Here is a 144,179-nt window from a genome sequence, read left to right as displayed (position 1 = left end):
AGTTTCTAGTGTACAAGCCAATTTGAAGTCCTGATAGATGATATAATCCTTGTAATAATCCAAGTCAGACCCTACAACAGAAGGATCTAGTTAGTGAAAGAAGCCAGGTAGGAGGGTTGATGATGAACTGGACTTCAGTAAAGAAAGCAACACTGTTGCTGCAGATCAAGAGGTAAGTATGAGGTGGGTCATTAGTCATTCATACAAGAGGACTGTTGCACATATAAATACAGAGACTGTGCCAGCATGCAGAAGACCTGTACAAGTTTGTAGATATGGATCTGTTGGTTGGCAAAGTGCTTGCTTAGCTAACATGCATTGAGTCTTGTTTCAAATACTGCATAAACCTGTCAAGGTAGCGCAGACCTGTCATTGAAGCATTTGGGAGTCAGAGACATGAGGATCAGAAGTTCGAGACCATTCAGGGCTATATTGCAGGTTCAAGGCCAGCTTGAGTTACATAGGCCCTGACCCAAAACAAAAGCAAGAACTGAGCTTGTGGGATAATCGAGAAGAACAAGGGCAAGAATCCAAGACGTATAGAGAGCATCTTATATTCCAAGTAGAGAGACAGCACCTCGTACTAAGCAGAGCTGAATTCCCGAGTTTGTACTCAGCAGCAGTGCTCCTTCAATTTCCTGACCTGAAAGTGTTGTGCCCATTCAGGAAACATTCAAGAACCCTAAAAGACCACCAAGAAACTGATTCCAATGCAATCACTCTAGGGTCTTCACTCAAGCTTGAGCTTGGGCTCGCCACCTCTATCTCTGATCCAGGAGGACTAAAGACCCAGCCTAGTTTCAAGCAAGCATTTATAGAGGCAAACAAACAAGCTATGGGGTTTTAATACATCTGATTGAGAGTTATTATGGAATTATGGAATTAGTTGCCCTTTAAAATGATTGGCTGGTGCTGGGAGCCAAACCATAAACTTAATTTCTGCTCTTCTCCTGATTGGTGGTTGTTAGGGCATGACCTGGAAACTAGAGCTAGGTGCAGGCTTGTTGTGGAGTAACCTGGAAACTAGAGCTAGGTGCAGACTTGTTGTTTAACTCAAATTCAACCTTACGTCAGGTTCTCTAAAATGGAGCCTGAACCCAAGATGGAGTTGGTCTCGTCTCTCAGAAAGTACTCTACTTTGTCACCTTTTTAAATGAGTAGATGACGAATCTTAAACATGTAAAATGGTTCTTGGTATTTAGTTGGCAATCAGTGTATGATAGCACTAATGATAATTTTTCTGTTACTGCTATAGAAAGCAATCGTAAGGTCCAAGGAGTTCTGGTAGGAGAAGATGTGTCAAGAAAGCTCTCCAGTGTTCTTGGTCATCACCAGAAATGTCATTTTGCAGGATAGAGTCCCAGACTCCCGCTTTCAATTATCTGATTCACTGGACCTTCATGGAGCACACCAGCTGACATTTCTATTAGACCTCAGGTGATTCTGCTGCAGTTAAACCATTTAAAACTCCTGCTGTCCCAGGCTCCTGCCACTGTGGATTCCCTATCATAATCAACTGTAGTTTGGAACTGTGAGTCGGAAATGAACCCTTCCCGCATAAGGTGCTTTGGTCAGAGTATTTATCATAGCAGCAGAAAAATAATTAAAATACATAAGATTTTTGTTTCATAATCTGCATAATCTCCTAAGGGCCTTATCACTTAGCTGGCAGGCTTCCAAGAGGCTCATTGGAAGCCTGGGAAGACCAGCTTCATGGAAGCCAAGACACACTCTAGTCATAAGGAATGAAGTATGTAGGGAGAAGATCAGGTGGGAGACATAGACACAAACACACACATACAGAGAGAGAGAGAGAGAGAGAGAGAGAGAGAGAGAGAACACACACACACACACACACACACACACACACACACACACCCCTTCACATTCAGAGGATATGCCTCTCTGATCAGAATGGCATTTTTAATTACTGAAGTTAAAACAAACCCATCAGAGTTTGTATGTGAAAATATCTAAGGTCTATGAGATATCTGGAAGCCAAGAGAAGTCTGAGTAAAAAGGAACATGTATTTCAAAATACATGTTAAGAGCTGTCTTAAAAGATAGCGGTTACAGAATTAGGTGTCATTTTCCCACTGATGGATCATACATCCCTACTAAGTGCCTGATCTGCCAGTCTTTCAGGACTACAAACTCTAACTCTACATAATATTTTCATGGGCCCATATGATGCTTCCTCTTTTCCAGTCTACAGTGTCAATAACACAGTGTTAGCTGCTTGGCTTAAGTCACTTGAGATGTCTCACTTAGCAAGCGAGAACAATCAGGTAACTATGATGTAGAACTGGATTCTTAATCGCTACATTATGTACCTAAGGTAATTATTCACATGGTACAGTGGTGATTTGAGACCATTGTTTGTGATCAACTCAATTAATGTAATTTCTCCTAGCCCCTAAGTACCTGGTGGTAACAAAAGTCTCCTGGTTAATTTGTGTTTGTTATTACAAAAGCAGACTTATTGTATGCATAGAGAGATGATGCCATACATATATGAATATTATATAGTCACTCAGGAACATCAAAATTGCCATTCTAACACATTTATTTTCAGAACTTTTTAAAAAATATTTCTCTCAAGCTTCATGGAGTCTTTAGATAAATGTAAGTGCCCAGGCTGAACCTATTAATCAATTCTAGCCATCAAGTGGCACTTGGGAAATGAACACAAGGTTTACAATACAGGAAACAGGCCTTTGATACACTGGGAGAACAGTGTAATGTATATACAGTAATTTTTTTATTTACTTAAGATGAGGAATGTGATTAGATGGAGTTGGTTTTCTCAATCGCTTAAGCCTAGCATTCAGTTATGTCTATGGCTCCAACCACATATGTAGCAGAGTATGGCCTTATCAGGCATCAGTGGTAGGAGAGGCCCTGGTGCTGTCATGGCTCAATGCACCAATGTAGGGGAATGTCAGGGGGAGGAGGTGGGAGGGAGTTGGTGGGTGGGTAAGGGAGCACCCTCCTAGAAACAGGGGGAGTAGGAATGGGATAGCAAGTTTATGGAATGGAAACCAGGAAAGGGGGTAACATTTAAAATAAAAATATCCAATAAAAGCAAAAAAGAAATGATCATGTCTACATGTCTACAGAGAGAGAGAGAGAGAGACAGAGAGAGAGAGAGAGAGAGACAGAGAGAGAGAGAGAGAGAGAGAAACAGTGTTGACCAAATGTGAAGATTTTCTGCATGACTCATTGTAATTTGAGTGAGGAAATTATAACTGCAGAGATTGCTACTAGAATTAAACCACTGAGATTAGGTGTCCGTGTAATGGCTGCAATACAACACCAGTAATGAATATTCAGACTTTAGCTACTCTAGGAAATTTTATACTGTCGTGTTTCTCTTGTTCAATTAAGATAAATCGAGCTACAGAAAAAAAAGGGAGGATGAAGATCTAGGCTGATAACTAACAAGGCATATTTTTTGTAAACAAGGCAGAGAGCAACAGAAATATTAACGTATTTATTCAACATCTAGTAAGTATCAATCACTCTGCTAAACATATGCTATGCAAGATTCACTCGGAACTCAAGCATCCTAATGAGGTAAATGTGGTTATCATGCCTGTTTTCATACGCTGCCGCATAGCTGTGCTGAAAAGCTGATCCGAGTAGTAGTGGCAGAACTTGATTCGGCCTGGGCTTATTTGTCTCTCCACAGTTTCTTGACACCTGCAAGGCAGCATACAAACAGGCCTTGGCAGATGTTGCCTTTGACACCTTCTGGTCCAACAACATTTTCTGCATGAGGTTCACTAGGTCCCAGAGGAACTCTACACTGTTTTTAAGCCAAACTAAAAACCCATGCTAGTTGATTCTGCCTTTGCCCTTGAAATGACAGAAGATCACTTTAAGTGTCTTCCTCCTGGTGCCCTCTAACAGCAATTCAAATTTCTCAACAAATCCACTTTTGTTGCTTAATTAAATCAACCATTTCTCATCTCGAGTATCACTGAAGTAGAACACTTAATAATTAGTGTTTGTTCACCAGAGGTTTAGTGTGAAATTATAACTTTCTCTTCCACCTTGTAAGACTTCCACCTTTCATTTTTCTTGGCTTCAAAACATAAACCACGTCCAAAAGCCTTATTTGTGAGCAAAGTCCTGCTGCAAAGCAAATCAGCATTTTCTGAGTCTGGCTAGGCTCACCTGCTTAGCAGGGGCTTAATCACAACTGGGACATAAAAATCACCAAGCACTTAACAGTACTATTTTGAGGATCAGGAACATTGAATGAGTCAAAATAAAAATGATTCTGTTATTGAAGGTCAAAGTAATCATTTTGGCAAATACTTATTACTTAGGCTCTTGTTTCCATTTGTCTGTGTACTAATCATTCTAGGGGAAATAGATTCTGCTATTAAATATTTAGTGTATATTTTTGTAATCATATCTGACATGAAAATGCTGATCTTTAAAGAAATCGGGTAACACTTTCAAATTACCATAGGTTACATATTATGACAGTTTCTTCTAATTTAATAAAATTAAACCCCAATTAGGCAACATTTAATTACATTGATGAATTGTGATAAAATGAAGAGACCCTAAAACAAAGTATATTTAAAAGGTCTAAGAAGAAATCATGTGCCATGAGTGATCAGAGCCAGGGGACCAAAAGCACAGATTCTTTTTTTTATAGTACTTTTATTTTTTTACAGTCCAGTCATTGTCCCCTTCCCAGTTCACCCTCCCACAGTTCCTCATCCCATTCTTCCTCACCCATCTTCAAGAGGATGTTACACACACACTCACACACACACACACACACACACACACACACACACACACACACACCCTGCCAGGCCTCTACACTCCCTGGGGCCTCATGTCTCTCCTACATTAAGCAAGTCTCCCACTGAGGCCAGACCAGGCAGGCCTCTGCTGTATATGAGTTGGGGGCCTCATACCAGCTACTGTGTTCTGCTTAGTTGGTAGCTCAGTGTCTGAGACATCTCAAGGGTCCTGGTTAACTGAGACTGCTGGTTTTCCTATGGGGTTGCTCTACTCCTCAGCTTCTTCCAGTCTTTCCCTAATTCAACCACAGGGGTCCCCAACTTCAGTCCAATGGTTGAGTATGAGTATCTGCCTCTGCCTCAGTGAATTGCTTGTTGTCTCTCAGAGGACAGCCTTCTAGGGTCCTGTATGTTAAGCACACCATAGCATCAATAATAGTGCTAGGCCTTGGAGCCTCCACTTGAGATGAATCCCAAGTTGGGCTAGTAACTGGACCTTTCCTTTCCCTCAGTCTCTTCTCCATTCCTGTCCCTCCAATTCTTATGGACAGGGACAATTCTGGGCCGGAGTTTTTGACTATGTGATGGCAACCCCATCCCTCCACTTGATCCCCTGTTTTTCTACTGGAGGTGGACTCTATTAAGTTCCCTCTCCCCACTGTAGGGCATTTCTCTAAGGTCCATTTGAGTCCTGAGCATCCCTCACCTCCTAAGTCTCTGGTACATTCTAGAGGGTCCCCCAATTTCTACCTCCTGAGGCTGCCTGTTTCCCTTCTTTCTGCTGGCCCTCAGGGCTTCACTCTTGTTTCCCCCACCCAATAACTGATCATGTTCCCGTTTTCCTTTCTTCCTCCTCTCTCCCACCCAGATCCCTCCCTCCCTCTGCCCCCCTTGACTGTTTTCTTCTCACTCCCAAGTGTGATTGAAGCATCCTCATTTGGGTCCTTCAAAAACAGAGATGCTTATATCATTAACATCCTGAACCTGAGCTCTGAAGTCCTTGTATGAGAGACATACTAAGCCTGAAACTCTATAGAATCAGAAATCAAAAAAGAAGTTAAAGAACTTAAAAGACTAACTTGAATTAGATGGAAAGTGAGCCCCAACCTCATGATAAATGAGTCACTTTCAATAAAATTGAACTAATTCCTGACAGGGCCAGGTCTAGGATTAGGCAAAAGTGGTTCCTAGGATGCGGTTCTAGAAAGACTCCTTTATGACTCTGATCTTCGGGATCTCCTTAACATCTGTTCCTAGCCAGCTACTGTTGCCTCACTCTTATCCCAGCTCCGGTCTTAGGTTGATTCCACAGCCCTAGCTCTGTCATAAGCAAGCCCAGTATCATCCTTCTACGATTGATTTTTCTCAACTAAAGCTTTGAATATCACACCACAAAGTCATAAAAACCTGAGTTCACATGCATTGGCAACCACGAAAAGAGGCACCAGGATTCAAACCCAGCAGAACGGCCTGTTCCCTCACAACTCCTGTTGCTGTGATAATACAACCTGACAAAAGCAATTTAAGGGAGGATAGTTTATATTTTATTCAGCTTACAATTCCAGGTTACAGTCCCTCACTGAGGGAAGTCGAGATAGGAGCAGAAGGAGCTAATCACAACATATCCGTAGTCAAGAGCAGGAAAAAAACTAACCTATGCTGCCTGTTTGCTTGTTTTACTTCCAGCTTTCTTGTGTCCTATAAAGTTCAGCCCAAAAAATTGTGTGGCCATATTTAGACTGGATTTTCACCACAATTAACAATCAAGACAATCCCCAACACAACCGCTCTCAGGCTGACCTAATCTAGAAAATTCCAAGACCATCCTCCCAGGGTCAGGAGCAGAACAACTTTAAGAACCAGAGGACTGGTAATTTGCTGTGAGATTGTGTTTCATACTAATGTCAGAAGCTACACATACAAAGTGTCACCAACGTGACAAGGAAAACAAAAAGAGACCAGCTAATGATATAGATATAGATATAGATATAGATATAGATATAGATATAGATATAGATATAGATATAGATAGATATAGATACCATTCTTTGGGATCCAGGTGTGTGTGTGTACATGCATGCGTGTAAACATGCAGGAACAGTGAAAACAGAGGCCATGAATTTGAAAGAGAAGAAAGGTTATATGGGAGAGCTTGGGAGGAGGAAAGAGAAGGGCAAATGTATGTGGTTATATTATAATTTAAAAAGTAAAAGAAATAATTAAAAATAAACAAGACATTTCTTAAAAATACTGAAAGGTGTATGAGAGGGGAAATAAAAACAATATTTTTGTCTAAAATAAGTGAAAGATTGCTAAAAGGTAATCAACCTAGATGAGTCTAAGTTGTGTCAAGTTGACTTTTAAAACTAGCCAATATACATACAACCAAGAATTTAAAAACATTCCATATAACTTTCATGCAAAACAAAAGGCTATAGAATAGTCATGAAATGTATGTTAGCTAATTCTTAAAAACTATTAGTATTAGCAAAAATGGTAAAATAGTCTAAAATATTAACAAAAATGAATTGGTATTAATGAGATTATATGCGATGTTTCAAAATGTAAATCAATGCTTAAATTAGGTTAACAATACGTACTTCCTCCAAAGCCTACCATTGCTCATGTTAAAATTTTCCAAAATGCTTTCTTTCAGACTTCTAGAATACAGAGTACATCACTTTTGTCTACACCTGCCCTCCTGTTCAATGTCACACAGAAATTCCTAGTTTCTAACTGACTATTCCTTGATCAACGTCCCGGACTCTTCCCTCCCCTCGTTCTCCCTAGGCTCTGCTAAGTACCCTTCCATTCCCCACCTCTGCAGAATCCACGCATGAATGAGAGTAATGGAGCTTCTCCTTCTGTGCCTGGCTTACTTAGCACAGTGGTCTCTACATTAGTCCATCCATATTGTGACAAATGACAGAACTTTCTACATCTGACTCAGATTCCACTGTGCATGTGCCTCTATTTCACTTACCAATTCACAGCTGATAGAGAAAGTCTTTCAATTTCTGGGCTACTGTGAATAGTACTGCAGCAAACATGTCTTTTTGACACATTGATTTTGTTTCCAAAGGATATATACACGCAGTAATGATACTGCTGGATTGTATGGTAGTGCTATGTTATTCTCCATATTAATGTCCATCTTACCCACAGTGCACACAAATTCCTTTCCTGCACATCCTCACCAACACTCGTATCTTTCATTTATTTATACTAACCATCACTCCTGGGATGAAGTGATATCTCACTGTGGTTTTGATTTGTTTTATAATGCTGAGAGCTTACTCATCTACCTTTGGCCATTTGTGTTGTCTTCTTTGGGGAAATATTTAGTTATGTTGCCCATTTATAGCATTTTTTTAGAGGGTTGGCGTTTTTGTCTGTTCTACTTGAGTTTTTAGAGCTCCTATTATATTCTGAATATTGATCTTTTCTGTGGTATTGTGCATAAACAGGGACAATTTGCCTCTTCCTTTCCAGTCTGGGTGACTTTCTCTTCTTCCTGACTGCTCTGGATGGACTTTCCAGTGAGGATCTTCCTTGTTTTAGTCCAAGCATTAGAGAAAAATTGGTCAACTTTTCCTCACTTAGTATACTATTAGCTACTGATTTGTAAGTGGTTTTTTTATTACATGTAGGTGCATCTCTCCTGTACCTAATTTTCGTGGCATATTTTAACATGGGTATGTATTACATTTTAACACATTTATTTTTCTTACCTATTAAAATGATCTGTCTTTCCTCAGCTCCCTCCAATGATGTGGCCTGTGTTATTAATCTGCTGTGTTTACCAAAGCCTGCATCCCTGAGATGAATCCATCCTGATCATGGGCACACAGTAAACAGATACCAACCACGTTAATCCTGTAATTCACATGGCTTAGGTATCTGTGTAAATGAGTGTGTCTGTGCCTGATATTCTCACTTGATTTTGTCCCCAACCTAATCTTAACCACTCACTTCCATGTCATAACCTAAACATGGTCACTAGCAACTGCAAATCAACCAAAACTCTGAATTTCAAACTTCCTCTCCCCATCCAGCGCACCCTCCCTCTGCAACTTGAACCCTCTGAGTTTCATACTGACAGCATTTATTCAGTGGTCCTTGCACTCATGGCCTGGGCTCTATTTACCCAGACAGAGGTTGCATATGCAAAGACCAAAGTTCTCTTTTGACCCAGTTTTAAATTTCCATGCTTAATTATTATAATCCCTTTTAATCACCTCGATTTTCCACCCCTCCTGCATTTCAACAGACCCACTTTGCTAAACTATGACCATGGCTAATAGCAAGTCTCACCTATGCCAGCCAGCACTGCTGCAAATGAATTCCTGGAGAGAAGAGGCTCCCTGCCTGGTAATCTCACTTGATGTATTCTACCTAATATAAATAGTCTCAGGAAAACTCTTTCTTAAAATGTCACCATCAAGTCTGGCCAACATTGTTGTATTGTTGCATGGGTGTACACCCCAGGGCCTTTGACACGGTTTTCTCATTGCCTGAAATTGAGATTCTTTCCCTTTTAGCCATATCCTCTCCTGCTAATCATCTCCTTTAAATATTTCCCAGCTGACACTTTTGCAGTGAGTACTGACCCCTGCTGACAACTGAAACCTTTCTATGTATGTTTTTCTGCATTATTTCTCTTTGTAATATTTATCACATATATGTTTTTTTCCAGACAGGGTCACATATATCCCATACTGGCCTTGGAATTGCTTCATAGCTGAAGATGACCTTGAACTTCTGACTTTCCTGTGTTTCTCTGTTGTACTCTGATTGCAACAGCAGTGAGCCACCACACCTGATTTTAAACCATTCATATTTATTACCGTTGGTGGGGCAAATATGCCTGTTCCATGACACACACATAAAAGTCAGAGGACAACTTGAAAGAATTACTTCTCTCCTTTCACCTTGAGAGTCCCAGGGACCAAATTCAGGTCATTAGGCTTCGTAGCAAGCACCTTTATCTGGTAAGCCCTCTTGACAGCCCTCGAACCATTCATCTTTACATATCATTTAATTTCCTTACTGCGAATCCTTCTCACTGCAGTAGAAGCCACATATGAACAGAAATCTTTACTTTATTGATTGTTATAGTCTCAAAATTTGAACAAGAACTAACATAGTGAAGGATTTGGTGGGAAAGCAAATGAGTGCTTCCCAACATTTAATTAATACTTTACAAGGTATATTTATAGGTTCTATAGTAAGACTAAATCACTATTATGACATTTCAAGAATCAAGTTCTCAATTACATGTAATTATATGCACATAAAGATTACAGTTGCAAAACTAAAAAGTGATTATCCCAAACCTTTGATGAGAAATGCATTCTGCTGCATGGGATGAGAGGCAGATTAGAATAACTTGTAATATATATGTACATATAGAGTAATATATACATATATATATATAACTGCTGTCTGTGCTAGGTCACCTCAGGATCTTTCTTGTGCACCTGCTAAGAAAGCTACATACTGTTCAATTGAAACTGTATAGAATCACCTTTCTGATAGAGTAGCAGAAGGAAAGTATTACTATGTATATTTAGAAATAATGGTCTGAGATTGTTAAACAGCTTGATAAGTAAAGCATACATAGCCACTGCAGAAACTTCAGAAAAAAAAATAAAATTCAGGGTGAAGTCACCAAAAATCTTAACATCTCTGACTTACATTTATACGTCATTATTCTATTTTTGAGAAACATGTCAAAACTGACCTGAATGGGAATTAACTTTCTTCAAATTAATCAACTTGGAAGGCAATATTGTACAACACTCCTGATCCAGTCTCAGCAAAGGGAAAACAGAACTCTCATTTTAAAAATATTTTCTGTGTATATATCAAATTTTCTTCAAAACCTTCATTGTTCCAACCTCTTTTTGATATTTGACTATGCTGAAGATGATACATAGGATCCCTTAAATCAGACTTGAAATTTGTTCTCAATCAACTTAATATCTATTGATATGGTAGTATAGGAATGAAACTCAGAACACATAGCAGGGATGTTGGAAAGTTTAGTCTGCGAATTAGTTCTCCAGAGACAATGGTAGGGATAAGGTCCTAATACCAGGGATCAGAACATTAAGATTTATTTCCATGAAGTCAAACTATTTGTAAATTGAGCAATTGAGCAGAGCCAACCTCTCAGAATTCCTACTACATTCAGTCTCACAGGAAGATTGAGATAAAGCCTGAGTTAAAAGAAGAAAAATAAGTCCAGTGGGCTCAGAAAAGTGATGAGTTTAAGTTAGTCCTGAAGATGTGGCAAGATTTAAACATAGATGGAGGGTTCTGGCTGTTGAAACTGTAAAGACTTTATTAAGAGAAAAGACATCACTATCATGAACAAGGAAATGCTAAGGTTAAATCTTTATTTGATGAAAACTGGAGTAACAGCATTATATAAAATGCAATAGTCTATGAAAAATGCATTTGAGATCAACAGACTCATTAAGAGACTGCTAGATTAAGCAAGAGATACAGGAAAATGTGGATTTCAATTGGTGACAGCAGAGACCAAGTTGGGAAATATCTGGAGGCATTTAAGAGTTGAATTGCTTGGACCAATTGGAGGTCTAGTGGAAACAAGAAAGAAGCTAGGGTTTCACCACTGAGTGAGTAGAGGATTCAATATATAACAGAAATCAACTTACTAGCAGGTAAGTAGGTTTGAGTGGGAAATTATTTTTCTGGTCTGTGATTTCTCAGCTCCCACAGCTGAGTCCATGATTTGGTTAGTCCTAATCCATTCTCTAACCACGTTTTTCTTGAGGCGAGATAAACTCACTTAGCCTTCACTTCTAGTCTCATAGAGTTAAAATGATGTCACCATCCCTCTTTAGAATCTTGCCTTCCAGCTACCACCTGTCTACCTGTGTCTAAATGTGACCTCACCCGTGACTCTGCTCTGCCATCTTGCTGGCAGCGAAATCAGAATTCTCCATTTTATACACTGGCTGGACTTCAGCTGTTATCGGGGAAACACAGAATGTTAGGAAGCAGCCAGTATTTTTCCACAGATTTGTCATCAAGACATCTGTGAGCAACAAGGGTCTCATATCAGAAAATTCCAAGAAGAAAGTACTGTCTGAGTTTTAAATGGAAAGAGACACGAATAGCTTGATGATCACTTTTAAGTTCTTCTGGTGGTAAACAAAACATGCATAGATATGCATGGAGAGTCTATGCAACTAGAAATATTTCTGTTATGCCCACATCTCCTCAGACATGTTCAAGTTACAGATATTGGTCTGGAAACATGGATAATTCAGTCCATAAAGTACATGAAGCTCAGAGTTTCAATCTCCAGACACATGGAAAAAGCCAATTGTAATGTGTGTTTTACTCTCAGCTCTGGGGACAAGAAGACATACATTCCTGTGATATGCTAGCCACCTAATCTAGCCTAATCAGCAGTCACCAAGCCAGTCAAAGACCTGAAAATTGAAGCCCAAATCCTCTGACCTCTACACACACACACACACACACACACACACACACATATGTATATATATACACATATGCACATGTGCAATATACATGCACATATGCACAGGCATATGCACAAATTTCTAGCTATTGTGGATATTTGCTTTATTGTGAAATAACATCTATAATGTTAAAATTAGTTTAAAAGTAGTACATATAATGTGAACCGTTGTTTAAATGTCATATGCTTTGAAAGAAAGACTGAACTATGTTAAAGTGGGTTGTCCTTGGACTGATAATCTCACCTCACGGGTGGCTTTCTTTTTAAATTTTGTTTCTGTTTGATGTTGTTTTTGATAAGTGTAAAAGATTTTTAAAGATGAGATTTTATAAAAGAAAAAGATAACCAAGATTATTGAGAGCCTTCAAGAAAGTGATGTTAATAAGAGGATTAAAAATAAGAAGCAATGAGATTTTACTATGATTTGTAGAAGAATGGTACCATACAAACTGAAGGGCCCAAGTAAGGATGCTTCCATCCCACTCGAGAGGAAGAAGAAGCCAACCATGGGAGGCAGAGGGAGGAAGGGACCTGAGTGTGAGAGGGAGGGGGAGGAAAAAATGGTAACATGATGGAGAATGAAAGTTGACAGGAGAGAAGCCCTGAGGGCCAGCAGAATAAATGGAAATGCAACCTCGAGGGTGGGAGTTAGGGGGGACCCTCTAGAAAGTACCAGAGCCTGGGAAGTAAGAGAAGTCAGGACTCAAAGAGAGGAACCTTAGATGAAATTCCCAACAATGGGGAAGGGAACTTGTAGAGCCCACCTCCTGCAGAAAGACAGGGCATCAAGTGGAGGGATGAGGTTGTCATCCCACAGTCAAAAATTCTGACCCAGAATTGTCCCTGTCTAAAAGAACTGTAGGGACAAAAATGGAAAAAGAGACTCAAGGAAAGTGACCTGCCCAACGTGGGATCCATCTCAAGGGGAGGCTCCGAGGCCTGACACTATTACTCATGCTATGCTGGGATTACAGAGAAGAGCCCAGCATAGCTGTCCTCCGAAAGGCCCAACAAGCAGTTCACTGAGGCAGAAGCAGATACTCATACTCAACCATTGGACTGAAGTTGGGACCCCTGTGGTTGAATTAGGGAAAGACTAGAAGAAGCTGAGGAGAGTAGCCCCATAGGAAAACCAGCATTCTCAGCTAATCTGAACCCTTGAGATCTCTCAGACACTGAGTCACCAACCAGGCAGCATACAGTAGCTGGTCTGAGGCCCCCCAACACATATACAGCAGAGGACTGCCTGGTCTGCCTCAGTGGGAGAAGATGCATCTAACCTTCAAGAGACTAGAGGCCAAGGGAATGGGAAGGGCAGGTGAGTTGGGGGTGGGGGGAGCGCACAATCCTCTTGAAGACAGGGAAATGAGGAAAGGGATGAGGAACTGTGGGAGGATGGACTGGGAGGGGGCATTGACTGGATTAAGAGCTCCCAGGGACTAAACCACCATCCCAAGGGATGGCTCCAGCCACATATGTAGCAGAAGATGGTTTTGTCAGGCATCAGTGAGAGGAGAGGCCTTGGTCCTGTCAAGGCTTGATGATGCCCCAGTGTAGGGGAATATCAGGGTGGGGAGGTGGAAGGGAATGAGTGGGTGGGTGGGGGAGCACCCTTATAGAAGCAGGGGTGGCGGATGGGGGGAAAGATGGGATAGTGAATTTCTGGAGGGGAAACTAGGAAATGGGATAACATTTGAAATGTAAATAAAAATATTCAATAAAAGAAAAAATAAATTAAAAAATAAATTAAAATAATAAAAAAATAAGAAGCAACTGGATTTTCCTATTGAAACACTTGTCAATGGTTTGTAGAAGAGTGGCACCATACTAGGGATAAGCAGCCGCTTTGAAATGTGTGATGGCTGTTCCCAGTTGTCAATCTGGAATTAACTAAAATCCAAGTGTCTGGGTACATCTGTGAAGATTTTTTTCTTAATTAAATTATTGAAAGTGGGAAGACCCACTTTTAATCTGGTTCTTTTTAGGTGGGAAGATTCACCTTTAATCTGGACCACACCTTCTTCTGGGAGCCTTTATAAAGAACATGGAAGAAGGAAGCTCAGTCTCTGCTGATTCTCACTGTTCATGGCAAGTCCATTCCTTAATTGACATTAGAGTCTACATTTTCAGGATCCCAGGGTTTACGGAAGACTAGCTGAGACATACAGCCTTGTGGACTGAACGACTACTGGATTCTTTCCAACGGTAGAGAGCCTTTGTTGGACAAGCTGAACCACAGCTTGTAAACCAAATAAACCCTTCCCTAACTAAGTTGCTTTGGTCACAGTGTTTCATCATAGCAAGAGTAATCTATCTAGTATTGCTTTGGACATGATCTTAGAACAACATAGTTACATCTCATTCAGAGAGGCTACCTCATAGTGCCATCCTATGTGTCTATCTGGATTCTATTAGAAGCTTTCAACTCCAAATTAGGCCATTTCTTTTTTTTTAATTTATTTATTTTTATTGGATATTTTATTATTTACATTTCAAATGTTATCCCCTTTCCCCCTCTCCTATACCCCTCCCCCTTCTTCTATGACGATGCTCCCACTCCCACCCACCCACTCCTACCTCAGTACCTTGGCATTCCCCTACATCAGGGAGACAAGCCTTCACAGGACCCAATAGCTTCTCCTCCTACTGATGCTCGACAATGCAATCTTCTGCTACATATTCAGCTGGAGCCATGGTCCCTCTATGTGTATGCTTTGGTTGATGGTTTAGTCCCTGGGAGCTCTGGGGGTTCTACTTGATTAATATTGTTGTTCTTCCTATAGGGTTGCAAACCCCTTAAGATCCTTCAGTCCTTTCTCTAACTCCTCCATTGAGGTCCCTGTGCTAGCTGCAAGCATCCTCATCTGTATCAGTAAGATTCTGGCAGAGCCTCTCAGGAGACATTCATATCAGGCTCCTGTTAGCCAGGACTTCCTGGCATCAGCAATAGTGACTGGGTTTAGGGGCTGCATAGGGGATGGATCTCCAGGTGCTGAAGTCTCTGGATGACCTTTCCTTCAGTCCCTGCTTTGTCCCTGTGTTTCCTCCTGTGAGTATTTCTAAGAAGGACTAAAGCATCCACATTTTGGTCTTCCTTCTTCTTGAGCTTCATATGATCAGTGAATTATTTCTTGGGTATTCCAATTCTTAACCCAAAATAAGCCATTTCTTTGCAGCACTGTATGCACTCTGTGGCAACACAAAGACACGTGTGAGGAAAATCACTCCTGGCCTCCTGCTGTTCTCTTTTCTCCAGGCTGTGAACACATTAGAGGCTAATTTAGAATCACAGTATCATGGTTCACTCATTTTGGTTCCTGTTTGTATTTCTGAGAGCCTGCCATTGGATATGACAGGTTAATAATGATGTGTTTACTTTCCAACATTTTTAGATCTATCCCAGGTTGTAGAATAAAGTTTTTATAGAGATGTGCATATCTCAGCAGGTGGTTGATATGCAAATTGGCTATGGCTGCCACACTTAAGTAAAAAGAGAAGAAAAGGAATGTACAATATGATTATTGTATGTATGTAGATAAATATAGTGTATCAAAGGCAATAAAAGAATGCAAACCTTGCATTGATCTATTGTGTCATTGTGTGTTAACTGTTCCCTACAGCTTGAGCTCCTATTTCTACCACTGAAAGAATGGTTGCAGAGTTCTTGAGGGGGAAAAGCTTAATATACCAAGTCCCTTATGAACAATACAATACCCCAGAAGCAGCAAGCACCTAATAAATGTTAACAGATGTTGACAGAAGAGCCAAATTAAGATTCCTAAGTTTCATAAATAATAAGCATACATATTTCTTAATCAACATTAAGTGTGCAACTGGTTTAAAAGGAAAAGACAGACAAAACCTTTGTGAAATTTGTATTAAATATTTAGAGGATCTTCTGACCCAGGGACACCTGCTAAGTCATGATAAGAATAATGTTCTCCTGGCTTTTCAAAATTATTTGACTCTATGAAACATTAAAGCCATTTTACTCTCAAAGGGTTATCATATAACAGAATAAAAGTAACTTATTCTCCTTGCAGAGTAACCAAAGGGGAAATCTTTTAGATCAACTTTCCACAGTTAAGGCTCTGGATATTCTGAAGTAGCAAATACATTGCCCCTGAGGACATCCTGGTCTTTCCAGAGTGAGGTGACTCAGGGTGACTGAGGCAGAATGAATTAAAAGTTGTCAAGAAGTCTGCCTCTCTAAAAAACCCTTTTCCCCATTTCATTTTTATATGAACTTGAGGAATCTCTAAATTGTAAATGGCCTCAAAGGTCATCCTACCTAACAATTTTATTTTGTAGATGAGAAATAGTCTCACCTTAAGTTGCCAACAGCTCAGAGAAACAGTCCAGTTGCAGGAAGCCATTCCTCTTTCCTTCTCCTCTGACACTGGGACCTTAAAAAGAACATCGGCCACGGAAACAATACAACCCATGGGTCAATGTCTGCCCAAGTCACTGCCAGAGCATCCAACACAAACATGTCCATTTTCTTCACTGTAGCATCTGTGAAGAAAAGACTCCACAGTTACCTTCACTGGGGCACCCCATCTCTGCAAAGTCACACACTGTCCTCACTCTCTAGATCTAGTACCTTGTCAAACAACACATTTCCTGATGTGTTCTTAAGATATGTCCTGAGATTTCACCTCACACCAGTGAGAATGGCTAAGATCAAAAACTCAGGTGACAGCAGATGCTAGTGAGGATGTGGAGAAAGAGGAACACTCCTCCATTGTTGGTGGGATTGCAGACTGGCACAACCATTCTGGAAATCAGTCTGGAGGTTCCTCAGAAAATTGGACATTCCACTACCAGAGGACCCAGCTATACCTCTCTTGGGCATATACCCAAAAGATGCCCCAACATATAAAAAAGACACGTGCTCCACTATGTTCATAGCAGCCTTATTTATAATAGCCAGAAGCTGGAAAGAACCCAGATGCCCTTCAACAGAGAAATGGATACAGAAAATGTGGTACATCTACACAATGGAGTACTACTCAGCTAACAAAAACAATGACTTCATGAAATTCATAGGCAAGTGGAATGAACTAGAAAATATCATCCTGAGTGAGGTAACTCAATCACAGAAAAACACACTTAGTATGCACTCATTGATAAGTGGCTATTAGCCCAAATGCTCGAATTACCCAAGATGCAATCCACAGACCACAGGAAGCTCAAGAAGAAGGATGACCAAAATGCGGATGTTCCCACTCCTTCTTTAAAAGGGGGAATAAAAGTATCCATAGGAGGGGATATGGAGGCAAAGTTTAGAGCAGAGACTGAAGGAACGGTCATTCAGAGACTGCCCCACATGTGGCCCATATATATACAGCCACCAAAACTAGATAAGATTGATGAAGCTAAAAAGTACATGCTGAAAGGGACTGGATATAGATCTCTCCTGAGAGACACATCCAGAGCATGTCAAATACAGAGGTCAATGCTAGCAGCAAACCACTGAACTGAGAATAGGACCCCCTTTGGAGGAATTAAAGGAAGAATTAAAAGAGCTGAAGGGGCTTGCAACCCCATAAGAACAACAATGTCAACCAACCAAGGACTAAACCACTACCGAAAGACTATACATGGACTGACCCAGGGCTCCAACTGCATATGTAGCAGAGAATAGCCTTGTTGGGGCACCTGTGGAAGGGGAAGCCCTTGGTCCTGCCAAGGTCAGAACCCCAGTGCAGGGGAATGTCCAGGGGCAGTAAGTGGGATGGATGGGGGGTAACACCCGTATGGGGGAAAGGAAACAAAAACAAAAGCAAAAACTAAGATATGTCCTAACCCCTTCATATCAGAACACATCCTCCCACCTCTAGACTCTCTCCACACAGTGATTTTACTCCCTTCAACAATGTTAAACTTCATCATGTCACATAATATTTAATAATCATAAATCTTGTCTCAGTTTATGTGTTTGTTTCTTCATAGCTGACCCATGTGTCCATTTTTCCCCTTTTAAACTTTTACATTTCTTTACTTGTGTGTTTGTATGCACATGTGCAGTGCAGTGCATATGTGTAGGACTGAGCACAACCTATGGGAGTCAGTTTTCTCCTTCTACCACACAGGTCCCAAGGATCAAGCTCAGCCCATAAGGCTCTATGGAATCTTCTCTCTCTAAGCCATCTTACAGGCCTATTTCACCAGTGCCCTCTATAAACACTTAACATCTACAGTTTATACATACACACACATACATATTATTTGTGTCCATGTCGTATATGTGTGCAGGTATGGGGATACCTGTGTGCATATGGAGGTCAGAAGTTGAGGTTGGGGGTCTTCCTGTTCCCACCTTGCTTTTTGAGAGAAGATCTCTCATCAAGTCTGGAAGTCATTAGTCATTAGTTGGCTGGACTGAGAGGCCAACAAGTTCAGGAGGTCTGCTTGTTTCCGCTGTCGCCCCCTACCCCCAGTTCTACAGTTACAGACAGTGGCCACTAAGCCAAATTTTAATAGGGTTCTGGGCACTGGGAAATTCATCTGCATACCTACAAGGAGGTCCTTTACCACCTGAGCAATCTCCCTAGTCCCTCATGTCCATGCTCCTGAATATTTTCTTCCATCAATTATATTAATATATGACCTATATTTTACAATAAAATTTAGTATATGTTTAATGTATTAAAGGACATTTAAAGCATAGGTGATGTTACTTACTGAATAAAAAGGTTATACACATGTACTTTTAAAATAAAATGCTGTGCTTAATATTTTATCTCCTTCCAAGCAAAGTTTAGAGTAATAACAAACACCTGGGATATTAATCCAATATGAATTCAGGAGCTTGCATCTCTGAGGGATAAAGAAGATCAAGAGCGACAGCCAGGGAGACGGGCCTGACAAGGTGCACCACAGAAGCCCCAGGCCTTCACTTGCTGCATAGCTCTGTCACATTCCGCATACAAGGATGTCTCCCCTGAAACTCCTTCATGTTTTATTTCACCTTCAGTGACACTATGAAATCTCCAATAGTGACATTTCAGAGACCAGTTGTTCCAAGATATTAAAAGCAGACCTGTCACCACTCATTTTGGGATGTTTGTATGCATAAGGTGAAAGAGGTTCAGGGAACATTGCATTTGCATCTTAGAGGAGAACAAGGCGCTGGTCTGTTGCTCAGAACTTGGAATGCTGGTCATGCGCAAGGCTTGCTTACATCATACTATTTCAGAAATACTTAATGTTGCCGAGGCACAAAAAGCAAGGAAACCCCAAAATCTCTACATTGCAGCATTAGCTTCTCATAAAACATCATGCTGTCTATCATTTATTAATAAGCCTGAATTCCTACCTAAAAGTCTGCTTCTCATGAAGGAACATTGAACAAGCATTTATCAAGACATCAAATTTCTTAAAAAAAAATAATTACAACTAATAGAGTCACCACTAAATAATAACGCCTTTCACCAATAATCAGCACCTCTTTTGTGACATTTTTTCTCATATGCATTATTTTTTATTTAAACATTACAGAATCTAAAATGGTCAAATAAATTCTAATCCTGAATGATATGTCTGTCATTAGCTGACTTTATTTAGAACCTACTATAAACATCACTGTTATTTTTAATAGCATTTATAATACATGTATTTGTCCAAGTTCACGAAATGTAAAAAATAGTGGGACTTCTCCAGATCAGACTTCACATTCAAAAATAGGCAGCCAACTGGACTCTATGGGTATGGAAGGTTGAGAAGAAGGTGAGAGAGAAAAAGACAGACAGTCAGACAGACAGAAAGATGGAGACAGAAACAGAGAGAACGTAGCAGCTATATGGGTAGGGACTTGGATCTGAGATGAGATGAGAGGAGAATGAATATATTGTATGGAAATCTCAAAGACTAAGCAAAAATATAAATAGCATGACATGTGGTGTCATGTTCACTGAAATAGACTTTTATTTATATATTACTTCCTTTATGAGTTTATAAGTTTCCAAAATTACGTTCCTTTAGCATTTCAACCTAAAGATAAAATCAAGCAAGCTCCAGTGATAATAACAGAATAGCCATTGTTTGAGTGTCTGCCCTACTTAAGCTCCTCAAGTCACCAGGATAAATATTCCTGGTTATTATAATGGTATCCTAAATTAATCCAGGCCAATTTACACTTTGTCCAGAAGCAAGCCACAGCATGGAGCCTTCTCCAAATAAATAAGAGTCTAGCAATGAAAAAACTAATTAGATCAATTTACATGTTCCACTGCAGCACCTGAGAATTAGTCATGGGCTGCAGGAAATGCCAACAATTTGCTGAAAGATTTAAGGAAGAGATGGCATGGTCCTGTAGACATGTAAATATTTTCAAATGATTTCTCTGATTGATCTATGGTGAGTTGATGCTGACAGAACAAGAAAAGTAAAAAAGCCGAGAATTGAATGAGAGACTCTGTTGTAACCCAAGAAAGGAAAACACCGTGGCAAGGGTATTAGTAATCCAGACAGAGAGACAGAACAGTTCTGAGACATACTGAATGGGCATGTATCAAAATGATTTTTTTAGCGTTAGATGTGAAGGATACACACACACACACACACACACACACACACACACACACACACACACACACACTAGTTAAGGAAAAGAAAAAAGGTTGTTCGATCCTAAGACATGCCTAAGAAAAGCTACCTGAGTAAACTATTCGGCATCAAAACAATCAGCAATTAGATCTACAGTTCTAAAATATATGAAACAACTCAGTCTGAGAAGTGAGCTTAGAAACCATCCACCCTCAGTCTTAAATGACAGTAGATCTGATGAAGAGAGTTGGGGAGAAAATACTGACTTTAGAGTGTACTTTTTTCAAAAGATTGAGAAGCAAAGAAATGAGTGTCACTACGGGATTTTTTTTTCAAGGAATTTTGACATTACAAGGAACAGGAAGATGAGAGGTTGCAGGAAAGCAAGCTCGAGTCAAGAAAGGGTAGCCTCTTCAAAGAAAACAATCATCACACCATGTCTGAAAGTTCGGGAACTAACTGAATTACAAGGATGAGACGTGACCCTTAATTGTCTGTAGCTTTTTTAAGATACAGTTTTTACTTCATTAATTTATTTATTCACTTTACATCTGGGTCACAGCCCCCCTTCTCTCCTCCCAGTCCCATCCTTATAAATCCTTCCATCCATTACCCCCTCCTCTTCTCTGAGGAGAAGGAGAAGTCCCTCATAGGTACCATGCCACCTTGGGATATCCAGTTACAGCAGGACTAAGTGCATCCTCTCACACTGAGACCCAACCAGACAGTCCACTTCAGGAAAGGGTTTCCAATGGCAAGCAATAAAGTCAGAGACAGCCCTAGGTCCAATTCTTAGGGGACCCACATGAATACTAAGCTGCACATCTGAGTAGGGGACCTAGGTTCAGCTTTTGCATGCTCTTCGGTTGGTGGTTTAGTCTCCGTGAGCCTCCATGTGCCCTGGTTTGTTGACTGTAGGTCTTCTTGTGATGTTCTTAACCCCTCTGGTTCACTCAATTCTACCCCCAACTCTTACACAACACTCCCAAACTCCACCTGGTGTTTGGTTGTGAGTCTCTGCTTCTGTTTCCATCTGCTACTGGATAAAGCCTCTCAGGAGATAGTTATTCTAGGCTCCTGTCTATAAGCATAGCAGAGTATCATAGTGTCAGGACTTGTGTCTTTCACATGGGTCTCAAGTTGAGAAATCCACTAGTTGGCCATTCCTTTAGTCTCTGCTCCTTCTTTATCCCTGCACATCTTGTAAGGCAGGACAGATTTTGGGTTGAAGATTTTGTAGGTGAGTTGACAGTCTCCTCCTTCCACTGGAAGTCCCACCTGGCTACAGGAAGTGAGAATAGAAATTTGTAGGAGGCATTCTGGATCTAGCTGGAAACCTGGAACTTGGGAGGCTAAAGGGAGATAGCGATCCTATCTAGATTCCTACCAGCAGGAGATATGGAGACTGAAAAGCCTATGGTTTTTCACCCCATCCTCCCTTAATTCTATCCTTTGCCAAGTAAGCCTGAAGTTCTTCTAAGAGGAGGAGGTTCACCTTCCACTCTCTCATTTATGGCTTAGGTCAGAGATTTCATTAGCCAATGAGACAAGAATAAGCCAGGGCTTGAGATATATAATTTATGCAGCTGGATTGGTTCTTGCAGATCCTGAACATGACAATTGAAGTCAACCAGCCTTGCTTCCAGCCTTCTGCCAAGGCCATTCTCCACAGACATAGTATAGCCCAAGTCAAAGCTCAAACGTGGGAAGAAAAGATAATTATCACTGTTGCTCCTGAGGTTCCCAAGTAGATTGTAATCAGCATCATCTTCATGAAAGCTGATTAGCGTGGTATAGTCTATGAAGACTTACAAAGTTCTAGTCTCTGCCCCAAGCCTGGTCAGTACCAATGAAAGTCTAACCACCTATATTTTAGATGGAAAAAAATCTTTTCATCATTCTTTCAGAGTGAGAAGAGTGTTTGGAATTTGTATAACACTTTGTCACAAAAAGCCAGAATGGAAATCATGAACTAGAGAAGAGAGTCTTCAGGCTTTCGTGGTTATTTTCTCCCCTTTTGAAAATATTTGGTGTGTTTTTCTGAAGTTATCATAAAAGGTAGATTTGAGAAATGGTATTTCTTTATTATTTCAAGAATTATAGTTTGAATAAAATGTGTAAAGTAACCTAGGAGAGCTGCAAGAACAAGGAGCCAATGCACTCACTGCCCACCAGAGCGGGGAAAGAAAGAGTAACTGTAATGAAGACACCTCCAAAAGCCAGAGATGTTTCTATTCTCTCAGTACAGGGAAACAGACAAAATTTCATTCTCATGCAGTGCTGAATTCAGGTGAATAACCTTGGTGCCTTGCTATAATAGAACACTGAGCTCATTTGGTTCTAGTTGCTTTTCCAGCTCAAGCGTGGCATTTAGACGTGAATTCCACAATTTTGCTTAATACCTACTCTGTACCAGGCAGTATGTTACAGTACGTGATTAACAATAAACAGGAGGAAGCTGAGCAACAAAGAATTCTTGTTGGTGGGAAATTTATGGCTTACAGATCAACTTTCATTCAAAATACAATCTATATAAATTGTGGTTCTGTATATCAAATACCCAAGAGAAGATACTAAAAGTGGATGGCATTTTTTGGCTAATTTTTAAAAGAAAACTTCAATGAGATTACTGCTTGGAACTAGTGGGAGAAAATTATAGTGTATATGATTGATAACTCTGTCGAAAATGGCTTCATTCCAACCAGCTGGTATTGTAACAGAGATAGCCAATAGCTTTTATGAGCATTTAAATGAAAAAGTCATTTACTGCCTGCTTTTGAGCCACCTGATGACAATCAAGGCAAGCACGTGCAGTGTTCAGCTCCATCTTCAATTAAACACTCTCTATATAGAGAAACAGTTTCCAAAACACCTCCAACACAGTTTAGATTTTAAAAAGGATAATTTACACCATGGAATTGGGGGCAGCTAGACTGGAAATCCATATATAGAAAGTCAGCAAAGATTTCCACATGTCTAGACATTTGCTGGACAGGAGGATTCTACTAGGGCCAGAGTGAGGGACTTTACAGTCATGCCCATAAATCCTGTCCAAGGATAGAACCTATCTTATTAGATCAAAGTGTGAATTAATTGACTCTTTCCACATAACAGGATCTATTTCAGAGCTTGAACACCACTTTATGTGAAAATGAGAAAGAATAGCAGAGTAAGGTATAAAGAATTTGAAAGCAGCAGTAGTATTCATTCCAACTGAAAATGAGCAAATTAAGCACCAGATAGCTTGTCTCTGTTTTGATCCTGATGACAGACAGGATGTAACAAGGAAATCTGAGAGAAAATAAATACATTTCAAGAGAAAATTATATTTTTAAAGGTTAAAAGCAAAACCACCTGGTATTGTAACAAAGATAGTTTGAAATACAATAAATACAGTTTGAGAGAGAATTATATTTTAAAGGTTTAAAAATCAAACAGAATTAGAAGTGAGTTGTCAGGATAGAAAGATTTTAGAAATCAGGTAGGATTTAAAAAAATAAGACAGCATACATGCCATAAAATATTACTGAAATGGACACATCCTTAAACTGTCCCTCTTTATCACAGCATGTACAAATACCCTCACATAGACAATAATGTAGGGTAAATGGCCCTACTCTTTTAATCACATCAATTTATCTAGCTTGTGTTTAAATAATGAATGCTGTGTCTTTGGTGGATATATAAAACTTCCAATAATCAGGCAAGCAAAATAAGCTCCTTTGCTCTTTGTAGCAAATATTAATAAACAGCAGAAGAAGCACATTTAAATCTTAAATTTTATTAATGTAGTGATAATCATGCCCTACAAACATCAAACTATGATTTCCTGACATCATGTTTATTAGATACTTCTGAGTCAAGAACATAGACTTTGTGATTTAGAACTAGTTTTGAGAAGTTTTGCAGTAAAACATATAGAAAAGGATCATATGAACTTCAACATAATTTGAGGTATCAGTGCAGAACTGACTGGCATTTGAGCTTTTCACATATAAAAGGATACTACCTCCCAAATCTAGCAGAGCTCATTTTCGTACTTTTAATTGGATATGTCATGCCAAATAGCCCCCACAGAGCTGTAATGAACACTTGATACGTAATTTCCTTGAATTCAGAGAAAAAGATTGTTGGGCTGCTTATTCATGCAAAGGGAGTTTAAAACTTATATAGAAAACAAAGGTAGATTTATCAATGAATGCAGAAAAATAAGTGAATAGAATACAACTTATAATACTAATTATGTGCACAAAAATCATGATTTAGTCAAATATAATTCAAGTCTTAGTATTCATTACAGTTAACAAATATGTTCTGGAAGCTTACCATGCATTTCAGAATCATAATTAGTAAATTTTGAAACCGTTTCTTAGCCTTATAATCAGTATTCCAGAAGTTGAATCACGCATGACGTTTGGTTCTTTGAATTGTAATTGCTGCTCTTTCTAAGACCTATTATATGGCCTAAAACAAGTTGAGATTTTAATCATCATGAGGGAGGAAAATGACAGTTTAAGCACATGACATGAATAGACCATTTGAAAATTTATATTTTGTTTATCAGTTAAGAGGACAGCTAGGTTCAAGCTCAATTTACTACTATAATGACAGTACCGAAGAGGAACCCTCATTGAGCCTTCTGGACACAGGAACTGAGGAGGAGTCTGGGACAGGATTCTTCCAGTTCCTGTTTGTACCCTGAGCAGTGCCTGTGCCACACAGCTCTCTGTACCCAGATTCTGTTGCAAGAAAGCTGGCCTCCCAGGACTGCTGGCACACCTGAGAACACAGATAAGACTACTACTTCTGCTCTGCCTGGAGCCCTCAGGACACAGGAATCCAGGAACAGTCTGGGACAGGATCCTTCCAGTTTCTACCTGCACCCAGATCTGATCCTGTGCTACAACTCTCTATAACCAGATCCCACTGGAAGACAACTTGATTCTCAACACAGGTGAGAATCCCATTTCGGCTCACATTCCTGGCCCAAGAGGAACCCATCCTGAACCTTCAAGACACAGGAATCAAAGAACAGTATAGGACAGGATCCTTCCCATTCCTGTCTGCTCCCTGAGCTGACACTATGCCATAGCTTTCTGTACTCACATCAACCTGGCCGAGAGCTGGTCTCTCAGCAGTGCTGAAACACAGGCTCACAGGAGGGTCAAGCCACTATCAGAAACAGCAAGAACAGCAAACACCAGAGAGAAGCAGATGACTAGAGGCAAGGGCAAGAACCTAAGCAACAGAAACCAAGACCACTTGGCATTATCAGAACTCAGCCCCCCGCTTCCTCTACACACACACACACACACACACAACATAGCAAGCCCTGGATAACCCAACACACTGGAAAAGCAGGATTTGTATTTAAAATCACAACTCATAATGTTGTTAGAGGACTTTAAGAAGGACATAACTCCTCAACAATAAAAGGACTTCAGGGGGAATCACTATCCCTGAACTCAAGCAGTATTACAGAGCAATAGTGATAAAAACTGCATTGTATTGGTACAGAGACAGACAGATAGACCAATGGAATAGAATTGAAGACGCAGAAATGAACCCACACACCTATGGTCACTTGATTTTTGACAAAGGAGCCAAAACCATCAAATGGAAAAAAGATAGCATTTTCAGCAAATGGTGCTGGTTCAACTGGAGGTCAACATGTAGACGAATGCAGATCGATCCATGCTTATCACCCTGTACAAAGCTTAAGTCCAAGTGGATCAAGGACCTCCACATCAAACCAGACACACTCAAACTAATAGAAGAAAAACTAGGGAAGCATCTGGAACACATGGGCACTGGAAAAAAATTCCTAAACAAAACACCAATGGCTTACGCTCTAAGATCAAGAATCGACAAATGGGATCTCATAAAACTACAAAGCTTCTGTAAGGCAAAGGACACTGTGGTTAGGACAAAACGGCAACCAACAGATTGGGGAAAGATCTTTACCAATCCTACAACAGATAGAGGCCTTATATCCAAAATATACAAAGAACTCAAGAAGTTAGACCGCAGGGAGACAAATAACCCTATTAAAAAATGGGGTTCAGAGCTAAACAAAGAATTCACAGCTGAGGAATGCCAAATGGCTGAGAAACACCTAAAGAAATGTTCAACATCTTTAGACATAAGGGAAATGCAAATCAAAACAACCCTGAGATTTCACCTCACACCAGTGAGAGTGGCTATGATCAAAAACTCAGGGGACAACAGATGCTGGCGTGGATGTAGAGAAAGAGGAACACTCCTCCATTGTTGGTGGGATTGCGGACTGGTACAACCATTCTGGAAATCAGTCTGGAGGATCCTCAGAAAATTGGACATTGAACTGCCTGAGGATCTAGCTATACCTTTCTTGGGCATATAACCAAAAGATGCCCCAACATATAAAAAAGACACGTGCTCCACTATGTTCATTGCAGCCTTCTTTATAATAGCCAGAAGCTGGAAAGAACCCAGGTGCCCTTCAACACAGGAATGGATACAGAAAATGTGGTACATCTACACAATGGAATATTACTCAGCTATCAAAAACAACGAGTTTATGAAATTCGTAGGGAAATGGTTGGAACTGGAAAACATCATCCTGAGTGAGCTAACCCAATCACAGAAAGACATACATGGTATGCACTCATTGATAAGTGGCTATTAGCCCAAATGCTTGAATTACCCTAGATGCCTAGAACAAATGAAACTCAAGACGGATGATCAAAATGTGAATGCTTCACTCCTTCTTTAAAAGGGGAACAAGAATACCCTTGGCAGGGAAGAGAGAGGCAAAGATTAAAACAGAGACTGAAGGAACACCCATTCAGAGCCTGCCCCACATGTGGCCCATACATATACAGCCACCCAATTAGACAAGATGGATGAAGCAAAGAAGTGCAGACCGACAGGAGCCGGATGTAGATCGCTCCTGAGAGACACAGCCAGAATACAGCAAATAGAGAGGCGAATGCCAGCAGCAAACCACTGAACTGAGAATAGGACCCCCGTTGAAGGAATCAGAGAAAGAACTGGAAGAACTTGAAGGGGCTCGAGACCCCATATGTACAACAATGCTAAGCAACCAGAGCTTCCAGGGACTAAGCCACTACCTAAAGACTATACATGGACTGACCCTGGACTCTGACCTCATAGGTAGCAATGAATATCCTAGTAAGAGCACCAGTGGAAGGAGAAGCCCTGGGTCCTGCCAAGACTGAACCCCCAGTGAACTAGACTGGTGGGGGGAGGGCAGCAATGGGGGGAGGGTCGGGAGGGGAACACCCATAAAGAAGGGGAGGGGGGAGGGGGATGTTTGCCCGGATACCGGGAAAGGGAATAACACTCGAAATGTATATAAGAAATACTCAAGTTAATAAAAAAAAAAACCAACAAAGAATCACACACACAAAAAAAAAGAATCGACAAATGGGATCGCATAAAACTACAAAGCTTCTGTAAGGCAAAGGACACTGTGGTTAGGACAAAACAGCAACCAACAGATTGGGGAAAGATCTTTACCAATCCTACAACAGATAGAGGCCTTATATCCAAAATATACAAAGAACTCAAAAAGTTAGACCGCAGGGAGACAAATAACCCTATTAAAAAATGGGGTTCAGAGCTAAACAAAGAATTCACAGCTGAGGAATGCCGAATGGCTGAGAAACACCTAAAGAAATATTCAACATTTTTAGTCATAAGGGAAATGCAAATCAAAACAACCCTGAGATTTCACCTCACACCAGTGAGAATGGCTAAGATCAAAAACTCAGGTGACAGCAGATGCTGGCGAGGATGCGGAGAAAGAGAAACACTCCTCCATTGTTGGTGGGATTGCGGACTGGTACAACCATTCTGGAAATCAGTCTGGAGGATCCTCAGAAAATTGGACATTGAACTGCCTGAGGATCTAGCTATACCTTTCTTGGGCATATAACCAAAAGATGCCCCAACATATAAAAAAGACACGTGCTCCACTATGTTCATTGCAGCCTTCTTTATAATAGCCAGAAGCTGGAGAGAACCCAGGTGCCCTTCAACACAGGAATGGATACAGAAAATGTGGTACATCTACACAATGGAATATTACTCAGCTATCAAAAACAATGACTTTATGAAATTCGTAGGCAAATGGTCGGAACTGGAAAGTATCATCCTGAGTGAGGTAACCCAATCACAGAAAAACACACATGGTATGCACTCGTTGATAAGTGGATATTAGCCCAAATGCTTGAATTACCCTAGATGCCTAGAACAAATGAAACTCAAGACGGATGATCAAAATGTGAATGCTTCACTCCTTCTCTAAAAGGGGAACAAGAATACCCTTGGCAGGGAATAGAGAGGTAAAGATTAAAACAGACACAGAAGGAACACCCATTCAGAGCCTGCCCCACATGTGGCCCATACATATACAGTCATCCAATTAGACAAGATGGATGAAGCAAAGAAGTGCAGGCCGACAGGAGCCGGATGTAGATCTCTCCCGAGAGACACAGCCAGAATACAGCAAACACAGAGGCGTATACCAGCAGCAAACCACTGAACTGAGAATAGGACCCCCATTGAAGGAATCAGAGAAAGAATTGGAAGAGCTTGAAGGGGCTTGAGACCCCATAGGTACAACAATGCCAAGCAACCAGAGCTTCCAGGGACTAAGCCACTACCTAAAGACTAAACATGGATTGACACTGGACTCTGACCTCATAGGTAGCAATGAATATCCTAGTAAGAACACCAGTGGAAGGGGAAGCCCTAGGTCCTGCTAAGACTGAAACCCCAGTGAACTAGATTGTTGGGGGAGGGCGGCAAGGGGGGAGGATGGGGAGGGGAACGCCCATAAAGAAGGGGAGGGGGGAGGGGGATGTTTGCCCGGAAACTGGGAAAGGGAATAACACTCGAAATGTATATAAGAAATACTCAAGTTAATAATAAAAAAAAAAAAAGAAGGGGAGGGCGGAGGATGGGGAGGGGAACGCCCATAAAGAAGGGGAGAGGGGAGGGAGATGTTTGCCCGGAAACCGGGAAAGGGAATAACACTCGAAATGTATATAAGAAATACTCAAGTTAATAAAAAAAAAGGAAAAAAAAAGAAATAGTCAAAATTAAAAAAAAAAAGAAATGTAATTAAGAAATACTCAAGTTAATAAAAAAAAAAGGACATAACTCCTTTAAAGATACAAAACAACACAGGAGAACAGGTAGAAGCCCTTAAAGAAGAAACACAAAAGTCAACCAAAAAGGTGAAAGAATTGAACATTAATATTCAGGATCTAAAAATGAAAATAGAAACAATAAAGAAATCACAAAGGGAGACAATCATGGAGACAGAAAACCCAGGGAAAAAAAGCAGTAGCCGTAGATGCAAGCATCACTAACATAATACAAGAGATGGAAGAGAGAATCCCAGGGGCATAAGATACAATAGAAAACATTGACACAATCTCCACCAGTTGGGGGCAATCTGGTCACCTTGCTGCCCAATCCTGACCTGGAGCCACTGCAGCATGAGTGTCAAGCACTGGCAGAAGCCCATGGGTGGAGGAAAGACCTCTGCGACTGGCTGATTGACCCCTGCTGAAAGCCAAGGCTACCTTGTCCACAGACAGGAACAGTTCTCTTCAATAAGTTCAGAGATAAATGGGTGCTGCCATGATGGACAACACAAATGTCATCTGGGATGGACAAACGTCAACCCCCCCAGCACGTCAGTGCCACATATGCCTTTGCCATCTCTTGGATGCCCTGGTGAAGCTAACAACTGTGAGTACTATTCATTGCTCAGGATATCAGGAGGGAAGTGATTCAGTGGCATGGGGCAATAATAAAGCAGATAAAGTGGCTCAGGAAATGACTATGCAGGATCCTATCCTTGTTACAGGCCTGCAAGAGACAGCCACTGGGAACTGGGATTGGACTAAGGGATGGCCTCACTTAGAATGTACAACAGAAGAAAAGGCCCAAATTGCTTAAACGAAAAAAGACAATGGCACACTTGAGGGAAAACTATATTCCTCAGAGAACAAACAAAAGACTCACTTTGCCAAATACAGAAATGGACTCACTTAGATAAGAAGCTTGTCCAAATAGTTAAGGTGTACGTAATAGACTTTAAGATTCTAGCCACAGAGGCAGTAAAAAAATATAAGGTATGTCAGTAAGTGAATGCTTAACAAGCAAACAGGGCAAAGAGACCTAGAGAGTTTAGTGAAAAGTCTAAGTGAACTTCACTGAGATAAAACCAGGAAAATATGATCACAAGTATCTCCTAGTGCTTGTAGATACCTTTCCAGGAATAGATAAAAGCTTTCCTCACCAAGCAAGAGACGGCCTCGGCAGTCATCAAGAAGATATTAGAAGAAATCTTCCCCAGGTCTGGAGTGCCCAAGGTAATCTGGTCAGACAATGGCCCTACTTTCATTGCCAAGGTAAGCCAGGGTGTGGCCAAGTATTTAGAGGTCGATTAGAAATTACGTTGTATTTACAGACCTCAAAGTTCAGGACAGATAGAGTAAATAAATAAAGCTCTAAAAGAGACCCTGACCAAATTGACCATGGAGACTGGCGCAGACTGGGTGGCACTCCTTCCCTCTTGCTCTCTTCAGAGCAAGAAATACCCCTTCCAGATTCAGCTTTACACCCTTTGAGATCTTATATGGGGCCTCAGCTCCTCTGACTGTGCTAGATGATGTTACTGAACCAACATGTCATAGTAATAATGATTTGTATGCCAGGCTAAAAGACCTACAGGTGATACAGAAAGAAATCTGCTCACAGCTGGCAGCAGCCTATGCCCCGGGGACCCCTGAGACATCTCATCAGTTCCAGGTCGGAGACTGCAGCTACATACAACGACACGGAACCTAGACACTCGAGCCTCACTGGAAAGGACCGTACCTGGTGCTGCTGACCACCCTGACAGCCATCAAGTCTCAGCCCTCACCAGCAGCATACTAGCTGTTGGGGCTGAGAGCTGGGACCTAGAGGGACACACAAATCTTCAAAAAGCTCCCTAGAATTGCACATCAGATAAGTGACTGTGAGGTTGCTATAATGCTCACTTGAGGAGTGTGCTTTAGAAACAAGAATTTCATGTTTGCCCTGGGTTCCATCGGGATAGGTGAGGGGATAGGCTTGATTTCTATTGCAAATGATGTAACATTACATATGTTAGTACTCCTAACAGTTCTTGGGACTGTGCCTCAGGGATCACAATCTGTATAAGTTTAGAAGTTCTAAAAGCTAGTCATGACCTTGGTGTGTAGGTTTAGACAGTGTCCAGATTGGAATCCTGATGCTAAAAACTTAGTAAGACACAAAAGAGAGTTGAGAATTATTTAAGGCTATCTAGGTGCTGCAAGGGCAACACAAGGACATCTGCTGTTGCCCTGAAATGCAAGGTTTACAGAGAATTCAGAACTGCTATTGACTCAGATATAAAAAGAGTGAAAAAGACTTTTTAGCTGACCTCCAAGAATACCTAACCTCCCTCTCAGAGGTAGTCCTGCAAAATAGGAGAAGATTAGACCTGATATTCCTTAAAGTAGGAGTCTGTGTGCTACACTGAAAGAAGAATGTTGTTTCTATGCAGATCAGACAGGAATAGTAAGAGATAATATAGATAAGCTCTGAGAACGCTTAGCCCAGAGACAAAAGTTGTTTGATTCCCAATAAGGGTGGTTCGAGGGGTGGTTTAACCAATCCCCTTGGTTTGCTACCCTGCTGTCCACCTTGATGGGACCCCTAATTATTCTTCTCCTAATCCTCCTTTTTGGCCCCTGAATCTTAAATAGGTTGGTACAGTTTATAAAAGATAGGCTCTCTGTTATCCAGACTCTTGTATTAACCCAGCAATACAAAAGGTTGAAACAACAGGAAACAGAGATTCCTTAATCAAGTTGAGTAAAAGATTTTACTCAATGTTAAAAGAAAATGGGGGAATGAAAGACTCCCCCTTAAAAGGAAAATTATACGAGCTTAAGATCCACAACTATAAAAGTAAAAAGTAAGTCTTAAGATTCACAGTCTCAGAGCTAAAACAGGCCGGGTTGATCCCAGGCATGCCCAGGCCCTGTGGGGCCTGCCCCGCCATTAAAACTGACAGACCACAAAGATAAGAAAGAAGGAATGCAGAACCAGCCTGAGGTATCGGAACTGACTCATAGGCCATCTGGCAGGAAGGGATAAGCCCCTAGTCCCTGACATTCCGGACGCCCCAGCCTTCACGTTACTCTTTTGCTGCATAACCATGCATCCGCGCCTCATTTGAATCCACCAATCAAGTCCCTGAAACCATGCATCTGCTTCTGTATGCCTGCTTCTGCTCCCCAGAACCCTATAAAAACCTGTCCCTTGTCTTGCTGGGCACGCCAGTCCTTCCAAGCTGACTGAGACACCCGCAGGTACCTGTGTATCCAGACAATAAACCCTCTTGCTGATTGCAAAAAAAAAAAAAAAAAAAAAGAAAGAAAGAAAAAAGAAAAAGAAAAAGAAAACATTGACACAATCATTAAAGAAAATATAAAAGGCAAAAAGCTCCTAACCCAAAGCATCCAGAAACCTCAGGCCACAAAGTCTTCACTTCAGACTGAAGGATCATGGATATAGAAGAAATCAAAGATTCCCAACTTAAAGTGCCTGTAAATTATAGAAAAAAACTTACCTAACCTAAAGAAATAGATGCCCATAAATGTACAAGAAGCCTACAAAATTCCAAATAGTTTGGACCAGAAAAGAAATTCCTCCCATCACATAATCACCAAATGAACAAAACAAAGAAAGAATATTAAAAGCCATAAGGGTAAAGTCAAGTAACATACAAAGGCAGACCTATCAGAATCACATCAGATTTTCACCAGAGACAATCAACGCTAAAAGATCCAGGGCAGATGTCATACAGACCCTAAGAGATCACAAATGCCAGCCCAGGCTAATATATCCAGCAAAAATCTCAATTCACATAGATAGAGAAACCAAGATATTCCATGACAAAAGCAAATTTACACAATACCTTTCTACAAATCCAGACCTACAAAGGATATTAGGTGAAAAATTCCAACACAAGGAGGAAATTACACACTAGAAAAAGCAAGAAAGTAATCTTCTTTTAACTAACCAAAAAGAAGAGAGTCACACAAACATAACTGCAACTTTAACAACAAAAACAACAGGAAACAACGATCATTGGTCCCTAATATCTCTCAACATAAATGGACTCAATTTCTCACTTAAAAGACATAGACTAACAGACTGGATAGATAGAGAGGACCCAACATTTTGCTGCATGCAGGAAACACACATCAATGACAAAGACATACACAACCTCAGAGTAAAAGACTGGAAAACAATCTTCCAAGCAAATGTTCCCAAGAAACAAGCTGGAGTACCCATTCTAATATCAAATAAATTGACTTTCAACCAAAAGTTAATGAAACAAAAGGAAGTACACTTCATATTCATCAAAGGAAAGTCTATGAAGATGAACTCTTGATACTGAATATCTGTGCTCCAAATGCAAGGGCACCTGAATTCATAAAAGAACTCTTACTAAAGTTCAAAGCAGACACTGTACCTCACACAAGAATAGTGGGAGACTTCAACACCCCAATCACATCAATACACAGATCACAGAAAGAGAAAATAACAAAGACACAGGGAAAATAACAAGTTATGAACCAAATGGGTTTAAAAGAAATCTATAGAATAATTTCATCTTAAAAAATAGAATATACTTTCTTCTCAGCATCTCATGGTACCTTCTCCAGAATTAACTATATAATCTGTCAGAAAACAGACCTCAACAGATACAGGAAGATTGAAATAATCCCATGCATCCTATCAGATCACCATGTACAAAGACTGGTATTCAATAACAAAAGAAATGACAGAAAACCCACATATACATGGAAGCTGGATAGTGTTCTCTTCAATGATAACTTGGTTAAGGAAGAAATAAAGAAATAAAGTATAGACTTTTTAGAATTTAATTAAAATGAAGACACAACAGATCAAACTTATGGGACACAATGAATGCAGTGCTAAGAGGAAAACTCATAGGGCTGAGTGCCTTCAAAAAGAAACTGGGGGGTAGAGAGCTGATCGACCAGACATGTGGGTAATCCTGAGACTGCAGGGCAGGAGAGAGTGCCACTTCTGCCCACCTTTGCCCACATCCCTGGCCTAAGAGGAAACTGTATAGGACCATTGGGCACAGTAAGATAGGGGCAGTCAAGCTGCAGGAGCCCTGCAGACCAGAATGCCCCTGGATCTGAACAGACCCAGACAAACACCTCCCCGCACCCAAATCCCATGGGAGAGAGAGCTAGACCTTCAGAGGGGCAGACAGAGCATGGAAACTAGAGGAGATTACTCTCTGCCCACATTTCTGACTCTAGAGGAAAATGCCTAGCACCATCTGGGCTCCCTGCGCACAGGGACCCACAAGATCTGGTTCCCGCCCACAGGGACAGCTGAAAGCCAGTGGACAGGAAAGACTACACGCCTAAAAGCAGAACCCTTAACCATTCCCATAACTGGCTGAAAGAAAACAGGAAAACAGGTCTACAGCACTCCTGACACACAGGCCTATAGGATGGTCAAGCCACAGTCAGAAATAGCAAAACAAAGTAACAACATAGACAAACTGATGGCGAGAGGCAAGCACAGGAACCCAGGCAACAGAAACCAAGACTACATGGCATCATCAGAGCCCAATTCTCCCACCAAAGCAAACACTGAATATCCAAACACACCAGAAAAGCAAGATCTGGATTTAAAAAATATTTAATCATGATGATGGAGGATTTCAAGAAAGACATAGAGGGGGCTGGAGAGATGGCTCAGAGGTTAAGAACATTGACTACTCTTTCAAAGTTCCTGAATTCAATTCCAAGCAACCACATGTAATGGAATGGCTCACAACCATCTGTAATGGAATCTGATACCCTCTTCTGGTGTGTCTGAGGACAGCTACAGTGTACTTACATACATAAAATAAATAAATCTTTTTAAAAAAAAGATGTTCTTTGGAAATCCTTACCTTATTTAAAAAGAGAGAGAGAGAGAGAGATACATAAAGAACTCCCTTAGAGAAATGCAGGGAAACACAAGTAAACAAGTAGAAGCTCTTAGAAAGGAAATACAAAAATCCCTGAAAGAATTACAGGAAAACACAATCAAACAGACGAAGGAATTGAAAATGGAAATAGAAACAATAAAAAAAGCAAAAAGGGAGACAACTCTGGATAGAGAAAACCAAAGGAAGAGACAAGGAGCCATAGATACAAGCATCATCAACAAAATACAAGAGATAGAAGGGAGAATCTCAGGAGCAGAAGATTCCATAGAAAACATCAACACAACAGTCAAAGGTAATGTAAAACGGAAAAAGCTACTGGCCCAAAACATACAGGAAATCCAGGACACAATGAGAAGATCAAACCTAAGGATAATAGGTGTATAAGAGAGTGAAGACACCCAACTCAAAGGAAATATCTTCAACAAAATCATAGAGAAAGCTTCTCTAACCTAAAAAAGAGATGCCCATAAACATAAATGAAGTCTACAGAACTCCAAGTAGATTGTACCAGAAAAGAAACTCCTCCCATCACATAATAGCCGAAACACCAAATGCACAAAGCAAAACAAAAAAAAAAAGAATATTAAAAGCAGTAAGGGAAAAAGGTCAAGTAACATATAAAGGCAGACCTATCAGAATCACACCAGACTTCTCACCAGAGACGATGAAAGCCAGAAGATCCTGGACAGATGTCATACAGACACTAAGAGAACACAAATGCCAGCCCAGGTTATTGTATCCTGCAAAACTCTCAATTAACATAGATGGAGAAACCAAGATATTCCATGACAAAACCAAATTTACACAACATCTTTCTACAAATCCAGCCCTACAAAGGATAATAAATGGTAAAGCTCAACACAAGGAGGCAAACTACACCTTAGAAAAAGCAAGAAACTAATCATTTTGCAACAAAACAAAGAGAAGACAAGCACAAAAACATAATCTAAACTCCAAATACAAAGATAACAGAAAGCAACAATCACTATTCCTTAATATCTCTCACCATCAATGGACTCAATTCCCCAATAAAAAGAAACAGATTAACAAACTGGATATGGAATGAGGACCCAACACTTTGCTGCCTACAGGAAACATACCTCAGAGACAAAGACAGACACTACCTCAGAGTGAAAGGCTGGAAAATAACTTTCCAAGCAAATGGTCTGAAGAAGCAAGATGGAGTAGCCATTCTAATATTGAATAAAATCAATTTTCAACAAAAAGTCATCAAAAAAGATAAGGAAGGACTCTTCATATTCATCAAAGGAAAAATCCACCAAGATAAACTCTCAATCCTAAATCTATGCTGCAAATACAAGGGCACCTACATACATAAAAGAAACCTTACTAAAGATCAAAGCACACATTGCACCTCATACAATAATAGTAGGAGACTTCAACACCCCACTCTCATCAATGGATCATGGAAACAGAAATTAAACAGAGACATAGAAAGACTAATGGAAGTTAAAAACCAAATGGACTTAACAGATATTTATACAACATTCTATCCTAAAACAAAAGGATATACCTTCTTCTCACCACCTCATGGTACTTTCTCCAAAATTGACCATAAAATCGGGCACAAAACAGGCCTCAACAGATAGAGAAATATGAAAATAATCCAATGTATCCTATCAGACCACCACAGGCTAAAGCTGGTCTTCAATAACAATAAGGAAAGAATGCCCACATATACATGGAAGTTGAACAATGTTCTACTCAATGATAACCTGGTCAAGGAAGAAATAAAGAAAGAAATTAAAGACTTCTTAGAATTTAATGAAAATGAAGGTACAACATACCCAAACTTATGGGACACAATGAAAGCTGTGCTAAGAGGAAAACTCATAGCTCTGAGTGCCTGCAGAAAGAAACAGGAGAAAGCATATATCAGCAGCTCGACAGCACACCTAAAAGCTCTAGAACATAAAAAGCAAAGACACCCAGGAGGAGTAGAATGTAGGAAATAATCAAACTGAGAGCTGAAATCAGCCAAGTAGAAACAAAAAGGACTATACAAAGAATCAACAGAACCAAAAGCTGGTTCTTTGAGAAAATCAACAAGATAGATAAACCCTTAGCCAGACTAACCAGAGGACACAGAGAGTATGTCTAAATTAACAAAATCAGAAATGAAAAGGGAGACATAACTACTTTATCAGAGGAAATCCAAAAGATCATCACATCCTACTACAGAAGCATATATTCAACAAAACTTGAAAATCTGCAGGAAATGGAATATTTCCTAGACAGATACCAGGTACCAAAATTAAATCAGGAACAGATAAGCCAGTTAAACAACCCCATAACTCCTAAAGAAATAGAAGCAATCATTAAAAGTCTTCCAACCAAAAGGATCCCAGGTCCAGATGTGTTCAGTGCAGAATTCTATCAGACCTTCATAGAAGACCTCATACCAATACTATCCAAACTATTCCACAAAATTGAAACAGATGGAGCACTACAGAATTCCTTCTATGAAGCCACAATTACTCTTATACCTAAACCACACAAAGACCCAATAAAGAAAGAGAACTTCAGACCAATTTCCCTTATGAATATCGATGCAAAAATACTCAATAAAATTCTGGCAAACTGAATCCAAGAGCACATCAAAACAATCATCCACCATGATCAAGTAGGCTTCATCCCAGGCATGCAGGGATCGTTTAATATATGGAAAACCATCAAGGTGATCCATTATATAAACAAACTGAAAGAACAAAAGCACATGATCATTTCATTAGATGCTGAGAAAGTATTTGACAAAATTCAACACCCCTTCATGATAAAAGTCCTGAAAAGAACAGGAATTCAAGGCCCATATCTAAACATAGTAAAAGCCATATACAGCAAACCAGTAGCTAATATTAAACTAAATGGAGAGAAACTTGAAGCAATCCCACTAAAATCAGGAACTAGATAAGGCTGCCAACTCTCTCCCTACTTATTCAATATAGTTCTCAAAGTCCTAGCCCAAGCAATAAGATAATAAAAGGAGATCAAAGGATACAGATTGGAAAGGAAGAAGTCAAAATATCACTATATGCAGATAATATGATGGTATATTTAAGTGATCCCAAAAGTTCCACAAGAGAGTTACTAAACCTGATAAACACCTTCATCAAAGTGGCTGGGTATAAAATTAACTCAAATAAATTAGTAGCTTCCTCTACACAAAAGAGAAACAAGTTAGCCAAGAAAAAAATTAGGGAAATGACACCCTTAATAATAGTCCCAAACAATATAAAATACCTCGGTATGACTATAACCAAGCAAGTAAAAGGTCTCTACAATAAGAACGTCAAGCTTCTAAAGAAAGAAATTGAAGAAGCTCTCAGAGGATGGAAAGATCTCCCATGCTCATGGATTGGCATGATTAACATAGTAAAAATGGCCATTTTACCAAATATGATGTACAGATTCAATGCAATCCCCATCAAAACTCCAATCCAATTCTTCAGAGATTTAGACAGAACAAGTTTCAAATTCATCGGAATAACAAAAACTCAGGATACCTAAAACTATCCTCAACAATAAAAGGACTTCTGGGGGAATCACCATCCCTGACCTCAAGCAGTATTACAGAGCAATAGTGATAAAAACTGTATGGTATTGCTCCAGAGACAGACAGACAGACCAGTGGAATAGAATTGAAGACCCAGAAATGAACCCACACACATATGGTCACTTGATTTTTGACAAAGGAGCAAAACTATCCAATGGAAAAAAAGATAGCGTTTTCAGCAAATGGTGCTTGTTCAACTGGAGGTCAACATGTAGAAGAATGCAGATTGATCCATGCTTATCACCCTGTACAAAGCTCAACTCCAAGTGGATCAAGGTCCTCCACATCAAACCAGATACACTCAAACTAATAGAAGAAAAAGTGGGGAAGAATCTTGAACACATGGGCACTGGAGAAAATGTCCTAAACAAAACACCAATGGCTTATGCTCTAAGATCAAGAATCGACAAATGGGATCTCAAAAAACTACAAAGCTTCTGTAAGGCAAAGGATACCGTTGTTAGGACAATACAGCAACCAACAGATTGGGAAAAAACATTTACCAATCCTACAACTGTTTGAGGGCTTATATCTGAAATATACAATGAACTCATGAAGTTAGACTGCAGGGAGACAAATAACCCTATTAAAAATGGGGTTCAGAGCTAAACAAAGAATTCACAGCTGAGGAATGTCAAATGGCTGAGAAGCACCTAAAGAAATGTTCAACATCTTTAGTCATAAGGGAAATGCAAATCAAACAGCCCTGAGATTCCACCTCACACCAGTCAGAATAGCTGAGATCAAAAACTCTGGCAACAGCAGATTCTGGCAAGGATGTGGAGAAAGAGGAACACTCCTCCATTGTCGGTGGGATTGCAAAAGACCTAATACCAATACTCTCCAAACTATTTCACAAAATAGAAACAGAAAGAGCACTACCTAATTTCTTCTATGAAGCCACAATTATATTTATACCTAAGCCACACAGAAACCCAACAAGAAAGGAATCTTCAGACCAATTTCCCTTATGAATATCTATGCAAAATTACTCAATGTATTCTAGCAAACAGAAATCAAGAACACACATCAAAATGATCATCCTTCATAATCAAGTAGGCTTCATCCTAAGGATGCAGGGATGATTCAATATATGTAAGTCAATCAACATAATCCACTATACAGACAAACTCAAATAAAATAACCACATGATCATCTTATTAGATGCTGAGAAAGCATTTGACAAAATTCAACACCCATTCATGTTAAAAGTCTTAGAATGATCAGGAATTCAAGGCACATACCAAAACATAGTAAAAGCAATATACAGCAAACGAGTAGGCAACATCAAACTAAATGAAGATAAACTTGAAGCAATCCCACTAAAATCAGGGATTAGTAAGGCTGCCCACTCTCCCACTACCTATTCAGTATAGTACTCAAAGTCATTGCCAGAGCAATCAGTCAACAAAAGGAGGTCAAAAAGATACAGATTTTAAGGGAAGTAGTCAGAATATCATTATTTGCAGATGATATGAGAGCATATATAGGTATCCCCAAAATTTCACCAGAGAACTCCAAAATCTGACTTAAAAAAGTCAGCAAAAGGGAAGGGAGAGGCAAAGATTAAAACAGAGACTGAAGGAACACCCATTCAGAGCCTGCCCCACATGTGGCCCATACATATACAGCCACCCAATTAGACAAGATGGATGAAGCAAAGAAGTGCAGACCGACAGGAGCCGGATGTAGATCGCTCCTGAGAGACACAGCCAGAATACAGCAAATACAGAGGCGAATGCCAGCAGCAAACCACTGAACTGAGAATAGGTCCCCTGTTGAAGGAATCAGAGAAAGAACTGGAAGAGCTTGAAGGGGCTCGAGACCCCAAAAGTACAACAATGCCAAGCAACCAGAGCTTCCAGGGACTAAGCCACTACCTAAAGACTATACATGGACTGACCCTGGACTCTGACCCCATATGTAGCAATGAATATCCTAGTAAGAGCACCAGTGGAAGGGGAAGCCCTGGGTCCTGCCAAGACTGAACCCCCAGTGAACTAGTCTATGGGGGGAGGGCGGCAATGGGGGGAGGGTTGGGAGGGGAACACCCATAAGGAAGGGGAAGGGGGAGGGGGATGTTTGCCCGGAAACCGGGAAAGGGAATAACATTCGAAATGTATATAAGAAATACTCAAGTTAATAAAAAAAAAAAAAGTCAGCAAAGTGACTGGATTCGAATTAAATCAAACAAATCAGTAGCCTTCCTTTACTCCAAGGATAAACAGTCTGAGAAAGAAATTAGGGAAATGACACCTTTCATAATAGTCACAAATAAAATAATATACTTTGGTGTGATTCTAACCAAGCAAGTGAAAGATCTCTATAAAAAGAACTTCAAGTCTCTAAAGAAATAAATTAAAGATCTCAGAAAATGGAAAGATCTCCCATGCACATGGATTAGCAGGATCAATATAGTAAAAATGGCCATCTTGCCAAAAGCAATCTACATATCCTGTGCAATCCCCAACACAATTCCAAGTCAATTCTTCATAGAGTTAGAAAGAGCAATTTGCACATTTATTTGAAATAACAAAAATCCCAGGACAGCTAAAACTATCCTCAACAATAAAAGAACTACTGGGGGAATCACCATCCCTGACCTCAAGCTGTATTACAGAACAATAGTCATAAAAAACTGTATGGTATTAGTACAGAGACAGGCAGATAGATCAATGGAATAGAATTGAAGACACAGAAATGAACCCACACACCTATGGTCACTTGATCTTTGACAATGGAGCTAAAACCCTCCTGTGGAAAAAAGATAGCATTTTCAACAGATCACGCTGGTTCAACTGCAGGTCAGCATGGAGAAGAATGCAAATTAATCCATTCTTATTTCCCTATACAAAGCTTAAGTCCCAAGTGGATCAAGAACCTCCACATAAAACAAGATACACTCAAACTAATAGAAGAAAAATTGGGGAAGAACCTCAAACACCTGGTAACAGAGAAAAATTTCCTGAACAGAACACCAATGTCTTATGTTCTAAGATCAAGAATCAACAAATGGGACTTCATAAAATTGCAAACTTCTGTAAGGCAGAGGACACTGTCATTAGGACAAAATGTTAACCAACAAATTGGGAAAAGATCTTTATCAATCGTTTATTTGATAGAGTGCCAATATCTGATATATACAAAGAACTCAAGAAGTTAGACTCCAGAGAATCAAATAACCCTATTAAAAATGGGTTACAGAGCTAAACAAAGAATTCTCAACTGAGCAATATCAAACGGCCAAGAAAGAAGCACCTAAAGAAATGTTCAACATCCTTAGTCATCAGGGAAATGAAAATCAAAACAACCCTAGGATTCCACTTCACACCAGTCAGAATGGCTAAGATAAAAAACTCAGGTGACAGCAGATGCTGGATAGGATGTGGAGAAAGAGGAACACTCCTCCATTGTTGGTGGGATTGCAGACTGGCACAGCCATTCTGGAAATCAGTCTGGAGGTTCCTCAGAAAATTGGACATAGTATTTTCTGAGGACCTAGCTATACCACTCCTGATCATATACCCAAAAGTTGCTTCAGCATATAACAAGGACACATGCTTCACTATGTTCATAGCAGCCTTATTTATTTATAATAGCCAGAATCTGGAGACATCCCTGATGTCCCTCAACAGAGGAATGAATACAGAAAATATGGTACCTTTACACAGTGGAGTACTATTCAGCTATTTAAAACAATGACTTCATGAAATTTTTAGGCAAATTGATGGAACTAAAAAGTGAGGTAACCCAATCACAAAAGTACACACATGATATACACTCATTTGTAAGTGGATTAGCCCAAAAGCTTACCTAAGATACAATCCACAGACCACAAGAAGCTCAAGAAGAAGGTCGACCAAAGTGCAGATACTTCAGTCCTTCTTAAAAGGGAACAAATATATTCATGGGAGGAAATATGGAGACAAAGTTTGGAGCAGAGGCTGAAGGAAAAGCCATCCAGATACTGCCCTACCTGGGGATCCAGCCCATATGCAGCCACCAAACCCAGACAATATTGCTGATGCCAAGAAGTGCATGGTGACAGGATCCTGATATGGATGTCTCCTGAGAGGTTCTGCCAGAGCATGACAAAAACAGAGGCAGATGCTTTCAGCCAAGTTTTGAACTGAGAATGGGATCTCCAATGGAGGAGTTAGAGAAAGGATTGAAGGAGCTGAAGGAGTTTGCAACCCCATAAGAACAACAATACCAACTAACCAGAGCTCCCAGGGACTAAACCACCATCCAAAGAGTACACATGGTCAGACCCATGGCTTCAGCTGCATATATAGCAGAGGATGGCCTTGTTGGGCATCAAGAAAAGAGAAGCCATTGGTCCTTCCAAGACTTGATGCCCCAATATAGGGGAATATCAGGATGGGGAGGCCGGAATGGGTGGGTGTGTGGTTGGAAAAACACCCTCATAGAAGCAGGGGGAAGGGGTAATGTGATAGGGGGGTTTATGAACTAGAAACCAGGATAACATTTGAAATGTAAATTTAAAAATCCAGTAAAAATAACAAAAAATAAAAAATAAATGACAGAGTCGATGTAAATTTTCTTAATAAAAACTGAGTTTAATTAGCAGGCAGAAAAAAATGATGGGTGGTAGAAATTTGTATATTCCATGTGCTATTGAGATATCTATTTCCTACAAAATCATATATATATATATATATATATATATATATATATATATATATATATGCACACTTGAGACTTTAGTTAATGAACAGCCATTGATCCTGAACAGAAGCTGAACTACACAAAAATAAAACAGACAGAAGCACTGTCCTCGATGATGGCAGCCACAACCGTATAGAAGAATTTTAATCTAGCATCATGGCTGCTCTGGCAAGTGATCAAATCCAAAACCTTCTAGGTCTGAGTGATCCAGCTAGAATGACACACCTCTAATCCCTCTGGCTAGAATAGAGATATGCCTTTCACACACACCTTTAATCCCAAACAATGAAGATAAAATTAGTTTGTAGAAGGAAGCAGCCATATTTGACAGTGACATCTAATTAAAGGACATAGTGAAAGATTTAACAGAATGAGTCAAAGATAGGATACATCTAGCTCATGCTAACAACAGAGGAAAGCAAGGAAAGAGGATAGCACAGGGAGAGAAAGTGTGTGTGTGTGTGTGTGTGTGTGTGTGTGTGTGTGTGTGTGTGTTAGTTTTATCAGGAGAGTTTTACAAAGACAGGTGGAAATGAGAACAAAGTAGACACAAGTGAAGGCAGAAAAAGAGAGAGAATAAGAAGAAGCCAAGAGATTAGAACATATTACCAAAATTAGTATGAGGCCAAGCAGAGAAATTCAGTGGTAAGCTAAAAGAAGCCAGATTGAATCAGTCAGCTTGGAAGATTACATTGTACAGTGGCTAGATTTTAGGCCTTGGCTTAAGGATAGTTAGAACAGAGAAACATTTCACCTGGCCATTTCAGGAAATAAAAGTGAAATTCATGCAAAAGAACGTTCTCTAAGGGCTGGAGAGATGGCTCAGCTGTTAAAGGCTAGGCTCACAACCAAAAATATAAGAATGTTCTCTAAAACACTGACAAACTTTATGCATATGGATAGCTATACATGTGACTGTGTATGTATACGTGTGTGTTCAGGAGTGCCCAAGTCTGTATCTGTACATGTGTCAATCTGTGTGTCTGTGTTCTTCTCTCATGCTTCAATTTCAGTTTATTTTGAATTCAGGTGATACTCTGGACTTAACTCCCTCTCATAGGGAGCAAGCTCTTCATAGAGTAACCAGAGTTTTGAAAGAAAAGGGATCGCCCATAATAAGTCCTAAGCACCTGCCTTACAATTGGAGCTTGTTCCACAGCACTGTAACAATCATTACTGTCCTGCTTTGCTCTCTGGTGAAAAATAAAAGTACAATAAGATAGTCTACTCAACTGTCTATTATTTCTTGTTTTGTAGAGGTCACAGACATTTCCATAAATTAAAAGAGTCTCTCTGCTTTGTTCCACTATGAAATTTATAATGATATACTCACGAAGGCCAAAATACACATGAGATAAAGCTTCTTCAATGAAATTCCTTTAGAGTCTGGAGTCGCCTGTATTTGTTATTCTAACAGTAGCTGGAGGGACAGCCACATTAATTATTGAACTGAAGGTAGATGAATACATTCTTTATGTGTGTTCAAAAGCACTCAGGAAGCAAAGTCACAATCCAGAATCCCTTCTGAGCACAGGCACCTGCTTCCCAAGCTGCTTTTCCTATCCTTAAAGAAGCACCCGATGCTAATAAAGACCCTCTTTTCTAACTAGCTACTTGACTTGAAAGAGAATAGAAAAATCCACATGCTACCTGACTCTCTCTACTGAGGCAGTTATCCATCCCTAACTAGCCACACAGATTACCTTTGTGCTTATCATAGCTCCTTCTCCAAGACATTACAGAAAACCCTCTTTTGTTCTCTTCTGAGTAAATCAGCACTTATGTGGAGTTTCTCCTTGTCCAGTGTAGAAAGCTCTGAAGACGATGCAATCAAAAATGAGGAAGATATTGCTGACAGGAGCTGAACTTCTGAGTACAGCTTAAATCCCGCTTCCTGGAAAAAAGAAAGACTTAAAGAATTTAGATGGGAGATGGCAAAATTCTACAAGCTGCATAATCTTTCCAGGCATGAAGAAACATGCTCAAATTTTAAATGGCATGATATAGAATTTTATGACATAATTCTTAGAAAAATTGGAAAGCTTATCAACAAAGTAATCAAGTGTGCTTTATCTTAAGTGAGGAGCTTTAGAGGTGGAATAAGAGGGGCTCAGACTTTCAAGGGCTGTTCCACCATTTTCCACCATTCCACAATGAGCCTTTTTTCTTCATTGATTTTTATCTCACATAGATTCCATTTATGTTCAAATTAAATTATCTTAATACTTTCAGCCTCCTTGCCTCAGATGCATTTTATTTCTGAATCACCACAGAAAATCATCTCTGCAGAGTAATCCCTAATATTGGCATGTGCTACTCATCAGGAGTTATGAAGTGGCTGGCCACCACTGTGCTACATTATGAAGGAGGTCATGATCACCCATTCTCTCTCTCTCTCTCTCTCTCTCTCTCTCTCTCTCTCTCTCTCTCTCTCCTTCTCTTCGTAACATTCCAAATCTGTTTTCTTTGTATGCACCTTGATTTCATGACCAGTATAAATTACTTACAGCAACTTCTGATAATGTTGCCCAAAATCTACTGAAAAGAATAGTGTATCCTTGGCATACTAATGGGTCTTAATTAGAGGTAGAGAAGGAAGGCTTCCATGGTTAAATTGATTTCAAGATATCTGTGGAAAATATTTCTTTTTAGCCATTTGAGCCTAACTATATTTAAGGTACATGATGACCCAGTAGAAGAAACCTATACCAGATAAAATGACTCCAGTTGATTTGTTCCTTGATGCTTGCTCCACCACACTAAACAGCGGTTCTCAGTTCTATTGAAGACAATCAGGAAGATTCCTTGGAAGAGAAAAGCATATCAAATGTTTAAATGGCCCTTTCCCTTGAGTCTTCTCAAACTCTTCCCAGTACTGAGGCTGTCTCTGTGCCCATACCCTCAGGAGGCCCTAACTCAAGCTCCTGACTTTATTCTACTCAGGCGTAAGTTAAGTTGACTTGGGGAGACTGAATAAAGCCAAGCATGGTTGCCCAGGGAAGGTTGAAGCAGGTGGAATGTCATGTATTTAAGGCTAATCTAGGCTACATAATGAGTATTAGGCTTAACAGGGCTACAGTTTTTATGCCTTTCTTTAAAGTCTGAGTTAAGAATAAAAATGGACAGCATTTGAATCCAAAACAGAACTGTTTAGAATAGAATGTAGTCTAGAGTAAACAGGCAGACGTGGCAGATTTTTAATTTTAGATGCATTGTTTGCACTTTGCTCTGAACATAGCTCAGTGCTATCTTTCCATATTAAAAATTAATTTTATTCAATATAATTTAATGAATTCAAGAATCATTTGTTTAATGGTTCCCATATGCCAAGAATTATGCAAGAAACTCAATAAATATTTGATGATGTTATTAAGTATGATAATGCTATTTAATGATCTAAACTATTTTACAGGTTCAGTACAGACATTTTATTAAAAACAAAACAAATCAGACTTTGTTAACCCAGCACTGAAGACAACTGGGCTGTGAACAGAAGGATTGAAATGTGATTTTTATTTCTCCTTTGGTTTATTCTCATTAAAGATCTACCTTTCTTTTTAGGTACTTATTTTCTTGTTTCCATATATTTGGACATTTAAAAACTACTCACATACAATTTTCTTTATCTTATGACCGATATGTCCATCAAAAAATTAATTGATGCTGATACTCATAGTAAACAACCCCCTCCAAATATTTCACTCTTTAAAATACCTCAGTTCTTTCAGACTAGGAAAAATATTTCCTCCATCCTGAAGAAAACATGTAAACTATAAACAAAATATTTTCAAAATATTTTACTGTAAGCCTATTCAAGGTGGACAGTGCTCAGAATCTTTAGTAAATTACCACTCGTGTATATCAATTAGATATGGAAGTTGGGACAGCCACCAGCTGGACTTAATACCTGACAGATGCCTATAACCTCCAGCTCGTATGCATCACGCTTTGCTAAATAACAACAACCAACCAAAACAAAGCAAACAAAGAAAAATAAAACCTCTTGGTTTTCGGGATGTAAAGAAACACAGCCTTGTCTGGCGCAAGTGAAATAAAGCATGGGACTCATGCAGAAAATACCAGCAGTGATGACTCGAAACGCATGGGCAAGACCCACAATTGGTGCCTCACACTTCAGGAAGTCATTAAATAGTTTGCTCTTAACACCAAATAACAGCATTGCCATGGAAAGACAGAATTTCTGTCGAGGATAGGAGAGGATTAAATTATCTAGAAGACTTTAGTCTGTTAATACACTACTATTATTAAATATGACAAATAGTTTGGGGGGGTCCTTTCTGCCAACACTGGTAAATTAACTGTTACGAAACTCCAACTATATCATGTTCACCCAATTGTAACTGTAAGATGTTCTAAGAAGTTATGCATGTGCTTGTTCTGTGAAACATATGGAAAGCATTCACAAAGGAAAATGAAAAACTATCTTGATAAATATGTTTGATTCAATTTTTATAACCAGAAAGTGTCACCTCAGTCACCACTGTCTGAAGCAAAAAAGTGTATTTCATCTACAGAAGCCTGTATTTCTTAAACATTATCGTTACTCCTCAGTGCAGACCTGTCACTGAAGGGCAGTCTGAGACTGGGTGCTGTTCTTCTAACAGGGAAAAAACTCACAGACACGAAGACCAGAATCAGAGACTTACATCTCAGAGAATCCTAAAATTCTAGCAGAAGCTATAAAAATTTTAAACACACTGGAGCCTTTTAAGTCAAAGAAATCCCAGGGTACACCTGAATTTAGTTTCGAGAGGAAAGCAACTGTGCCCTGGAGAGAGATGCAAAATAAATTCTCACACATGAGAATCTGCTATCCTGTTAAATAAAACCAAGAAACATTGGTTACAGTCGTCACGACACATACTATAAAGTACAAATCAGTGTAGGTTACTATCTAAATCTATGCTCAATGTGGGTTTTAATTTGGAATCTTTTCTTTCACAACAGCCATTTAATTTTAAATGCTTTGTACCCATCAGGTGTCAGCGCATGAGGAGGAAGTCTTCTTTGCAGTTTGTCTGCCCTGTGGAAGGACACATTGTCTGTATGACAATCACAAAGTGAGAAGCAAGAAAATGTAGGTCAACATGTTTCTTGATTGCTCAAAGGCAACTGGTCTGGAGAAGACATATTTCTGAGGTTGGGTTTAATAATAGCTGTGCTTTCTCTTTACTCACAGCTGAAGAGGAAGATGCCCTGCTCATACCGCCTGACACAATTGGGATACAGAGATAGAAAAGTCAAAAACCTTCCTATGCTTCCAAAGAACTCATAATTAGGACATAATGAGGTTTTATATTTTTACTTGTAACACAATAATTTTAAGTATTTATATGTTTGATGTTTTTATGTTCCAGTATTTGTATTATTGTAATGTTATTTATATTTTGTGATGATATAATCTTTTTTATTTGTTATATTTATTTAAAATTATGTGTAGATGTAGGTGTCTGTATGTGGGCATGGGCACTTGAGTGCTTGTGTCTGTGGAGGTCAAAGATACAGGGTTTCCAGGAGCTGGAGTCATAGGCAGTTGTGAGATCACTAATGGGAGTGCTAGGAGCTGAATGTGGGTCCTTTGGAAGTACAGTGAGTTCTTTTAACTGTTGAGCCCTCTCCACAAAACAAAATCAACAAAAGCCAGGGAAATATGACAAAGCACAGCTGCCCCACTATGGTTAACCCTGGATAATCTAGCACAACTAAATCAAATCTTATAAACGTGATAGAGGCCTTTAAAGAGAAAATTAATAAATCCCTTAAAGAAATACAGGAAAACACAATCAAACAGGTAAGAGGCACTTAAAGAGGAAACAAATAAATCCCTTAAAGAAATACTGGAAAATACAATTAAACAGCTGAAGGAAATAAAAAAATCCAAGACCATAAAAGGAAAATAGAAGCAATAAAGAAAACACAAACTGAAGAAATCGTGGAGGTGGAAAACCTAGGGAAGAGAACAGGAACAACAGATGCAAGCATCACCAACAGAATATAGGAGATGGAAAAGAGATTCTCAGCTGTAGAAGATACAATAGAAGAAAATGATACATAAGTAAAAGAAAATGTTAAATTTAATAAATTCCTGACACAAAACATCCAGGAAATCTGGAATACCATGAAAAGACCTAACCAAGAATTGAGGAATAGAAGAAGGTGAAGAGTTCTAGTTCAAAGACCAGAAAATATTTTCAACAAGATTATAGAGGAAAACATACCCAATTTGAAGAAATAGAACACCAATTAGACTGGACCAAAAAGGAAAATCCTCCCACCACATAATAATCAAAACACAAAATTTACAAAACAGCAATCAAAAATAGAATATTAAAAGAAGCAAGGAGGAAAGGCCAAGTAACATCCAAAGCCAAACCTATCAGAATTAACCTGACTTCTTAACAGAGACCCTGAAAGCTAGAAGAGCCTGGACAGATATCTTGCAACCTCTAAAGGATCACAGGTACCAATCTAGACTACTATACCCAACAAAACTCTCAGTCACAATCGAGGGAGAAAACAAGATATTCCAAGACAAATGCAAATTTAAACAAATACTAAAAAATAGTAAAAGAAAAACACCAACCCAATGAAGAAATCTACATTCCAGATCAGAAGAAATAAGTGACTCCATACTCACAAAAACAAGGGAAGCACACACACACACACACACACACACACACACACACACACACACCATCATCATCATCAATATCAAAATCACAGGAAATTACAATTACTGGTCATTAATATCTCCCAATATCAGTAGACTCAATTACTGAATAAAAAGACATAAGCTAATAGAATAGATGTGAAAACAGGATCCATCATTCTGCTGCATACAAAATGTTCACCTCAGCAATAAACAGACATTACCCCAGAGCAAAGGGCTGGAAACAAGTTTGCCAAGCAAATGGACACAAGAAGCAAACTGAAATAGCCATTTATTTGACTTCCAACCAAAATCAATCAAAATAAACAGGGAAGGACACTTCATACTCATCAAAGAAAAAATATACTAAGATAATATCAACTCTTAACATCTATGCCTCAAACACAAGGGCACCTACATTTGTAAGGAAACACTGCCAAAACTTAAATCATACATTGATCCCCATACATTAATAACAGAAAACTACAGCACCCCACTCTTACAAATTGACCGGTCTTTCAGACAAAAACTAAACAGAGAAATAATGAAACTAACTATCATTATGAATCAAATGGACCTAGCAGACATCTATAGAATATTTCACTCAAAGACAAAAGATATACCTTCTTCTTAGCACCTCGTGGATCCTTCTCCAAAACTGATGACATAGCCACAAAGCAAGCCTCAACAGATAGAAGAATGGTCATCTTACCAAAAGCAACTTGTGGATTCAACCCAATTCCCACCAAAATTCAAGGTCTTTACAGACCTGGAAAGAGCAATGCTCAACTTCATATGGAAAAACAAAAAAACCAACATAACTAAAAACAATCCTGAACAATATAAGAACTTGTGGAGGTATCACCGTCCCTAACGTCAAGCTGTACTACAGAGCAATACTTATAAAACCAGCCTGGAGTTGATATAGGAACAGACACATTGATCAATGGAATTGAATCAAAGACCCTGAAATAATCACACCTATGGACACTTGATTTCTGACAAAGAAGGCAAAACCATACAATGGAAAACAGAAAACATCTTCAACAAATTGTGCTGGTCTAAGTGGATGTCTGCATGTAGAAGAATGCAAATAAATCCATATCTATCATCCTGCATAAAACTCAAGTCCAAGTGGATCAAAGACCTCAATGTAAAACTAGATACACTAAATCTGATAGAAGAGAAAGTAGGAAACACTCTTGAGCACATTGGTACAGGAGACAATATCCTGAACAGAACACCAATGACTCGGGCTCTAAGATCAAGAATTAATAAATAGGACCTCATGGAACTGAAAAACTTCTGTAAGACAAAGGACACTGTCAATAAGACAATTTGGAGGTCTACAGATTTGGGAAGGAGCTTCACCAATCCTACATCTGAAAGAGGACTAACATCTAAAATTTATGAACAACTCAAGAAATTACACACCAACCCGAATAACCCAATTTTAAAATCAGGTACAGAACTAAACAAAGAATTCTGAACAGTGGAATTTCAGATGGACAAGAAGCACTTAAAGAAATGCTCAAAGTCCTTAGCTATCAGGGAAATGCAAATCAAAGCAATTCTGAGATTCCATCTTGCACAGGTCATAATGGCTTAGATAAAAAGAAAAAAGAAAAAAGAAAAAAACTCAAGTACAGCATATGCTGGCGAGCATTCCTGCATTGCTGGTGGGAGTGCAAACTTTTACCACCACTGTGGAAATCAATTTGGTCGTTTCTCAGAAAACTAGAAAAGTTCTAATTCAGGAACTAGTTATACCATTCCTGGGCATATACCCAAAAGATGCCCCACTATACCACAGAGACACTTGCTCAACTGTGTTCATAGGAGCTGTATTCGTAATAGCCAGGAACTGGAAACAACGTATATGTTCATCTACTGAAAAAATGGGTAAAGAAAATCCCATGCATCTACACAATGGAATACTATTCAGTCATTTAAAACAAAGACATATGAATGTTGCAGGCAAATGGATAGAACTAATGAATATCATAATGAGTGAGGTAACCCAGATCAAAAATCATGCATATTATGTACTCACTTCTAAGTGGATATTAGCCACAAAACACAGAATACCCTCCAGTACTCCACAGACCCAAAGAAGGTAGACAAGAAGGAAAGCCCAAGCAAGAATACTTGAATCTCACTTAGAATGGGGAATAAAACACTCTTAGGAGGAAGATGCAGGAGGGAAATGGATGAGAGAATGGATGGGGAGGGAAATGGGGGTGGTTCAGGATCAGGTGTGAAAAGGGATAGGAGAGATGGCCAGATTGCCATGAGAATGAATGGAAATCTTCAACTGGCAGGGGTGAGATGGAGGGGGCATCTTGAGGATGTGCCAGAGACCTGGGATAGGGGAGGCACACAAGAACCTATGGGTGTCATATTAGCTATGACATATGGATCCAGCATTAGGCATGTGGATCCTGGAGAGGCTATGCTCTATATCAAGGCAGGAACCACAATGGATCTTCAACCAGTGGAACACCAATCCATTCACAAAACTTCCTCCCCAAAAATATATCCTGTCTATAAGAAATGCCAGGATGGAGGATGAAGCGGAGACCGAGGAAATGCCCAAGGAATAACCAGCCCTACTAGATACAATTATTTATCTGCCCTACTATTTACAATTATTGGGCAAGCACCAATCCCAGACACTATTGATGACACTCTGTTATGCTTGCAGACAGGTTGTCCTCTGAGAGGTGCCAACCAGCAGCTGCAGACAGAGACACCAAGAGCCAATAGATGGTGCTTAAGGACTCTTGTGAAAGAGTTGAGGGAAGGGTTGTGGACTCCAAAGGAGATAGAAACTCCCAAAGAAAAACCAACAGAGTCAACTAACCTGGACCTGGACCTTTAGAAGTTATCAGAGACTGAATCACCAACCAAAGAGCATAAACAGGCTGGACCAACCCCTCACACATACATATGTAGCAGATGTGCAGCTTGGTCTTCATGAGGGTCCTGAACAATTGGGGCAGAGGCTATCCCAAAAACTGCTGCCAGTCCTGGATATATTCTTCTGGTTGGGCTGCCTAGTCTGACCTCAATAGGAGAGGATGTGCCTAGCTCTCCACAGACTTGATGTTTCAGGGCAGGACAGATGGGCAGGAGGGCTTCCACTCTCTCAGAAGAGAAGAGAAGAGAAGAGAAGAGAAGAGAAGAGAAGAGAAGAGAAGAGAAGAGAAGAGAAGAGAAGAGAAGAGAAGAGAAGAGAAGAGAAGAGAAGAGAAGAGGGGATTGTGGAAGGGAGTAACCAGAAGGGGGGCTGCGATCAGGATGTAAAATGAATAAATAAAAGAAAAAATATTTCTCTCTAAATAATCTATGTATATAACAACAATTAATTGGAAAGGGCTATGAATTTGAAAGAAAGTAGGGAAGCTTATATGGGAGGGTTGGATGGGAGAAAATGAAAGGGGAAATGATGTAATTAAATTATAACCTCAAAAGTAAAAAAATAAGTAAATATAGAAAGGAAGAAACAAGAACGTGAGATTCTAGCTGTCACTAAAATTCAGATACAAATGCCAGTGACAGAAGTGAGCAATCACCCACTGATTCTGTGGAAATGAACAAGAACTTGAGGTCTCCACAAATCATGCTTGTCTTTTCACACAATGTCCTCCATTGCCCTAGCTGAAATCAACGAGATCTCACTTTGGTTATTGAAATAATCCCATAACTGATCTTCTTTCTCTTACTATAACTTCTAATACAACCAATATCTGTCTCTTCTTAGCAACAAAATATGTCATGGAATTTAAATTCCTTCAGGCCATCTATGATAGTTAATCCTATACAATTCAACTCAATCTAAGAAACATACCTGTATGTGTCTGTAAGGATCTTTCCAGGGAGGGCTTTACAGAGTAGAGAAGACACACTCTAAATGTCAATAGCACGGTCTAATGGACAAGGTTTCTGAACTGAATACAAAGGAAAAGCCATAGAAACTGTGGGTGCAGAGGGATCTGCCACCTCATGTCCCTGCATCTATGCCTCCCCCTGCTGTTATGGGCTCTCTCCTAACTGTAATACAGAATAAACTTGTCCTTTCTTAAATTGCTTCTTGTCAGGGTTACAGTGGCAGAAAATAGCTAATATGTCATCCTTTTACTCTAAGACTCTCGTTATCTCCCACAACTAATAAAATACACACACAATCCCTAGCATCATGCATGAGGACTGCATGCCTGAGTCTTTGTCCTCTTCTCGAACACACAATTACAGGCACATGAGAGGTCAATCAAGTTCACAGAGCATTTCATTCACACTGCAAAGAACGCTCTTTCTTCTACACTCCCTCCTACAAACTCAAACACATCATCCAAATCTCATATTAGGTTTTACAACCTGGTGTCCCTTCTGACTTCCTTATCTGAATCTGCTCTTTCTGTTATGATCTTATCTTGGTAAATTTGCATATTTTATAATTATCACTTTACTTCATGCCTGTTTCATTTAGGAACTAGTCAGTAGCAAACTTTCCTAGCAGCTTAGAATTGCTCAATAGGGCAGGATTGAATTGGACCAATAGTCACTCACTTTCTTTAAGACTAATGGTACATCCCACACTGCATTTCGGAACACCACAAGGAGTTGAAGTACCTTTGGAAGGAAGAACTGATGAAATTCTTTCCTTACAAGTTTGAAGAGCTAAGTTGGATCCCCATAATCCACATTTTAAAAAAAAAAAGAAAGAAAGAAAGAAAGAAAGAAAGAAAGAAAGAAAGAAAGAAAGAAAGAAAGAAAGAAAGAAAGAAAGAAAAACTACACTGATACCATGAACTTGTAATTCCCAAACTGGAGAGGCAGAAGAGAAAGGATCCCTGAGGATCACTGACCAGTATGCCTTTTCTGGATGCTGAGTGCCACCAGTGAGAGACCTTGTCTCAAAAAAGAAACAGAAAGGTACAATATGTGTGGATGTTCCTGGCCTCTGCACAAATGTAACACTTGCATTTACACACACACACACGCACACACACATACACACACACCAAATTGCTGAGAAGCATAATCAGTGGGTGCCAACATTGTATATATTAGTCAGGACCCATTCCCTGTTAACATATTGACAATCTTTTTTGACTAGTAGATAATTGGCTTGAGTATCCCAAATATGTCAATCTTAAGTCCATGGAATTAGTGTTGAGTTCCCTTTGTGAAACATTTCTTCTTTTGTGATCTAAGACCACAAATCACAGAATCCAAACATGGGATGGTGAAACAAACACGTTTACATGCGTGCTGCAAGGAAACATGCTGGAGATTCACTCACCTGCCTCAAAGGGTGTGTGCATTGCTGACTCCTCATGCACCTTGAATGGGAGTCTTCAACATTTCCCAGATGCAAAAGTCTCATAACCTTTCATCACAGGTGGGTGCCGTCAAGCTTGATGAAGCTTTTGAGACATTTATATTACTTCTGTTTTCTGCTTCCCGGGTCTAATCTGCATTATGTAATCAATGTCACAACCCAGAATAGTGTTTCAGAGTGTGAGAGGTGCGGGTGTTTGGGCATCCAAAAATTAATGAGAACATGATATTTTCAAACAAAATGTAAGATTATCTTTTCTATTTCTAAATTTAAAAATGAGATTTTGATAGAAATTAAAATGATTCTAAAGGTTGCTCAGGGAAGCCTTGCTACAAACCTATCAAAAGATACCTTTCCACTTGATATGACTTAATCTTTTTATCTTGTTATTATTTAGGAGTTTTCAACATGAAAACCTTGCCCAAACCTAGATAAATATGTGGCTAAGCATTTTATTCTTTTTCTTTATTTTGTAAATTGAATTATTTCTTTATGATGACTCATTGTTTATTACTAATGTGCAGAAGCATGACTGACTTTTGTGTATACAGCACATTCCCTGAAACTTTGCTAACAATTGTTATTTATTCTAATGCTTCTTCGGTAGTTGGTGGAGTACATTGTATATTTATTTTCTTTCCAATTTAGTTGTCTTTTTTCTCCTGCCCAACTGATCTGACTAAATCCCTAGCAAAATATTGAACAGTGGTAGTAATTCTGGACACTCTTCTCTTGTTCTCATTTTTGATATATTGTTTAAAAAATGATCCACAATTTATGTTGGTGCTATTTTCATTATATTTTAATTGTTATTTTTAGTTTTCTATTGCTGGTATATAAAAACAAAACTGGCATTTTTAATTTGTTCCATATTCTGGTACCATATTCATTATATCAACTTTTAAATTGATATTTTAATATCTTCTAATTTTTTATTTTGTAACCATAAGATTTTTCATTACTTTTTAAATTTTAATACACTGCCCATATCCACTCGTGTAATCATGGTAAAATCAGGTGCTTCACCATGCTCCTGTTTTACAAATGAAAACATTTTCTCTTAAGCATTGTGTTAGTAATGGGTTTTATGGGTTGTTTTTTACCATCTTGAAGAAGTTTTTTATAGTTCCTAAATTGAAAGAGTCACCATGAGTGGTTAAATTATATCAAGGTATTTTCTACTATCTACTGAGATAATAATGTGTGTTTTCTCCTTTGCTCTATTAATCTCACCAATGGTATTAGTAGGTTCTAAAATACGGGACGGGTGCTGTTCCACTGAGGTGAATTCTGCTTCCTCATGGCTTATCATTGTTCTCTACATTGCAAGCATTGCTTTGCCTTCGTTTTGCCGAGAATGTTTGTGCCTATATTTGTCGGGGATACTTACTGTTAACTTTGCTTTTCATCATCCATATTTTTAGTTTGCATACAAAGAGGAGACTGGAAACATCACAGAGTAGTGGTGAATAAACTTCTATTTTCTGAAAGAGTTGACAAAATACTGTTTTTCTTTATCTGACATTTGGTGGACTTTTCCTACAAAGTCATTCAAGTTGTGAGTTTTCTTTATGGAAAATTGAGATTTGCTGTATGAAATTTTGTGTATTAGTAACTTCATTTGTGCTTGAAAAGAGTGTGTTGTCAGTTAGAACTGGGATAGTGTTCAATAAAACCAGTTAGGTGAAACTGGCTAAAGTCTTCTATACTGTTATTGATTTTGCTGTTCTATTCATTGTGAAGGGAAGTACTGAACTTATAATTTATTATAATTTATAATTTGCTAATTATTCCTTTCAGTTCTGTCATGTTTTTGCTTGGTGTGTTTTGGAGCTCTGATGGATATTATATGAAAGACCCTCCTCACCTCCGTAGACATTTTCACTGCGTGGCTGCTTTCTCTGGGCTGAGAGGCACCTGCTCTCTGATACTAGCCATGCGTCTCCTCGGCCCTTCACTCTTCAGCTATGAGTAGTTCTGTTTTTCTTTCCTTTCTGATAAATATTTTTAAGACAGTGGATGAGAGATTGTCATCATGATAATTGGTTTTAAATCTACCATCTTACTATGTAGTTCCCAACTATTCCCTGTGATATCGGAGTTTTTATTTGCTAGTCTTTTTTAAAATTCCATTCAGATTTACCATTTGCCAGTTTTTAAACTCTGTTTTCTTTCTTTTAGAACACTCACACACACACACACACTCACGCACACACGCACATGCACACACATGCACACTCATATACACACATGCACACACATGCACACACACAAACACACATACACATACACATACATACTCTTGCACACACATACACATACACACATGCACATACACACATACACACACATGTACACACACTCACACAAACACACACTCACACAAACACACATACACATACACACACATGCTCACACACACACATACACATACACACACATGCTCACACACACACATACACATACACACATGTACATACACATACCCACATACTCACTCACACACACACACACATATTCACATACACACATACTCATACACACACATACACACACACGTGCATACACACATATACACATACACACACATATACACACATATACACACATATACACACATATAATCATACACACACACACACACACACACACACACACACACGTCAGTGAACTCCTTTTTCCTGGTAAATTCACTTTTTATTTTTTCTGATTAGACTTTTGAGCTCTCTATCTGTCTGTTTTTCCCTTCCTATCAAGACTTTTAGTTTTTTTTTCATTTTTATAGAATGTTTTATGTATTTACATTTCAAATGGTATCCCTTTTCCCCACTCTCCCATCTACCCTCCACTTCCCCCTGTTCGATAAAAATGCTCCCACTCTCACCTTAACACCCTGGCATTCCCTTGCACTGGGGGGGGGGCAGCCTTCACAGGACCAAGGAATTCTCCTCCTATTGATGTCAGACAATGTCATTCTCTGCTACGCATGCAGCTGGAGCCATGGGTCACTCCATGTGTACTCTTTGGTTGATGGTTTAGTCCCTGGGAGCTCTGGGGGCAGGAGGGAGTCCTGTTGGTTGGTACTGTTGTTCTTCCTATGGAGTTGCAAAGCCCTTTAGCTCCTTTAGTCCTTTCTTTAACTCCTCCAGTAGAGTCCCCGTGCTTAGTCCGATGGTTAGCTGCAAGCATCTCATCTGTATCAGTAGGGCTCTGGCAGAGCCCCTCAGGAGACAGCTATATCAGGCTCTGTCAGCAAGCACTTCTTGGCATCAGCAATAATCACTGGGTTTGGTGGCAGCATATGGGATGAATTGCCCAGGTGAGGCAGTCTCTGGATGACCTTTTCTTTTCTTTGTTTTGAGGTTGCTGAGCAGTTTTTACATTTTTAATATCATCCCCTCTGCCATGAGCTCTCTGTGGTCTAGCTCTGTCCTTTTCCCCTTCCTCGCCTTTCTATCCTCCTCTCCTCTTCTTCCCATTTTCTCTCATCCTTTCTCATTTTAGGAGATTAAACATGCCATGTTTCACATGAGGTTAACACACTTCCCCTGAGTTCTTATTTTTAAAATACTTTGTCCTTCTTCTAAGTAGTATGTAAATCTCAAAGTTTAATTGTTGCTGTATGTTTTTCTTTAACACAGAGCTATCTTTTAGAATAATTTAAAAGCAACAAAAATTGTATTTATTTTCATAAATAATGTCTTTCCACCATTTCTGTATTGCTACTTGCTGTGCCAAAAATTCTAATCTAGTAATTTGAAAATAATTTTTAGCTGTTTTTATAGTTTACAAATATATTTTCTGGGTTGGGGAGATGGTTCAGCAGTTGCAAGCACTGAGTACTCTTCCAGAGGACCAGACTCAATCTCCAGCATCCACATGGCAGTTCACAACTACCTGTAGCTCTATTCTGAGACCCTCTATGTCCTGCGTGGGCACAAGGTATGTATATATTACCCCAACATGCATGCAGGCAAACATACATAAATCCACACATTTATGATAAAAACTTCACATTGAGAAAATTGAGTATCCTTTCGGTAGCTTAAAACTCTTCCCCCGTAGGTTTCTGGTATGTTCTACTTCTCATGGAAAGTGACAGCCATTACTAGATGTTTCTTCATATGATGTGCTAATATGAGTATTTATAAGATTTTCCTTTTATCAAGACTTTTCAGAAATGTGATTATAAAGTTTTTTAAAGTATTATTTTGTTCCTTATTTTCAACTTTGCTTGTTGTTTCTTGAATTTCTTGGGGGTGTGGTTTTATAGTTGTCTTCTAGTGCAGGATGATTTGGGCTAAAATTTCCTTAAATATTTTCTGCCCACTTCCTGAAATCAATTCAGTATTTTATATTCTTTTCTATATTTTTATTGTCCTACAAGATAAAACTAAGGTTCTTCTTCCCACCCTTCTTGGCTTCACATTTGTCTTCGTTGCTTTTCTATTCTTATGCCAAAACACTATGAACAAAAGCAACTTATAGAAGAAAGAATTTATTGGAGCTTACAGCTCAGAGGGATAGAGTCCATGAGAATCATGGAAGGGAGCCTGGCCTCAGGCATTCAGGCATGGCGCTGGAGCAGTAGTTGAGAGCCATATCTTGAAATAACAACTACAGAATAGAGCATTAACTGGGAATGGCATCAGCATTTTAAGCCTCATCGCCTTCCCCAAATGACACTCCTCCTCCAACAAGGCCACACATGCTAACAGTTCCTTTCCAAACAAATACATGAGCCTAAAGAAACCATTCTCAGTCAATCCACCCCAATATTTTCTTTGTGTCTTGAGTTAGGTTGTAATTATTTTGACTAAATTTTATGCTTTAAATTCTACTGTCTTGTCACTTCAGGCCACCCAGGATTTTTTTAAATCTTTATTTGTATTGTACTTTTAGCCCTAGAATGGTTATCACATTATATCTTCCATTTCTCTCATCATAATGTTTGTTTCCCTTTAAATCTTTGGAAAGAACTCTAGTAATTGTTTTAACATCTTGTCTGAAAGTTAATTTTCTCTACTACTTCAAGACAAGTTTCTACTATTTTCTTTTCTCTGATGTAGTGGTTCTTCACATGACTGGCAATTTTTACTGAATGCCAGACATGATTACTAGGTAGTCCAGAATCTGGATGTTGTTGATTCTCTTTAAAGAGTGTTGGGTCTTATTTTCTCAAGACGTTTTCATATCAATCTGATCCTTTTAATGCTTGTTTTTAAGATGAATCCTTTGTTAGAAAAAGACAATTCCCTGTCATTTCTCAAAACACAAAATATTACACCCTGTGTGAGCCCTACAGAATCTCCTATTTAGAACTGTCTATTGGTTTCTCACTGCCCAACATAATAGAGTCTCGCACTTTGAAGAAAGACTTACTATTCAAGCAAAGGCCTGTGGAAAATTCCCGCCTATAATTCTAGATCCTGCCTTCATTTAATTTCATTTTCTAGAATATTGCTTCAAATTCCTACCTATTACAATCTGCCAAACTTCAAAAACCGAATCCTCTACCTCGTGAATCTTCTGTCTTCTGGTGGAAGTTTCTTCAACCTGGTCCACAATTTCTCTCCAAGCACAAAGTGAGAAGAAAGGTCTTCTTGCTTTCTTCTTCTCTGACTATTGTCCATTGATGGTTTGGTCTGTGGAACCACTACTGTCATCAAACACTTCTCAGTCCATATTCAACTATATATTTCTAGTTGGCATGAATTTAATGCACACCAATCAGTTACTTTGGAGCCAATAAAAATACTAAAAGAATGAATGGTGGGAATGTCCACAGACCACAGCTTTGAGATAGCTATAAAGTTGCAGAAACTGCAGAAATGTAAAATGTACAATGAAAGTGATTCTACCACAAAAACAGGACTTCCAAAAAGTAGATATTCAAAGTTCCTGCAAATTTTTCTATCTGCTAAGGTCCATACTAGCATAACTTCATCTTCTTAGACTACAGGCTTCCAGTGATTAGACTGATACAAGATAGCCCAACTATTCTGGATTACAAATAGAGATACTCCCTCAAAAACAAATGTGCATATGAACTATCTTGTATATACCCAATGTCTCAAGCACACAAAGATGCAATTATCGAGGAAGCTGCTCATGGACTAAGAGGTCATCTCTGTGACTGATCCTGAAGGCCCTAGGAAGCCATAAACCAGCTTCCCAGACCTATGGCCAACCCTGTCTTGTTCTCCTCATTTAGATGTTCATTGTTATCTCTAAAATACAGCCTATAATATGTAATGATGGGAATTGTCCATAAAGTTCATGGAATGTCACTAATTAAAAATTAATGTTTAGGTCTGGAGAGATGGCTTAATGGTTAAAGGTAGTGGCTGCTCTTCAAGAGGACCTGGGTTAATTCCCAGCACCCACATGGCCATTCACAAGTGTCTAACTCCAGTTGCAGAAGAATCTGACACCTCACACAGGCAAAACACCAATGCACATAAAATTTTAAAAGAAAAAGAAGAAGAAATTAACATTTCTTCATCTAGGAGGTAAAGTTCAAAACAGAAAAAAAAATCCTGTGTAAATAGCTTTTCAACATCAAAATGCCATTATGGTTGAGCATAGCCAATAGAGATAGCTGCTTCATACATCTATGATTCGTTCTGGGAAGTTATTCAGATATGCACTCTTGGCACCCACTCCTCTCATGGTATTTCACTCATTCTTGGTAAGTAGATCTTTACTATTCACAAATCATGAAAGTTCTCTGCACAGAATGTGGGTCTCAGGGGCAGGTCAGGCACTAACAAGCAATACAAGTTTTGATGGCCAACTTGGCACAGGTTAATTAAGCTACTGTCTAAGTTAGGATTCTATTACTGTGATAAAACACCATGACAAAAGAAATTGTTTATTTCATCTTATAGTCTATCATCCATGGAAGTTGGAGAAGGAGCTAAGGATAGGAACCTGTGGCTTTCTCAGTCTACTTTCTTGTATCACCCAGAACCACCTATTCAGAAATAGCACCATTCCCAGTGAGCTTGGCCCTCCCACATTAATGAGCAATCAAGAAAATGCCCTACAGTGTTTTTTCAGGCCAATCCTAAGTATTTCCTTGATTAAAATCCGTTCTTTCCAAATGGCCCTTATTTGTATCAAGCTGACATAAAAATGAGCCAGTACATATACCTAGCATACTTTTATATATGTTTTATTTTATTTATATGTATTATGGGAGGTAGCATATAGAGATGAGTGCAGGTGTCCACAGAGGCCAGACAGTGTTAGGTCACCTAAATCTGGAGTTACAGGAGGTTGGGAATCCTCTGCAAGAGCAATGTGCATTTTTCACTACTGCCTCAAACCTCCAGCCCCTAGATTTATTTCAAACGTAGGCCTGTAAGATGGCAGCCCTGTCACAATTATCCTTCCCACATTATAGGAACAAAACTAGTCATTTAAATAAACTAAATTTTACTCGTCGAAATTACAGCCATGGTTTATTTAAGGTGTTGTGGACATTCTAAATATTTGATATATTCAATTTATGATTTTATCAAACACAAATGTATACTCATAGAATAAAACACATTCTATATTCTATTGAAACATCTTCATTTAAAATGAGAATTTTCAATTTATATCTTTATTTATAATTCATAAAAATATTCTACACATACCAATCTATTTTGGGAAGCTACTGAGTGGAGGTGGACTTTGGATCCTCAGCTGTTTACTCTTGTGTGAGCATCATTGGCTGTTGTTGTCAGATCCTCAGAGGAGATGGAGGATTCCTTCTAAGCAAAGGCTGTATAAATTACCATGTATGCTGATGACATTGTAATGTTCATGGCAAATCCAGACAAATATTGGTAGCTTTGGAGGCTTTACTGGCTTAATTTATGTAATTGTCAGAACATGAAATCAGCCATGAAAATCTGTCATGACACTAGTGATGACTTTTACCTCAAGTCATTAATCGCACACCCACCATTCCCTTCGACACCACCCAGGAATACAAAGGTTAATGTCAAGGATTCTATAACCTTAGTAAAATAATAAACAAAAAAATAAAACCAGGCAGAGTTTATGAACACGAGTTTCTGGGCCCATTTTATTTGCTGGTATTTCAAGATTTTTGTTTTGTTTTTTCCGTATTTCTTCCTCTCCTTTCTTTTCTGGTTTAGGTGCTGGTTTAGGCATTTCTTTTCTGAATGCTACTTTCTTCTCCAAGTATCTGTCTTCATAGGGAATGGAGTTATTTTTAATAAGTTTTGCCATATCAAGAACAAAACTAAAGTGCATAATAGGGAAAAGTATGAAAATAAGGAGGGAGTCATATTTCAGTTACCACAAGTCTTTCTCTCTGTTTCCTTGACTTCTAAGTCACCTAACCTGGGAAGTATGAATACCAGTTTCTAATTCTTTCCTATGTTCCCCAGCCCAGCCCACTCTCTGAAAATACTCAGCTCAGAGTGAAGCTTCTGAACCACAGAAAAGCAATCATCAGCAGTCACCTGCCCCATTCATTTCAAAATCTTGTGAAAGTGGCACAGTTAGTATCGATCTAAATCACTTATTTCTCTCCATTTAATGCAGACTCAGGATCTGAGAAGTGGGTGCCTGCTGCACAAGCATGAAGCTCTGAGGTCAGCCCGCAGAACTCAAGAGCTTTAAAACATCGTGGGTGGAGGTTCATACTTGTAACTCCAGATCTGTGGATTGCTGGGCGGCCAATTTAGCCAAACTGGTGAGCACCAGGCAAAGCAAGAGACCCTGCTTCATAAACAAGGTCAGCTAAGGAAGACAACCAAGGCTGACCTCTGACTTCCTCCACACGCACAAACTTGGTACATACCCACTCCCACAGACATACACAGAGAGAGAGAGAGAGAGAGAGAGAGAGAGAGAGAGAGATTGAGTTTGACTTAGATGTACTTAGATTCACTAGATTTGGGGGCAACAGCAGTTTCTCTGTGGTTACTAAAGTATGAACTAAGAATATTCAGAAGATGTCTTCTTTCCACACTCACAGTCCTCTGTGCTCCCCTCCCTTCTTCTAGCCTGGACTCCAGACAGTGTCCTGAAGCTATAGCTACCAACTTCCAGTCAGAATTTGTTATTCTGTACACAAATAATAGCAAAGTAGATTCAAATACCATATCAAGGTTTATGTTATTTATGTGGCCAACACCCTTAATAACTGATAGGAGAATCTCTGTTTATAAGCCTCCTGCAGAAGACAATGCTCAGAGCTTTTAATGTGGAAGTGAGGGGGTCCATTTCTACCATGGCACTAGCATCCATAACTGTCATACAAATTAAAATGTGCTTGTTACATAATACTCCCAATATAGCACTGCTCAATGTTTATGGTAATAACAAAGCCACTGGATGGTTGAGTATAGGAACACGAGCACCCCTAAAAGAGATAAAAATCATTATTATTAAGGCAATGCCTCATCAGAAGAGGGATGTTACCAGTTCAGTCACAGTTTATGATTAGAATTACTGCAGCAGGGCAAGAGAAGGGTGGCAGATTAATACTGGGCTAATGGACTGGCTTTTAAATCCATCTCAGAAAGCCTGCAAATGCTGACTTTTATTGAAGTCAAGTGAAAGCTTGCTAGCTTCAGGAATCAGGCACCAGAGCATACAGAGCAATTTTGACACACACCAGAAGCATTCTGTGGTACAGAAGAAAACATGAGTCTTGCTTCCTCCGAGTGTGCCAACATTCCCATACCTTATTTACTTCTCATGAGGGTAGAAAAAAATTATACTGAGTGAGAAAAGGGGAATAGTAAAATGGGAGCCGTGACACTCATCTGCTTCTCACAAATCAATATCTGTTCAAGATCTTCCTAGGATCTCACCACATATGAATGGGGCAGTGCCAAAATTGCTACAATCTGGCAAAAAAAGTTAATATGTGGTAACTGTAACCCAAGCTCCTGGGAGAGTGCCACTCCCTTCCACCGAGGGCGTTCCTGACCCACAGGCTACGATGAGCTGGCATCTGTGAGTTATATGCTCAGAAATGCTTGCATCGCGGACACTTTCTGCATGCGCATCTGCCTTCTCCCATACAGGCTGTCTCACTTAGGAAAGCGTTACAAAAGAACTGTTGATGTACGGGGAGAGACTGCCTACATGGCGTACCCATCCGCACCAAAAGAAACATTGTATTGCTAATTGCAGCTGACATACAGTTGGCACAAACATTTCACGTTATTTGTATCACTAACAGCCGTCTGAGGCCTTATTTTATCTCCTAAATCTGCTGCCGTTTTCTGAATGAATTTTTACTGTCACATTTAAGGATACAATTAGAAGTGCTAACTAGGAATTCCCTACAGTTCCACTTGTCTGTTGCATCTGAAAGCTGGTAAGCAAGCCTGGGAAACATGTAAAAGAATCAGGTACCTTCCCCTGACTCTTCCTCTGCATAAAGACAAGCAAATCCGGAAAAGGAAAAATACATCCAGCTCATCTGAAATACCCATTTCCAGAAACACCATGTAACATTAAAAATTAATCTTTCACTTTCTGATGTTCTGGAACTTTCTGTGTCTATCCAGTGAAGATGCTCTTTTAAGCTAGATGGTGACTGAGTTTTCTTTTGGGGGTGGAGTGAATACACTATAAGGCCTATTTTGTATTCTAGCCACAATGGCCAATTCCTCCCTACAATATTATTATAGACACTTGAAAACCATTTATATATCTTTAAAAAGAAACTATTATTATTGTTCTTAGAAGGCAGGGCCTGTTTATAAATATGTCCTAGGTAAATGAAAAACTGAGAATAGGATACACAGTCCTAGTCCCCAACATAACAGAGAATAGGGGAGAGCAGACAGGCATATAAACAATAGTAATATAAGCAGAAATTGGTATGTCATAAGAGATTTAAAAATGAACCCGGAGAAGCCTAGGGGAGAGACTTCTGGGGGCAGAGCCACACCTGGTAAAGGACACAGAGCAGGACAGGAGGAAGCATTCAAAGAGAGGTGAAGAATTGAGTCATAAGAGAATGCCATTTGTCACAGGACAGGAGGAAGCTTGCAAAGAGAGGTAAAGAATTGAGACACAAGAGAACACCATTTGTCAGAGAAGCTGAGCTCATGAAATTGTAAAATTTAGCCAAGTTACAGTCAAATAGATGAAGCACGGGAATGCCTCAGGCTGTAAGTGGGAAATCTGCACTCGTACTGGCTATTTCAAGTCAACTTGATACAAGCTAAAGTCATCAGAGCAGAGGGGACCTCAACTGAGGAAACGACCCTATAATATCTGGCTGTAGGTAAGCCTATAGGGGATCTTCTCTAATTAGTGATTGGGAGAGGCTCAACCCATTATGGGTGGTACCATCTCTGGGCTGATGGTTCTGGGTTCTGTAAGAAGACAGGCTGAGGAAGGCACCAGAAGCAAGCAGAAAGCAGCACTCTTTCATGGCCTCTGCATCAGTGCCTGCCTTTGGGTTTCTGTCCTGTTTGAATTGCTGTCCTGATTTCCTTCAATGATGAGCAGTGACGTGGAAGCATATGCCATACAAACTGTTTTCTCTCCAACTTTCTTTGGTCATGGTGGTTCATCACAGCAATAGAAACCGCAACTAAGACAGCACTCTATTTGGCGTATAATGCTAATGGTATTTGTGGCATCACTACAGTACCTAGGAGAGGCTGGAACTGTGGTCTGAAGAAGCTTCTTATTACTATGGACAGCGAGTGACTGCACTGTGCCCTGGCTACAGTGCTGTGTGCAGAACATTCATTCAGCTGCTCTTCTCCTTTGAGTCAGTCCAGTCGAAACCTTAACATGTGTTTTCCAAAGGAAAGAACTGTACAAATCAGAGGAAGAAAGCAACTCCAAGTCAACACTCCCCCACCATTCTTTCTGCCTTTACCTCATGTGCTCTGTATGAGTCTTCAGACTTCCTGGATTCAAAGTTATGGAATCAGAGTCCACCAACACACAAATAGATTTTTTTAAAAGTACAATATACGTATACAATAGAGTTTTGCCAAGTCATTAAAAAAGAACAAAATATATGGAATTAGAGATTCTCATGCTAAGTGAAATAGATTGGGTCCCCCAAAACCCACATGACTCAGGACAAACACTCAGGACTGTTGGGGAAGAGGGAAGCACTAGCTGGGGGAAGGAATGTCAGGAACAGAAGTGTGGAATGAACGTGGTCAAAGCACATGATAAGCTAAACAAAAGTGATATTCACAAACCCATTGCTTTATTCAAGAAATGTGCACTATTTTAAAGAGTTCCTGGGATCAGAGAGATGGCTCAGCAGTTAAGAGCATTTGCTGCCCTTGCAGAGGAACTGAGTTTAGTTCCCAGCACCCATATGGCAACATTTCATCTGTCACTCAAGTCCCAGAGAATGAGCCACCCTCTTCAGACGGACAAGGGCACCTGGTACATGTGCAGTAAGCATACACACATAGCACATGGAAAAGACATTTGTATGTATATAATAAAAATAAATAAATCTCTAAAATAAAAGAAAGTTTCTGGCTTTTGAATATCTGCATCTACATGTAACAATTTTCCCAAGAGTTTTCATCATTTTTCCAGTAAGCAGCAAAGATAACACAAGATTTTTCACACAAACATGAATAAATAAGTAAATTATGCAGAATCAGAAAGAATTGTCCTAAGTATAAATATATGTACAGACACATATGCACACGCGTGTTCATTAAATCCAATGTCCATTCAACTTCCTTAAACACTTGACAAGACCTATTTTCTGAGATTTTTGCTAACAGGCTCTCAGCCGCATTAAGTGCTTACAAAGTACAGAGAAGCTGTATTTTATCGCACAGCCCTAATTGAGCTGTCTAGGTTAAAGAAGCCAAATGTTACAGAAATGTTTATTATACAAGCACATTCAATCTGAGATTGGAGAGGAAGATTTCTGCAGCTTCGGGGGCAATTTATCTCTGCAAAAGGCAACAAAAAAGGCCTTTTATCACCCTCTCATTTCAGTGAATTATGTTTATGAGGCCCTCCTACTGCTATGTGTCTGGTTTCGTGCCAATATGAACAGGAGTTGGGTCCCAAAACCTTCCTGGTTGAATCTCATTATGTTCTCTGTTTCATATTTCCCATCAAGACATGCGCCTTGGGGCTCAGGATGCAGCTCCAAAGGTAGAACGCTTACCTAGCATGCAGGATGCCCTGGATCTGGTCCCCAGCACTATGTAATGAATAATTTAAGCATGGAGGGAAGGTGTGCCTGTGATCCGACCCTCCAGAGGGGAAAGCAAGATGAGAAGATCCAGGTCTTCCTCATCTGAGCAGCATATCTGAGGCCATCATGTGCTACGTGAGACGTCGTCATAAAACCTATAAAGGGAAAAGGCATGTGCCTCCCCCCAAGCATGCTCCGCAGTTATAGCCATGTAAAATGACTCTTGCTCAGAGCAGCTAGTGACTTGTAACAAGGAAACAGTGTGCACCGTAAGGTGCTGAGCCGCTGGTTTCAAGTGCTTTTGTTTCAGTCAAATTGCCACTGGAGACTTGGGACTTCTGTCTTCCTTGTTGTTTTTATCGCTATTGTACTTGTTGCTGTTGTTAGGCTGTCCCTTCTCCATCATGAGACAAGTGACAAGCCTCAACCTGCTGAACTGATAGTCTCTTCTCTAGTTTGTTTGAATCCTGTGTCAGCATGATACTAATACCTAATAAAATTAGTTATATCCATATTAAGCATGGGAAAAAGAATTGAAGAAATGTTAATTTATTTTGTTTTGTTCCTTATAAAAGATCAAAACATGTTCAGAGATCAAGCTGCTCATTAGCCTCGGTTTACAGTATTATTTGCAAAGTCTGCATTTTTCTTAGAATTTATTAGGCAGAAAGATAACATGATCCAAATTTAAATACTCTGATATTATACAACTATTGTTTTTTTAACAAAATAACTACCAGTAAGTAACTAATCTAATTTATAATGTTAAAAATATAGTAAAAAAAAAGAGTAACTTCCCCAAATGAAATTCAGAGCTTTCCGATGCAGAAGTATTAATGCTGGGCATTTCATTCAGCAACACAAAAGACACCTATTTTGTTACATTTCCACAACTTTTCCAGGAATGATATCTATGAAAAAGTTCCTCTCTTCAGTAAACTTATAGTCCAGCTAAACAATACCACTCCATTAAAACCAAGAATAAGGCACAAGAAGGAAATGTGCATCCACTTGAACATGATTAGTTTCAAGTTAGTGTATATCCTTGGAAGATAAGATGCGAACTTACAGACAGACTTTGGCCTGCACAGCACAGTAATTGCTCTTCACCTGGCCCCTCGTAGGCCTCCTCTGTTGTTTCTCTCTGACTACCCTGAAAGAGAGAAAGTTGCTCTTCTTTTTGACAAACAATAGGTCAAGATTCCAGAAATGTAATAACTTTGGAAGATGAACAAGACTCCGTGTCGTTTAACAGAAAGGATGTCTAAGGGCACAACAGAAGAAATGGCTTTAGAAGTTATCGACAGCATCACCAGAGTCAGGATGCAAAGCTGTGGACAAGAGTGCGAAGCTCTTCCCACAACACAACTTGTTACAAAAGAAAGTACTAGAAAAGAAAATGCAGTCAGACTCCAAGAAAGCTACTGATACAGCTACTTAAGGCACAGCAAATTATGTCACCATTAAGAAAAGTGAATAATTATCACAGAGGCTATTTTTCCTACATATTCTATAAAATTAAAAGTTAATACTAAATACAAGCATCAACTTAAAATAACATTTTCACTAACCCCACCCCACAAAATAGCAGAAGAGTTTACTGGCATTTCTAGATGCTGTGTAGACCTGACCCATGGGTATAGAAAGACGTGCTTCTGGGGAAACCCTGACTGCTCCTGTACAGACTTTTAGCTTCCCCACCTGCTTTTGTTTCTCACCCCACAGAGCTCTAGGACTCCATAGTCATCACTCTCATCCATAAATAAGCAGGCTTTTTGGGGTGTTCCATCTGGACTCTAAGGAAGATCAGTTTCTCTGGGGCTGGAAGGGCCCTGACAACATCTAATCAGAGTCAACATACTGCTATTTCCACCCACCAGGAGGAGAGGTGGTCCTTCTTGCCAGAAGCCCCAAGCTACTTCCTCCACCTAGTAGGTACAGGTAGAATGGCCCTGTCCGTCTCAGAGACTAGACCTCAGAAAGTCACAGACATTGTGCACATGTCTCTCACCCTCATCTGGGGTATTTGATGCTTTGGAATGGACCAGTGTCTGCAATGACATTTACCAAAGTCCAGTCCAACTGACATCATCTACAAATCTTTCCCTTTACTCTTTCTGCATGTAGATGTACAATTCAGACACTGGCTTCTTCTGTACTTACTTGATACTCCACTATGGATGTCAAGGTGTGACCTGGCACCACCAGGCAGCCTCTGTTTACCTGTGGCTAGACTCCGTATTTCATCTGCCTACCTCTGTAACTACTCCCAAATTCCAATTCCAAAAGCATTCGTAGCGAGTGATTTCAAATTTGATTACATATTCACAGAACGAAAGAGAAAGTTTCACCTCACATACCTCATGCCACATAGCTGGCCTTTCGAGATCATTCCAGCCACCTCCTGCCTCCGGACTCCACTGGCTCTCTGCCAGACAGCTGGTTACCATTCTGCACACCATGCTCCTCATTCTAAGGGATAATTTCCTGCCCAGTCCTTTAAGGCAGAAGACAGCCTCAGCAGGGAATCTTCCTGGAGGCTGCCCTTCATGTCAACGTTTCCCCCTATATGTGATCCATAAGGGGAGTTGCATAAGCTATTGCCTTCGTTAAAATTCAGAGCATATCAGCTTCGTTCTTGTTTCTGCTGGGCCCTTCCTCCTTAGTCCTAAGTAGTAATAAATATAACAAGAATGGCCATAATGCTTGTCCCAACAGCCTTTACAGCCTAACTGTTCCTTTAGATGCTCTGTTCCTTACAAAATCTCTTTGTATCTATCACCTTCCCCCATGATAGAGAACAGGGAAAAGATTTGTTTTCTGATTCATTTGTACACACTTTCACTTCACTTAAGAGCATATGAACTCTAGGAGCACAATGAATTTGTTAACAAACTGAGTCCATACCCAAAAACATCCAAATCGGGGTTAAAGCCTGACAACTGACCAATTAGATCTTCTGTCATCGCATCGAACTGAAATGTTGCTGGTTCTAAGCCAAATTACCTTGCATTGCCTTTAGCCTCCTTCTTAGCTATTCTATGTCTGACTTGACATCCCTCCTTGTGACTATCAGGTAAATCCTTCTGGATGTACAAACAGACCTCAATGTGTGGATTTCAACTGGATCTACCTGAGCTGATGTCATTGGCTTCTAATGGGTTCTCCTCTGGGATCCACAATGAAGTGCACACTTAGCAACTTGGCCCTGACACTTGCACACCATGACTAGACTTTCCTTTCTGTATCACCACAGTGATACCTTAAGAGAAACTGAGGCAAGGAGACTAAGATCATGAACCATAAATAAATAAATAAATAAATAAATAAATAAACAAACGTAGAATAAAATAATTGTTAAAGAAAGCATATCCTTAAGATATCAGTGACAATTATAGATTACTTCTCTAAATTTTGCAATAGAATGTTCATAATTATAATACTTAGTTAATAGGAGGGACTTCAACTTTTCTTTCTGCGGTTTTCTATGTCGTGTATATAACATTTTGAATGAACTATTTAACTAAAAGATACATTTCTTATAAAAATGAAATAATGGAGTCTATTTTTTAATTCATTCCTAAAACAAAATGAAATGAAATAAGCAAGTATGTTGATATTAAACATGAGGAAGTCACCATTCGGTAAATGTTCTGTATACACTTGGTATTCCAGCTGTAACCATAGAGAGGAAGGAGACATTTGGAAAGGTTAAAGTACATCTTGACTGAATCCTGGGCATGTAGAAAATAAAGAGTTTTGGATCTGCTAAGAATCGTGGAGATCCTGAACCTCTCACTAGGAAACCGACAGTGCTGTGGCCAAAGCTATGAAGAAGCCCAGTTCCCGTGGGCCTTCTGAGTTCATCACAGGATGAAACGGGAATTGAAGGAAAGAGCTGTACAGTCAAGGCCGATGATGGAATGTAAGGCTTCAGAGTGAGCTGAAGACAACACAGAGAGGACGCCAAGTGTCCAAAGATGAGTGGTTGGCAGAATGTTCACAGAACTCTCATAGGCTTGAGTTGGGTAGGTTTAAATAGAATTGTTTTTATTTGGAACTAAAATAGTGGCTCTAAGACCATATGCTAGTATCTAAAGAATTCCATTTCCTAAGATTTCAAGGAAAGTTTGGATGAACTCCCTTATTAGGATAATGCACCCAGGAATTGGGAGGAATCTTAATAAAAACAATCAGAAAATGTTATATATGCACGAAACATAAGCCTGAGTAAAGGAACCACTTTCAAGTGTTCCTGTGTGTATATGACTTGTGTGTGACTTTTCACCCTGGCCAGCCTTCATGCCTTTGCTGTTATATATTCAGCTCTGAAATACATAAAAGCAAAAAGTACTCTTGGCCCCAAAATATCATACCTCGATTTTGTGGTAGAACAGAATGTTGAAAATTTAAGTGGTGAGAATCTGAAACAGGGAGGGCCAAGAATTCACTGAAGTTAAAAGTGTGATAAGCCATCAGGCAGACAAACAGACTAGCAGATAGACAGAGTACCAAGCAGCAGTCAGACAGACATGCATGTAGGCATGCAGACAGACAGACAAACAAGCAAACAGGCAGGTGAGCAAACATGCAAAAAGGCAGGCTGACGGACAGGAGAGCAGAGAGTTGTTCACACAGGCATTCAGAATGACTGATCATCAAAGGGCAGGGAGAAGCAGTGAGGTAGGAATTAAACAGACACGAGGAAGGCATAGGTTCACAGCTCCCGGAGAGTCAGACAAATACAGGGTCAGATGTCAAGCAGTCAGGCCAACAACAAGAAGGTATGACTATCACAGAGCAAAGGAAAACAGATGGCCAAAGCCATGGACAGGCAGTTAGAAGCCAGGAGCTTTGCAAAAATGCAGAGAGAGGCCAAAGTGGGTCAGAAAACAGATTGATACTCATGGAAAAATGGATGGCATATTTGTGCCTCTTTATGCACAAACCAGCAGAAGCAGGATGTTGGTTTCAACAATGTAACCCACTTGACATTGAATCCTGAAGTTTCCTCTTGCTGGGCTATTGAATATTCTACTGGCTTTTCTCTAGAACTCTTTAAACATAAATTAGGAATAAAGAATTACAGGTAAATCATAAAAATATATATAAGGACTAATAGAGACCCACAGTCATACTTAATCCAATTTGGAAGGAAGTCTTTCTAAACACAACACAAAATTCATTAAAAAAAAATAATAGTGCAAGTCCAAAATTCTACACAGAAAGGCACCACATAATACAACAGAAAGTTGAAAAGCAAACTTCCAAGAATGCAAATTGACTGAGAAGATGACTCCGTAAGTAGAGTTTCTATTCAAACTTATGTAGCCACAGAAAACACCAGTCCCAGGGCTGGGCTTATAGGTTTGGGAAGATGCCTGGAGAAGCCTGGCCAGCCATCATAGCCTAACCAGTGATCCCAAAGTCCCAGTGAAAATGGTCCCAATCAAAGTGGATATCTACTAAGGAATGAAACCTAAGGTTTGTTTCATGCATGCATGCACACACGCGCATGCGCGCACACATGCGTGCACACATGCATACACACACATACACACACACACACACACACACACACACACACACACACACAAATAAACACTACAGAAATAAGAAAAAACAGTTCATTTTAAGCACCACAATGAAAAAAACAAAAGACCTAAGGTAGAAATGCTTGTAGGAAACATGCCACTAAACATAAAATGATGCTTGGTTTCACCAGTAACTGAGAAAATTTAAAGTAAACATGGAGGTGAATTATTTACTTTGTAAATTAAAAATCTTGAAAAACTGGATCATCAATATTTGCTGAAAATGGGGAGATGGGATAAAAACTCATCAATTTTGAATAAAAGAATAAATTAGTATAAAATTTCACAGTGATCTGGCATTATGAATTATAGTTTGAATTGTGCATATACTTCTCCTAAGCTATATCTTAGAGAAAACATTGAATGCATTTTTTTAAAATTAAACATTGTAGACTTGCTAATAGCTGAAAAAATAAATTATCCATCTGTGAGAATTAGGTTATAGAAATCACACTTCTTCTGACCAATAAAAACTGTATAGCCAAAAGATGGAAAGAAAGACATTTCTCACACCTTGTATTACTTGCTTGTAGTAATTTCAAATTACCAAGGATAAGATGAATTATGATGGTGATGATTATGACAGAGAGCTAACAGGAGATAAATGAATGCTCCACACTGATTGAGTTTCCCTGGTTGTCTGATCTAGGTACAATTCCACTGAACTCATCCCCTCCTTCATTCAGTCCACAATTATTTTCAATATGCCACCTTGGAAAATAAGTTGTATAGCTATACAAGGTCTCTCCTCACTTTATTTCCTTTCCAAATATAGTAAGGGCAGTGACTCTAGTTATTTAGGAGGATCTGAGATGGTGACTTCTTTGGCATTTCAGAGTTAAGCTACAATCCAAAACTCACCAAGAAGTAGCTGAGCAAATGAAATAGCCCTGTGTGACTAGAGAAGATCTGTGATGGAGCTGGCTAGGAACACAGTATACACGTTACCTTTGGCTAGATACACAAGGAGTTGGAAGAGGGAAGACCACCACGTTTATTGGTCTCAAAGGTCCTATTTCTTCAGGTAAGGATTGTGCTTTAGTTGGTCTAGTATGCACAAGCCCTGGATTTGGTCCCTAGTGCTACATAAGCTGGCATGGTGCCACGTTCCTGTAATCCTAGTTCTCAGGAGGTTAAGTGAGGATTAGAATTACAAAGCCGTTCATAACTGCAGAGTCCACAGCCAGCCTGAGTTGATATGAGACTCAGTCATTTAAAAACTTAATTAAAATTTAAAAGTTACAAGTTTCCCCCTTATTTCTCAATTGCAAAATTTAAAGGGAAAAATAAAAGAAAATGTCTGCAACGTTAGGAGTTAACAAAGAAGAGCAGAAAGGACTTGTATGGACTGGTTCAGCTGAAAAAGCATCAGCGTGTTAAAACCCGGGCTCTCAAACTCACAAGCCCTGCTCACTGACCTGGCCACAGAGCCACCTCCATGTCCACAGACCTTCCACACTGTAAGTTCTGGAATCTAGGACTTGTCTCCTGCTACTATGGCTGTCCTTCCAAAGGGTCATAGCACTAACTCACTAAGTGCTGGGTGTTTTGAAGGACCTTTGAAAGCCGTATATGTTTTCTCTTTAAGTAACTGAATAACTATTAACTCTGAGATTCCTCAGCAGTCCCCTCCACCTTCCCCACAGATGCTTCACTTTCGTGCTGGCATCTCCCAGACACAGCACACCTCCATGTCCCCTGCTCTGGAGAATCTGTTTTACACCTGTCACCTACAGCCACATAAAGGCAGACTCACTAATTCACAGCTTGGTCAGAGCTTTGTCTCCTACACTCTCCAAAAAGAGGACAAGACTTGGAAGAACTTTGTCAGTAGGAAAGAACTGGCTGTGGAGTTCACACGAGGAAGCTGAGAGCTGGCCTGGCTGTGCCTGTGTGTTGATAATATGAGGAAATGTAGGTTCTGGGTTCTTTGCTGGTGAATGTAACTAGTGTCTACTTTATTAGCTCCTTGTTTAAGAATGTGGATTTCTGACTTTCTTGTCATAGATCTACTCTTTTTCAGATCTCACTAGGGCTTGGAGCAGTGCCTATTCCCTGCCCCACTGGGTTTACTTTCTGACCTAAGACTCCCTTTGCAGCTCCTCTTTGTCCCTTCACGGAAAATTCAGAACCCACACCATGCTTCCATTTTGATTGCCTGGGTGATTTTTGTTTTCCCTGTTCCAGGCTAGGCAGCCATTTAATAGTAATTAGAGATTCCTCAGTTATGTTCATAGGGCTCTCCGATGATCAAGAAGACACTTTGATGGATAGCCACGGTCGTGAGAACAGGAAGGCAGGCCCTCTTAACAAATTTCCATGAAGAGAAACTCAGTATATCAAAAATTTTAAATAGATGTCCAGACATATTAAACCTCAAAAAAGAGTTATTTGAAAGGCCAATGTGAGTTTTCTGTTGTCCAGTAACTAGATCAAAGTGAAGCCAGAACACAGATCCCGGGTCCCAGAGGCCCACAAAGCCCCTGAGGTCCCCTTTTTCCTACTCATTAGCTGGAACTCTTTGGTGGTCCGAGAGATCAACTAGAAATCTATAGCAATAAAGCCAGTGCCGAGACCATCCTGGCAGGTGAGAAATTAAGACAGGAAGTGAATCCTGTGGGCTTTGAAATAATGAGGAGAAATGGCAAAACCAACCAGGTTGGGTAGAGGGCATGAACAGCTAAAGAGTCTCCATGGGTCCCCATTGGAAAACACATTATTTCAGTATATATTCTCTTGATTTAGTGCCTGCTGCCTGAGGTCTGTGGTACCACTAAAGCTAATAAATCATCGCTCTGGATGACAGGCTGAGCACCTGTGTTTTATCATACAGCAGGAAACCTTGTAAATTACCAGGAGAAGCAACTTGTGACCATGCCGCTGAGCTATGAGAATCAGTCAAAGGCTCAGTCTATTAAGTCTATTTCGTTTTATTTGCAGGTGCATTAAAAGAAATAGGGGACACGGCGAAGGATGAGCCCAGCCTTTTGATTAGTGTTTAATGAGAATGACATGGGGCTGATGGAGCAGATTCTTAATGGCTTTCAGATGGAATATGTCCAAAATGGGTACCCTCATGCTCCTGGCTGCCTGATGACTAGGCCACAGTTTAGCTTTGTGAAAGCAACAGGACAACTTCAAGGAAGTGGCAGGCACAGAAGCTTGGCTTTGTGCTTTTGAGCAGTTGATCTTTATGCTATGGAGAGAGTTCACTGATACTATCATGTGGTGTCTCACACTTCAACATGCGCGCGCGCGTGTGTGTGTGTGTGTGTGTGTGTGTGTGTGTGTGTGTGTGTGTGTGTGTGTTTCTTCAGAGGCCAGAAGTCAACCTTTGGTATCATCCTTCAGGAGTCCACCTTATTTTTTGAGACGGGTGCTCTCCATTGGATCAGGGTCTAGCTGAATAGCCTAGACTAGCAGTCCTTGTCTCATAAATGCTGAGCTCACAACCGTGCTATCACACATATCTTTTTACAGGGGTGGAGTTCACACTCAGGTCCTTATCTTTGCATGGCAAGTATTTTACTGACTAAGCCATTCCCCCAGGCCTCTCAAAACTTTTGATTTTATGACTGTCTGTCCAACCTACGAGCTCCATAAAAGTGTACGTACGCCAAATATATTTTCCTCAGAAAATGTACAGAATAAGCTATCCATTCTAATCATTAAATGTCCATTCCAACTCCTTCTCTTTACGCCTCTGTATTCATGTACTTCCTCTTGAGCCAAAATAAACAGAAACGAGATTAGGAGATGTGTCTGTACAACTCATTTGATGGGCTCTTTTGTCGTAAGACACACATCAACTAAGCACTGAGAGGGCTTTGCTCCGAGCACTCCTTTCTGACTTGCAGTTTGCTGCCCATCCCTAGAAGACACCAAGTGCTTCTAAATAATGTCAAGATGACATTTATCTGTGTGGAACCCAGTTCCTGATTACATCCTATACCGCTTACTTTCCTGCTTGCTGTGACTCAGTCAATACCTGGCAGAAAGCATCTTGAGGGGAAAGGGCTTATTGTGACTCATGAATGGAGGGGGGGAATTATAGCCCATCATAGCAGAAAAGGTATGGAAGCAGATGTGAGCCTTAGTGTGCCTACAATCAAGGAGCAGAAATTGGGCAGCAGTGGGAGCCAACCTCAAATCCAGCCCCCAATAACTCACTCTGTGCAGCAAGACTCCACCTGGTAAATATTCCACACAGTTTCCAAACAGTACCACCAACTCAGGAACAAGTGTTCAAATCCCTGAACCTACAGGAGACATTTCACATTCAAACCACATAATCTAGAAGTCATTTATCTACATGGAACACATGCAGTGCGATTCTGAGGTCACTCAGATATAGGAAGATGTTAAATACATCTGCTAGGCTTTCAAATGCAAAGCCATCAGCCCAGATTGCAGCATGCCAACCTTTGGAAGTGAGGAGAAAGGGAGCCGTGATTATGTCTGCACTCGGAAAAGCCAGATGTCCATAATTCAGCACAAAGCAGCAGCTCTCACTCTCTTCCCTGTCATGTTTTGGGAGACTGAGCAGGACAGGGGAGAAGATAAGCAGAGTTTCCCTCCTGCTGAACATGGAGAGAGCTTTTATTCAAGCAGGACATAAAAAGATCCCCACTTTTGAGCCTCTCGTTAAGCCGTGATTCAGCCAGTTCTCAGTTACTTGAGGAGAAGGCCTGCCATACTCTGGGTAATTGTCGCTCTGGGTCTCCTTCATACTCTATCATCGTCTCTTCACTTGCTGTCTGCTATTTCTGGCGGTACCATCACTGGGGTGACAGAAAGAAGCATCGCCCATCAACAGCCCCCTCTCTGTGGGCTGTACCCATGGCAGTGCAAACAGAGTTGCGGGAGGAAGCGGTCCATCAGCCTCCACCTCTCAAAGCTGTCATCCCAAGATGATGGATCTACAAAGGGATTTCGGAGCTTTAGAAGCAAATAATTGTGCCTCCAAAGCACACATTAACTGGGCAAACAATGCACCTTAATTCAGGCTGTGCTGGAGCACACACAGAAGTCTGGTGCTTGTTTGCCTAGGATAATGAAGGAGCATAGGAAGACCTCCCCTCCACCACGGGATCCTCAGCACACAGACAAAACACACTCCTTCACTTAAAACTTTTAACTCCCTTTTCTGGGGATGTGGGAGAATCTTCACTTAAATTGACTTAGAATCTCACTGAATCTGGCCAGAGGAGGTGTAACCCAGGGTAGAAACTCTTTTATCTCTTTTGTTGGGTGTTGCTAATGAATTTCAGTATGTTCTACAAAATTTTCTTCTGTGCTGAAGGTGGTTAATAAAACGTGTAGAAAGATAGTTGGGCCTGGAGATATGAAAAGCTATGAAGTACAAGTCTTGTAAAACTGTGAAATTGTGAAATCTTAAAACTGGAACTCAGAGTAATCATGTATTTCAGTCCCTGACTATCCACAGAACAAATCCTCGCTTGTGGTACTGGGATAATGAATCCAGACAAGCAGCAATAGCATTCACCCTTCTAGATCTTTACATCCTCATAGATTTTTCTGTAGGTAAAACATTCCCAATGACAGTACATCCAAATCAGGCATGTCCTAGCCAACCTTTTCCGAGGAATAGCAAGACAACTGGGTAATCAAAATGTACTTTTTTAAAATTTTATTTATTTATTTATTTATTTATTTATTTATTTAGGAAATTTAAGTTCATTTTTTCTTGTTGCTGTTAAAATCAGAACTTGGAACTGAAAGGCAAAAGGCACCAAGAATAGAAAGAAAAAATCAAGCTGTTTTCATTTGTAAGTTTACTAATTATGAAGATAAAAATCATAGGTCTACAGAAAAGCTACTAGAACTTCAAATTACCCAAGGTCAACATACAAAGAGTGATCTGTATCTACTAAAAATGGAGGAATTACATATATTAAAAATCAGTATTATTCAGTATAGTATCAAAAGTCAAGACAGTGTAGTTATGAAATAATGATGGACAAATAAATATATAGTATGGTACTCAAAAGTAGGCCCATATCTGTGTAGTCAGTGCATTTTAAACCACACAGAGAATATCAATGAAGAGAGACTTGCCACTAAACAAATTTGGAGTAATTTCCAACATGTGAAAGAAGACTGGCCTCTCCTTCAGCCACTGCATAAAACTGATTTGAAATGAATTATCAATGCACATATGTACAGCTTGCAGATTTTAGAACCTTAAAATGAATGCTCTCATTAGTTGAAGTGGGAAACTATTTCCTAAGAAACAAAATAGTACTAATTATAATATAATAACTCCATTTAAATAAAATTTGTTGGGGGTGGGAGGAACCACTGAAAACAATTAAAAAGCAAGTCACAGGCTGGGAGACAATTTCACAATGGTCAAGTATGTCAAGTACCTCATATCTCACTGTCAATGAGCTTGATGACAGAAAGTCAAGACCATTTAAACAGTAGAGAAGAGCCCCAGTGCATGTTTCACAAAGACAGAATGGTTGGTGAACAACTGTGCATCACTGGACCCGCAGAGCAAACTCAGAATGAGATAAGACCACAAACACCCTGGATGGTGATGGAAATCATCTCCAGCTTGTTGAAATTTCTATTCAAACTCGTTGACATGTAGAGCGCTGCGGATTTTACTCTATGCAAATTTTATTCTCTCGACCATCGCCTTCCCCTGCACAGCTCCTCCCCTGCCCATTTCTTCCACCAGACAATCCCAACTCCAAATTCTACCCCAACCCTACACCCCACAGGCACAGCCCCTCCCCTGCACAGCCGCTGCCCTGCACAGCTACTCCCCTGCCCATTTCTTCCACCAGACAATCCCAACTCCAAATTCTACCCCAACCCTACACCCCACAGGCACAGCCCCTCCCCTGCACAGCCGCTGCCCTGCACAGCTCCTCACCTGCACAGCCCCTCCCCTGCACAGCCCCTCCCCTGCACAGTCCCTCCCCTGCACAGCCCCTCCCCCGCACAGCTCCTCCCCTGCACAGTCCCTCCCCCACACAGCCCCTCCCCCACACAGCTCCTCCCCTGCACAGCCGCTGCCCTGCACAGCTCCTCCCCTGCACAGTCCCTCCCCTGCACAGCCCCTCCCCCACACAGCTCCTCCCCTGCACAGCCGTTCCCCTTGTCAAGTTCTTCCCAACTGAACCACTTCCCCAACTCAGCTCTTCCCCTTCTGAAATATTTTTTAGTACCTTGGCTTTTGTTCCCACTTTTCTCAAAATCACAGGAATCCATGTGCTGAAAAGGCTCAACGATAATGACCGTAACAGTATAATGCATTTTGCTTTGATCATGGCAATGAAGCCATTTTACTTCAATTATCTTTTAACCTAGAGAGGAAGCTGACACAACCAGGTACATTTTTAACAGAAAGCATATGAGTGTTTTCTCAGTAAAATGCCGGCACATACATATAATGTGACACTGGAGGTGGCATGGCAATTAAGGGTGTAATTGCTGTAATTACTGATGGAATTACTCATATTCCTCTATGCTACTTTTTCTAATTATCTTGGTGTAATGAAAATGTGTGCTTTTGCGTAGAACAGGATGTGGCCATCATTTGGCTGCCAGCCTGGGATGATGCCCAGTGTCTGTCCCTTGAATGAACATGGAGCACAGAGGTCACCACTTGTTTGTAAGAGGAAGAGGTTTCTGGAACACAACAGGCAATTTAAATGCAGGTCATAAGCATCCTGTAGATGCTCACAGATGGGTTCATGGGAGGAACTATAACAGTAGGGAAGACATTATCCTAGAAGGAGCCCAATATGTGTACAGTCCTCAGACTTTAATGAGTATGACTTGGAGAAACAGTACAGACACTTCATACTGTTGGGCCATTCTTGTTCTCGTCTCTGATTTAAAACAAAATTCAAACAGCATTGTGTTTCCGTTTCTGTTATACTTTTTATCACAAGAACGGGGTATTTAGGAAACTGCAGTTTTAACAATAATGAGAATTGTAAAAGTATTAAATATTATTTATTTATTAGCTGACTCGATGGAAACTACATAGACAAACTAAACAAATACTATAAAGTCATTTAAGCTGTGTTCCTAGTGTTTGCCTGGGTTTAAAAAGTACTTTGTAAACTCAGATGCTACTGGGTGTTACAAATCAGAAAAGCGATAGGCTTTGCATTATTAATACATACAATTATATGGAGAGAACAGATAGAGCTGGGAGAATGCTCTTGATTCATACTAAGAGTTCCTCAGATCTACTGTCAGGGCATATGTGTCCCAGTACCCAGGACATGCTCACAACCACCTGTAACTACAATTATTGGGTACCTGACATCTGATTTTGTACTTTGCAGGCACCTACACTTACACACACACACACACACACACAGAGAGAGAGAGAGAGAGAGAGAGAGAGAGAGAGAGAGAGAGAGATCTCACAAGTCAAACAGTAAGCCTTTTTTATATTTTAAATGCCTTAGAGGTTTACCTGGCAGTCATCTCATAGGCTTGTTCACTGATCAGGCTGCTTGTCATGTTAGATGACAGAGTTAACTTCCATTGTACACGGCACATCTTGGCAGGAAATGGAACTTTGCCACATGCCTAGGGCCCAGGACATATCAAATCTTTTATTTCTATGAACTCACTCACTCAGGACACAGTCACAGAGCATCTAGCAGTGTGCCAGACTCTCCATCAAACACAAAGACAAGATTGAGATAATTCTTGCAAAATGGGCATGGCGGTAAACACCTGTAATCCCAGGAGGATCAGAAGTTTAAGCTACACTGTGAGTAATAATTTCGAGGACAGCCTAGGCCACAGGAGCCCCTACAACAACAACAACAACAACAACAACAACAACAACAGCACAAACAAACACCTGGCTTTTATAGAAAAGCTAGCAATTGATAAGAAATGTGGGCATCATGCACGGTAAATAAATAAGCTGTTAGACAGTATTTGGGATCCAGAGGGGGGAAAATGAAGAGAGGAAAGGGATATAAAAAGTTCAAGCATGAAGTTATTAATTTGAGATAGGATAGTCAGAGAATCCCTTAACTAAAATGTAAAGTTGAGATGAGAAGGAAGTAATGAATCCTGTGAAAGGCTCAACAAAGAGGAAGTGTGTTCAAAGGTCCCAAAGGTAGACAAAAGAAAACTGATCTCATGAGAGCTGAGTGACAGTGCTGGAAGTGTCCATGATAAAACCAGAGCAGGATGACAGGTTTGAAGCCACAGTTGAGACAATGGCTTTTTTTCATTTTGAAATAGGAAGATGCTGGGCTAGTGTGGAGAGAGAGACAAACAGAGTCAGCCTGGCTGCTACATTGACAGCATCATCGAAGAAAGGGGGAACCATTCCAAAAGCTACTGCAGTAATTCAGACATGATGGCAATTTGTACCAGGCATTATCCATGGGGCAGTGAGGAATGCCCAGACTCTGAGAGGGCTGGGAGATTAATCAGAGTGTGAGGGCCTAACAAGTAGGAAATGCAGTTGCCAGGCCTGATAAATGGAAGGGACTGTCGGGGGAAGTGGTGTGAGGGAAGGTCACAAGTCTAATTATGGACATGTTTAGCTCGACATGTCAGTTATCCAGTGAGGAGATCCAGAAGACATTCAGATGTATGCTTGGCAGATTCAGCTGCAGGCTCCCACCTGCTTGGCTGGCAGAGAATCCAGGTTCAATCACCATTAGAATAGCTTTCCTTTTCACTGGACACCAAAACCATAGGCTCATATTTATTCCAGAAAGCACACCAGGCAGGCCTTCAGTTCATATTGACCCCAAACGTTGTGGTTGCTGCTTCTACTTCAAACTGCAATCAAAAACTGGTCTTTTATCCCTGAGAGCCCTGAACTGTCCTCAGGGAGACACCAGTGGCCTTCAGGACATAGTTCAGGTTTCCAGTCATTTAAAGAACATGCTCTAACTACCAGACTCAAGGTCACTTTTTGACTTCTCTAAATTATTTAATTCATTTATGCCTCTCTCTTTTTTTTTTTGTAGAATGTGCTACAAATACTAGAATCTTCCACAAAGGAATGATGTTGAATATTAAATTTGTTAGCATTCATAAAGAATTCTAGAGAATACCTGGGGCTTGGCGACTTTGCAGTTAAACGTCGCTATCCTTCCCAACATCACTAGGATAAGAGCCTGCAGCAGCTCCTACCCAAGAGGTGCTAAGGGGAACACAAACTTCCAAACTGCTTCTAATCTCAAACTCATTCAGTATTTCCGTCCCTGATACTCCCAGACATGTTCACTTTACCTCCCCACGACAAAACTCTCTTAGTCCACACACCTCTCAAGACACTGAAGCAAACAACCTCCAAAGATGGGGGAGGGGGGATTTGGCTCTTATATGCTTTCTCTCTCAATACATTTCCACGAGATAGGACAAGGAAAATAAAGACCAATGTGGGTTTTTTTAAATAATACTTCATGTCCATGCTTAAATATAGCTATTTTACCATTCTGTTGGGGCTCATAAGTGTGTCCATTAAATCACAATAGATATAATGACATCTCACCTTAAGGATGTTCCCCTGCAGGTACACAAGCCCTCACCCAACTGCAAAGCATCAGGGGTAAAATAATTGCAATTTAAAACTCTAAATCTTAAGCTGAGTGGAAGCCTGTCTTCCAGTGCTCCTTTCCCTTAGCTCAGGTTGCCCCCACAAATGAACAGGCAGAAATGGCTACTGGTTAGCTACAATTATCAGAATGTAAATCAATAGTTCACAATTATCATATTGCACATCTATACAATAATGCTGCTGGAATATTTGCTGGTAAAAAAAAATAGCTCTCCATTACAAAAACAAGAACAAAAACTGCATTATTCTAGCAGGACATTCTAACCAAAATAGTGATTTGGCCAATTCATTTTGTTTATCTATTGTCTGCCAAAGTGACAAAGCATCTTAGGTTCAGCTGGGTTCGCATCCTCTCCTCACAGGGCTCTTTATTCTCAGAGTAAGAGGAAACTTTACTTTGAAAGTATTCTCAGGTGACAATCGTTCATTTTACCTGAAAAAAAAATAGCAGTAGATCTTTAAATAAAACAGATCTTTAAACTAAAACGTCTTCCATTTAGCTTCCTCCAAAGTAGAATTTCTTCTAGCACCCAACCTCCTCATGACATATTTTGGTCTTATATGAGCTTTCAACTGATCCCAGGCAACTGTGCTTGACAAACAAGTTTAGCATTGAAACCAACAGTTGCAATTCAGTACAGCGAAGTTCTCTCTTTTTCATTTTAATAACATTTCTGCACGAATTCTGAAGCAATGGGGTCCCTGTTATTCTGGAAACAGTGCTCATTACTCATGTCTGCTGGGGCATTATTGGATGTATACTTTGGAATAAAGAGGGCTTTTACAATGTCTAATATGATGTACTTTGCAATCTGTTATTAGGCTGTGCATTGCCTTGCCAGTTAATCATCCCATTATAGATTCGAAACATCTGACAACCCAGAGGGATTGAAATGCACTGTGCTACAAGATTAGAAATAGCTATATGAAAACGAAGGAAGGATAACAAATGTTGTAGATGGACCCGTGAAATAAGGGATTCACAAGATTTTTGTTTTGAAGATTTCCCAATACTTTCACTGGAAAAGAAATGAAAGTGCACATATATACACAGACAGACAGACAGACAGACAGACAGACAGACAGACACACACACACACACACACACACACACAATGGCAGGGGGTGGGGGGAACTTGGACCTGGCCACAGGTGGAAAGCAAAAGCTGCAGTGTGAACAGGTTTTTTTTGGAAGCGACCCAATACAATTAAAAATCAAATTAATACATACATCATCTCTCTATTTGCCTGCCCTGTCATTCGAGAGCAGAAGAGGCTGATGCGTTTCGTCAGAGCCATCCCCAGAGCTGCAGAGCACCATTAATTTCACTTGTTTATGAGGTAGCTTGGTGCCCTGGCTTTGCGGACTCTGCTGCCATCTGCAGGGAAGTCTGACGACAAAAGCAGCCCAGCCTGCAGGCTTCGTACAGTCTTGGGAGACGCCGTGGGATTTTCAATGGGAGTAATAACAGAAAACCCTGCTTTGGGGAAGAAATTATTTTAGAAACTTGAACTGTTTGCAGCTATTTATTGTTGGTTTAGAATAAATCATGCTAAAATAAAAGCTGCATTAGCAAAATGCCAAAATCATGAAGAAAAAAAAAAAACAATGAAAATAAGCCTTCTAATTTCCACACAGTTAAACGCAATAAAAAATAGCTTGTCATAAATGTCTGATTCTGCAATAGTCCGAAGCATCTGTGATGAACTGATCTTCATTGGCAAATGTTTGTGACCAAGTTCTCTATAGGGAGGTAGTATGCACTGAGACTCCATTTGCTAGTGACTGTAAGTGGGTAGAATTTAAAAAAAAAAATCTAAAGACAGGCAGAAATCTGTATTTTCTGTAGAAAACATCTTAAATCTAGAGGAGTTCTGCGACCTTTAAATTTTCTAAGCGTCTTTCTATAGGATGGTTATTCCTGAAACTGCCCCCTGGATCTCGTATTCAGAAGGAAACGTGTTCTTCTAGCCTTCGGGGAAAGCTCGTGTGCTCCTTCACCATGAGCACACAACAAGTGCCCAGAAATGTAATAGCATGCATAAAAATAGCATGCACAAGATGTTGTTCACAGTGTCAAAATTCAGGAGAAACTAAGGCTTTGGGGGGAAGAAACAATGCCAGCTTTGATTTTGATTATGTGTGTTTGATTTTTAAAAACACACACACTCCAATGACTTCACAACTCCTTATTGTGTAGATAATGTTCAGTATATGAATATTACATAGCTACATTGAAAATAAACTCTCAGTGACAGGCACTCAAAAAATGTATATTCTCAATATATAATACAAAAGAATAAACCCTCAAGTATTGTCGTAGCTAGTTTTAAATGCCCTCTTGATGCAATACGTAAGATCAGGTTTCAGTTGGGGGAGTTATTTAAATCAGGTTGGCCTGTGGCATGTCTGTAGGGGATTATCTTGATTGTTAGTTGGTATAGTAAGACCAACCGATTATGCACGGCAGCATTCCTTGGGCATGGGGTCCTGAATTATATAGAACATGAACAAGCAAGATGGGAGCAGCGCAAACATTATCTAAGCCTTCATTTGTCCCTGCTCTTGGCTATAGAAAAGCCAATTATTATACTCCTGTTTTGACTTCCCTTCAATGATAGACAGGAACATAAAATTGTAAGCCAAATAAACCCTTTCCTCTGTCAAAGTTGTTTTTGTCAGTATATCTTATCTTAACAATAAAAATGAAACTAGAATAGCTATATTTTAAGAGAGTCTTAACACATAAAATCTGCACAACCTATGCTCAAAATCTAAATCCAGTGGGCTGGACTGGAGTTATACCAGAACAGTGTCTGGGCTCTGTAGCTACAGCTATAGTCACTAAGCCATCAAGAAAGAGTGGTATAAATTGATGATTGTAACGTTTCTAACCTTGCCATTACAAAAACAGTTTGCCATACAGCCTGGCTTGCCACAAAGAGTGCGGTCAAATTTACTTCTTACTGTTGTCTGCTCCATCCAATAGGAAAATGACCCATTTTTAGAATTCACACACTCTTCTTGCCATTTTCTTAACAGCAGGCCAAAGACATAGAAGAGCCAGTTCTCGCTGCCAGTTAGTGGAAAACATGAAACTCATAACTATCATTCAGAAAATAGTCCTCCCTGAGCTCTCCCAGCAGCACAGACTTCCTGAAACGGAACCATGCTGAATGAGTGAGCCATGAACGTTTCACTCCTTGGCTTATTCAGATAATAAGCCTACCTCCCATTAGGGAGATGGCATAGGAAAGGGCAGGGCCTCAGGATGCACTTCACTTGTTTCCGGAAGGATGTTGATATCTTAATGCCAGGATCTAAGAGATGCATGTCTCCTGATGCCTCTCTCAGCTACAGACCACAGCTGGTGTCTATAACTGAGGCACAGCTAAGCGAGGAAGTATGTTTCTCTTGAGAGTTCACGGACTGGCTCCAATGTTACCTACCCAACAAAGGAAAATTAAGATTTCTAAAATTCACAACATAAATACTTCTAGAATCTTCCAGTATTCTCCTCTATATATCCTATAACTTCCTCAAATATTGTTCATATGTTTGTGTGATCCAGTCTAAAAAACATTTCTCATCAATTAAACACTCCTTCCTTTGTATATTATAAGTCTATTTTAAGGCAAAATTTTTTAATACTCATTAGAGCAGTAAATACTTAAGTACTTATAAAAGTACTTTACCAATTTTTGCTAGTTTGAATATGGGTTTTTTCCTGAACTTCACAGACTATCAAGGTCATCACATGTATTATCCTCTACTAAACACAACACACACACACACACACACACACACACACACACACATTTAAACCAAATACTGTTGTACATATCTGAAAGTCAAGCTAAAGTCTCATTTCTTAAGTGGACTCGCTGCAGTCACTGAAACGTGGCCATAATCAATGTTTCCATAATACGTACTATAAAGTATGACTATAAAGTACACGGGGTTATTTGTGATTCAGGAAGCAATGGGCTCGAGAAGTGACACAATGAATGGTGTCTCTAGATCAGTGGTGAGGATGATGACTCACAGCCAATCACCTTCTCATCTCCCTCCTCCACGGCCACTGCACTGGGCTGTGTCTTTTATGCTAAGCAGCTGGGAAGCAAAGGCTACGGTTTACTACAAAAACCTCAAGAGGAAGAGACAGGAGTAAACAGTCCCCATTAAGTAATCTTTGGAAGTCTTACTAATAGACTTTTGATTTTAAATGGTTCTGCAGTTCATTTCCCAAATGTCCCTGTGACTTGTTTGAACCGCAGGCATCTCTGATTATGACCTTAATCTCTGTCTTGATTTAAAAAATAATTGAGTCACCTTTTTCTATGCCTGCTAATTTTCCCATGATGTTTATCATGTTTGCATTATGGTTTTCTCTGAAATGTTTTACCTTTAGCTTTTTGAAAAGAAGACCTTTCTACACACCGCTTACCTGAACTTCATCTGCAAAGACAATAACAATCACAGTAAAGGTTAGAGCCTACTTCAAAGGGGAAGAACTTTTCTGTCCTGGGCAAGGCCTTGAGTTCAATCACCATTACAACAAAGAAAGGGAGGGGCTAGGGAGGGAGATGGGGAGAGGGGGAGCTAAGGAGGAAGGGAGGAAGGGAAGAAGAAAGGCAGGTAGGCAGGTAGACAAAACAACGAACACTTAATTTGATCCTTATAACCTACCAAATGTACTCAGATTGATTAAGTGGGCACGCATACTAGGTAACTCAAATCTTGAAGTTGTTTTTATGCCAAAATAGTTGCAAAAAATCTTGGTTGTCTAGCATACCAAATAGAATGCAGGCACAGTTGTGAGTCTGCTCTAAACCAATTCTACTGTACAACATAAATCAGCCTTTTAAAAGGTAAGTTCTGCTAGCACTTAATGATAGTTTGAAAGATAGCTTTTAGACTCAAGCATAAATGTGAACATGGAAACATTGTCTATAGAATGACAGGTGCATGTTTGGAAAACGGTTTTTGTCCATTTTCCAGAAATAAATTCATTTACCTGGTTCTCATGATAACTAGATGTATAATGTTGGTGAACATGTAAGGCCAAGCTACAGTGTAGAAGCATTGTTCTCCTGCTGATCGAGATGAAGCAAATGCTACAAAGGATTACAGAGGTCTGTGATGCTCTGGGACAGTCTACTTAAGACAAAACAGTGCCTTGATGCATTGTTTCCACTGACAACCTATTGCAGCTGAGCCAGAATCTCTTTGAAGTGATTCAGGCTCTTGAACTCTGACCTCAATGGTATCCAAGTGTCTAAAGATGAGCACTACCTTGCTGCTACACTCACAGGAAACCAATTGGCCTATGATCTTCCAATCTGATCTTGTGTACTCTGTTTGCTAGTTTTACAGCAGTGGTGACCATGTGTAGCCTCTCCATTGTTTGACTCCTCTTCTTCATTGATGTTTTCTCTGTTTAACATATCAGTTCAGCTACATAATGTCAGTCTGTGTACTGGATGCTATCTGTGGAGATCTCTTGCCTAGCCAGCAAGACTGCACAGAAGCAGGGAGTTGGGAGGGGAGTAGCAAGGAGGGTGCAGAGCAGCTGGAAGTGTCACAGCTCATAGATGACAGATGCTCTCAGGCGGTAGAGTAATTCTCATGCACCTTTACTTATGCACACTTGGACTGGGTTGGGGTCCGATAGCAGATGTTTTCTCTTAGTCTGAGATGTTGCAGATGCCTCATCTGCATGTGGAGGGGCTTGGGGGCGCTGCCCCTACTTGACTGATGGTCATGATCCTCTCCATGGGGTGCTATGATCGCACAACAGGAGCCTGGTCAGAAGCAGGTGAAGCACCTACCATCCTCTTCAGAGGTTCCAGGGCTTCCAACCCATTCAACCTTACCTGACACAGTCCACTGGCCCCACAACATGAAAAAACAGCATATGAGCCCTCACCAGTCTGAAGAACAGATACACGGCATCGAGAAGAACAGATAGCTAAACTCAGACAGAACTCTCTGCTGTACAAAAGGCGACTTCAGCCACCGGAACTCCAGACTCAACTCTGGTGGAAACTCCATACTGGACCAGAGACCACACCACCGCCATAACCCAAGATAGGCAGCCCACTCATGGACTTTCTCCACTCTTTCATTGTATCCCCATGAAGCAATGTCTAATCCCCACTTCACTTATTTTCACCATGTCCCACCAACCCCAACTCAGGACCAACCCCTGCTGAACCAAATGCTATACTAGCCCCAAGAATCCAATTTCCAAACTTGGAGGAAGATTTTCTATTGGATCAGAGTCACACCAGCCACCAGAAATCCAGGCTACAAGACAGAAGATCAAAGAGGGAACAGAAACTAGGGAACAAAACGCCCATCCAATAAAGATAAACTCAGAAATCAGCACCTAAACCTACAATCATCCCAAACTCAGATAGCTAGATGCCAGTGTAAGAACCTACTGAACAGCCAGGGCAATACGTCATCACCAGCAGCTGTAATTACAGACACAAGCATCAGCAACAAGAGATGGAAGAGAGAATCTCAGGCATTGAAGATAGGATAAAAGAAATAGATATATCAGTTAATGAAAACATTAAATCCCTAACACAAAACATTCAGGCAATCTGGGACATTGTAAAAAGACTGCCAACCCACATCTGCTTCTGCCCCAGGGTAGCCATGCTCATTGTGCACTGCCATGCCCTTGTGCTGGGCTGGAGGGAGGGAAGGGCGGACGTTGTTGGGAGCAGTACATTGTCAATTCAATGTCGAATCACCAAGAACTCAGTGGCTAGTATATCTTAGACAATCTGTCACGCCTTAGGAAATATTTAGAACAAAATATACACTAAATATTGAGGAAAGGGAAGAGCAAACCTAAGCGACAAAATGGAAACTAACCCAAGTAAAAAACCCATATTTAATGTAATTATTGATGAATTTCCTAAGAAACAGAGAATACTGTGAAGTTGATGTAGAAAAACCAATACATGATCAATAGCAAATTACTGGGGAAGGGAAGGATAACAGTAATACCATACCTACCTGTTATTTAAATTATTAAACCACATCAATCAAATTAGTATAATATTGGCATAGAAGTATCCAATAGATAAATGAAACAAAATGGAAAATTCATATATATATATGTATATATATACTATATATATAATATAACTTAAAGTATAAATCTTTTAAGGTATACTTCTAAAACTTGTAAGGTATATATTTAAAATATACTTGAAGTTGGGGAAATCCTTAAGCAATAAAAGAATCATGGAAGCCATGAATAAACATGGTTATGTTTCTATAACAAAACAAAAACAATTCTTCTTAGTATAAAATGTCATAAAGTCAACCAATAAATTGTATTCCACAAGAGTCAGGTGTAAAATTCATTCTTACTATACAAAATTCTATTGGCATATATATGTTTAACGATAATAATGTTCAGAAATAAAAAGGTGATATAGCAAACTTCAAAAAAAATCTTAAAAAATGGAAGTGAAACAACCAAATAACTTTTTAACTAATGGTTTTTACAAACACCTAAGACAAATTAACCAAAATAAAGTTTTTCCTCTCCTTAAATAAAAGATGTTTGCGCCCCAACACTAACAAGAAGTGGAGACAGTTCAATGATCTTCTGGTGGGAGCTTGGATGCTTCATTGTGGAAAGCAACTGGCAATTTTTATTAAAATTCCAAATAGTCCTTCTCCTTTTAGAAATTTGTTTCCTAAGGAAACAAAACCAGAAACCTAAAATGAAGTGGTCCATTTAGAAGAATGCTCATAACAGTGTTGTCTGTAATAACAAAGCAACTGGAACCCACTTGGACGGTCATCAACACAGTAATGGTTAAACATTGCACAATAGATCCCAAAGAATTGTGTAGTTAATAAGAAAGAGTTAGTTTCTAAACTGACCTGAAAAATACAACAAAGTAAAAAGATGCAACTTGAAGGACAATAGATATATTAGTATATTATAATATAAAAATTAAAATTGTGCTCACATATATGTACACATATACATGCATGTATTCAAGCACATGTTAGAAAAATAGAAAATACTACCAAAATATTGATATTGATTATCTTATGGACATAGAAAAAGAAAGGGAAAATAGCAACTTTTAAATATTTCTACATTTTTTAAATATTTAGGATAAAAACAATTTTAGGACTTAGAAGCATAAAAGTAAATAGTCTTGCATTTTGACATTTAATTTTAATATCTTTTTTATTTTTAATGACGTGAGTTATTAAATGAAAGCATCAGTGCCAAGTAAGGGATTCCATCCTATAAATTGCTGGTCAGGAGGTCCCAGAGACACTCAAACAACACAGTCTTACCATTGCTCTTTTAATCTGTGCACTAAAACGAGGTAGTAAGTCCCTCTTACTGAGACACCACCCACTTTCTATTTAGGACTTATAGAAATCAATCACAACTGACCAGGAAACTTTTGCTGATGATTTGGCTTTCATACTGCCAGAAGGAACTGTGCAGCTGCTCAGAAAGGAGACTGTGGTGGTCTCACCCAGTGCTAGACCCTGAGCACTACAATATTGACCTGCCTGGCAAAAATGTGACTAGTGGCTCGAGAGTGCGTCAGAAAACCTACAGATTTCCAGCTGCACTGCTTTGCAGCATGGGTTTCACATCTGGTACTGTAAACCAGTCAAAAACCTATGACGGGGGAGGTCAGAGCTGTAGTGGAAGATCCTACAGTTGTTGTTATGCTACATGGTCATACCATCAAACTGTCTCCTGAACATTTATGCATTTATGAGTATATCCGTAGATGTATGTGCCTTTCAAAATTGATTTGAGAAGCTTCTTTTTGCAGAAATGAAGGGAGAAAAAACACCTGAGCAGACAGGTGGGGAAGAGGGCTGTGAGATGCTGACTCGTTAGCAGACGTAACCATTGCACACATCTATTCACAGCAGCTGTGGTCACCCACACAAGATCAAGAAAGACAAAACTCCTAGCATGGGTAGGCAAGGAGCCTCATTATTGGGGGAGGAACTATTAGCCCTGATGCTATCTGAGGGAGAGTCAATCTCCTTTTGGGACATTGCTACTTGAGTAAATGGTTTTGTCCCATGTGCATAGGGCAGAAAAAACCCTGAACTCGGAGGTTATAAATGCTAAAGAAGAAGAACCTGAAGGTGGGAGAACACGAGCCAGTGAGCACCAAGGGGGTTTGAGAGAGAAGTGGTGGGTGGACATGACCAAATTAACATTACATAAACATATAAAACTTTCAAAGAATAGGTAAAAAAAATTTTTAAAAACCTGTTCTTTCTTTATTTCCTCATTTGTTCTCTATCTACCCTTCTTTTTGGCTGACACAGTTTGTCTACACACCTTAGGCCGACCTTCATATACCAGCAAGGTATGTCAGAATGAATGGGGAGGCTAGAGTGATCTGTAATATCTATAAAGTCACTTCGAAATCAAAATATAATTGTATTTATGACTTCAAATAATGGTTTACAGTTTCACACTCCAGTGCTTTACCTATCTATAAAATAAGTAATTTGACTAAGGCTCCAGCTCGCCTCTAACATGTTTACAATGCATTACTTTGAGCACTTCTGAAGATATTGCTTTACATTTTACTGTTTTATTCCATGGAAAACTAAGCTGCCTTGTAGTTATCATTCATTTTATTGCCAAGCTTGATTACAAAATATAATTATCTTTTGATTATACCACAAATAATTTGGTCAAAAAGAATTATTTTGTTAAATTTAACAAAACTTGCAATTTTGCTTCCCAGAGAATAACTTCTGTTAAAAATGGACGTTCAGGGGGGAGGGGTAAGAAGGAGAGGAGGAAGCAGAAGCAATCAGGACAGAATGTATGAGAGAAGAGTAAATTAAATCAAATTAAATAATAAAGTAATGAATACTTATAGTCCATTTTGCACTCTTAGAATAATCTTGGCACTGATTAATTATAATAAAGAAAACCAAAAATGTTCATATTTTTCCAACAAATTTCTTGAATATTCATTTCACATACTCACATTAACCTGAACAAGGTGACAAGCCACTGTGATTGCTTTTGTCAATAATAGAGTAAAAATTGATATATTAACTTCTCTTGTGAATATGCCCTTTGTCTTGATACTCCATGGGCTGCATCTTCAAAGCGAAGCCCCATGCAAGATCATTTATAATTGCAGCTGTTTCATTGTTTCCCGTGCCTAAAAGAACTCAAAGCATGGACGCAGCCCTATCTCTCTTATTTTAATTTCATTTTGATATTCTCTGCTGAGGTAACATTAAAATTTCATACGTGAATCTTATCTGCATGCGTCACTTACCTCCAGTTATGTATTCTTACAGGTGTTTACACAGCACAACTATTAAGGTAATCCTATTTATTTATTCAAAATATACATTTAAGCCATACTCTAAACACTCTCACCAAGGCAAACACAGTCAATTCATTTATTCAGCAAACATTTACCTACCACACATGGGAGATGCCGATAAAATAAAGCCTGTCCTTGTTGAACTTAAAAGCTAAAGTGTGGAAAAGGCTGGTGTGCAAATAGGCAACTGTGAGAGACTCTGTAAAGAGACCGGAGACCAGAGCAGCACACAGAATAAAGGGTGAGGGAAACGCAGTGTTTTATGCAGTAGTGAAGTCGTCCAGCTATAGATCAGCTGGTGAAGATAGGCAGGTTTATTTCCACCCAGATAATTAACCTGCAGGACAGCTTTCTGACTCTAGCCAAGATCTCCCTTTCTGTCTCCAGGATGACGTACTAGGTGGGCTACTTTACATGGCAGATGGGACAGTCAGTCTAACCTCCTGGTATCTGCATTAGTTATCATAAAGCAACAAGTATAAAGAGTGACATTCTTTTTAGAAGCTTATCTTTGAATATGATGTTCTGAAAAGTCAGGTCCAGTCAGGACTCTGGAGTTCAACCAGACCACACTTGGTTCAGAGGTAGAAATGCCTTGCTGGGGCATGAACAGTTCTTTCTTTTCTCTTTGAAGATAAATCATTTCTTTTCTTTTGTTAAAACCCAGTGGGGATACAGCAGAGGACAAAAAGTAAACAAGAATGCCAAGAGGAAAGTGCAGCTCCTCTCTCCAGGAACCACTTGAGGTCCCTCTAAAATTAAACTAATCATTATTTTTGTGATCAGATAACTAGCTACTAACACAAATCCATGGTTTCTCATTTATTCCCATCGTCTATAAAGGTCTACTACTAGACAACCAATTAGTGTGATCTTCTCTGGGGAGGGCCAGTGCCACTCTCGATTTTAATCAGTTTCCTATAGTTTTCGTTTCTTTTTTTTTTTTATTTACTTGAGTATTTCTTATATACATTTCGAGTATTATTCCCTTTCCCAGTATCCGGGCAAACATCCCCCTCCGCCCTCCCCTTCTTTATGGGTGTTCCCCTTCCCATCCTCCCCCCATTGCCGCCCTCCCCCCAACAATCTAGTTCACTGGGGGTTCAGTCATAGCAGGACCAAGGTCTTCCCCTTCCACTGGTGCTCTTACTAGGATATTCATTGCTACCTATGAGGTCAGAGTCCAGGGTCAGTCCATGTATAGTCTTTAGGTGGTGGCTTAGTCCCTGGAAGCTCTGGTTGCTTGGCATTGTTGTACATATGGGGTCTTGAGTCCCTCCAAGCTCTTCCAGTTCTTTCTCTGATTCCTTCAACGGGGGTCCTATTCTCAGTTCCGTGGTTTGTTGCTGGCATTCGCCTCTGTGTTTGCTGTTTTCTGGCTGTGTCTCTCAGAAGCGATCTACATCCAGCTCCTGTCGGCCTGCACTTATGCTTCATCCATCTTGTCTAGTTGGATGGCTGTATATGTATAGGCCACATGTGGGGCAGGCTCTGAATGAGTGTTCTTTCTGTGTCTGTTTTAATCTTTGCCTCTCTATTACCTACCAAGGGTATTCTTGTTCCCCTTTTAAAGAAGGGGTGAAGCATTCACATTTTCATCATCCGTCTTGAGTTTCATTTGTTCTAGGCATCAAGGGTACTTCAAGCATTTGGGCTAATAGCCACTTGTCAATGAGTGCATACCATGTATGTCTTTCTGTGATTGGGTTAGCTCACTCAGGATGATATTTTCCAGTTCCAAACATTTGCCTACGAATTTCATAAAGTCATTGTTTTTGATAGCTGAGTAATATTCCATTGTGTAGATGTACCACATTTTCTGTATCGATTCCTCTGTTGAAGGGCATCTGGGTTCTATCCAGCTTCTGGCTATTATAAATAAGGCTGCAATGAACATAGTGGAGCACGTGTCTTTTTTATATGTTGGGGCATCTTTTGGGTATATGCCCAAGAGAGGTATAGCTGGATCCTAAGGCAGTTCAATGTCCAATTGTCTGAGGAACCTCCAGACTGATTTCCAGAATGGTTGTACCAGTCTGCAATCCCACCAACAATGGAGGAGTGTTCCTCTTTCGCTGCATCCTCGCCAGCATCTGCTGTCACCTGAGTTTTTTTTCCCTCCTGTGGAGCTCTAATGCTTTTTTTTTCATTTTTTTAAATTTATTTAATACTTAATAATTATTCTTTGGTTTCTGAGCAAACATCCCCCTCCCCTCTCCCCTTCCTTATGGGTGTTCCCCTCCCAACCCTCCCCCCATTGCCGCCCTCCCCCCAACAGTCTAGTTCACTGGGGTCACCTGAGTTTTTGATCTTAGCCATTCTCACTGGTGTGAGGTGAAATCTCAGGGTTGTTTTGATTTGCATTTCCCTTATGACTAAAGATGTTGAACATTTCTTTAGGTGTTTCTCAGCCATTTGGCATTCCTCTGCTGTGAAATCTTTGTTTAGCTCTGAACCCCATGTTTTAATAGGGTTATTTGTCTCCCTGCGGTCTAACTTCTTGAGTTCTTTGTATATTTTGGATATAAGGCCTCCATCTGTTGTAGGATTGGTAAAGATCTTTTCCCAATCTGTTGGTTGCCGTTTTGTCCTAACCACAGTGTCCTTTGCCTTACAGAAGCATTGCAGTTGTATGAGATCCCATTTGTGGGTTCTTGATCTTAGAGCGTAAGCCATTGGTGTTTTGTTCAGGAAATTTTTTCCAGTGCCCACGCGTTCCAGATGCTTCCCTAGTTTTTCTTCTATTAGTTTGAGTGTATCTGGTTTGATGTGGAGGTCCTTGATCCACTTGGACTTAAGCTTTGTACAGGGTGATAAGCATGGATCGATCTGCATTCTTCTACATGTTGACCTCCAGTTGAACCAGCACCATTTGCTGAAAATGCTATCTTTCTTCCATTGGATGGTTTTGGCTCCTTTGTCAAAAATCAAGTGCCCATAGGTGTGTGGGTTCATTTCTGGGTCTTCAATTCTGTTCCACTGGTCTATATATCTGTCTCTGTACCAATACCATGCAGTTTTTATCACTATTGCTCTGTAATACTGCTTGAGTTCAAGGATATTGATTCCCCCTGAAGTCCTTTTATTGTTGAGGATACCTTTAGCTATCCTGGGTTTTTTGTTATTCCAGATGAATTTGCAAATTGTTCTGTCTAACTCTTTGAAGAATTGGATTGGTATTTTGATGGGGATTGCATTGAATCTGTAGATCGCTTTTGGTAAAATGGCCATTTTTACTATATTAATCCTGCCAATCCATGAGCATGGGAGATCTTTCCATCTTCTGAGGTCTTCCTCAATTTCTTTCTTCAGAGTCTTGAAGTTCTTATTGTACAAATCTTTTACTTGCTTGGTTAAAGTCACACCGAGGTACTTTATATTATTTGGGTCTATTATGAAGGGTGTCGTTGCCCTAATTTCCTTCTCGGCTTGTTTCTCTTTTGTGTAGAGGAAGGCTACTGATTTATTTGAGTTAATTTTATACCCAGCCACTTGGCTGAAGTTGTTTATCAACTTTAGTAGTTCTCTGGTGGAACTTTTGGGATCACTTAAATATACTATCATATCATCTGCAAATAGTGATATTTTGACTTCTTCTTTTCCAATCTGTATCCCCTTGACCTCCTTTTGTTGTCTGATTGCTCTGGCTAGAACTTCAAGAACTATATTGAATAAGTAGGGAGAGAGTGGGCAGCCTTGTCTAGTCCCTGATTTTAGTGGGATTGCTTCAAGTTTCTCTCCATTTAGTTTAATGTTAGCAACTGGTTTGCTGTATATGACTTTTACTATGTTTAGGTATGGGCCTTGAATTCCTATTCTTTCCAGGACTTTTATCATGAAGGGGTGATGAATTTTGTCAAATGCTTTCTCAGCATCTAATGAAATGATCATGTGGTTTTGATCTTTCAGTTTGTTTATATAATGGATCACGTTGATGGTTTTCCGTATATTAAACCATCCCTGCATGCCTGGGATGAAGCCTACTTGATCATGGTGGATGATTGTTTTGATGTGCACTTGGATTCGGTTTGCCAGAATTTTATTGAGTATTTTTGCATCGATATTCATAAGGGAAATTGGTCTGAAGTTCTCTTTCTTTGTTGTGTCTTTGTGTGGTTTAGGTATAAGAGTAATTGTGGCTTCGTAGAAGGTATTCGGTAGTGATCCATCTGTTTCAATTTTGTGGAATAGTTTGGATAATATTGGTATGAGGTCTTCTATGAAGGTTTGATAGAATTCTGCACTAAACCCGTCTGGACCTGGGCTCTTTTTGGTTGGGAGACCGTTAATGACTGCTTCTATTTCCTTAGGAGTTATGGGGTTGTTTAACTGGTTTATCTGTTCCTGATTTAACTTCGGTACCGGGTATCTGTCTAGGAAATTGTCCATTTCCTGAAGATTTTCAAGTTTTGTTGAATATAGGTTTTTATAGTAAGATCTGATGATTTTTTGAATTTCCTCTGAATCTGTAGTTATGTCTCTCTTTTCATTTCTGATTTTGTTAATTTGGACGCACTCTCTGTGTCCTCTCGTTAGTCTGGCTAAGGGTTTATCTATCTTGTTGATTTTCTCAAAGAACCAACTTTTGGTTCTGTTGATTCTTTCTATGGTCCTTTTTGTTTCTACTTGGTTGATTTCCACTCTGAGTTTGATTATTTCCTGTCTTCTATTCCTCCTGGGTGTATTTGCTTCTTTTTGTTCTAGAGCTTTTAGGTGTGCTCTCAAGCTGGTGACATATGCTCCCTCCTTTTCCTTTCTGCAGGCACTCAGCGCTATGAGTTTTCCTCTTAGCACAGCTTTCATTGTGTCCCATAAGTTTGGATATGTTGTACCTTCATTTTCATTAAATTCCAAAAAGTCTTTAATTTCTTTCTTTATTTCTTCCTTGACCAGGTTATCATTGAGTAGAGCATTGTTCAATTTCCACGTATATGTGGGCATTCTTCCTTTATTGTTATTGAAGACCAGTTTTAGGCCGTGGTGGTCTGATAGCACGCATGGGATTATTTCTATCTTTCTGTACCTGTTGAGGCCCGTTTTTTGACCAATTATATGGTCAATTTTGGAGAAAGTACCATGAGGAGCTGAGAAGAATGTATATCCTTTTGCTTTAGGATAGAATCTTCTATAGATATCTTTTAAGTCCATTTGGCTCATGACTTCTCTTTGTCTGTCTACATCTCTGTTTAATTTCTGTTTCCATGATCTGTCCATTGATGAGAGTGGGGTGTTGAAATCTCCTACTATTATTGTGTGAGGTGCAATGTGTGTTTTGAGCTTTAGTAAGGTTTCTTTTACTTATGTAGGTGCCCTTGTATTTGGGGCATAGATATTTAGGATTGAGAGTTCGTCTTGGTGGATTTTTCCTTTGATGAATATGAAGTGTCCTTCCTTATCTTTTTTGATCACTTTTAGTTGAAAATTGATTTTATTTGATATTAGAATGGCTACTCCAGCTTACTTCTTCCGACCATTTGCTTGGAAAATTGTTTTCCAGCCTTTCACTCTGAGGTAGTGTCTGTCTTTGTCTCTGAGGTGTGTTTCCTGTAGGTAGCAGAATGCAGGGTCCTCGTTGCGTATCCAGTTTGTTAATCTATGTCTTTTTATTGGGGAGTTGAGGCCATTGATGTTGAGAGATATTAAGGAATAGTGATTATTGCTTCCTGTTATATTCATATTTGGATGTGAGGTTATGTTTGTGTGCTTTTCTTCTCTTTGTTTTGTTGCCAAGACGATTAGTTTCTTGCTTCTTCTAGGGTATAGCTTGCCTCCTTATGTTGGGCTTTACCCTTTATTATCCTTTGTAGTGCTGGATTTGTAGAAAGATATTGTGTAAATTTGGTTTTGTCATGGAATATCTTGGTTTCTCCATCTATGTTAATTGAGAGTTTTGCAGGATACAGTAACCTGGGCTGGCATTTGTGTTCTCTTAGGGTCTGTATGACATCTGTCCAGGATCTTCTGGCTTTCATAGTTTCTGGCGAAAAGTCTGGTGTGATTCTGATAGGTCTGCCTTTATATGTTACTTGACCTTTTTCCCTTACTGCTTTTAATATTCTTTCTTTATTTTGTGCATTTGGTGTTTTGACTATTATGTGACCGGAGGTGTTTCTTTTCTGGTCCAATCTATTTGGAGTTCTGTAGGCTTCTTCTATACCTATGGGTATCTCTTTTTTTAGGTTAGGGAAGTTTTCTTCTATGATTTTGTTGAAGATATTTACTTGTCCTTTGAGCTGGGAGTCTTCACTCTCCTCTATACCTATTATCCTTAGGTTTGATCTTCTCATTGAGTCCTGGATTTCCTGTATGTTTTGGACCAGTAGCTTTTTCTGCTTTACATTATCTTTGACAGTTGAGTCGATGATTTCTATGGAATCTTCTGCTCCTGAGATTCTCTCTTCCATCTCTTGTATTCTGTTGGTGAAGCTCGTATCTACAGCTCCTTGTCTCTTCTTTTGGTTTTCTATATCCAGGGTTGTTTCCATGTGTTCTTTCTTGATTGCTTCTATTTCCATTTTTAATTCCTTCAACTGTTTGATTGTGTTTTCCTGGAATTCTTTCAGGGATTTTTGCGATTCCTCTCTGTAGGCTTCTACTTGTTCTCTAAGGGAGTTCTTCATGTCTTTCTTGAAGTCCTCCAGCATGATGATCAAATATGATTTTGAAACTAGATCTTGCTTTTCTGGTGTGTTTGGATATTCTGTGTTTGCTTTGGTGGGATAATTGGGCTCCAATGATGCCATGTAGTCTTGGTTTCTGTTGCTTGGGTTCCTGCACTTGCATCTCGCCATCATATTATCTCTAGTGTTACTTTGTTCTGCTATTTCTGACAGTGGCTAGACTGTCCTATAAGCCTGTGTGTCAGGAGTGCTGTAGACCTGTTTTCCTGTTTTCTTTCAGCCAGTTATGGGGACAGAGTGTTCTGCTTTTGGGCATGTAGTTTTTCCTATCTACAGGTCTTCAGCTGTTCCTGTGGGCCTGTTTCTGGAGTTCACCAGGCAGGTCACTTGCAGCTGAAAAGTTGGTCTTACCTGTGGTCCTGAGGCTCAAGTTTGCTCGTGGGGTGTTGCTTATGAGCTCTCCCCGGTGGCAGCAACCAGGAAGATCTGCGCCGCCCTTTCTGGCAGCTTCCATGCACCAGGGTTCCAGATGGCATTTGGTGTTTTCCTCTGGCGTCAGAGATGTGTGCAGAGTGCAGTCTCTTCTGGTTTCCCAGGCGTGTCTGCCTCTCTGAAGGTTTAGCTCTCCCTCCCACGGGATTTGGGTGCAGAGAACTGTTTATCCGGTAGGTCTCTTCAGGTTCTGGCGGTGTCTCAGACGCAGCGGTCCTGCTGCTCCTGGGCCCTCCTCTACGGGAACCCAGAGGTCGTATACAGTTTCCTCTCAGGCCAGAGATGTGGGCAGGGGTGGGCAGTGTTGGTGATCTCTTCCGCCCTGCAGCCTCAGGAGTGCCCACCTGACCAGGCGGTGAGGTCTCTCTCCCACGGGGTTTGGGAGCAGAGGGCTGCTGCGGGCCGGGATCTGCGGGTTTGGGACTCCGGGTAAACACTGGAAGTGTCCAGTCCTAGAGAAATTTTGCCTCTGTGTGTCCTGAGTTCAGCAGGCAGGTCTCTTGCAGCAGAAAAGTTGGTCTTACCTGTGGTCCCGAGGCTCAAGTTTGCTCGTGGGGTGCTGCCTACGAGCTCTCCGCGGCGGCAGTAACCAGGAAGATCTGCGCCACCCTTTCTTCTTATAGTTTTCAACTGTTATATTTAGAAATATATGTGTTTATGCAAATAATATGTGCATGAAATAACAATCTTTTTAAAAAAGACCATAAATTTGAAGGAAAATGGAGAGAAGTATTTGTCTCCACTACTGACCTTGAGAAGTTACAGTTTCTTAATAGAATTGTCTGTTTCTGTGTTTTTAATTATTTTATTTACTTACATTCCAAAGGTCATCCCCCTTCCCGGTACCCCCTCCCTGAGTTCTTCACCACGTCCCTCTCCCTCTCTCTAAACCTAAGTTGGGGACTCTGAATGTCTGTCTGCAGTATTCAGTGCAGCAGCTGCAAAAGCATGAGGATTATGAGATGTGACTTCCTCCCGTGGCTGGTTCAGTGCACATGAAGGAGTTACTTCAAATGTGCTCCTTGTGAGATACAGCGCTTTAGATAGAGAGAGATCATCCCAAGGACTGGAAGAGGCTCGGAGGCTGGCTCTGGAAGCCCAGAATGGCTTCCAGCTCCAGTAGTTTTTCTTGGCCCATCAGCCTTCTCTACTTTACAAGGCAAAGAAATACTTTGGAAGGAATATTACTCTGGGCTTTTCTAGAATAGAACTACAAAGTGATCAGCTAGGACAGAGAAAATTTAAAAGTTTGGGTGTTAAAGAGTTTGTTAATTTCAAGGAGGATGAATATTGTGAATAACTAAAACCTTTTCTTAATGAAAAATGGCTTTGGAGTCACGGAAGCATTGGAATGAAAATTACTATTCTCTCCTGTTCTGCTTTCTTGTTGTGTGATAAATTATAGTTAGGTTTGCTGCCTGGCCAATTTCCATATTTTGAAGTTTTTTTTTCTTGTGACCAGTGTTATATAAAATCAGATTATTAAATTACCCCTTAACTATTCTCTCTTCTTCTTCTTTCTCCTCCTCCTCCTCCTCTTCCTTTCCCTCTTCTTCCTCTTCCCTCTGTTATTCTTTCCCTCCCTCCTTCTTTACATGCTTGTGGGAACATGGTCAAAAGAATGACCCCATGGTGAAGAATGCCTTGGGAAATTGTGAGAGGAGAGGCTTCAAGGAAAAGGCAAACAGACTTTTACATTGGGTACATTTCATTCCATGAATTGTTCCTGGATGTGATTTTGTGCCTTCTGTGTTGAACATTTATATTCAATTCATAAGACATATTCATTCTTGTTGGAAGTCAGAGCAAAGATATTGAAGCCACTCTGGTGAAACGATATACAGAATGCTGTCTTCGGTGTACTCTGCATCTGAATGTAGACTTCTGCCTTGCTTTTGTGCTTTCCCGCATATAATCTACAATCTGTGCCAGGTAACTGTTCTTAAATTGGTCTTCCCTGAGAAAGTTCTGGTAAAGGGCTGCTCTGTTAATATTTAGTATGTGCTTACTGGCATTTTTTTAGATGTTTTACCTGATCATGTTTATCTGAACTCAAACAACATTCTTTGGATCATTGGTTTCTCTGTTATTTTCCTGTGCTGAAACTGCAGTAAGGTTGTCTGCAGCACTAGACGGTAGTCTGCCCAATTCTTTAGGGTCCTCAAGACCCAGGTCTTGAGGATATATATGAATAGGTCAATGGAAGTCGACACTCTTCCCTCTATTTCATTCTCTTCTCTATCTGATGGTATGTATAACTTCTGTGAGTCTGTGATGGTTACTTTCATAAGTCCTCCAAATGAGCCAAGTAGCTATGCTGTAATTGTGTAATGTATCTTCTCAGAAAGATACATTTGTATCTTTTGTTTTAAGAGAGAAATAGGGGTTGATCTTCATAGTAGATGATTTACTGCAGTAAACTACTTTTCCAAGTTAAAATCCATATTACACTAAAATACAATGTCCAATGGAGTTTGAGCCACATTACAGCATCTCTGAACTTCTAGGAAGAGGTGGCTGGCTCCTTGTTGATGGTTTGAGAACAGTGAAGAGTAGAAAGAGGAGAGAAGAGGAGGAGGGAAGAGAAGGGAGGGAGGAAAGGAGAGAAGAGAAGATAGAGAACAGTACAGAGAATAGAGTAGAGTAGAGTACAGAACATGTCAAATGTTTTCTATTTCTGGCAAATTTACTGATTTGGATGAAATCAGCAGACTTGCTGTGACTGTGAGATCATTGCCAAGCCTGATAACATGAGCTCAATCTCTGGGCCTACATGATAAAGAGAATTGACTCTTTCTGTTATCTTCCTCACATTGTCATCTGATTTCTGCCTAGCATGAGCTCTACCCCTGCTCCCCCCCCCACACACACACACACACACATGCAAACAAATAAATGTAAAAGAATTTATTTTTTTTAATTGATGGCATTCAGTTTTTATTTTTATAAGACACCCACACACTACATAGATAGATAGATAGATAGATAGATAGATAGATAGATAGATAGATAGATAGATAGATAGATATTCATAAAATTTTTCCTCAGTATAATGCAGGGACCCCAATACTTATTAAATTCTACTGCTTTTTTAATGGATATTTTTAATTTACATTTCAAATGTCATCCCCTTTCCCGGTTTCCCATCCATGAACCCCCTATTCCATCCCTCTTCCCCCTTCTTCTATGAGGGTGCTCCCCCTCCTCAACTACCCACCCCTCCCCGCCTCCCCTCCCTAACATTATCCTACACTGAGGGGGTCTAGCCTTGGCAAGGGTTTCTTGATAGGCCTTTTCTTAACTATTGGTTAATGGCCCATTGACAGAACTGTGTGATGGTGATCATTGTTTCTTCATTCTTCTGCACACCCAGCCCTGACAAAGCATGGCCTAAATGCAGATAAGTAATAGAGTGGTTGACATGTCTTTAATCTGCTCTTTTCTTCTTAGAGGACTGAAGCCAAAGAAAGGCAGACATTTCAGGCATGACAGAATACAATTTGGCCACCCTGGCTCTGTGCTGTGGGCCACCCTGGCTCTGTGTCATGGGTCACCATGGCTCCCAGACACATAATACCAACTCGTTACTTTCATGTTAGGTATCACCCTTTATTCTGTTGGAAAGTGACACCCCATACCTGGAAACATCAGAGCTTCAGATGTTAACAGGTTGAATGCCTAAAATCCAATCAAGAATTTACCTATTCCTATTCTCTTAAAACCTATATCGGCCCCTGAACAGAAAACATGCCAACACTTGACATTATAGAATGTGTGCTCTTATAAACTTTATGTAGTTTCCAAAGTTTTTAAAAACCAAGATGAACCTAAACCATAGGAGAAATCTAGTTCAATTTATATGCTCATTTTTAACCAAACCACTTTATGCTTGGCCTCTCTGGAAATTTTCTTCTGAAGTGCAGGCCAAGTTCATGTCATTAGGGGACTGAGGTCGTGTGAAGTCAGCAAGTGTGTTTCAAATTTTAAAATAAGCATTAAAGAAATGGTATTTATAATTCCTAATACTGTGGACTAAGGATAGTACTATAGTGGAATTCACATTCGAATATCTGCTGCCTATGACCACTGGTGTCAACACATTCCCCAGTGAGTGTCCACTTCATAATGACTTCTGATATCAATACAGTCTGCTTAGTTACTAGAATTGTCAATAGACCCTTTATCTCACATGTTAAGTGACTGGCTCTACTTCTCCAGTTTGTCTGTTAATTTTATCGATTTGAGTTCCTTCTCTGATTCAATCCCTATGACTACAAGAGAACATTAGCCCAGACTTTGTGACAAGATGTAATAAGCTGCTTAACATGGTCATCATGTCTACATAGTCTGAAGAAAGCAAATGGATAAAAATATACTAAGCTCTTTTTACTGCTGTTCTCAATTCATACCTAACAAGTTTCCACTAAAACTGTGAGGCTCACCTTCCCTGCCGGCTCTGCCCGCGGTGCAGGCTGCAGAGGTGAGTTGTGTGCGGTCTCCAGTAATCCATTGTCTAGCTCTGGGCTCGCTCTTCCGTCCAAGGAGCTTTGCAGGGCCCCAAGAATCTTGCTCCCAGTGGGAGCCTTTGGGGACCCAAGACAAACCAGTTTGGAATCCCCCACCCCAATCCCTGGCACTATTAAGGATATTCTGTTACGCTTACAGACAGGAACCTAGCATAATTGTTCTCTGAGAGACTCCACCCAGAAGCCAATGAGATGCAGGGACCCACAGCCAAATATTAAATTGAGCTCGAGGAGTCTTAAGAAAGAGTTGGAAGAAGGACTGTAGTACCCAAAGAGGACAGGGACTCCACAGCAAGACCGACAGAGTCAACTATCCTGGACCCTTGGGGTTTCCCAGAACCGAAATCACCAACCAAAGAGCCAGCACAGGCTGGACCTAGGCCCCCTGCACATATGAGAAAGGGAGAGCGGACTGGGGGAGGATCTGTGGATCTGTGTGAGGTGGTTCTAGGAGGGGGGGCTAATATTGTGATATAAAGTGAATAAATAAATAAATTTAATAATACAAAAGATAAGCTTAACTAACACTTTCTTTGCATCATGAAGAACTGATCACATCATTAACAAATGTTTTTGTGTTTGCTACTGTGTATTAGACACAAAAAGATGAATGATACATGCAACTTTTTCACAGATGAGTCAAAAAAGAAATCCTTTAAAAGCAATCACATGACAATTCAGTCGGTACTAAAGATAGGCATGTAAATATTTTGTACTTTAAATTGCTTTGTTTTCACTATATAAATCCACTTTTGAAATATACATTATTATCTACTATATAATTATTACATATGTAATAGTACATATATTAAATAATGTATATATTTATGCATGTGTGTCTAAGATATATTAGATAATAATGTATATATTATATGTGTGTATGTATGTTTTTGTGTATATGTTTTGCATATATATAAAATGGGAGATCCTTGGTAGGATGGATAAGTAAATTAACAAGAGTCTGAAGAGACCAATTGCTTTTGCATAATAGTGGAAGAATTTAGCCATTCAAAGCAAGAATAGCATCACTCAGTAGTATGTGGAGGGTGCTCATGCCTGAGGACACATTTCTATGTACTTAGATGTCTAACCACACTTTAAAGGACATAATGAACCATTAAACCTGCTTTTTCTATTTCTAAATTCCGTCCAGTACTTTAATCTTCTGTGTCTATATGCTACATATACTGAAAAGCTAACTATTCTAGTCTCACTCCACTGCCTTTACCTACTCTATGCCATTGTTATTCCCATCTGGTGTACTACAATTAGTATCTCTCTGCCAGTACAATATTAATGTTTTAATCCATTCTCCCCATAAGATAAATTTCATCAAATGCAAATTAAAACATTAAGTGATCTGTTTCTTGTTTTCTTAGAAAAAAATTCCTAATCTCCTGATGTTGGTTGGAAGATGAGTAAATTGACTCTTGATCATCTCTCCAGCCTTATCCCTGTTTCTTCTCCGATAGCTAAATGGAGCTTCTCTCTGTCCATCAGTATACCTGCCATTCTAGATTTTGGCAGGAAATATTTCTTCTATGTGGAGTATATGTCTTAATATTTGGTCTAAATATTGTAACTTTCATCTTGGTAATACTTCCAAATATCCCCAAGAATTCAGAATTTCCTCTTATATGACTAGCTAGTATCTTCTACATTCCTTATCATAATACCGACAGACTTTTGGGATTCCCCACAAATGTAATAATTTACCTGTAAACTATGCTTTCTATTAGCACAAAGAATAATCACATCTCTCTCCCATAATACTGACAGTGTGCACTATCCATAGTGCAGACTTGGGATTCTGTATGCATCTCTTTAGGTGATTTACACTGGTAGAAGGTTTAAGAGATCAGAGGGAAGGTATGAACCTAGGTTGCCACGACAGTCTATAGCAACTGACATAGAAAGCATAGACAGGAGTGTTAAATAATGGATGGAGAATGAAGAGTACACGGAAAGATGTGTACATGTTAAATTTGGCAACTACATTGATCATTAGCACTCAGTGTGTATGTAAAATTAAGAATGGTTCCCAGTTCTAAATCTTAGATGGCAAGTGATGGTTATAAAATAGAAACCCTCTCTCCCAAAAAGTCCATCAAGGTGTGTAGGTAAAACTCAATAAGCCTCTGGAATCATAATGATATTAGTTTTGAACACATGTGGTTTGAGTGTACAATAGGAGAGCCCACTGCTGAATGAGAACTTCATCTGGAAGTAAACCTCTAAGTAAAAGTAGACACAAAGTTGGAAGTTGGTGGTTGGTGTGGAGGAAATGAATAAGTTTGAGAAGTAATCACATGGGATGAAAAGGAAAGCAGGGCAGATGGTTCCTACCTGTAAAGCACCTACATTAAAGACTGTGCACTAATGAACACAATCCTTTCCATTCAAAATAGAAAACTGAATATATGTCTAATTTCAGCCCCACTATAAACCATGCTATGATAAAGATTGCATTTCTGTATGAAGGGGACTCAGAGTAGGCAGTATAATAGCAAGATAAGAGAAAAATAGCACAGACCTGTGGAAGGTAGAGAGCATCTAAACAAATAGCTTGCTAAGTGAGGGTTAACCCACTGGAATCTTATCCATTACTGAAGATAGCCATGAATCACACCAATGTAAGCACCATCCCAACAGGTAGCTCGGGAAGAAGTGAAGACACTCAAGGTTGAGATAAAGCTCCATCCACACATTCATCACTTTCATTTGAATTTAACTGCTCAGCTAAATTTTAGCAGGCAAATAAGTATTATGAAGATGCAAAGAAAATCTCTACCATAAATTATAAAAAATTAAAGCACCTGGGTAAGACTTGAAGCAGACCAATTTTTCTCTTATTTTTCTTTTTCGTATTTTTTCATACAATATATTGATTATATATTTCCTTCTCAGATGCTCCCACCTCCCTACTCACCCAACTTCATATTCTATCTTATTCTCTCTCTTTCTCTCTCCCCCACCAAAAAAAAAAACCCAAACAAAAATCAAAATAAAAATAAAAAATCTCAATAAGATAAAATGTAGTAAAACAAAATGAAACAAAAAGTACACACACACAGACACACAGACACAGACACAGACACACACACACACACACACACACACACACACACACACACACACACAGTGGTGTTGTATTGGCCTGGACATGGAGCCTTTCCTAAAGTGTTTTTACTATACCAAGTGGCACTCCACTAGAGAAAACTATTTTTCCCTTTGCCAGCAAGTACCAATTGCAGATAGATATAGGTGGGACCCTATGTCTACTTCCCCTTTCAATGCTGACACCCCACCTACCTTCACCTAGCTATTTCTTGTACATGCTGCCCTGTTTCTGTCAGTTCACACATGCGTCATTTAGTCTTTTGTCTCTAGAAGACACTGTTTCCTTGGAGTCATCATCATCTCTGGCTTTTAGAATATTTCCACTTTCTCTTTATAGTCTTGAAAAAAGGGATTTGATGAAAACACCCTATTAAGACTCAGTAATCTGAAGTCTCTCATTCTCTGTACATTGTCCAGTTGTAGCTCTCTGTGTTAATTCCCATCTACTTCAGGAAGAAACTTCTCTTATGAGTCTGTGAGACACTGATCTATGAGTATAGCAATAATTCATTCGGAGTCATTTTACTGCTATATTACTTTAGTAGAATACTAGCATTAGGTTTTCCCCTAGGCCCCTGACAAATCTACTCCAGAGTTCTTTAGCAGTATCAAGCATGGGTTTAGTTTCATGAAGTGGGCTTTAACCCTAACCGGAAAGTGGTTAGTTACTCGCATGATATTTCACCACTCTTGCCCCAGTATATCTTACAGGAAGGTCAACATTGTAGGTTGCAGGGTTTGTAGCTTAGTGGCATTGATATTATCTTTCTCTTTTGGTAGTGTTCAGAGTCTTTTCCAGCACCACAAATGCTAGTCAGTAGGGGTGAAGTTCTAGTCAAATACCAGCTTGATTTCTCCATATTCAATCAGATAAGTAAGTAGTATTTTATAATAGGACCTTACCTTCAAGTTATGAAGAGCAATAGCTCAGATGTTTGGAAGGTGTCCATGGGACCCTTTTGCCCAATTATTCAACAGAGTATAACCCATTTTTGACTTTGGAAGTCTTATTTGTTGGGACATTGCATTCCCCATCATAGTAACTATTTAAATTATTTTTATGTATGTACATATTTTAGGAAACTTCTACAGTATTAGATTTTCATGTGGTTTTTCCAGGAGAATAAAACTGCTAAGAAAAGTATTATTAAATTTCTTTAGGAAAAGTAAAATAAAATACTGCAACCATGAATAAGAAGATAATAGCATTTTTAAACATAAAATTCCAAGACCAAATTAAAAGAACAATTTGTTATAATAAATAAAATTTTCAAAAGGATGAGCTTAAAGGGGAATTTACGAAATGTTCTAGAAAATCAGACAGAAAACAAGATTAAATAAGATGAGAAAAAATTATGGCCTAGAGGTGATGGTGTGAGAGGACTTCCTACAGAAAGAACAAAAGACAGAGAGAGGCAGAGACTCATTGCTATTGAATCTCAATGCCTGTACCAATAAGTCAAACTGAATGGCCAAAAGCAACACAAATGTATTCTATTATAATTCCAGGTGCATGAAGTCTAGAATAAGTTCTAATAGGTCAACAGCAATGTGTTGACTCCTTCAAGAGGCCCTTGGGAGGAATCAGTTTTCTTGCATTTTTCAACTGATGGAAACTGCTTAAACTCTTTGGTTAGTGCCCTTTCCTCATCCTCAAAGAGATTTACCTTATATCTGTTGCTATCACCATATTGCTGTCATTGTAACCGTGACTCCTCCTGTGTCCCTCCAGCCACACCATTCATACAACCCAGAGTGATTTTCTCATCTTAAGACACATTATAATATCTGTGAAGTCCTTTCTGCTATTTCAGCATGGTGAGATGGGGTATTGCTTAACTGTTATCCTGAATAGTCATGAAAAGTTCCCATAACCAAAGAGTTTTAGTCTCAAGCTTAAAAGATACCCACTCTCCACTGTTGCAGAATATTTGATCACACTATGAACCCCAAGATTACATTATTTACTGAAAAATTCCTGTTTCCCGTTATGGTGTCACTCAACTCTAGCACACACCTTTAATTCCCCTGACTAGAATACAGACATGCTTAGTATCCACCTTCAATTCCAAACAATGAAGATAAAGTTAGTTTGTAGAAGGAAGCGGCCATGTTTGAAAGTGCCATCTAATTAAGAGGTAGACAGGGCCTGGGGAGGTTGCTCAGCAATTAAGAACACTGACTGCTCTTCCAAAGGTCCTGAGTTCAATTCCCAGCAATCATATGGTGGCTCACAACCATCTGCAATGGGATCTGATGCCCTCTTCTGGTGTGTTTTAAGACAGTGACTGTGTACTTGTGTACATAAAATAAATAAATCTTTTTTTAAAAAAGAGGTAGACAAAGTGATGAATCAGAGAAAGATTTGACAGAATAGGATATGGCAAACTCTCACAAGAACAGAGAGAACAGAGAGGCTACTTAAGAGAGAGCAACACAGAGAGAGAAAAAGAGGAGTGAAGGAGGCAGTTTTACTAGGAGAGCTTTACAGAGAGAGGTTGAACAGAGAATAAGCTTGACACAGGTGAAGGCAGAACAAGCCATGGAATGAGAAGGAGCCAGAAGATTAGAACAGACTTCCAGAGTTAGTTTGAGCTTAAGCAGAACAAAAAGAGAGAAGCCAGATTGAATCAATATGCTTGGAGAGGAGTTTAGACAAGAACAGCTGGGTTGAACTGGCCAGCCAGAATTTAGATATAACTAGAAAGGGTGAGCTTATTCAACAGTTAAGTCTCAGAAGCTAAAAACATTCTAGGCCTAGATTAGATTGTACAGAGGCTAGAAGCTTCTAGTACTAGGTCTAGTTTAGCAATAAGCCTCCAAGATGACAGTTACATCAGGTGAATAAGAGATACCATTATACTCCACAGCCAGGATGAAAGCAGAGCCACAGCAAACCCCAGCACAATGAAAACTCAGAAGGCACTGCAAACTACAATATAGTTCACAGTCAACTCACCTAGCCCAAGAGCTTCTGGATGTTAGAAGACAGACAGGCAATATTTCACATTTTTAAAGAAAGTTATTTCCACCCCAGTATTCTGCAACCGATTAATCTATTGTTCAAGTGTGACATTATTATAATCCTCATAACAAAACCTGATAGAGACATTGCAAAAAATAAAACTTCAGAGTAGTATCTCTTACATGTTAAAACTGTTAAATGCCAGCAAAACAAACACAGCGGTATACCAACCAAGTAAACAGTCAGCATCCCATTCCTCAGAATACAAGATTGGCTTAACCACAATCAGCACATATTTCTGTATCAATAGGACAAAGGAAAATTAATATTATATATTAATATTTATGAGATGGTTTGAATGAAAATAGCACTCCATAGGCTAATAGATCGAAATACTTGGTCATCAAGGAGTGAAACTATTTGAAAGGCATAGTTGGAGGCCTTGTTGGAGGAAGTGTTTCACTAAATGGGCTCTGAGGTTTCAAGAGGCCAAGCCAGGCCCAGTGGCTGTCTCTTCTCAATTCCTGTAGGTTCATATGTTGGATTCTCAGCTATCTCTCCATTACCATGGCCTCATGCTCTCCATCATAACAAGAATAGACTAAACCTCTGAAACTTTAAATAAGCCCCAATTAAATGCTTTTATATAAGAGTTGCTATGACTACATCGTCTATCTATGGCAATAGAATACCTACTAAGACAATGTATCATTAAACTAAGAAAGCAGTAAGTAAAGCTCAATATCCATTAATACTAAAAGTTCCCAAAAAGCTAGCAATAAGAAAATTCCGATTTCTCAAATTGAGTGCAGGCACTAAAGAAAAGTTTTATGTCTCCCTAAGACAAATAGAGATAAATAAATAAACAGATAAGACTCCCTTCTATCACCACATGTGTTGAGTACTGCTGAGAGGAGTCTGCGATACAGTAAGACTAGATGAACATCTAATTAAAGTACAACATTTGAAATTATATATGATACATTGTGCATGTAGAAAATACAAAATGATGCAAAAAAAACCAAACTATTTGAGTGGCCAAATTGAGTAAGAGCTTTGGATACGTATAAAAATTAGTTCAACACATAAAAATTAGTTATATTTTATATACTATCAACAAATAATTGGCAGATGACATCTTAAACAATAGCATCCCTAAAACCCATCAAATATGGGATGAAATCGAGATGAAATGAAATTAAAACAAAAAGTATAATAAAGTCAGCATAAGGTACAGGAAACCACTAAGCAAGGAACCACAAACAGCACTGACAGATCTAAGTCAGAGAAATGGTGTTTGTGAGTATGAAGAATCAAAAATATCAAATTATAAATTCTTACCTAAAGAATCTCTAGGTTTGATTCTGTCTCAGTTCTGTCAATAGCTGGTTTGGTTTGGCCTGGTTTGGTTTCAGATCGATTGGTTTGGTCTCATCCGGTCTGATGACATTGCAGACTGAGTTTTTAAACATACATGACATGCAGAGGAGCCTAAATGACCAAGACATCCTTAAAGAATAAAATCAGAGGATTTCTAGGTCTAGACATCAACTCACTATAAATCTAAAGCTACCAAGACAATGTTAATGTTCTAAACAGATACATAGATCAAGAGATTGGAAGAGAGGAGTGATAAAGATCCACACTGTAGCTATCTGATTTATCTCAAAGGTGATACTGCAATTCAGTAGAGAACATCATGCTTTTCTCATAAATACTGCTAGATATTGGACATCCATATAAAAATAAATCTTGATCCTTGTTTTATGCCACATGTAAAAATAATTTTAAAGAAATGTGCAATTAGAGAGGTGCAAGTATTAAACGTAAATTATGTTTTTTAAATCTTCTAGAAGAAAATGTGAAGTATTTTATATTCTAGTCATGTGTGTAACATTAAACAAGTGGAAACTACTGCAATTATATTACATAAATCAGTCACAAAACATACCAGGTTTACACATATGTAAATACAAAAATGCATAATATATTACTTAGTATTATTTTAGGTTTTTAAAAATAAAATTAATCAATGTCATAATCACAGTAATATTAACCTATAAAGTGTTTTACTGAATAGCATTGGGAACTAACCCTTTTAACTAATGAAGGTGTTATATGTGTTAATTTTGGTGGCTTATAAAACTCATATACATTTATAAAAGCAGTATTAATGATTTGTACAACTCAAGGTATATATAACAATTATATCCAGATGTGTAGAAAAGCAGCCCATACTGGAGCAACCTGAAAAGATGTCTCCAAAACAATGATTTATTGGGGGCTAGAAAGATAGTTCAGTCGTTAAGAGCATTGGGTGTTCTTCCAGATGACCCAGGTTTAATTCTCAGCACCCATGTGTTGTCTCACAACCCTCTGTCACTCAAATTCCAGAGAATCCGACACTGCCTTTGGCCCTCCTTGGGCACTAGACATCATGCATAGTTATACACACATTAAGGACACCCATACACACAAAAAATAAGAATAAATAAATCTTTTAGAAATATTTATGGACTATGTGAGCAACTAACTAAAGAGGGCACTAAATTTATTTTTTAAAAAGGTTCATTGAAGAACAACAACAAAACCAAATAAGTGAGATGTTTGTGAGAAAATGAAAAACAATCTAGAAAAAGTAACATGTAGTTTACAAATAGCTTTCTGAACCTACCTAGCTATCACTGTGAAATCACTGGAAATTGATTTATCCATTTCATAAAAGAACTTCATTGAAAAGGTTCAGTGAATGTATGTATGTATGTATGTATGTATGTATGTATGTATGTATGTATGTATGTGTGTATGTGTATGTATATATGTGTGTATAAGTATATAATTGATGGAGACATGAAGGAAAAGGAGCTATAGCTTTATCCTCTAGTGGGAAGATAAGAAACGACAACTGAAATAGAACTACTAAATTCCTCACTATAAACATTTTATTAGGAGCATAAAATAAATAACTAATTGGTCAGGCATGAGTTCACTCATTGGGTAGATGAAAGTGGGAGGTGTGTCTGCAGATCGATGCTTCTGTCAGGATACTAAAAGAATATTTCTGTTCTGTAAATTAAATGCACATACAATTTTCATTTAAATAACACCTTCAATTTTTTGTTCAAAAAGAAAATGGAAATGAGAAAAGAATAAGTACCAAGGGATGATTGGAGTCAAGAGGTAAACTTCAGAAGAACTAATGGCTGGGTTGAGTGACAGATTGCTGCTGATAATGGCCTGGCTAGAATACCTCAAGGTTTTCAAATTAAGTTTTCAATGCTATACCCTTGTACTTAAACCCTATCATTTTTTTTGGAGCAAGACAACCTTTCTTTTCTAAAGTCCCCCCTTTAATGCCTAATGTTTTAAATAATTTTTGAAGCATTCTGCCAATCTTTTATGCTTGCTGCAAAGTGAAATTTCTTGCTTGCTTGCTGTTACACTAGTTCTCAACACATTCAGCAGAGGATTTATTACTTATTAGAGAAGATGACATTTCCTGAGAGTCTTCAGGAATTACAAACAATTGCAGAAAAGAGTAGTGTCTCCATTACTAAAAGGATGGCACTGCTGGAGTCTGCTATTGAATATGCCAGCACGGACCCAGAGTTTCTGGGGCAAGCAGCATCTTCACCTTCATTCTGGCTGATAGGAGATGATGCAGTATTCCATTATCCACAATGACAAGTGATTTATTGGGATGCTTTCTTTCTTCCAAACGTTTTAAACCATTGTTTTCCCCCCAATTGCACTGATTTTTCATCTTAGTGGTGATTTAGAAGAAAAAGGAATCAGCTGCAGAGATCCTGTCACTTTGTTCATTCTACATCACAAATTCACAAATTGGAGTTCCCACACCACACGCCAGAACAGCTGTTACTTAGGCATAATTTAAAATGGTCTGAGTCTAAAAGTAACCAGAGGCTAAGGAAACTCATTTCTGCAGTACTACTTCTCCCAAAGTCTGCTTTCTAAGATATTGTTTCAGGAAAAAACTACTATGGGGGAGTGTGATATTTTTGTCAAAAGAGAAAATCATCTTAAAATAGGATTCCCCAGCAGTGAAAGGCAGGGAGCGCAGATTAAAGGCTGATAATGGAACAGTGATGATTACATGTGGGACATTTTTCAGGCCCCAAATCCCAGTGTACATTGCTTTGCCCTCCAGAGACATCAGATGGATCAGAAAACCTTCAGAGAAGCAGCTCTTCTAAAGTCCAAATTAGAAAAGATAAATTTCTTTCTGCCAGGCACATCAGTGCATACCATCAAGGTCCGCACCTGGGAGGCAGAGGCAAGTGAGTCTCTGTGAAAGGGGCCGGGAGGGGAGCGGGGAGGGGGGCAATCTGAATTCCAGGCCAGCCAGGGTTACATAGTTAAAAATGTGTCTGCCACAGACAGGGAAGAGGGTGGAATGTCCTCCTAAGGTTCTCCTTCAGTGGCCTGGCTCACTTTTCATCACTGTTACAGTGGTTGAGAGGCATTAAGTTTTCAGGTGTGAGCTGCTGATGGGGCCATAGAAAGCTGAATCCACTGGTGCCTGAACACCGGTATGTTTTTGACAAATTGGCCAGATTTCATAGCTAAAGATGCATTACCTATGCTTTGCCAAAGGAAAAAACAAAAAACAAAGCTGTGAAATAATAAAGACCCTCTCTGGTGCGTTTTCCATTGTCAATCATCTTTTGTAATTTGTTGCTTATTGAAATTTAGAAGTGTAAATGCATGGATTGAGGAAAACTGAAATGAAAATGTAATATTGGAGATAACAAGCAGTGTGGCTTCAGCTGCTTTTTATGTCACACTTTATTATCTAGCAAAAGGGAAGCTTAACATGTTGCCGTCAGAACTCTAGGTTAGGGAATGAAAGCATCAGCTTCTAAGCTACCTACCCAAGCAGATATGAGCAAATTATTTGATCACTGTGAACTGGGCTTTATCACATGTCAAAAAGCATCCTCAGAGCTAGGGAAGGTGAACTCTTCATAACTTCAAAAACTTTTGGCCTTTAGTAGCAATGGCCACAATCACCATTATCATACTAAACTTAGATTTTATCTACAGCCATTTTTCAGAAGCAAAGGGGAGGGAAGATGAGGCAAAGAATACTTGTGGGGAGGGGACCAGGAAGGGGAAAGCTTGCAAAGACTAGGGAAGTTCTAAGGAGTGGCTCCTCAGGAAGTTCTAAAAGGAGGTCTGTTAATGCTCAAGAAAGGACAACTCACAAGTCCCCGGAAGTCTCTGATACATAGCAGATTCACAAGACCTCTTTCTCCTCAATGCTATATGAGCATTAGAAATTGCTAAGGAAAGGAGACTGTCCAAATTGCCATGCTGCCTACAAGTCATAAAGAGAACTCCACAGTTCCAACTTTCCTGGGTCATCAACCGCAGTGGAGCAGGTTTTCAGTGGTGCATTTGCCTTTGAGTCACTAACACTCCTATAAGTTACTCATATCCCTGTAAGTAATCCCAATCAACCCATTGCTTCATTAATTTGGACACTGGTGGTGCTGTTACTTTATTCTGTTATAGGTTCCCTATTTACAGGGAGTAGACATCGGTTCATGTCTCCTCAGAAAAATTGTTACACAACAGCCACCAAAGAGTCCATGAAACTTAATCCCTTATTTGATATATAAAAAGAATGGAAAGAACCTAATTAGCAGTGGTACTTGGGAACATCATGAAAATTAGGTAAATTTATCAGGATGAAATCCAGTGAATGAATCCTACTTTTCAAGGAGAGACCAAAGCACAGACCACAGAGACATATGCATCCCGATTCTTACCATATGATAAACAGCAGCCCCTCAGGATTCTGCCAGAAACATCATTACCATATGTGGGTCTTTGGTCTTAGACCTTCATGTAACTGTATCCAAAATAAACATATTTTTCTTTGCAAAGTAGCTTTTCTTGCGTATTTTATCATGGAAATGTAAAACATATTAATCCCTCAATTGAGCAAAATATTTTGAGGGTTGACAAGATGTCTCAGAGAGTAAGCAGCTTAATGTCAAAACTAACAAAGTTGAATCCCCAGGTCCAACTTGGTGGTAAGAGGGTCTTAACTGTTCTCTGACATCCACAATGTGCTACAAAGATAAACAAACAGATAAATATATAAATAAAATGTAGTAAAAATATTTTTACAGTAAGTTTTTTTTCTGTGTCTGTTCTTCTGCAACATCCTATCGGCAAGACATCTTCTGATGCCTCAAGTCTAACACATAAAGCCATATGTACCATAAGACTTCTTTAAATGCCTTCTTTCTTTACAAAATCATTCCCTTTTGCCACAAACATGACTCCAGTCTCTTGCTAAACAACTTTTGTCATGCTTATTATATTCCAACTTATGCTATTGTTTCATTGAGGTTTTAAACTGTTGCTTTAGTCTTGTCTATAAAAACATTGTTTGCAATCTTATGCTTCATGAAGCACTTTGGGAATTTAACAAGTCAATAAATACTCACTGAATTCCAAAATAAAATGTGCATTTCACAATGATGGTTTTAAATAAACACAGATGGTGTCATTATTTCAAAAAGAAGCTCTTAAAGAGAAGACTAAGAAAATGTTCATTGTCACATAAAAACGTGAGGTCACAAAGTTGGGTGGGTAGGATATGTGTGTGTGTGGAAGGAAATGAGGGGGTGGATGTGATCAAAATAGAACACATAAAATTCCCAAAGACATAATAAAAACAAAAATGTAGCAACACAGAGAATCAGCTTCTCGGGATTCCTGCAAAAAAAAAAAATTTGAAGAATTACAGTAGCTGATGCCTAAGATCTCATTCATCTCTTATATGTTAATATTCTTCACCAACTTCACATACACATTTCTTTATGTAGCAGTCAGGGTTTATCTTGTTCATACTGGCAATGAGGATGTCACTAAGTCAGGGCCAGAACTATAAGCTTATAAAGTGCTAGGAAGGTGCACCACAACAGGATGTCCTCAGCTCATATGTCACTGGAAATAAAATAGGAACAGAGAGGACACCAGAAGCCCCTGAAACAATCTCAATTCCCTTTATTTTTTCTGTCCAGTGGTCCCAGTTGATACAATTTAGTACCGTGCATGATAGCAAAAGAAATCCTTACAGGATTCACCTCTATTAGCAGAAAGCAGACAATGAAGGGATTCAAAAGCAAACACAATATTGTGTGTGTGTGTGTGTGTGTGTGTGTGTGTGTGTGTGTGTGTGTGTAAGAGAGAGAGAGAGAGAGAGAGAGAGGGAGGGAGAGAGAGAGAGAGAGAGAAGGAGAGAGAGAGAAGGAGAGAGAGAGAGTAGTAAGTGAGCTTATATAAGCAAAACACTTAGGACTTTACCATGAGAATACATGCTCAATAAATATTCATTGCCATTTTCATATATATATATATATATATATATATATATACTTGAGAACTTGAGAATAACTGTCAAAACTTGATTGATTATGGTGGCTGATTAAGGTAAGAAACAACTAATTTCTTCTAAAGCTCTCTAATCGCCACAACAGAGAATAGAGATATAAATCTAAAGTGAATTCTTTCCAGACCCATTTACCCATTTTTTCCAAAAGGGGAATGAACATATTCTGTATACCCATTCCAACACTGTCAGATAATCACAATTGATTTATCTCTGTCACTCAAGGTGTTAATCTATCAATGTGGAACAAGTCATTTCATCATATGTACATATTTCTTCTCCTAATTTATGCTCATAAAAATCTGTTTGCATCTTTGAATAAAGTTGTTAGCCTTCTGATTTTAAGGCTTGTTAATTTTCTGCCTCATCATGTATAGGAAGGATAAGGAAGGAATTCACAAAATGTAGCTTTAAAAGATGTTCTGGTCCTGAGACATGCAAGGGAGCCTACATTTTTTTTTGTCCTTAAGGCTTTAATACAGTCATGTAACAGAAGTTCAACTCATAATGGTTTAATAAAATGAACGTTTGTAGTCTTAAATGATGTTAAGAAAAAACAGGCTATTAAAAGTTAAAACCCTACTTGCATTAAATATGCTTTTCAAAAAAAAATCCCAAAAATATTGTAATGAGGTCCAGGCTTAGGAGGGAGTGCTGTGTGAGTTAATGTAAGTAATGAACCCTTCACGTGAAATGATGTAGTGTCACAACTCATTTGCATCCCACTTAAAGTGTAATTAAGTTTCCCTGACAGCATGGCTTATGGCTGAAAGAACAGACCTGGATGCTAAATTAATCCAGAGTCCCTTAGTTAATAACACTCAGCAAGGAAAACTTTATACACTTTCATTTAAAGTTTCCAAACTTCCACTTACAGAAGTGTGTGACAACTGCACTACAAAGAAACCTTAGGAAATTAGTGGCTGCTTGCCAGACAGATCCAATCACTAAAATACCTAAAAACTTAGGTTGATTAATCACGACATAAGAAAGTAATATTTTCTCTCCAACCAAGAAAGTGAATGTCCTGGGGGGGAGGAGGGCTTCACGTTCAAATTTTTCTGTACCATATTTCTAAATAACAGCATGCATTCACATTTAAATTTGAATTGTTAGCAATTTTAAAATTTATAACCTAGCTGGTTATAGACCATAGTAAGCGCTCAGAAGTTATAAAATTTATGTTCTATCAAGTCTTTCAGGACTTACATACTTCATGTAAGTTTCTACCTGCAGTTGAAATAGCAATAAATTTTCATGTGTGGCTGGTATTATTGCTTATTTATTTTTGCAAAGAATATTTACTTTTTATGATTAAAAAAATGTTCAATATCCTTAGCCAGTGGGAAAATGTAAATTAAAAGTACTTTGGGATTCCAATCCACACACAGTTGGAGTAGCTAACATCTAGAAAACATATGACAAAAAAAAAAAAAATCCTGGTAAGGGTGTTGGGAGGAAGCCTTATTCACTACAGAGGGAGTGTAACCCAGTATGGACACTACGAAATCGTATGTAGATTTCTCAAAACACTAACATTAGGACTCCCACATGGCCCTGCCGACTGTAGCTCTTGGGAGTTACTTGCACAGCCATGCTTCTCTCTGTCTCAGTAGCTAGGAAGTGGAACCAGCCCAAATATCCATCCATCAATGCATGGGTGTGGAAGGTATGCTGCATAGACGAGATTTTACCCAGCTGTAAGGAAGAAAATGAAGTCATGGCATTGTTAGGAAAATGGGTGGAGCTAGAAGTATGTCGGACAAAAGAACCAGACAGGAAACAAGGAAGAGCACTTATTTTCTCTCATATGCAGATCCTAGATTTAATTTTTATATGTGTGTACTTATATATATGGAATTATCATTCACAAAAACAGGAAAAAGCAAAAGGGTATGTCAGTGGGGAGTCAAGAGTAAAGGCAAGACAAGGTGAGGACCAGAGCCACTGAGAGAAAGGAAAACCATCACTTGACTCGAAAGAAGAGTGAGCTCCTGGAGGAAGACAAAAGGCAGGGGACTAGAAGATTCCATGGAGAAGGGTCGGCATAAAGAAATATGTATGGAAATCCATAATGAAACCCATTACTTTGTATGCTAACTTTTTAAAAATAGCTTAAAATTTTTAAATAATCCAAATTATTTACTTCTTATAGTCCACAAACTGATTATAGTGCTACCAAAACAAATTTTAACTATCGAGGCATTCAATCTGTAAACAACATAAACTATTTTCACAGCAATCGACTAGAGGAAAGGACGTCATGCCATACAGGTGTCACATCCCTGACAGGACACAGGAAGCTCTTTTCCAGTATTATACAGCTATGCACTCACGCTGTTACCTTGCTTTCTTTATGCGCATCTTAGCTCAAACCAATGTGAGAATAAACACCATCTTTAAGATGTCAGTCCTGCCCCCATATGGACTCTGATTGTCCCCTGATTAAGACGATTTTCAGAGGATTCAAAGTTTTGCTGGTGGGGAACAAGAAAACAAGATAGCTTTCTAACTAACTCAGAAGACAGTCCTGAACATTATGAATGCCTAACACAGCTATGCTTAAAACATTTACCCTCACTACTTAAAGCAAAGTTGTTCAGCATAGTTCCAATTTAGTTAGCATTTATTCGGACAGATGAGCTACATATAGTACCTATCGATGTGTAACATTGAGAAGGAATGTAATGTTCACCTCCATGTAGTCACATAGCATTGACATATCCCTAAGGCAGAATTTACACTGGCTCATCTCTCTAGACCAGGTCTCAGCTCTGTGTAAGAGATCACTGCGATTTTAACAAAAGTACCACATGCTCTGTTTCAATTTTCTAAAGAACTGTTTCAGAGGACAGAAAAATTTCTAAATAGGCCCATTGATGGGGAAAAAGCATCCAAGCAATCATTTTCTCTGCTCAAAGAATCATAATATATTAATACAGAGGAAAAAGTATATTCAGTTAGATGATTTGTTGTACCATGTTGTTGACTTAATTACAGAAGTAGCATACAAACTTGTTTTTTAAAAATTTTATTGGTTATTTTGTTTATTTACATTTCAAATGTTATCCTTCTTTCTGGTTTCCCTTCTGTAAACTCCCTACCTGAACCCTTCTCCCCTGCTTCTATGAGGGTGTTCCCACTCCCACCTCACCTCCCTAGCACTCCCCTATGGTAGGGCATCAATCCTTCACAGGACCAAGGGCCTCCCCTCTCATTGATGCCAGATAAGGCCATCCTCTGCTACATATCCAGCTGGAGTCATGGGTCTCTCCATGTGTATTCTTTGGTTTAGTCTCTGGGAACTCTGGGTTATCTGGTTGGTTGATAGAGTTGATCTTTAGTTCTTCCTCTAACTCCTCATTGGGGTCCCCATGCTCAGTCCAATGGTTGGCTGCAAGCATCTGTGTCTGTATTGGTAGGACTCTGGCAGAGCTTCTCAGGAAATAGCTATATCAGGCTCCTGTCAGCAAGCACTTCTTGGCATCAGCAATAGTGATTGGGTTTGGTGGCTGCATATGGGATGGATCCCTAGGTGGGGCCGTCTCTGAATGGCCTTTCCTTCAGTCTCTGCTCCACTCTTCGTTCCTATATTTCCTTTAGACAGGAGCAATTCTGGATTAAAATTTCGGAGATGAGTGGGTGACCCCATCCCTCAATTGGGATCATGCCTAACCTCTTCGTATGGTCTCTAAAGGTTCTCTCTCCCCTTTGTTGGGTATTTCAGCTAATGTCATCCCTATTGGATCCTGGGAGCTTCTTGCTTTCCTGGTGTCTGGGACTTTCTGTCAACTACACTTGTTCCCCACCCCCCACTGCTACACACCTCTGTTCAATTTCCTGACCCTCTATACATATCCCTCGTCTCCAACCACACCTGATCCTGTCCCCCTTTTTTTCCTCTCTCCCTCTTCTCTTCCTCCCAAGTTCCTCCCACCCTCTACCTCCCTTGAGTATTTTGTTCCCCCTTCTAAGTAAGACTGAAGCATCAACACTTTGGTCTTCCTTCTTGAGCTTCCTTCTTGGTCTGTGAGTTATCACGGGTATTCTGAGCTTTTTTCCTAATATCCACTATCAGTGAGTACAGTCATCTATTCGGAGTGAAAAGGCCATGAGAAGGGGCTGTTCATTCTGCTGGGGCTTTGCTCCTCAGCTACAGCCCAAGTTATCAGAAGAGACGGATCTTAGATCTGTGATCTGACTGTTTCAGGAAGGTCCATATCCACTCAAAGCAAAGAGCTGAAGCTATTCAAGGTGACGTGAAGTGCAAGTTTCTGGTTCCTTTAACAACTCAGCTGTTTTCCTGTAAACTGTCTTGTGAGAGGGCATGTGATGTTTTGCAGAAAACAGACACTTGAGAATGCGTGTAATGTTTAAAAGAATATAAACAGAACCCTATAAACAGTGAGAGGACACTCTTACATGGCTATGCTGAGCAAAGCTTTGCATTGTCTTCACTTTGTAGGAGAAATTCACCAAAGGACTTCTCATGGTATTCTGGCTGATTTGGGCCGATTCAGTGTCGCCTGCACTACTGATTCATGTTTGATGTTTGCGATTGAACTGGACTGATATTACCCTGACAACAAAGAGTGGAATCACCCCAAGGAACTACTTCTAAACAGGTCCATGACCCCCTTTTCCTATTAATCTTCTTTTTCTCCTACTCTGGTTGGAGGGTTAGAAGGGAGGTTGAAGCATTTAAGAGCCCCTAAACAAAAGATGTTTTGAAAAAAATCTAAGCCTACAGTGATGCCTTGCAGTCACACTGAGAAAAAAAATTAAAATGTAAAGTATTCAGTATGCTTTATAAACACAAAGAAAATTTAGAAGAAACTATATTGTACGCATGTTTTAATTTCTTTATGAATTACTTATATGTTGTGTATTTTAAAATATTAAATCCACTTTTACATTTTATTAATATATATTGTATATAAAGTATGCAGGATTCACTATAGCAATTCATTCTATGAGAATCCATTTTTACTGCTAATGAATGGTTATAATCCCATATATGTAATTTATATAATATATGCTGTGCATTTAATTCAAATGAAACACAAAAATATTTATGTAAACAGATTTTTTTACTTTTTTATGGGATATATTTTTATTTACATTTCAAATGTTATTCCGGTTCCCAGATTCCTGTTCATAAGCCCCCTATCCTCTCCCCTTCCCCTTCTTCTATAAGGGTGTCCCCCCCATCCACCTCCCTTACCACCCACCCCCGACATTCCCCTGCACTGGGGGTCAAGCCTTGGCAGGACCAAGGGCTTCTCCTTCCACTGGTGCCCAACAAAGCTATTCTCTGCTACATATGTAAGCAGATTGTTAATTCGCAGTTTTTATATGTGTCAAGATGGTATAAAGCTGGCTGATACCCCTGAAAGCACACCCCAAAGTGGTAAATTGCACTCCCTATCCTGCACTCCATTTCTTCCCCCACAACTCTGCCTGTATTCCTGGTGGCTTACACCAACTAAGATTCTTGTTCAATACTGCAAAAGCCTTTGACAAAGTTCAATACCCCTTCATGATGTAAGTTCTTGGGGAGAGATCAGGGAAACAAGGGTCATACCTAAACATAATAAGGCAATTTACAGCAAGCCTACAGAAGATAGAAAGATCTCCCGTGTTCATTGTCAAGTCCTACATGGCCTTGGTGTGTTGGGAGTGATGCTCTTAAAACCCTTCATTATTGATGTTAATAGTATAGTTAGAGTTAAGTATGACTGGGTTCATGGAAAAATCTCCAGCCAGCTGCAGAAGACTAATACAAATCTGATGGTCAGGATGAATAATGATATGATAAAGTTGTGACTTTGCTGAGAAATACATCTGAGGTCAAGATGCCCAATGTGATAACCTGTAACCTTTCTGAAAAACCAACATCCTGTTGACATCAACTGACCACACGAATACTGTGTCCTTGGCCTGCGTAAATGTTTCCCACTTCCTCCCTCTCTTTGTTACTCCTGTTATGGTATAAATTCAGCCTTGGGAAAAAATAAAATTGTCGCCTTGATCAGACTCTTGTCTGATCTTGTCTGATCGTGTCTTTCTTCATGTCTCTTGTCCCCCATTCTCTTCCAGGTACCCTCTGCACGATCGTTGACTGTCCTGCAGGAAGAGACATTGATTGGAACAGAATATCATGGTTCCTGCCCCTTGGTCAAGGCCAGCAGACATGGACCTCCATAGCCAGAAACTGGAAACAAACTCTTGTCCTTAAACTGAAGAATGGATATTAAAAAAATGTGGGACAGATACACAATGGAATGTTACTAAGCTATTAAAAGCAATGGCATAAGTTAATGAGTACTTATAAGTGGATATTAGCTATAAAGTACCACATAACCATGCTACAAACAATAGATCCAAAAAAGATAAGTAACAAGGAGGGCCCAAGATGGGATGCTTCAATCTCACTGAGAAAGGGAAATAAAACAGATATAGGAGGTGGATTGAGGGAGGGATCTGGGTCTGAGAGGGGTTAGGGAGGGGAGCAGGAGAAATCAGGTGTGAGGAGGACAAAGAGAAACTGGAATCAGTGGCGGGGGTGGGGTAGGGGAATCTCTGGGACAAGTTAGAAACCTAGGACAATGGGAACTCCCAGGGATCTATGAGGATGACCCTAGCTAAAACTCCTAACAATCCTAATTTGGGATATGGAAGCTAAAATGGCCATCTCCTGTAACCAGGCAAGTCTTCCAATGGAGGAATGGGGACTCTAGGGCAACTGCTTAACCTTTGACCCTCAAGATGTGCAGGAATATAAATGGATCAGAAATTGAAGGATTGGCCATCCAAGGAGTGGCTCAACTTGAGTCCCATGCCATGAGAGAGAGCCCACCCCTGACACTATTTACAATGTTCTTGAACACAGGAGCCTATCTATTATTGACTGTCATCTGCGAGGCTTCCCCTAGTGACTGATAGAAACAGATGCAAAGACCCACAGCCAAACATTAGGTGGAGCTAGGGGGATCCTGTGGAAGAAGGGGAAGAAGGATTGAAGGAGCCAGAGAGGTGAAGGACACCACAAGAAAACCTGCAGAATCAACTAACCTAGGCCCATAGGAGTTCACAGAAACTGAACCACCAATCAGAAAGCATGCATAAGATGGACGTAGAACCTTTGTACATATGTAACAGATGTACAGCTTAGTCTTCTCTCAGGACTCCTTCCTAACAAGAGAGGCAGGGGCTGGTTCTGTCTGTTGCCTGTCTTTGGATCCTTTTCCCCTAAATGGGCTGCCTTGCCTAACCTCAATATGAGAAGATGCTCCTAGTGGTACTGCAACTTGATATGCCAAGGTGAGATGATATCCATGGGAGTTCTCCCTTTTTCTGAGGAGAAAGAAATGAGGGAGGGGAGAAGAGAGGTAGAGACTGGGAGGACAGGAAGGAGAAAAAGCTGCAATTGGAATGGAAAATAAATAAATTATTGAATGAAAACAAATAAGATGGTCTAAATCCAAGGTACATCAGGTAACCACCAAAGCTTCTCCTGTCCCATTGGTAATCTGGGAGTCTCACCACAAAACGTGCTGTCAATTCATACCAAATCTGTATACTAAGTACTTCCATCCACTTTATGGAAGGTGAGTTTTCTGCAGCTGGCACTGCTGCATAAGCATTACTGTTACTGGTAATAAGAAATTACTGCAGGAAGCATGCATTGCTGCACTGAGATTCAATCTACAGTATCCCATACAAATTATGTCCTGTATAAAACAAAGCTATTCATGTATGACTCAGTTACAATTTTATCGATATGTCACTAGTTTTGAAGCATTATAAACATGGTGGATGTCTAAAACATCCTCCATAATGTGCAATATCAAAAATATTAGATATAATATTCATAAAATATAAAACATATATAATGCTGTTGAAAATATATCATAAATTTTTTATATTTAGATTAGAGCTTGGAGTTAACATTTAATATTATTTTATTTATAATTTGTGTTTGTGTGTTCATGTGAGAGACAGCGTGTGGGTGTGTGTGTGCTGTGTGTATGAATGTGATGTGTGAGTGTATATATATGAGTGTTGTGTATCTGTGAGTGAGAAAGTGTGTATGTGAATATGATGCGTGAGTGTGGTGTGTTAATATGTATGTGTGTATGTGTGATGTGAGTGTGAGTGTGTATGATGTGGTGTAAGTGTGCGTGCGTGTGTATAGTGTGAGAGTGTGTTTGATGTGAGTGTGTATGGTATAAGAGTGTGTGTGGTGTGTGTGAGTGTGTATGGTGTAAGAGTGTTGTGGTGTGTGAGTGAGTGTGTATGGTGTGAAAGTGGGTGTATGTCTCTCTCTATCTCTCTTTCTCTCTCTCTCTGTGTGTGTGTGTGTGTGTGTGTGTGTGTGTGTGTGTGTGTGTGTGTGTGTGTAAGTCATAGGACAATTTTTAAAAGTTTATTATTTTATTTTCCCATGGGTTGGAGGGATTATTAAAGGCAAGTCATCAGGCTTGTTAAGGAATTGCTTTTATCCCCTGAGCCATCTTACTGCCCCAACATATTTAATTGAACATTTTTAAAGCTTAAGTAGCCAACAATTATTCCTCAGCATTTTCAGGTCTTGCTAATCCACGTTGGTTATGCAGAATATGCAGAAAATGTTTCATCGTAAATTTGGTCACGACCTTCCTTTTGAATTGATGTACTTATTTCTGATAGTAAAGGCATTCCTTAAATATTAAAACATAAGGGAATGGTGTGAATCTCTTTTTCTCTAACACCCATGTCACTCACTGCAGGCCAAAAGCAAATTTGTAATTCAATTATTGTTGCAAACTCACAATTTATCCATTGTCCACCCCCAACCTTTTCACAGGTAAAGCACAGATAAAGCACTCTACAAATTCTCCCAATCTCAGGCCTGTGAATTGTGTGAATTCATCTTGTCAATGCCAAGTAGAAACTGCTCCCAATGAAGACATACAGCCTCATCCCACTGGTTTCAAATAACACTGACTTTAGGTTGTAAGCACAGCTCTTCCTTCATAGTATAGGTAACAATGTAAAGGCATGAGATAAAATTGTTAGATGTAATGTGTTAGGTCAAAAACAAAAACAAATGAACAAAGAAAAACAAGCAAGGTTTAAGCTAAACAAAAATTGCGAAATTTCTTAGTAAGGCAAGCTTTCATTAATGTATTCTCTTAGATTGATAATTCGGTACTAACATCACTAAGAATTAATCCCATTTGGAGTTTCATTATTTATTAAAGCATTATGGTCTGGAATATGACAATAAGCTTTCAATTCAATTTATGCAAATAACTTTATTTTTAAAGGGAGTATAATGGTACAGCTGACCTGGGCCTTGGTTCTCCATGCTCGGCGTCCTGGGGAAAGACAACTGAAATGCTTTGTATGTCCATCTGAACTAAGGTTATCACGGTTGTTATTACTCATGCTGATCTGCTAAAGGTAAATTGAGATTCTGGAGTCCTCCTTTTCTTTTTATTAAGAAGCAAGGTCGGTCAGGCTTTTTTATAGCCCCAGGGGCAGCGTGTCCGTTTCCAACTGGCTGCTTGCCCATGACCACACAGACACGCCCCGGGGTGGGCTATGACTTGGCGCGAATGCTGGCTTGCACATGCGTACACAGCTTGTTTACTGATAGTGCCTGCAGAAGCCAGCACTATCTTGTAATGGCGACTAATCTGCTGGCTTCCCACACTGGAGAATTTTAGAGATCTGTCACCTGCACTCAAGAAACATTACTAGGTTCACAGAGAACTCCAATGTATCTTCACTGCTTGAATAAAATCTTAATGTTTCTCATGATTTCAGAAGCTAGTTATTTGTATTATATGTTAGCTTTATTCACTAGTCATCAGCAATTATTTACCATTTGCCAGATTTTTAGCCTTCTAATAACTTTTACTCATATCAGTTTTCCCTTCTTGAAGAAGTTTATATTTTTATTAATCTTATTAAGGAATAAAGCAATGATAATTTGGACACTGGATATATGCCCAATAAATATTTGATTCTTTCTTCTGATTATTTATCTCTAGCTTTTCACACCTAATTCTCTAAACAGATTTTGTCAACTCTAATGAAAAATGTAATATTAACTAAAATCATCCACAATTATTGACAGTCCAATTCTGAAAATTGTCCATTTTGAAAATAGTTGTGATAGAAAACCAAATTACCTTTTCTGCTCTTCCAACTCCACTCCCTCGGAGATCATGACACTTTGATTTTTAAAACTGCATGGAACTTTTGTAGCAATGTTGTCCACAAAACAATTTAGAACTGCTATGAAGATAACCCTAAGCAATAAAAATATATGGGCTCTGATAAACTATCTACCCATCAGACTTGTGTCTCAACTAAATCTTTCTTTCTCTCTTTCTTTCCTTCTCTCTCTCTTCCTTTCTTTCATTCTTTTTGCATCTAGTCAAGGAAATACATCAAGAATTTTATACAGGAAAGTTCTGGTAGAAATCCAAAAATTTACAAAGATTCCTGTAGTGTAGCTGAGCAGAATAGACATATCTGGGGTATGGTGTTCTTGGGCTAGGCATCTGAGGAGACCATGTGAAGAAAGAGGAAGGTGGAGAGAGGAGAAGAGAGTGTGGGGTAAATTATCTTAAAATAATGGCTATGAGGGCTGGCTAATTGGAGTTAATAGCAGCCCAAATAAAACATAGCAAATCATATAGTAGGGTTATTGGCAGTGAAATAGACATAATAGCATAGAGGATATCTGTCCAGCTCTAGTGCTAATTAAGGATTAATATAAATATAAAGGTTATATGTGTCTTTTATCCAGGAACTAAATAATCTAAGGAGGAATAAAAGCCCCTTGACTAAGACTAAATATATCCTACAACAGATGTCTATCTTTCAAACTAAAGTAAATAGAACTTGAGGGTCATCATCCACTAATTTGTTTTTTTTTTTATGCAATAAAGCTAGTAGGACCAACCTGAGTAACTTCTATGACATCCTTTCAAATGGGGAAATTCAGAATATTCTCTATGATGTCCAAACCCTCTAAGACAATTCTAAGAGTATTACAAGAACCAAGTATTAATTGTCTGGTGTGTAACTTCTCCAGAAAGAATCATCACAAAATGTTTAGTTTGTGAAGATACAAGTCTGCTAAGTGCCAACAAGTGTTAAGGTGTAAACAAAACATCTTTCTTTCTTTCTTCATTCAATTTGTTGCTGCACCAAGAAATGTGACTTAGTTCCTGACCCCATTTGGCTCAAAAAGTCAATCAGCAAGTATTTTTTCAAGGAATTTGAACATACGATATTAAAGAAATCAGTCTTTGCCCTCATGAAGCTTTTATCCTAGCGACCTCCATAAACTCTTGAATATCAAGAGAAACCTACAGCAAAAGCTTAAATTCCTTTACCTCTTTCCAGGAGAGCAGGATGCTAACTTTGATTTGTTGGAAGTACTAGAGAAAAATGTATTAATCTTCAAAATTCCCAACTATGCCAAGTAATTATTCAGCTAAATAATATTTCATCATCTGTTACCCACTTTTTCTTGAGAAGAATATTGTTCTAGAAGGTCAAGGATTGTGTCCATCTTGTATGTTGGCATTTCCAAATGATTGTGTATATTTAACATTGGTTAGATGGCTAATGGAGCAGCCAGTCAATAAATGAATGGAAAAAAATGATTATCATTGAATATCTACTTCTATTTATTGAAGCAGTAACTGTGGTTCATTTAACATCCTTAATTTTTATGATGTTAATTTCTTGCTTCCTATCTTCTTAAAGTTTCCATTGCTGTGTTAAAAAAAAAACACCATGACCAAAAGCAACTAAAGGAGGAAAGGGTTTCGTTCATCTGAAAGTTCTATACCATAGTCTCTCATCAAAGGAAACTCGAGTAGAACATGAATATGGGGAAAGGAAGCAGAAGCCATGAAGGAATTCTGCTTACTGGCTTGCTCTTCATGGCTGTTCATCTACCTTTCTTACACAACACCGGACTACCTGCTCAAGGATGTCACTGAAAACAATGAGCTAGGCCCTCTGTCTTCAAGCATTAACCAAGAAATTTCCCTGTAGACATGCTCACATGCCAATCTGATGGAGGCAGTTCCTCAGTTGAGGTTTCCTCCTCCCAAGTGTATCAAGTTGACAACCAAATTTAGTCATCACTCTACCTTCCTACCTTAATCCAAGTTTCCCTATTGAACTGCAACAATTGCTTAATTGTTTGTAATTAAAAATCAATCATGGTTCAAGATCCATACTAACATCCAACCCTCAAAACCTTAACACAAATCTCTTAAAGGGTCACTCTGATTAATTCTGTCACATCAAAATGCTTCTTTGGGCACTTGAATAGAAAGGTTTGGGGTTTTTTTATTTAGGAAAACATTTTTAAATACTGACATATTTCTGAAGTTAATATGAGTTGAATTTTCATCATAGTAAGAATAGATGAGAAGCTCTTCAGTGTTCATTCCGAAGTACCATCTCTATCATCAGATGGTGATTAAGATCACAATGGTTTTTCAACACTCAGAAACACGGGATACAAGATATCATCACATTGTGCTTACTATTGCTTCCCACTGTGAATTTTCTGCCACATAGTTCTCATCAAACCAATTTTCAAAAGATATTAAGTTGTAAGTTCTATACATGGGAGAAAAAAGCAACCATACATAGTCTTACCTAACTTTAAACCCTGTGAGTTACAATAATAACTAGCCTTACAAGATATTTTCTCTGATGCAATGCTGGCCTGAATATTGTGGGAGTCACTAACCGTTTTCTAATTCTATTTAAAGTCCACTCCACAAGACAGAATTCAAACCTGATGATTCAAGACCCCATGACTGGATAGGTCATAGAACATAGAAGAAATTTTGATACTATTGTACTACTCAGCAAACTACTCTATTAAACTATCTTCAAAGTATGCATCTTTATATTCATTGATTAATGGCTCTCTCAACTCTCATTAGAGAAACTTCTTTTGGCAATAGATATTAATACAAAGATGCACAACTGGTCAATGTTCAGAGACTGAGAGAGTGTGGGACACCCAATCCTAAATGAGACATATATATCACAACACTACCACTGACTCCACCCCTGCCAAGGCTCAAGGCTCATTACAAAAGATGAGGCAGAGTAGTGACTAACTGTTGCAAAACAGTATTTCAGGACATGACAGGGCCACTATACAAATGAACTCACACCAGCTGTGACTATATATACAAGACATACATAAAACCAAATTTGACAAAATTCTAGCATAGATAAAGGAGGGATTATCATTTAGGACTGTTTCACCTAAATTTGGGGAAGCTATTGGCAATTTAGGGCTTCTGGAGAAGAAGAGTAAGTCAGTTTTATTCAAGGATTTGACTCTGATAGGCTACCCATGCTTCAATATTTTGCCCTATACCTGTGGGTATAGTGATAGTATTAAAGTATTATAATGTTATAGTAGACTGAGTATTAGTATTTATTAGTGTTAGTAAGTAGTATTATAGTGATAGTGGACTGAGTATATTTAAAAAGAACATGTAAGAAAAGTATTGGGGGTAGGGTAGGAGTCTAGGAGGAGTGGGGAAAGTGGAGTTGATCAAAATACATTATGAACCATCTGAAATCTTCAAATAATAAAAGTATGTCTAATTGGATTCACCCAAAGTACTCATAAAAATAAATTCCTAATGTTCATTCAGGATCTCTAGAATGTGACTGAACAATAAAGACAAATCTGATTCCTAAGAGTGCCTTGTACTTAGTGGGCACATGGGGCATCTGTTCAGAGTAAATATAGGACAAACTATGTTTCTCAACTAATATGCTTTAATTCCTACAGACAAGCTTTATGAAACAGAATTCTCATGATTTTGACATCTGAACTTTCTGTTACTCTCTATTTCTGCTTGAATATTAGTTTCTGGGGACAAGAATTCTAGCCACAATAGCAATACTCTGAAGATTAGTGTTGTAAGACCCCATAGTGGCCTTACCTCAGGAGCACCACCCATAGAGCACGGATTGACAAAGTGACTGCTGCATGAGGGTATAAGGTTTTTAATCCATGTTCGTGGAGTTGCTCATCCACACAGGGAGAGGCAACCTGGAATCCAAAAACCACACAACTTTTGTTTGTTACAGAGGGCAGACTTCAGCAACAGAGTTAGCTGGCTTATTCTCATTGGTGCTACACAGGACAAAGTATCTGGTCAGGTATTGGCCTGCCTGCTCAAAGGGCTGTTCTTAGCTCAGTTAGATACTTTCCTCCTCCAAGTGGACTTGGAGAATCACTGGGAAAGGGCTAAGTTGGCACGTCTCTTAAGAGTGGGGTGAACTGGGTGGTTGGACAGGGTCAGGATGACATCTTGCAGTTGTTCTCGGAATTTACCACAGGGAGGGGTAGGGGATCTTTCTGAGAACAGTTGTTATTATTTTGTCTTAATTAGCTTAGTCAAAATTGCCTCAATATCTTGATCACCAAAACTTTATCATATCACTGGGCATCCTGACGTCAGATGTATCTCTCGGAAAGGTCATAAGTTTGTCATAGGCATCCTGACCATCAGATGTATTTCTCAAAATCTTGTTTTTAGAGCTTTATTTTCACATCTATGAAACTTTATTTCTTCATTCTCCCCTTTTTCTTTTGTTGTAGTTTTAATCTTAAAATCATAACTCAGTCTCATCATTAGTGATGGGCCTATATTGTTGTCTTAACAATATGTTCTTTAATAAGCAATAAACCAGAGTTGTGAACCAAGGGGAAGAATTGAACCAAGTTTCAAACCAACTTTTGTCTTGAGCTCTCTATGTTTTTAAAAACTTTGTTCTAATACTTCTCTAATCTTAGCTAAATTGTCTTTAACTCTTCCTGAGTGATCTATATAAAAACAACATTCTTCTTTTAATGTAGCACAGACCTCCTTTTTTAAGGAATAACTGGTCTAATCCTCTCCTATTTTGAAGGACCACTTCTGAAAGGGAGGTCAGGGATTCTTGGAGGTCAGTTAAAGTCTTTTCTATTCTTTTTATATCTAAGTCAATGGCAGTTCTCAATTCTCCATAAGCTTTATGTTGCAGGGCAATGGCGGATGTCCCTGTAGATGGCTCTGCAGCACCTAAACTCAGCCCTAAGATAATTGCCAGAGTAATCCCCAACTCTCTTTTGTGTCTTACTAAGTTTCTAGCAACAGGATCTTAATAGTTCAGTACATCCTCATAAGGATGGCATAACAATCAGGGCACTATCTGAACTAACACACAAAGTCATGATTGCCTTTTAGAACTTTCAAATTTATACAGGTTGTGATCCCTGAGGCACACTCCCAAGAAGTGTTAGGAGTACTAATATATGCAATGCCTTTCCTAGTAAGTGGATGTTACATCATTTGCAATAGAAATCACACACCTACGTTTAAGGGGCCTATCCTGATGGCAGCATGTCATGATAACCCTGAGGGCATAGAAGTGATACCCATACTTTGGAAGTGCCAAACAGCTCTCTACTTGGACTGAAAGCCCAGTGAACAAGAGGGAAATCATACCTGGTATTGGAAAACTAGTCAACTACCCAGAGTTAGTAAAGTCAGTGATTTGGAGGAAAACCTACCACCAATGATTCACTAAACAAGCATTATCATTAGCAAGTTTCTAAATATTTATCCTTAAGCCCACATATACGTGTAGTTCTCATCTCTCATCAAGGAAACTTCCTTTTGAAATAGAGACCATTATAGAAAACCAAAATGGATTAAAATCGTCAAAATCAAAGTTTCAGGGCTACAGACCCAACTAAATCTACAACACAACTTCAGCACCTAAGGCCCAGGCATCAATGCAGAAGAGGAGGAAAAAGACTGAGAGGATCAGGGAGTTTGCTGTGAGATTATGTCTCCTAGAAATGACAGAAGCTACACTTATGGCTTACCTCCCTCATACGATTATCTCTAGTCCTATCCAATTACCTACAATTTCATGATTTTATTTTTCTTTATAGCTGAATAGTCCATAGTGTATATGTACCTCATTTTTAATAGCCATTCTTCAATTGAAACAAATTTGGTTGTGCTGTTGTGTGCAGAACAGCAATAAATGTGGCTGAGCAAGTATTTGTAAAGTAGAATGTTGACTACTAAGGGAATATGCTGATGAGTGATATCGCTGGGTCATATAGCAGGTTTGTTTTTAACTCTTAGGCAATTTGCCACACTGAGTTTCAGAATGGGTAGACCAGTTTACAATCTCACCAACAGTGAATAAGGGCTCCCTTTCCTCACATCCATAAAGAACAAATTCTTTTGACTCAATGGCTGTTATGTCTTCCTATAAATTTGCATATCTAAGTTCAAAGTGTGACATGCATTACTTTTCTAGCATTGTGACAAATTTTGAACTTAGCATGATTTTTTTTTTCCTCAAATTAATGTGCTGACTTAGCTTTCTATCAACTTGATACAAGCTGGAGTTATCAGAAAGGAGAAAACCTTAATTGAGAAAATGATCCCACCATATCCAGCTGCAAGGCATTTTCTTATTTAGTGATAGATGGTGGAAGACCCAACCCATTTTGGCTGGTGCCACCCCTGGGCTGGTGGTCCTGGCTTCGATAAGAAAGCAGACCGAGCAAGCCTTGGGGAGCAATCCAGTAGGTAGCACCCCTCCATGGTTTCTGTAACAGCTCATGCCTCCAGGTTCCTGTCCTGACTTCTTTTAGAGATGACCACAATGAAATGAAAGCCAAATAACCCTTTCCCTCCCTAACTTGCTTTTGGTCCTGGTGTTACCAAAAATAAAATATTACCATAACAATGATAACCCTAATTAGGGCAATTAACAAAGGAAAAGGATACTCTAGTAGAAATGCACAATCCTTCATGCAGAAGGAAAACCTTCATGCAAGAAAATCCTGGGTAAATCAGGATTTTCTGGGGTTTTTTTTATTTTCAGCTCCTAAGGCAGAAGTATGTTTTCATTGTTTTGCTTTTGTATCACAAAATAGAGACAGAGATATCTAAAACATATATAAAGAGAACATGTTCAAAACGTGAAGAGAAGCTAGAGAAATGATAGATGGCTGAGTGATTAAGAACGTTTGCTGTTCTTGCAGAGTACCCAGGTTGGGTTTCCAGTACCCATATGGGGTGGCTCATATAGACTTGCCTAGTAATTCCAGCTCCAGGGGACACAGTGTCCTCTTCTGGACTCTAGAGAAACTGCATTCATATGCACAAACCCATATGCAGACATGTACACATACACATAATTTTTATTAGGATAGATCTTATTTTTTAAAAGAAAACATTAAATATTAACTAAATTAATAATGAATTTGGAAAGAACATATTTAATTAGAGGAACAATTTCAAAATAGCAGAGATCTTTGTGTTTGACTTTCAATTCTCTTCTACTTTGACTTGTACAGACAGGTTCATTGGAGGTACTTAATAAATGATTGACAAAAAAATACATACATTTCAATAACTTTGTTTCAGAAAATTTAATATGAATAAGCACATTTTTAACTAACAAAATGTGACCTAACAGTAGCAATTTGCTTGACAAGTGCACATACCTTTCCACATATTAAAACTTCAATCCAAGTTTGAATGTCTGCAGATACTACAGTTAGTGACATCACACCATTTCAAGGGGCCTCAGAAAACCCATTACTTCGAACTCTAAAATGCTAAAGGATGTTAAATTTCACTTTATTTCTGTTACTTCCACTACTGCCAGGGTATTTTAATGCAATTAGCACCAATTAACAATTTGTTCATAGTTTTCTGCTTTCTTTCTCTCTTTCACTGAGTAGAAATTCAAATTATAAAAGTTAATAGAGCTATAAAAATAAAGTGCCAATCACAGTGTGAGTACCATTAATTTAGGACAGCTACTCTCTAAATAGTGTGTCCAGTGCCCAATAACCATACAGAAGGAGGCCAAGGCAGGTGTTGGCCCAAAAATCTGTTGGCAGACTACTGTCCTATATGACCATGGGTCTCAGCTGCAGTTTTCCTGTAGCACCCAAGCCTGCACAGCTGCTTCTGCATGCAGAGGCTGCTGTATCGATTTCTTACTGGAATAGATTTCTCACAAACAAGGATAATCCTTTATTTGAGGTTTAGTCACTTGAATTCCTCTCCGTATTCTTCACTGTCAGGCTTTGCAATTTTATTTATTCTTGCTAGAATGCACTTACTATTGTAGTTATGACGCTTTTCAGTCTAAGCCCCCCTTTTCAAGGCCTTAGAGGAGGGAAAAAAAGGTCTTTAGCTAGAAATTTCTCATCCTTGTTGACAGTTTGGAAATGATTTATTTTAGAGGAGAGCAGAGGTGAGAAGAGTAGAAAGAAAGATCATTTATTTCAGCGTTTCTGAGAACTTAGCTATCAGTTAATCTCAGGTTTATTGATAAATGAAATGTGCTGGCTTTCAACATTAAGTTCTAATTGCAAAAATAATCTTTAATTTTTAAGAAGTTATGCTAAAATGATTCAAAGTCTCATAGAACCAAAACACAGTAAAATAGCCTCATGGATAAAATAAATTTAATTTATTCTCTACCACATTATCACAGTAAAATGGATTACTATAATAAATATGAAAATATGCTTTGATTTATATATTTACACATACTTTATTATGTTAATATATATCTAAATATAAAATCAATATATATTTACTGCCTGAGCATCCTTTTGTGTTTTTAATACTAGTTCCACTCACACTTGCAAGAATTAATTTAAAATTGCCAATTTTCAGTCTTTCACTTTATAGCCTACATTTTAATCTGTTGCTTTCCAGATCTTTTTTATCACAAGAATTAATGACACAAGGCATCCTTTTAGTGAATAAACCACCTTTTCTTGGTAAGTCAGTTCTCTCACTTTGCCCTTCCCCCCAACCTCCTGCCATCTGCAAACACAAGTCTAGTTTAAGACCTGTAGCCATGAGCCTCTTCATTGTGAACAATAATAAGCTTTATCAAAGAACTCAAGGAATGGAAAGAAGACATAAATAAGTACTTAGTGAACACCAAAAGAAAAACAATAAGCACTTGAGTAATGTTGAAGAAAATACAAATATACAAATAATGAAGACAATTTAAGATTTGAAAACTGAGTTAAAACGAGATGGAAATGTTGAAGATGACTCAAGTTGTAATAAAGATGGAATTGAAAACCTAATAACCTGACTAGAAAACAAAGGAGAGTCTTACATATGCAACAAATCAAACAGAAGATAGAATATCAGAACTCTGAGATAGTAGAGAATCTAGAAAAAATTAAGAAAAAGGGACAGAAATAAAAGTATGAGAAAGGAGCAAACAGGACATGTAAGAAAGCATCAAAAGACCAAATCTTTGAATTATGGGAATAAAAGAGAGAAAAATCCCACACCACTGGAATCGATCATATTCTTAGAAAAATGGTAGAAGAAAACTTCTCTAAACTATGAAAAGACCTAGCCATACAGATACATAAAGCACTCTGAACCCCAACTAGACAAGACCAAAAGACAAATAGCCTATGGCTTTCCATGGTCAAAACATTTATTAAATAAAACAAAGAAAAAATAATGAAAGCAGCAAGAGAACAAACACAAGTCACATATAAAAGAAAACTCATAAGAATAACAGTTGATTTCTCAATGGAAACGCTAAAAGACAGAAAAGAATGGAACATATATACACATCCCAAAAGACCAAGACTCCTAATCTAGACAACTGCACCCAGAAACATTATCTGCCATAGTTGAAGGGAAAAGGGAAATTTCCCATCATCCAAACTTGTTCTACAAAGCCTCTAATACCCAAACCAGGAAAAGATAAAACAAAAAACAAAAACAAAACAAAACAGAAACCCCTAAAGTACAAACTGATATTCCTGATAAACATCAACGCAAAAAAAAAAATCTCCATTAAAGTACCAGCAAACTTAATACAAGAACATATCAAAAAGATCATCCACCATGATCAAGTTGGCCTTATCTTGGAAATACAATATTTATATAAAATCATATAAAATGGACTTAAAGACAAAATCACATGACCATTTCAATAGATATAGAAGAAATCTTGGACAAAATTCAACATGCTTTCATGATAAAAGTCCCAGAAAGAGTAGAACCCAATGAAATAAAGGGTATATATGACAAACCCACAGTCAACATTATCCTGAATGGAAAAAATTCAAAGCAATCCTATTAAATCAGAAAGGAGAAATAGCTGCCCACTATCTCTACTCCTTTTCAGCATAGTGTTGAAAGCACTAGCCAGAGTAAGGCAAGAGAAGAAATTAAAGAGATACAAATAGGAAAAAGAAGTAAAGTTATCACTATTTGCAGATAATATAGTATACATAAGAGACCCTGAAAATCCCAACAGAAAACTAGAAACAATCAACAATTTCAGCAACATGACAGGGTTAAAAATCAACTTTCAAAGATTAGTATCCTTCATATATGCCAAGCAAATGCATGTAACCAATACAAACACAATGAATAAAAGACACTGACACACTCCCATTTACAGAGGGTTATCAAACTGGGGGAGACGGGGTTTCAGAGAGAGTCATCTGGTAGGTGCTGAAGTGAGGAGATTGAGGGGGGAAAGTGATGTAATTTATTTTTTAAAACTTATTTTTAAAGAATTTTTAATATATACTTACAACTAAATTATATAATAATTATGGAAATAATAAACACTATTTCAAAATGCGTCAAACTGATCCTGATTTTGTAAAATACAAAAATAAAATATTTTGACTAATTTATTTAGATAACAGTAATATTCAAAGTGACCTATTGAACCTCTCTCTCTCTCTCTCTCTCTCTCTCTCTCTCTCTCTCTCTCTCTCTTTTCAAAATGGAAGAAAAAAAACTTAGCCAGGCATATTGGTGCATGCTTTTAATCCCAGCATTCAGGGAGAAGAGGCAGACAGACGTCTGTGAGTTTGAGGCCAACCTGGTCTACATAGTGAGTAGTAGAATAATCTGGAGCTATGTAGAGAGATCCTGTCACAAAAACAAACAAACCTGCAAAGTGACTTCTTTTTAATTCCTTGTATGTACTTTAGGAAGAGGATGAGCAGTGGGCAGATCTGGTTTAGCCTACTCAAATGTGACACCTACAACATCATATATTGCATTTATGGGAATACATAGCAGAAAATACACAAAAGCTGAGAGTAGATAGTAAATATTATTTAAATGGTATTATCTTCATAGTGAGACATTAAGAGCAGGCCGCTTATAAATATTAAACCCTCTATATTTATTTCTGACTTAGTATGATAAATTTACAGACTATAATGAATAAAACCCAGTGAAAATCTGAATGCACATTCAGATATTTCTCAAAGGCAAGATTATATACCAGAAACAGAAATGAGGATCTATATAAAAATATAGTTTTATATAAATTATATGTTTAGTCTCTGCATCCTAAAAATTCACACTGACTTGGATTTGAACATTCAAATAGAAAGTTTAAATTAGCAATATTGTCTGTATTTGGTAGCTGTATATGGCCTGGATCCCCGGGTGGGGCAGTCTCTGGATGGCCTTACCTTCAGTCTCTGCTCCAAACTATGTCTCCATATTTCCTTCTGTGAATTTAGAAAAAAAAGTTTAAATCATATTTATCTTCCCCTAACAATGTTTGGTTCAAGATATGCCTACAAAAAAGTCATTATAGTATTTAAATTCCCTTCCTTCTCTTGAGTAAAGACTAGTATGTGGATATTAACCATTAAATAAGTGATAGCCAAGCTACAATCCATTGTCCCAGGAAAGTTGGGTATAGAGAGGAAGGGATTGGAGGAGGCACATAGATCTCCCTAGGAGACAAAACTAGAATAGATTTTATGGGTAGACAAGGGGACAAAGTGGGAAGGTACAGAAGGATCAGGTAGGGAGAGGGTGAGGTGACAGGATTGAGGAAGGGCATGTGGGGATAGACAGCTCTAGAATTAAGGGAGGGAATGTAGGGGTTATGGAAGCTTAGTGTAGTAGAAACGTCTCTAAAATATATGAAGGCAATCCTTACAATGTCTACAAATAATAAGAGAGACAGAGTCCCACCTGGACATCACTTGTCACCACACAAAGCTTCCAGTGATAGGACTGGATTTCATCCAATGGAGTTGTTGGCCAAAGGAGTCCAGTGGAAATCCCCAAATAATTCAAGTAGTTGCTGAGATAATAGGTTGCTCTTAGCAAATGGACATCAAGGTTCCATTGCTGAAGATAATATTAATACTACACATTGAACATGGAAAGATGGAGCTGGTGCCTACATAGAACCCTTATCCTCATCTCCTAATGTCTTTGCTATGGGAAGGTATTCTTCAGGCTACCAAAAGACAGACATTAATGCCAATCAGGCCATGAAACCTTTTATCTACAATGCTGTCCTGCCTGCAAAATATGCTAGGGCATTTTTGGCACAAAGCTTGTGGGAGTGGCCAATATCTGATTTGGCGTAAGGGCCACTCTTTGAGATGGAACCCAGACCCAACACTGCTAGGATGATCGGGAACCAAACCAGAGAGTCCGGAGACTTGGGGTTAAAATAAATACCATTGATCTAAAAAAGAAAAGAGTAACAATAAAATGATATTTTACTACTCAAAGATCAATCTTACTCAGCCATCATCAGAGAAGTTTCCTCACACATCATATGAGAACAAATAAAGAGACCTACAGCCAGTCATTACACACAGAGAGAGAGAGACCTTGGAACGCACACTTCTGAATGGGATGTCTCCATCAAATGCCTCTCCTCAAAGCTCAGAACCCAGCGGAAGAGGAGGTGGAGAGAGTGTTAAGAGTCAGAGGATCTGGAGGACAAGAACAAGTCCCTCTAAATCAATTGAACAAAGCTCATATGAGCTCACAGAGACTGACTGAAGCAGCAAGCACAGGGTCTGGACCTGAATGGGTCTGTACTAGGTCCTCTGTGTATCTATTAGAGCTTTCAATTTAGGATCCATGTGGGACTCGTGAGTGTGTGAACGAGTGGGTCTCTGAATCTTGTGCCTTCTCTTGGGGCTCTTTTCCTCCTGTTGGTTTGCCTTGTCCAACTTCAATGTCT

The sequence above is a fragment of the Rattus norvegicus genome, chromosome 2 (assembly GCF_036323735.1).
Source record: "Rattus norvegicus strain BN/NHsdMcwi chromosome 2, GRCr8, whole genome shotgun sequence".
Classification (NCBI taxonomy): domain Eukaryota; kingdom Metazoa; phylum Chordata; class Mammalia; order Rodentia; family Muridae; genus Rattus; species Rattus norvegicus.
This window is presented reverse-complemented; position numbering follows the sequence as displayed.